This window comes from Phascolarctos cinereus, unplaced genomic scaffold, assembly GCF_003287225.1.
Source record: "Phascolarctos cinereus isolate Bilbo 61053 unplaced genomic scaffold, phaCin_HiC Scaffold_5;HRSCAF=322, whole genome shotgun sequence".
Lineage (NCBI taxonomy): Eukaryota > Metazoa > Chordata > Mammalia > Diprotodontia > Phascolarctidae > Phascolarctos > Phascolarctos cinereus.
Genome location: NW_027555958.1, coordinates 379,868,472 through 380,012,154, shown reverse-complemented (window position 1 = coordinate 380,012,154; position 143,683 = coordinate 379,868,472). Strand labels below are relative to the sequence as shown.

General features: G+C 44.5%; 3 protein-coding genes across 6 annotated transcripts; 1 reads left to right on the top strand and 2 right to left on the bottom strand.

Moving 5' to 3' along the window:
* Window positions 1–43,260: 43,260 nt before the first annotated feature.
* On the top strand, window positions 43,261–98,184 carry ADORA1 (adenosine A1 receptor). Of its 4 annotated transcripts, none has more exons than XM_021003203.2 (4): window positions 43,261–43,467; window positions 43,800–44,015; window positions 44,386–44,783; window positions 95,922–98,184. In XM_021003203.2, exons 3-4 carry the CDS (start codon window positions 44,443–44,445, stop codon window positions 96,556–96,558), a joined length of 978 nt encoding a protein of 325 aa, XP_020858862.1. In that variant the 5' UTR covers window positions 43,261–43,467; window positions 43,800–44,015; window positions 44,386–44,442; the 3' UTR covers window positions 96,559–98,184. The 4 variants fall into 4 exon arrangements, with proteins under 4 accessions (XP_020858862.1, XP_020858863.1, XP_020858864.1 ...); XM_021003204.2 differs by having other exon boundaries at window positions 44,354–44,783; XM_021003205.2 differs by lacking the exon at window positions 43,800–44,015.
* A 2,412-nt stretch (window positions 98,185–100,596) lies between these two features.
* Window positions 100,597–114,150, bottom strand: MYBPH (myosin binding protein H). Its single transcript, XM_021003169.2, has 9 exons — window positions 113,910–114,150; window positions 112,854–112,988; window positions 111,888–112,055; window positions 106,320–106,408; window positions 105,626–105,821; window positions 105,271–105,410; window positions 104,550–104,709; window positions 101,080–101,216; window positions 100,597–100,944 (listed from the first exon to the last, which is right to left on the bottom strand). Exons 1-9 carry the CDS (start codon window positions 114,091–114,093, stop codon window positions 100,597–100,599), a joined length of 1,557 nt encoding a protein of 518 aa, XP_020858828.2. The 5' UTR covers window positions 114,094–114,150.
* An 8,156-nt stretch (window positions 114,151–122,306) lies between these two features.
* CHI3L1 (chitinase 3 like 1) lies at window positions 122,307–139,817 on the bottom strand. The gene is given in 11 exon segments (XM_021003213.2): window positions 122,307–123,176; window positions 123,469–123,585; window positions 124,241–124,284; window positions 124,287–124,425; window positions 124,693–124,807; window positions 128,724–128,848; window positions 130,422–130,572; window positions 132,590–132,646; window positions 134,126–134,327; window positions 139,260–139,289; window positions 139,567–139,817. Coding segments are annotated over 11 exon segments (1,143 nt in total). The 5' UTR covers window positions 139,592–139,817; the 3' UTR covers window positions 122,307–123,038.
* Window positions 139,818–143,683: the final 3,866 nt, after the last annotated feature.

Genomic DNA, 143,683 nt, shown 5'->3' with positions numbered 1-143,683 from the left:
TGTGCCAGGCACTATGCTAAGCACTTTAAAACAGTAAAAGCATAAATAAAATTATGCATACATATATGTATTTATATGAAATGTATAACAAAAGAATAAAAACATTAGGGTATAGGCTTATTGTTGGTGTTGTCTTCACTTTATATCTATGGCATTCAGACGGAAATTGCCCTGGGACAGGTCACTATATTCTTGAATAAAATGATTATTGTTTGTAATTGAGTAAAAGCATTGGGATGGAAGCCTATGTTCTGTAAGTCCATCAACATCTTTGGTGCAAATTATTATTTATTATGATTTGTTGTTGTGCAGTCATATTCGACCCTTTGTGACCCCGTTTGGGGTTTTCTTGGCAAAGACACTGGAGTGATCTGCCGTTTTCTTCTCCAGTGTGTCCTCATTTTCTAGGTGAGGAACTGAGGAAAATAGAGGTTAAGTGACTCAGTCAGGGTCAAATGGCTAGTAAGTGTCTGAGGCCGTATTTGAACTCAGGTCTTCTTGACTCCAGACCCGGTGTTCTAGCAACTGCATCAAATGGCTGCCCATTTATTATGATTACTGTTGCTTTTCTTATTGGGAGCTCAGCAGGGTTGCAAATATGGCAGCTGCTGGTGGAACCCAACTAGTTAGTTTAGCACAGTTTAAACCAATAGTGATTTGGAGGGTTTGGGTGGGGGTTAAAGGTCAGGATGTGGATGCATGTGTTGGGGTGGCAGTTTCTGTGCATTTAAGTATAAGTAAAGGTATGAAAATGACACATCCAGCAGTCCTGATTATGGAAGCTTGGTGAACGCTAGGTGTTTAGAAGAATTTCTCTTTGGGCGCTGTCAGTCTGTCTTCAGGATTTTGACAAAGTACGAAAGCTAACACAGATGACCTCAGTGTGGATGAGGGAGAGAAACAGATGTTATTGTGTTCTGACTTCTCTCTCTGCTGGGAGAAGTGAGTAAGATGCAATGAGTGTATGTGTGGGTGGTGGGAAGGAGATAATCGGGATTGGCTTCGTGGAGGTGGCAGACAGGCAGGCAGGGAGTGAAGGAAAGTGCTTTGTGGATGTGGGAGACTGACAAGACTTACCTAGACCTAGGGGTTATTCCTATGGGGGAGGAGAGGGTCTGGAATAGCAGAGGAGAGAGGTGAGTGAGGGGAGAAGAGAAAATAAGAGAGAGAAAGAGAGGGGGGAAAGAGAGAGAGAGGAGAGAAAGTGAGAGGAGAGGGGAAAGAAAGAGGAGAGAGAGGGGAGAGAGGGAGAGAGAGAGAGAGAGAGAGAGAGAGAGAGAGAGAGAGAGAGAGACAGAGAGAGAGAGAGAGAGACAGAGAGAGAGAGAGAGAGAAAGAGAGAGACAGAGAGAGAGAGACAGAGACAGAGAGAGACAGAGACAGAGAGAGAGACAGAGAGAAAGAGACAGAGAGAGAGGGACAGAGAGAGAGAGAGAGAGAGAGAGACAGACAGAGAGAGAGAGAGAGAGAGAGAGAGAAGAGAGAGAGAGAAAGAGACAGAGCGAGAGAGCACATTGCTTGGGGAGGGGGGGTGGAGATGAGCTTCTATCCGCCCCTCCCCCCCTTCCCCCCAAAAGAGACCATCAGAGGAGGCCACACATTGTTTCCACTGAGGAGGAGGAATCAGATGACTGTTGGGAAATCCCGGCTGTGCCTGGAATCCTAAACCCAGAGCCAGGCTCATTCTCCAAGATTCTTTCACCTTCGGGGGAGTGGCAAGAGAAGGGTAGAGAACTGGGGGCTTGGAGGGTTTAGATAGTCTGGGAAGGGGAGCACGGGGGAGCAGCCAAGGCTTCTGTATGAGGTGGCTCACAACTGTAGGGACTGGGAGCTTGAAACTGAGTGAGTATGGAGAGCTGGAAAGGATCTCAGGGCTCATCCTTTCCAACTTCCATTTTTTTTAACAGATGGGGAAACTGAGCCACAAAGGGGCTGAGATATTTTCACCAAGGTCACACGGGGAGTGAGCAGCTGATGCGGATATTTGAACCTCTGATTCCACATATGGTACATTCTTTACCGTCCCCACTGAAAGCAGGACCTGCAGCTCACTCCGCAGAGCTAAGTTCCGTACCAACAGTGAGGTGAAGAGAGCTCAAGGAGGAGGCTGAAGGAGGCCTAGAGGAAGCCACCCTGCGTGGAAAGGCTCAGATGTAGGAGGAGCAGTGCGGTATAATGAGTAGGCCAGAAAAACCTGAGTTCAAATCCTTCCTCAGACAGTTACTGTCTGCATGATTGCACAAGTCACTTAATTTCTCTCAGTCTTAGTTTCCCCATCTATAAAATGAGGGGGTTAAAGTTGATGACCTCTGGGGTCTCTTCCAACTCTAAATCTGTAAGCTGTGATCATAGAGAAAAGCAAAATGAGATATTTGGTGTTCCCCACTGGCCTAGGTGTCACTGTCTCCTCCCTAAGCTAGAAGGAACCTTAGAGATCCCCTAATCTCGAGCACTCAGCTGTCCCTCCTCACCCCCACTTCCCAAACCTTTGTCCCCTTCATCTTAACAGTGCCAGGTTGTCACTTGCAGCGTTCCGAGCTGCTGTCTTCTCACCTAACACGCAGCCTCCCTCCACTTCAAGCTCTGACAAATCGAGAGGCAGTGTGGTGTCATGGAAAGAACACCTGATTAGGAGTTGACACCTGGTTTTGAATTTTGTCCCTGCTACTTCTTAGCTGTGTGACCTTAGACAAGTCACTTTTCCTTTCAGGGCCTCAGGATCATCACTGGTAAAATGAGAAATGGGAATAGACTGTCTCTTCCACTGCCACTTTCAAACCTATGAAATCTCCCTGCCCCCCATCCCCTCATCCCCCCTCCCCCAGTCCTTGCCTGTTTCTCTGCTGCTGTCCTCCTAGTCCCTTAGACGTCTCCTCCACCTCCCTCCCTTGGGGGGAAACCCCCTAGCCCATTTCCACCCACCCCTCCCTGGACTCAGCTACTATTTCTGCCCCTTTGACAAGTTGTAACATATTTAGGAGCAGCTGCTGCCTGGATGAAGATGCCTTCGCCTCCCTCCCCCCTCCTTACTCTCCACAAGCACCCCCCCTCCCTGGAATGTGCCCTGGGCCCCTCCCCAATCTTTCCTCACCCAAGGCTGAGACCATTTGTGTCTCCTGGTCACCATCGCACAGCTGGCAGCCTGGGCCTACAGAATAGCAGAGAGAGTACAGGAGACTTGCTTTCGAATCCTTTTGCCACGTTAGACAAGTCACTTAACAGCTCAGAGACTCAGTTTCCTTATGGTTGTATCTCCTCCACTTGCCTCATAGGGTAATTGTGAGCATACTGGGTAGGGAAGCGGCTTGTTTTGTGAACTATAACATATGAGGGACAGTTCATTATTCTTATGGAGGCGCCAAGGGCATCTGGGGTGTGGGGGCCCATGGAGTGGTGGTCAGGCCCCAAACCTGTACTCTCTGTGTGAGCCCCTTTTCTTAAGTACATAGGGAAGGATCACACTGTAGGGCCCTACATTGGCATAAACCAGACAGGGCTTCAATCAAGCTAAGTACCCCAGGGGAGCTGATTGGATCCTGCTCTCTGTAAGTTCTGCATCTCTTGGCCTGCCCTACAGGCTCTCCTCATCCCACCGGCTATCCCCAACCCCATCAGTCAGTTGCCAGGTGTCTCTGGTTATACCGCTTATTAGCTTTGTGACCTTGGACAGATCACTTCACTTCTGAGTCTCAGGATCTTCATTTATAAAATGAGTGCATTAGACTAGAGGATCGCTGTGGTTCTTTCTAACACTAACAGTCTACCAGCTATGGTCCCAGAGGTCCCTCCTCAAGCATATTTAGCTCTGTCCCCCTGGCCTCATTCCCTCCCACTCCACTGCCAGCTGTCTTCTTGTGACCCTCTATTGCCTTTCATATCCAATTTGATCCCCTAATCCAGGTCTTCAAAGTTCCTCTCCCCAACTGTCCCCTTCCCCAAACTGCCCTCATGTCCCATGACTTTCTGGCAAACTCACTACTGCGCCTGTCTTCTCTCCTTTCTGCCTCTGGGTCTCCCTGCCCTTTATATAACCCACCCCTTCTCTGCTAAGCCCTGTCCTTCTCATCCTTGAAAAGCCTGATAAACATCTCCTTCCCCTGGGAAGCTTTCTGAAATCTACCTGCTTCTATTCATTCCATTTCATCCAGGTTGGGTCTCCTTCGTCTTCCACCCTCCCTGCTGTCTTTAAGACCATAATTTAGTACGGTGGTTCCTGGTTTTTGTTACCGTGTGCCTGTATGTCCAGTGTCCTTCAGTGAGAAGCCTCTTCAGCAATTCTATCTCCTCCATCAATTCAATTCATTCCAATATGTGTTAATTGAGACCCTGTACTTGAAGTTGTGGGTAATATAAAGATGAATAAGTCATGTTCTTTGTCCTCAAGAAGCTTACACTCTTGAAGGGAGGTAAATTATACTTATTCACAAATAAGTATAATACAAGGCAGAGTGTGATGGGTTCCAAAAGAGAAATACCAAGAACACGCTATAGTATTAGTGCTTAAAAGAGAGAAATGGTTGGGGCATGGTGAGAATCAGAGGAGGTTTTACAGAGGAGTTGGCATTTGAGCTGGGCCTTAAAGGAGGGTAGAATTTCAACTGGAAGAGCTGGGGGGAGGAAGACATTCCCAGCAGAAGGAATGGAATGAACAAGTTGTGGAGGCAAGACAGCATGAGATGTGCTCAGAAAACAGTGATTGTTTGTCTGGGTGGTCTGGAACATAAGGTTAGGGAAGGGGGCAATGTGGAAAAAGGCTGGAGCTTAATGGTAAAAGGGTCTTGAATGTCAGGCTAAGGAGTTTGGACTCCATTCCATGAACAATGGAGTACTCTGAAAGGGCAGATGTGTCATCTGTCAGGCCCAGCCTAGCTCAGTGTCACAGAATCTAGTTGGAAGGGAGCTCTGGGGCCATCTAGCTCAACCCACATCTAAATGAGAATCTGCTCTAAAACTTATCCAGCTTTTCCTCTAGTAAGGGGGACCCCACCACCTCCTCCTGAGGTAGTTCATTCCTCTGTTGGATAGCTTTACTCTAGCGTAAATTTGTGTTTCTTTATACTGGCTGTCCGCCATCCTGAACATGGCCACCTGCTTGTATCACAAGCCCCTCAGTCTCAATATGAACTCTCCATCTTGGATTTTAAGATAGAGAAGAGTATAGTCAGAATGAGTCTAATCTTGTAGATTTTAGGAAAGCAGTTTTCAAAGCATTCTGTAAAGTATAGGTAGGATCCCATAGACTGAAGTTCTACAGAGGAAGTCAACCAAGGGAGGAATGAGAAGATTTCACCAATGAAATTCTAAAAAAACTCTTCTAATGAGGAAGAAAGGGGGAGTTGTCTAAAGAGACCAATGTGAATTTGCAAGGGATCATCAGTCAACTTGAATTTTTTAAAAGTCACATCCTCAATAGGGAAACAGTATCAGGTGACAGACCATGGTATGGTCCTGCGAGATACTGTTGGAAGTACAAATGATTAGAATGAGCTGAAGCTGGGGAAGTAAGCTGAGGACAGCAAAGAAAAACTATATGGGAAAAAGAGGAAGATCTAACAGTGGAGGACAATGGTGACGAAGACAGAAGAAAGGCAGAGCTGCTCAATCATTACTTCACTTCTGTTTTCTTTGACAAAGAGAACGGAAAGGACAGTACAAAAATGACCAATGGGAAACTGATGCCCCAAATAAATGAGAATATTGTAGGAGAACACCTAACCGCCCTTGATGAATTCAAATGACCAGACTGAGATGACCAGAAAGATCTAACAGAGGGGATGACTGAGTCTCTGTCAACCATCTTTGAAAGAGTGTAGAGAATGGGAGTGGGAACTCAGGACTGAAGAATGCAGGTGTTTTCCCAATTTAAGGAAGAGGAGAGAATAGAATTTGCAGACATGGTGAGTGAGTTTGACAATTCCCAGCAAAATGCCACCAAGTAAGTTGGTTAACACACATCTGAGAAGCAATGATATATAGTGGCTAGAGTGTTAGACCTGGCTTGGAATCCTCTTATCAACAGTAGCTGAGTGATCATGGGCCAAGTCACTTCACACCTCTAAGTCTCAGGTTTCTTATCTGCAAAATGGAGATAATGATACCTGCACGACCTACCTCACGAGGATGTAGCGAAGGTCAAATGAGATAATAGATGCGAAATGCTTTGCACACTGTAAGTGTGCAAACCATACAGAAATGCTGTACAAGTGTCAGCTGTTTTTATTATCTAAAAAAGGAAGTGGTGATCACATAGATCCGACATGTTTTTATGAAGAGTCAGTCATGTCAGACTGATCATGTTTTCTCTTCTAACAGGGTTATTACATGGTATATCGGGGAAATTCTATAGATTACTTTACCTGAGATTTTCGTTGTTGTAGTTTAGTCCTTTCAGTCCTGTTCAACTCTTCATGACCCCATTTGGGGTTTTTTCATCAAAGGTAGCACAATGATGTGCCATTTCTTTTTCCAGCTCACTTTACAGATGAGGAAACTGAGGCAAACAGGATTAAGTGACTTGCCCAGGGTCACCCAGGTAGTAAGTGTCTGAGGCCAGATTTAAACTTAGGAAAATGAGTCTTTCTGACTGCAGGCCTGGCTCTCTATCCATTGTGACACCTAGTTGCCCCAAACTAGATTTTACCAAAGCCTTATATATATAGTCTGTCGTGTAATTTTTCTTGCAAAAAGGGAGAGATGTGGGCTAGACAACAATACAGTTAGGTGAATTTGACAGTGAGTTAATGGACGGTTCATAGTTATTAATGATTTGATGCTGCATGCTGTTTAATAGCAAGCCCCAGGGATCTGTGCTTGATGTTAGCTACTAAACATCTTTATTAATGACCTGGATAAGGTCATAGTTGGCATGACGACCAAATTTGCAGAGACACCAAGTTGGGAGGGATTATAAACATGAAATAATAGAGTCCTTCAGCCCAGCAAGCTAATAGATGAATTACAGGGGGTTATAGTGTCCAGGACTATGGAGGTGTTTGTTTTGATGTGCTCTGTCTTAAGCAGATCACGTCCACTGTACCATCCTGACACTACATTTTAGGGAAAAACATTCACAATCTGGAGAGAACCTAGAAAGCAAATCAGGATGGTGGAGGCTGTCAATATGATGTCTAGTTCCTCTTTTTTTTTTCCTTTCCCAATATCTCTTTAAAAAATAATTAATTTATTTTTAGTTTTCAGCATTCAGTTCCATAAGATTTTGAGCTTTAAACTTTCTCCCCCTCCCTCTCCTCCCTCTACAAGATGGCATGCAATCTGGATATAGGCTCTACTTAGACATTCATATTAAGCATATTTTCCCATTAGTCATGATGTAAAGAACAATTAGAACTAATGGGAGGAACCATGAGAATGAAGCAATGAAACAAAACACAAAGGAAAAGGAGAGCAAATAGTGTGCTTCCATCTGCATTCAGACTCCACAGATCTTTCTCTGGATGTGGATAGCATTTTCCATTGTGAGCCTTTTGGAGTTGTCTTAGATCCTTGGGTTGTTGAGAAGAGCCAAGCCTATCGAAGTCAGTCATTGCACGGTGTGCGTGCCTAGGATACTTAGCTTGGAGAAGAGTAGACTCAGGGGGGAAGTCATACTGATCAAGTACAGGCAGTTCTTGCTTTGTGTAATTTTGCATTCCACAAATTTGACTTTACGTAAAGAATTCTGAAAGAGATTCACATTCTAAAAAAAACCCAACAACGATGTTAATTTTATTGTTCAGGACTGTGCTGTGCTTTCTCGGCTCCCACCCCTCAGCTCTCACTCCACGGCCTCCCATCCCCCTGCCAAAATAAAACCCAGCCTAAAAAACCCCTCTAAGTGAAAGCAGAAGAACAAGGGACAGAGAGATTGGCACTACCACAGCCAAATCGGGAGCTTGGCTTGAGGCCTCCAGTGCAGAAGATGAGGCCCTTTTCCTGGCTCTGCCCACACTGATGGGGTGTGGGCCCAAGCCGAGATCTTCGCCCCTTGCCCCAAAGGGAATCCCATTTGTCTACAGGCTCCAGCTCCTCATCTCTCTTTGAAAGCCTTAGCCCTACCTTTTGATCTTATTCAGATGCACCTTTGTCCCTTGCCCTAAAAAGAATCTGGCTCCCTTTTGTCTATGGGCCCCAGAAAGCCCTCACTCTGGTCTCAAATAGTTCCTTATGAACTCCCCTTATCTCCCTTTGAAAGCCCTAGCCCCCCTTTTGATCTTATGCAGATGCCTTTCAAACTTCTACCTTCCAGTTCCCTTCATTATCTATTCCCATTGTCTGTTCAATCTGTCAGACCTTCCAATCCAAATTCTTACCTAGACCCTTTTCCCAGCCCCCTCCTCTGGCCACCCAAAGTTACTTTAGTGTATATAAGACCCACCCTGGCCCCCATTCAAATGCTGAGACTCTTTTATGCCCAAAAGGCTGAGACTGTCTCATGTCCTTATGGGCATCACCTGGCTTATATGATTTGTCTCTAATAAACTTTTTCTCTGGCTGGAAGATCTGAGTTGAATTCATTCAGACAGGGCCCATGTCACAGTCTTGGGGTTCGAGCACCCCAAACCTCTAGATCTCTTCACACATGTCTACCTGACACGTCTGTCTTCCATTTCTCTGAGCTTGGACACTGTGTTTGTCCCTGCCACCCCCCTCCCCCAGCCATGTGTCCTTGAATAATGGGCATATTTACATTATGTAGAAATTGCTTTACATAGAAGTCTGTGGAACAGTCCACTTACATAAAGCAAGAACTGTCTGTATTTGAAGGCCTGTTGTGTAGAAGGATTACACTTGTTTTGCTTGGCTGCAAGGGTAGAACTAGACACAAAGGGTGGAAATTGTAAAGTGGAAGATCTAAGCTTGACATGAGTTTGATGCAGTTTAGTCAGGCACCCTGATCTCATGGTCTAGCCATACCATGTGATCTCACTCGGCACTATTTGAGCTTTGGGATAAGGTAGGCATTCTTTATTGAATGATAAACCTGGAGTCAAGAAAAGCTAAGTTCAAATCTGGGTTTAGATCTGTACTAATTTTATGACCCCAAGCAAGTCATTTAACTGCTTTCTGCTTCAGTTTCCTCATCTATAAAACAAGGATAACAATAGCTCTTACCTCCCAGGATTATGAATAGAAAATGAATTAATGTTTGTAAAACACTTTGCAAACCTTAAAGCATCATATAAATAATAGCTGCAATTATTATTATTATTCGCCATTGGACTTGACCTTTGGGATGATGAAGAAATCCTTGTTAAAGCATCAGTCCCTGGCACTATGGCTGGGGGGGCCTTTTGCATTATCTGAGTAACTCATTCAACAGAGAATGGATGACTACGTACTGGGTGTGTTGTAGAGAAGTACTGACTGGTTTAAATAACTGGTCTAAATCCTCTGAGGTCCCTTTCAACTCTGACTGTTCTGTGATTCTGTGAGATTACATTTCCATGTTGGCTCCCTGGTGTTCAAAACAGGCCTAATTATCTTATTCCATAAAGCTTCCCCTTCCTTTAACTTCTCTGTTTCTGTTGATGGCACTATCACTCTCCTGTCCACCCAAGCAAGAAAGCTGGGCATCATCTATAACTCTTCTCCATCTCTCATCTGCTATGTCCGATTGCAAAGTCCATTCCATTCTGTATCTGCAGAATTTCTCCATCTGTTCTCTCCTATTCATTCCCAATTCAACATTCCTAATTAAAAAACTCATTGCCTCTTCTCTGAACAATGGGAATAACCTGAAACTTGTCCTTCTGATGGGGTATGGGACCTGTTATCCCCAAAACACAACCTAGCTCCTGAACTTTCCCACACAACCCCACCTGGATACTCAATAATCCTTTCAGCTGTCTTTTCATTGTGGCCAACCCAGCCTAGCCCTTCATTGTCTGTTACCTCTGGACCACCCCAGGCTACTTCCCACCCCTTAATCTGTGGCTATTTGCCACAATCAATGTTGCAGTGTAGGGGTCTTAGGAACCCTGAAATGCAAAGGCATAGGGTTCCGGTCTTCCTCGAAAGAATTTGACCACTCAAGCCTCCTTTCAGTCCAAGTAGTTTATTAAAACACCAGTTGGGGTAGGTGACATTCCTAGTGAGTCTACACATTTGGTAGGGACGAGACTGACTTTTTTAATAGGGAAAAAGATTGTGGGAATATTTGGATGGGATCAAGGAGTGGCGAATAGCTTGGGGTGATCCAGAGGTAACAGAAAAGGGGTCTAGATGGGATTAAACTGGACCACTGACCATGTCCTATTCATATCCTGTTCTGTCCTAGTTCTATGCCTCTGTTCAGTGTTTCCCCCAATTCTGGAATGGACCCTCCCTTTTCTGGCTGTTAAAGTTTTTTACTCTATCAAGACCCAGCTCAAACACTACTTTCTTCACAAGCTTTTCCTACTTCACTCTGTCAAATTTGTCATAGCACTTTGTCTCATGGCTCTTTTGCACATATCACATTCTTTCTTGTAGTTCATGTAGTTCATGTCTCATTCACCCATCCCCTCCCTGCCACCTTCCCACCAGACTGTGAGCTCCTTGAGGGCAGGTATTCATTAACAAATGTTTGTTGAATTGAATTTAATGTCATTGTCCCATTCACTTCAAGCAGTGGCCCTGTCCCTGCCCCCATCTTAATACAAAATACAATACAATAGCTTTTTTAATATAAAAGAGTCCTTTGGGTTAACTTTGGTATTCATTGAAAGGTAGGCTCATTCTGGAGTTTAGCCTACCCTTCTTATAGAACCATCTCACTCTTTTGCATTTACTCGTTACTCATACTTGAGAGGCAGTGTGTTACATTGCAGCTAGAGCGCCTCAGAGGCAGGAGGACTTGTGTTCATCCCTTGCCCTTGATACAGGCTGGCTATGTGACCCCAGGCAAGTCACAACCTCTCAGTGCATTAGGCAACTCTACTACAAACCTCAGAGAAGGTGCTGACCTGAATTGGTAGAGGGTTTCCTTGCGAGAGAGTTTCTTCTGCTAATGAAATCATAGGTCTGGTTCCTATCCCTATCCCTTCTCTTTGTATGTCAAAATTTGAATTTGTGGAGGAGTACCTTATGCAGCCACATCCCTGTCTTTAGGCACCATTCACTTTTCTACTTTATGAGAATCATTAGTGTTTGACTCATTAGCCTTGAGGAAATTTCAGATTTCAGGCAATGGAATCCTATCCTATTCTTTGTATGAACTCTTTGATATTTGCTCTCCCAAACTCTAGGGTGCGCCTCAGAACATAGGAATGTTCTGTTTCTTCTCTGACAAATTCCTAAGATGGCTGTCATTTCCATTCTGAAACCAGTTCCTCTTTATGGGTCAGATTCGTTTCCAGGAAAGTGGTTGCCTTGCGTTTTCTTGCGTCTTCCCAAAGATGAAGCTTCTCAATGAGATGAGGCAGGGCAGGGCAGGGCGAGCTGTCACCAGCTGCCTTGCTTGTCGGCGTGGGAGCACCAGCAGGTGTGTGGCTAGCTGCAGGCCTTCATCACAGTTGTAGCTTGACTCGGTGCCAGTTCGGTCGGTGATCTGCTTCTAAAGCACCGTCTATTTCCCCTTTGGCCAGGCAGTCTGAAATATGTTCCTGCCACAATGCCTCTTCTGTGTTCTTTGTTTGGATCTTCACCCAAATGTTCTCCACTATGCCTGCTTCCCCTTGCCCTCTTCCCTTGACAAGTCAGTGAGCATTTATTGAGCACTTATTGTATGCCCACATTGTGATGAGCAGGGGACACAAGGCAAGGCAAAAGTTCATGCATTCGGGGCAGCTAGGTGGCAAAGTAGCTAGAGCTCCAGCCTTGGAGTCAGGAGGACCTGAGTTCAAATCTGGCCTCAGACACATGACCCTTACTAGCTGTGTGACCCTGGGCAAGTCACTTAACCCCACTTGCTTCACCAAAAAGCAAAAAAAAAAAAGTTCATGCATTCTCCATACAACAGACTATTTCCATTGCATACATTGCTCTTTTGATCTTCTCTCTTTCTTTCGAGAAGATTGTTAGGTTGTCCAGTGACACGATCCTCCCGCCGTGTTTCCTCCCTAGACAGTCACTCTGGGAATGGGAACCAGAGGCATAGCTGAGCTGCTCAGATGAGTCCTACCAGACACAAATTCATCTTTTAGCTCTCATTTTTACTTGATTTACACTCACTAGTGTACGTTGGGGATGGAGGTACTAACCAAACAATCAGTTGCTCAATTAACAAGTATTTTTTAAGTGCTTATGTGTCAGGCACAATCCTGGGTCTCTGGGGATACAAACATAAAACCATAATAGTCCCTGACCCCCCGAAGAGCTTCTATTCTCCCAGGGTACACAGCATGAGAAGCATTGTGGAACATTGGCGAGAGCACTGGGTGTAGGGTCAGAGGACTCCGGTTCAAATCTTTTCTCCATTACTTACAGCCTGTGTGACCTTTGGCAAGTGACAGAATCTCTCTGGGCTTTGGTGTTATGGATGATAATTCTAATTATTCTTTATTATTCAGATTATTGTTATTCATTTGTTATTATTTCTTTATTATTCAAAATTTGAACACAGGCCCTCTGAATCAAACTGTCTCTTACATTGCCTCCTTTGAAATACAGGGCACCTCTACTTCTTTTCTTCTTCCTATGTGATAAATTCCTACAGGCCACGAGGAATAGAATTTTCTGTCGTTACAAATACATCTATAAAAAGTCACATTAGAAAGTGTTAAGTGTGTCTCTAGGACACAGTGCTCCAGGTGGCTGTCTAGCTTGCTTTCCCCTAAGGCCAGCTTCTCCTGGGTTCTTGGCTGGAGAGGAGTTTAAGGGGACTCAGGCTCAGGGCAGGAGGGCAGAGCAGGATCTATGCAGGGAACATTCATTGGAAGGTAGAAAAGCAGACTCTCATTAAAGGTTTGGGGGGACCTTCGACTAGGGAGGGCCAGAGTCCCAGGACTTCTGCTGTGCTCCAAACATTCCTGAGATAATTAGGAAGGAGCCAGAAGGCATTGTCAAGGGCACAGCTGTCACTGACCTTGTGATGTAGATACGGTCTTTGCCTCCCTCCTTCTGAATACTTCTTGCCTCCCTTGGCATCTGTAACACTGCTCTCTCCTGGTTCTCCTGGACTGCTCCTTCTCAGTCTTTCTGGCTAGATCATCCTCTAATTCCTGCTCCCTAACCATGGGTCTTCTCTCCTCCCCTCCCTCCCTCCCCTCCCCTCCCCTCCCCTCCCCTCCCCTCCCCTCTCCTCCCCTCCCCTCTCCTCTCCTCCCTCTCCTCCCCTCTCCTCTCCTCTCCTCTCCTCTCCTCTCCTCTCCTCTCCTCTCCTCTCCTCTCCTCTCCTCTCCTCTCCTCTCCTCTCCTCTCCTCTCCTCTCCTCTCCTCTCCTCTTTCTTATCAGACCCCTTATTTTCATTTCTATGCAGGTTCTATGCAGGAATAAAGATTAAGTACCTACTATGTGCCAGGCACTATGCTAAGTGCTTTGCAAATATTTTGTCTGATCCTCACAGCAACCTGGGAGGTAGGTGCTATTATTATCCCCATTTTACAGTTGGGGAAACTGAGGCAAACAGAGGTTAAATGACTTGCCCAGAGATACAGAGCTAGTAGGTATCTGAAGTTAGATTTGAACTCAGGTCTTCTTGACTGTTGTCCCTGCTCTTAATGTACTAAGCCCTAATCTTTCTATTGAGATCCAGTCCTGTCAATAACTATCCCCCACCATAGGGACAAACACACATATACATACAGTGTAAGGGAAACCAGTGTGCAGGGGAAGCTCCCTGGGCAGCCAGACTCCTCAGAGCTGGGCTACTGTGGCAGAAGGCGGCTTCACCAGGCTCCTGTGCCTTCCCTCTTCCCAGACGCACAACTCAAACATCACAGGACCATGGGCCAGTCCAATGTTAACACAACAATTCAAGCCTCTCTACCTTTACCTACTTTTTATGGTCAAACTCAGCTAAAGTGAGATCAGTGCCTTTGTTATCCTTTATGAGCAAGACCTGATTCCCACCTGTATCGCTTTGTGGAGTTTATTTGTCTGTGGACATGTTGCATCTTCCACAAGCAGAATGTAACCTCCTTAAGAGCAGGGGCTATGTAACCTTGTTCTTGGACCCTCAGTACGTAGCTTACTGTCTTGTGCATTTGGTGCTTGATAAATATTTGATGAATTGAATTGGAGAATGCAGGGCAATTTCTTCCCAAGGGCTCAAGATTGGAAGGGGGGAGTCACCTTAAGAGAAGGGATGATGTAACCTTGTTCTTGTATCCCCAGTATCTAGCTAAGTGTCTTGTGAACTAGGCGCTTCATTAATATTTGTTGAATTGGAGAGTGCAGAGGAATTTCCTCTCAAGGGTTCAAGATGGTGGGGGGTGGGGAGTCTAATTTGGCTTATCTAATGTTAGTTGAATTTTGGGGTTCCTGGGCTTGACAGAATCTTGCAAGGTAAACTATTTCATCTACTTAACTCTAGGAAAACTAGCGCTGAATCCATTTCAGACAAATCTTCCAAAGAAGAATGCCTTATTTCCCAGACTAATGTTCTGTGCTTCTTTTGTTCTATGATTTCCCCCTGATGACAAAAGCCAAAGGGTTCATGGTTAAGGGGAAGGTTAAAGGTCATAAATTTGCTCCCAAACTCCAATTTCATAGTCCCAGGATCTAGTCAGGACAGCAGGCAAGAGCAGGGCACAGAGAGGAACCAATGGGATGCACCATCTGGTCCCCAGTCTGGGCTGGGGAACAGCCATGTGGCAAGGGAATGGGGAAGGCCAATCACGACTTTAAAAATACCATGTTGCCAGGGCTGTGGGCACTGGCACCAGGCTGGCCCTCACCAGCCAGCAGATTTAGATGCTGGAACATTCAGGAACTCAGAGTTCCTGGTGGGAGCTTACCCTGTACTCCTGGACTGCAGAGAAACAGAGCCCAATACACTTTGTTATTAACCACACCGTCCTCTTTATGGAAGAACTGTCCAAGGGTCCAGAGGGTGTAGCCCCCTGCCTCTATTATCCCAATTTCTTCAATATGATTCTTTTGGTTTTCCAAACAGGCTGATTTGTGGTTCAGAAATACAAAGGGATTCTCTGGGAGAGTTTGTAGTGGGGTCAGAAATTTGGCACATCTTATGGCAGTATCATACAGATCAGTTCTTTGGAAAGAGAACCCAATTTGGAGTCAGAGAACTACAAACTCTCAGTGTAGGCTGGGATTCCAGAGGCCATCTAGTCGCATCAGTAAAAGGAAGAATACAAACATATGTGGGTAATGATGACCCAGCTTCTGCTTGAAGGCTCTGAGTGAATGCACTCTATTCTACTTTTTTGTATCCGGTTGTTCATAAGTCTTCCTTGACTGTTAAAATTGCCTCTTTGCAACTCTTTCCTATGGCTCCTAGTACTGTTCTCTGCAGCCGGGCAAACAAGGATAATACCTCTTCTGCATTGCTATCCCTCTGAATCCTTGAAGATAGCTATCATGTACCTCCTAGGGCTTCTCTTCTCCAGATTAAACATTCCCAGTTCCTTTAGCTGTATGGGGTGCTAAGGGAGGACTAGAGCCTCTGATGTGAGAGCTTGCTAAGCCCTTTTCAGGACTGCCCATCCACCTTTGGTGTCCACCTGTCACTCAGCTCTCACCTGTGGCTCCAAGAAACTGTAGCATGCACATCAGGCCACACCCTGGTAGAAAACATCTCTGCAGATGGGCTAAATCATGATGATAGTCAACAGGCTTCAAACCCATTGGTGAGTTAGGGGGATGTCTACCCCAAACATGTGAAGATTTCCCTCAGCATAATGGGTGGATGAGAACAGTTTGTTTCAATGGCCATGGAGGCAGCTGAAGCAGGCACTATGGCAGGGTTAGAGCTTGGTCAGACCTTGGAGACGAAACAAAGACACAGCTAAACAACACTAAAAAAACCTATTTACATTTAAATGAATTCATTTCAGCATATAAAATATCAATACCTTTTAAAAATTGCTCCTTTAAAATGCTTGTCAGGATTCTTTGTCCCTCGATTCTTATTGATTCATCCTCTAATGTGATCATAATTTATTAGAATTCTATGCACTTGGGTTTTTTTTTTTGCTTTACATTATTTTATAAAGGTCTTTCCAGATTTCTTTGTATTTCTCATACCTGTAGGTCTTAATTGTATTATATTCTATTATATTAATACATCATAACTTACTTCACATAAAAATATTTTATTTATTTTCTTTTCATTAAAAAAAATCCCTTGTCACTTTTTTCTGACTTTCCGCTCCTGTGGAACCCACCCTTATAGCAAAGAAGTTGTTGTTTAGTCACGTCTGACTCTTCGTGACACCGTTTGGGATTTTCTTGGCAAAGATACTAGAGTAGTTTTCCGTTTTCTTCTCCAGCTCATTTTAGATGAAGAAACTGAGGCAAACAGGGTGAAGTGACTTACCCAAAGTCATACAGCTAATAAGTGTCTGAGATCCGAATTGAACTCAGGTCCTCCTAACTTTAAGACAGAGCTTTATCCACTGTACCATTTAGATGCCCCAGAAGCCAATTAAATGTACTATAATTGGGAAATATTTACAAAATAAACAAAAATACAATAGAATGCAGAGAATGTTCCTATGTGATCTTTTAAGGCAATATGCAGCTCATAGGGGTCCTTATGTACAACTTATTCTTGTTTGTTTATTCTTATTTCTACCTGAGTTTGACACCATGGATCTAGTGCAATGCCTTTCATTTTCCAGATAAGGCAAAGTGGATCAAGCACTGGACCTGGAGGCAGGAAGATCTAAGTTCAAATCCAACCTCAAACACTTACTGGCTTATGGGACCCTGGCCAAATCACTTCACCTCCTGCCTGCTAAAGTTTCCTAATCTGTAAAATAGAAGCAATAAAAGCACCTGCCTCCCAGGGTTGTTGAAAGGATAAAATGAGATAATATTTATAATATTTATAATATGATATAATATATAATTTATAATTTTATAATATAAATATAACATAATTTTATAATAATATCTTTGCAAATCTTAAAGTGCTGTGTAAATGTAAATGATAGCTTGAAGTCACTTGAAGTCACTTGCCCAAGGTCGAATAACCATAGATCCAGAAGCCATCTAGTTCCACCCTTTTGTTTTGCCAGTAAAGAAACTAGGACTCAGGGAGGTTGTTACTTGCCCAAGGTCACCTATGTGGTAAACATCAGACACAGGATTTGAACTCTGATTTCAGAGCCATTCACCACTTACCATTGGACTCCATCACCTGAATGTTAGGATATAGAAGTAGAAGAACCATTAGAACTCATGCAGTCTAACCTCCTTGTATTCTAGAAGAGGAAATGGGGCTGGAGAGGGGGTCCAGTGAAAGGTGATCGAATTAATAAGCAATGAAGTTGGGTGGAGGGCAAGGAATTCAAGTGGTCAGTGTAGGGCCAAAGCTGGAAAGACTTAGGGGAGGGATTGAGGGGATGTGACCTTCCTCTCCCAGGGCAGCTGAATAGGCCCAGGTAGGCCTGGCTGTTTGGGGAAGGACTCTGGAATAGCCAAGGCTTTAGAGAGGAGTCCTCTTCCCCTCACCCCTGCTTCCCTGTCCCCAAAGCTATCTGTTTTCAGAACAAGCCACAAGCTGCTGTGGAGCCCTGCACGTGTTAGGATCCAGCGTTCAAGGAGGGGAATTCAGGCTAGCAGAGATGGAAGAGAATTACAGGCAATAAGATCACGCTGTCCCCCCCAGCCTGCTCGCTATGCCAGGAACGCAGCAGATGCGCCTGCCTGGACCAGAATGAAACATTTGGTTTATCGACTCACACCAACTCACTGGAGAGGGACTCTCACCAGAAGCCCAGGCACTGGTAAACAAAAGGGAGGTGGGGGGAGGAGGAAGAAGCTGGGAATTAGGGAAGGGTCTGAGACTTTCTAAGAGCCTTCAGACAGGTGATGATAGAGTGAGAGGCTGTCAGGCCCGCCAGTGACCTTAAAGGTCATTGGGTCCATTGGCCAGATTGTACAGAAGAAGAAACTGAGGTCTGAGAGGGGAAGAGCTGGGATGGGGACTTGGGTCTCTTGACTCATTTAACCTTTGTTTGCCATAATCCGCTGGAAAACAAAATGTCAAACCACTCCAGTATCTTTGCTAAGAAAACCTCACAGACAGTATTGTGGTACTGTCGTCTATGGGGTCATGAAGAGTTGGACATGATTGAATAACAATTGACTTCAAAGGTATAGCAAGAACAAATATACAAGCATTTCCCCCAACATCTCTGGGTGATACTCTCCTTACACCACCTCAGTCTCTTGGGGAGTGGGTTAGAAACAGCTCAGTTCCTATATAGACAATAGTTCCCTCCATCAACTTCTTGTCCAGATGCAGCAGGACAACTGAATGAGCCTGTGTCTCTGCTACCTCTGGGATGGGGTCCTGAAGGTCACGCCTTGGGGCATTGCTGCTGGGATGGCTGTAAAACATGGACTCTGGAATTATGGGATACTGAGGAAGGGCATCAGTGCTGCACTGGATGCAGACCTCAATTCTGGAACAAGAGGATGCTAAGGAACCCTCTTTACCTTTCTAAATCACAAAGTTTTAGGTTTCGTCCCTTTAACTGGACAACAAGCTCCCCCAAGAGCATTGGAGTAAAGAGATGGGCATTTGTGAATGTCTCCACAATCACTATCTTTTTTTTTTTTGGCTAACAATTAATTAATTAATTTTAACATTAATTTTTAAAAAATTTTGAGTTCCAAATTCTCTTCCTCTTTAGCTCCTCCCCCACCCACTGAGAAGGCAAGCAATATGATCTCAATGATACACATGCAATCATGCAAAACATAGTTTCCATATTAGCTATGCTGCAAAAAAGTAAGAAAAATAAAGGAAGTGAAAAAATTATGTTTGAATCTGCATTCAGAGTTAGTCAATTCTCTCTCCGGAGATGGGTGACATTTTTCATCATGGGTGCTTTGGAATTGTCTTGGATCATTGTATTGATCAGAGTAGCTAAGTCTTTCACAATTAATTGTCGTTAAGATATTGCTGTTACTGCACACAGTGTTGGCCACAGTCACTATCAAAGTTCCTGGTAGTTAACATGTGCTTAGCCAAATGGAACCAGTTTGCAGAATGTCCATAAATGCTCCACTGGTCTCTCCAAGGCACTTCGATTACGTGTCCTGACAGTTTTCCTGGAAGTAGCTCCTTAGCATCCTCTGCATGGAAAGACACCATCTTCTTCCTGTCTTCCTCCATGGGGAGATGCCACGTGAGGCACTCTGGTCATGAACTAGACCCCATCACACTCTATGTATGTATGTGTACTATGTATGTATACAGAGAACACAAAGGTAAAATTAAAAACAGTCCCTGTTCTCAGAGGGCTTACATTTACTAGTGAGGAAATATTTATACACACTAGTAGAAATGACATAATTTAACAAGGAGAGAGTAAGTCCTAACAACTAGAGTTCAGAAAAAGCTTCTGATAAGAAGTGGTACCTGAAATGAGCTTTGAAGAAAGAACTTAAGGATTCTAATTGGTGGAAGTAAGGAGAGAATGTATTTCAGGCATGTCAGACAGCCTGTAAAGAGATTCTCGCATTCTAGGATTTTAGGGCAGCTAGGTGGCTCAGTAGATAAAGTGCCAGGCGTGAAGTCAAGAAGACTCATCTTCATGAGTTCAAATCCAGCCTTAGACCCTGGGCAAGTCACTTAACCCTATTGGCCTCAGCTTCCTCATCTGTAAAATGAGCTGGAGAAGGAAATGGCAAGCCACTTCAGTATCTTTGCCAAGAAAACTCCAAATGGGGTCAGGAAGAGTTAGACATGACTGTAAACAACTGAGTAACAACAACAAAAAGTATTTTAGGATTCTATGATTCAGACAAATATGTGAAAGGATAAAGAGATGGCTATACAACCATCCTTTCAGGAAAGTGATGAACTGTTCACTGATAGACTTGTAAGTCAAACTGGAAAGAAAGGCGAGTAAAGATGGCGAGAGGCCTGTAAGCTATGACAAGGAGGTGGGTTAACCTGGAGAAGGGGACACTAAGGCTATTTTCAGCTATTTGAAGAGCTGCCACATGAGGAAGAGACTAGTTTTCTTCTGATTAAACCCAGAGGGCAATAATAGGAGCAATGTTGGGAACTCCTCAAGGGCAGGGACTGTCTTTTGCTCTTTCTTCTTTGTTTCCTCAGTGCATAGCATAGTGCCTGGTACATAGTAGGGACTTAATAAGTGCTTACTGACTGACTGACAATGATTGATAGTTGCAGTTGCACACTTTGATTTCAATATAAGTGTAGGGGGAGTTACAAATTTGACTTCATTGCTGACAGAAAAGCTAAACAAGTTGTTAGCCTCACCCATTTACATTCATTCTTATTGAGTGAAACTCCTGGGGTGATTTTCATGGACCTGGGTCATGACAGGACCTGAAAGGCATTTTCTCATCTTAGCTCAAAGGATAGACTAAAATCAAAGAATGACAGCTTAGGCAAAAGAAAAGCAGTTTTGAAAAACCAGACTTAATACCCAAGGACCCCTCTGACTTTATGGATATGGGTCTGCATCACAAAAAGCAGAGATAGCACTTGGAGCTATGGGCAGAAAGGGCTGAAACACCCTCCTCTAGAGAAAACAGGCCACATAATAACTGCAGTTCAGTGGAGAACCAGCAGGTGGATGCAGTGGGGACCTAGTGGAAAATGACTCATCAGAGATACCAATATATGGCAGTACAGCAGTGACTAAGGATTAGAAGGGTTTGCAACAAATGACTAGCAGTCTGCAACAGTAACTAGGAGTCTTAGGGCATCATCAGACCAGTTGATGACATCAGTAGTTCTTCTGGGAGTAAGCAGTGAGCATCAGAACAAGAGAGAGGTTTCAGTAGGGATGCAGTCCTAGGAGAATAAATTATCCTATGTTCATTGGCCACAGGTTCTTCTACATGTATGCACACATATGCACACATTTATCCTTTCCCATGTATGTCATCTTGGCCATATATCTTACTCACATGTGTGTCCTTTCCATATGTCCTTACATATATTGCATGGCCATGAATGCTCTCTACTTGTGTTCCCTTTTCCACCAGATGTATGGAAATCTATGGGACAGCGTGCCTCTGTTCCAGGAAGTTTTTCTTGTTTAGTTGCTATACTACTCATTATATGACTTTTGCTTTCAACTTTTGCTTTCAATGTGTCCTGTGGTTGGTCTGGTAAAAAGAAACATCAGTAGGGGCTTGTGAGCTGTGGTTTGAGAGGATGATGACCCAAAGCATACCTTTAACCTGGAATAGTTGTCAGGGTGCCTGAGCTGTGTAAAGAAATATTTATTGAGTTGTCCAAATGTGGAATGGGCTTCCTCAGGAGGTAGAATTCTCTAACACTAGATGTTTCCAAGAGAAACATGGATGACCGCTTGTCAAGGATTTTATAGAGGGAAACTCTGCTCATGTATAAGATGGACTAGATAATCTTTAAGCTACCTTGTAATTCAGATTCTATAATTTGATGTTAAGGGGAACTCAGATTAATCAGTTGAGGAGAAGGCTAATCCAGGATGTATGATTAGAAAAGTATATTGTCTGGCTAAGGCATGGGACTTGATAACCTTTCAAGTCTTTCCCAGCCTGGACATTCTAGGAGTCCATGTTGCAGTTCTCTTCTCTACTCCAGCCCCAGCTATTGTCAGCTATCAGCATTGGGTTTCTTGTATTTCGTGAAATCTCATTTCTTTGCCTGTTGTGAGTTATAAATAATCCCTGGGCCATCTGCTCTGTGAAACCCCAGTAGCGAGACAATGAGTAGAATGTCCCTGAGTCCCAGCCTTACCTAGCTAGCAGGGAGAAGAGACTCATTCCTTCTCCAAACAGTCCTACCTGTCTCCTATAGGATTCTTATTTTCCCTTATTTTGGCTTTTACGCCATCTTCTTCCATCCCAACCCACCCACAGAACCCCCAAAGTGGCATCCCTGCAAATAACAAGAGCTATCAGTTTGAAGAAATTGTATAGAAACAATTTGTTCTCTCTGGCCATCCTGGGCAGACAAAGACCAGCCAGGGTCCGGCTGGGGACAGCCTGGAATATGGAGGGAAAACGAGTCAGGTGGAGGCAGAGTCAGAACACAAGATTCCTATACCCATCTCCTTTTCCCCAAGGTTGGGCAAGGGTGTGTCCTCTCCACCTATTTGTGGAAGCAGAGGGAATGACTCTTGTATCAGGATAGAATTAAGGTAGAGAGCAGGAGAAACCTCCAACCTCTGCTTAAAAAGAAAAGACTAATGGAGTCAGTGTACTAAAATAGGAACCTGAATGTGGAGTAAAAAAACTTGGATTAGCTTCCTTGGAGCCCCAGCTTTACAAGAATATTTGTTTAGGGGTAGTTGGGTGTCAAAGTAGTTAGAGCTCACAACCTGGAGTCAGGAATACCTGAATTAAAACCAGTTCTCAGACACTTACTAGCTGTGTGACCCTGGACAAGTCACTCTCAGATTCCTCATCTGTAAAATGTGAGTAATAATAATAATTATAATAATAGTACCTATCTCCCAGGGTTGCTGTGAATATCAAAGGAGAAAAATGTGTGTAAAGTGCTTTGTAAACCTTAAAGCACTACATAAATATTACCTGTTATTATCGCCTCTGCCCCCTCCCCCTGCTATAAATTCCCCCAGGGTAGAGCCTGCATCTTGTTTTATCTTTGTGCTTCCAGAACCTACCACAGGTGCCTTATAATACTGTAGTAGGAATTTAGTCAGTTCTTACCATGGTGCAATAAATTGACCTTGAGTAAGTTTTTTTCTCTTTTTTTTTTTCCTGGCTTCTCAGAGTGGGAGAGGGGGGGGTCTACTTGCTAGTTCCTAAAGAATTAATCATTTCATCTCCTTGACTCTGTGTCTTTGCCAAAGCTGTATTCCAGTTCTGAAATGTTCTTCCTTACCTCTGCCTTTCAAATCCCATAGCTTGCCTCAAGGCTCAGTTCAGGTGCCCTCTCCTACATGATCCCCCAAATTGCTTATTTTTATATACTTCACACTTAGTGCACGTGTTGTAGACTCCCAGTAGAAAGCAAGGTTCTACTCAAAGTTTTAAAAGCGAACGTTAAAAAATTGTTTTTACATGTAACTGGGGAAAAATGCTAAATAAAAATTTAAAAAAGAGTTATGTGAAAAAAAAACTGAAAGTAAGGTTCTAGAGGATAGGGATTGTTTCATTTTTGCCTTTGTATCCCCCAATCCTGGCATAGAGCCTTATATGTAGTAGGTATTGAATAAATTATTGTTGAATTAAGTACAATTCAATTGGGCTAGATCAGGGGTGGGGAACCTGCTGCCTCAAGGCCTGGATCATCTCTAGAATCCCTTTCAGCTCTAATTGAAGGTCCTTTCCAGTTATGGCCTAGACGGACACATACCATTTTATACTGTAGGTCCCAGGTTCAAATCCTGGCTTTGCCATTTACCATCTATGTGATTTGGGCAAGTCCTCTTAATTCAATGAACTTCAGTTTCTTCAGCTGTAAAAAGAGAGGGTTCAACAAGTTTTCTTCCAGCTCCAGATCTATGATCCATCTCTTTCCTGACCATCTCCCTTTTTTCTTTTCTTCCCTATTCTTCTCTTCTTCCACCATTTTTCTTTCCCTCTCCTGCATATTTTCTTTTCTTTAATATTCCTTATTTCTCTTACCTACCCTGTAGGGTAGCTGGTGTGAATGTCTATAAAGATGAGCCTTAGTTCTTGAGGTCCTCCCTAGATTAAACTCTAAATTCTCTGCAATGCCCTGAGGGCAGGTGAAGGTGGTGGTGATGGTGGTTATGGTGGTGGTGGTGATAGTAGTGGGGTGGTGGGGCCCAGGACAGTTTCCTCTCTTGCACCTGGCCCTAGATAAAGGAGAGCAGATGGATCAGGCCCAGCCCTGATGCCTGGAGAGAGAGCTCAGACTGAGGGGAACAGGTGGAGACTCGGGACTGGGGTGTGAATGTGTTCAATTCAGGAGCCTGTGGGCAGAGTGCCCAGCTTGGGGGGCAGCAACAGCTGGGTGGTATGGGGGGAGGGCACAGGAATGATGGGGAGTGGGCTAGCCATGAGGGAAGGAGAGCAGAAGACAGGGAGATAGGGAAGGGAAAGGATTTGGGCTATGGTTGCTTGGGGTTCTCAGCCCTCACTGTTTGCCATGGCAGGAACAACTCAAAAGGAATAGCTTGATCTCAATGGCCCAGGGTAGCAGCATGAATAAATTGGCACAGTAAGAGGGTGAGCCCAGGGTACCTCTTTTATGCCCCTTCTCTGCTTGATCCACCTGTCCTCTGCCTCTCCCTAAACCCAAGGTATTTGGGCCATCTTAACAGCTGTGCCAGTCCCTTGGCAGAGGTGGGGGCAGAGAGCAGCTGCCATTTCCCTCCCTAGCTCCCTCTGTGGTGGAGGGGCAGGGACACAGGCAGACAGAGGCCACAGGGAAGGCTGAAAACATATTAGTGGACTACCAGGAGCCTGGCTTATGTATTAAAACATTCTCTATGCAATGTAGTTGTGGTAGAAATAGTGAGGGGGGCTTTGAATAAGCAGTGTCCTTAAGGCAGAGAAGCCAATCTAAAAATAATCGTCATACACCCTTGCTGGGTTAAGTGGTCTCCTGGCCTAGAGGCAGATGAATGATTGAAATGCCCTCAGTAAGTCTGTGGACTATGAGAAGTATTTCATTGAAACTTCAAAGAAATAACTTGGGACAATTTTGGCCTTTAATCTTACTCTTCGTTCCATTCCTTTGCTGTGGGTAGGAATTTTTAGGGAGTTAGAGGTCTGGCCCCTTCTCTTCCCTTCCATACTCCCTCCCTCATTCCTAAGTATCCAGTTCAAGCCCCTCTTCCTCGCCCTCTAGAGAAAACCAGCCATTGGGTAACTGTGCATTAGAATGGATTCTTTTGTTCTCTTTCTCTCATCAAGCCACCAGGGGGACCCCAAACCCTAGGAACCCAGATCCTTGACCATGGCAGCCCACCGATGCTTAGGAAGTTCAATAGATGCTTTCCAAAACCCAGAGGGCACTCTCTTCTTAGATCTGGAGCAGACATGCTTACTGTTTGTAGCTTTTCAGGAACAAGGAGTTGGGGGATAGGGGGAAGGCCGGGATGGGGATGTTCTTTTGATCTCTGTGGTACATGCATCGTATGGTGGAGATGCTAGGGCTGGAGGGAGAAAATTGAGGAGCCAATTATCTGCATCCCTTCCCTTTCCTACCTGGATTTCAGGGAAAGGGAGACGCCTTCTGAATCACCATCCCTCCTCCACACTATGGTCTGGCAGACTACCTAGACAGAGGGAGGGAGTGATAGTCAGCCAGCCAATAAGCATTTATTAGACACCTGCTAGGTCCCAGGCACTATACTAAATTCTAGGGTTACAAAGAAAGGCAAAATCTAATGGGAGAGACAACATGTGAACAACTAAGGACAAACAATTGGACATTATTTGTAATACAGGATAATAGGATATTTTGGATAATAGGATAATATTGGAACAAATAACAGGATAAACTGGTAACAATCAACAAAAGGAAGGAACTAGAATTAGGGGTAATCAGGAAAGGTTTCCTGTAGAAGATGGGATCTTAGCTGGGATTTGAAGGAATCCAGGAGGCAGAGATGAGGAGGGAAGAATATTCTAGGCATGGAGGATAACCAATGAAAATGTCTGATGTTGGGAGATGTAATACCTTGTTCAAGGAACAGGAATGAAGCCGACATCACTAAATTGATGAGTGTGTGTGTGTGTGTGTGTATTAAGGTGTAAGAAGGATGGAGAGGTGCAGGACAGGGGGAGAAGTTATGAAGAGCTTTGAATACCAAACAGAGATTCTATTTTTGATCTGTGATAGGAAGCCACTGGAGTTTATTGAGTAGGGGAGGGATATGATTATTCCTGAGATTTAGGAAAATCATATGGACATCTGAATGGAGGATAGACTGGTGTGGGGAGAGACTTGAGGCAGGCAGATCCATCAACAGGCTGTTGAAATGGCCCAGGCATAAGGTGATAAGGGCGGGACCAGAGCGGTGGTAGTGTCAGAAAGGAGAAGGAAACATATTCGAGCAGTGCTATGAAGGTAAAATGAATAGCAAAGTACTCAATTGGCACTCTCCTCCAGTCTGAAGAGCTAGCTTAAGGAAAGGAGACCCTCCCAGAACAGGTGGTACCTGCTATAGCTGTAAGATGATCTGAGGTAATAGGGGGTGGGTATGCTGTGTGGGGCATTTTCCTCTGCTCAGCTACTGTGGATGCCTGGGTTGAGCAATCAGGTTGTAAGTAGGGGTGTGTTGGTGAATATTTGACAAGTGGCTGTCTGAAACAAAAAAGTATAATGTATAACCTATATCAAACTGCTTGCCTTCTTAATAAGGGGGAAGGGGAGGGAGGAAGAGAGAAAATTTGGAACTCGAAATTTTTAGGAGTGAATGTTAAAAAAGTTTTTGTATGTAATTGGAAAAAAAGAACATTTGAAATGAAAAATGTATTAAAAACACTTTAAAGTTTAATCTAGCGTTAACATTTTCTCTGTTGCTTTCTTAAGTCTAGATGGTCAAGGAAGGAAATAATAAATCAAGCCCTGATTTGCTGCTTTTTGAGGTATAAATACTCAAACTGAAGATTTAACAATCTCTCCCTAGGCTAGCTGGTTTGAGTTGGCTCCAGCATACCCCTGGTTGTAACTGCCTTGGGGGGCAAACTTCTGGTATAGAAAGGGAAGAAAATGGGAACTTGAATAGTGGAGGGAGGGAGCAGAATGGGACACTGTTGGGGGATTGGAGTAGGTGAGGTTGTGTTGGAGATAAACCCTAAGATTGGCCAGTCAAAAGGAGGCTGGGATGCGATCCATCTTCCCACCCTCTGATTGGTTGATGACATAGCCTCTTGAGGTCCCAGATTCAGTATGGGAGGGACTCCTGCTTGCCACTTTGTAAACTTCTGGGATAGACAATAGTTGTTTGTCTTTCATTGTCGAGGAGGACCAATGACATCATGATGCTGGGGTCAGGGTACAGTGTAGTCGACTGTGGCTGACCAGTCTAATACGAGTCTGGGAGACTCTACGGCAGGTTGGGCACAAGTAGTCTGTTAGAACATTTGGGATGCAGGTGTCATCAATTTCTGCAGCTCAAGTTTCCTTTCTGCTACTGTGATTCTGCTTTGCTCGTAGAGCACAGCACCATTTTTGACGCAAACACACAATGCTGGGAGGTCCAGTGCCTCCCATGTCTTACAGTCACTACCTTGAGAGTGTCCTTGTACCCCTTCTGATCACTGTGTGAGCTCTTGCCTTGTTTGAGTTCTCCATAAAATAGTCTTTTAGATTAGTGTGCATTTGACATTCGGGCTATGGAGCCAGCCCATCTGAAGTAGAGTTTGAATATTTGGCAGTTCAGTTTGAGAGACGACCTCGGTGTCTAGTACCTTATCTTACCAAGTAATCTTCAAAATTTTCCTAAGATAATTCAAATGGAAACATTCAGTTTCCTGGCATGTCATTGGTATATTGTCCAGGTTTCATAGGTATATAACAATGAGGTCAGCACAACTCTGTAGACCTTCAGTTTGGTAGACAGCCTTAATACCTCTTCTCTCTCATACTCTCTTTCAGAGCTTCCTAAATGTTGACCTAGCTCTGGCAATGAGCACGTGAACCTCATCATCTATGTGGATATTCTGGAAAGTATATGCCAAGGTAAGTGAACTTATCCACAGCATTCACAATTGATCCGTTTACTGTGACCAATAGTTACACTTAGGGATGGTGCAGTGTTAGCTGATGAAGGACCTCTGTTTTCTTGGTGTTGATTGTCAGGCCAAAATTAGCACAAGTGGCAGAGAATTGATTCACAGTCTGTTTACTCAGCCCCAGAGGCTGCATTGAGCACACAATTATCTGTGAACAAAAATTTGCATACCAACTCTCCCTCCCGCTTTGGTCTTGGCTTGTACCCTTTTTAAGTTAAATAGTTTACGGTCAGTGCAGTAGCTGATCTTATGCTGTTTTCATCCTTGTTGAAGGCATCTGGCAACATCTTGGAAGACGTCATCCTAAAAAGTATGGGAGCAAGCACACAGCACTGCTCCACTCCATCGGTGACTAGAAAAGCACGAGAGTATTGTCCTTCATCTAGAACCTGTGCAAGCTTGCCATCATGAAGCTGGGGTACAATACTGGTGAACTTCTGCAGGCAACTCTATTGCACCATGATCTTCCACAAGCCCTCACGACTAACAGTATTTTCTCGGAGATGATTCCACTCACCATTGGTACAAGGAATGTACACACACTCATGAGCAACACAAAGTCTAGTAGACTTGATGCATGAACAACTCGTGTTGCAAGACAGCTCAGCAGACACTGCATCCCAATAGCAGCCCTGAGTGAAATAAGGCTGGCAAATGAAGGTTGGCTTCCTGCAGTTGGAGCTGGATACAGATTTTTCTGGAGTGGTAAGGAGTGCTGTGAAGCTGACGTAGATGTTGCAATCAGATCTAATCTGGTCAGCAAGCTTGTATGCCTCCCAAAAGGAGTGAATGACAGGCTGCCACTTGCAGGAAAGTGCCATACTATCATCATCAATGCATATGTTCCCACCATGAGGAAGCCCGATGAAGTTAAATCAAAATTCTATGAAGAATCTTTTTATGAAAGTTTCTATAAAAAATTCTACGAAGGAAAAATTCTATGGGAGACCCGCATCATCAATATGCTGAAAGAAGACAAACTTGTAATTCTGGGTGACTCTAATGCCAGAGTGGGCCCCCACTATCAGACATAGAGGGAGTTCTTGGGAGGAATGGAGTCAGAAACAGCAATGGCAACGATCACTTACTACTGAAGACTTACGCGCCTCATGACCTTCTTATCACCAACACTGTCTTCCACTTACCTAAGTGCAACAAAACGTTGTGGATGCACCCTTGCCGCAAGCACTGGTATTTAATGGACTAGGTCACTGTAGGGAGAAGAGACAGGCAAGATGTGCGAGTGGTGAAGGCAGTGTGGGTGCAGAGTGCTGCGCTGATCACATACCCGTCCTCTCCAAGCTAAACGTTTGCATTCAGCAAAAGCGGCAGCCCTAAGGCAAGACAACAGATCAGGAGACTCAGGGTCAACAGAACAGAGCACTTCTGCTTGCACAAACAACTCATTGCTGACCTCAAGGGACTATAGTGTTCAGTTCTCAGCACTACAGTTTGTGATGGAATAAAAAGTGTACAGAGGAGAGTAACCAAAATGGTGAAGAAAAGACCTGGGGGGAGGAAGGAATGATGACTCTCTTTAAGTATTTGAAGGGCTGTCCAGTGGAAGAAGAATCAGGCTTGTCCTGTTTGGCCCCAGAGGGCAGAATTACAGTAGGGACAATAGGAAGAAGTTGTAAAGGAGTCAGGTTAGGCTTGATGTCAACAAAAACTTCTTAACAGCTTGTTGTTTAGTCCTTGGGGTTTTCTTGGCAGAGATACAGGAGTGGTTTGCCATCTCCTTCTCCAGCTCATTTTGTAGATGAGGAAACTGAGGCAAGCAGAAGGTTAAGTGACTTGGCCAGGGTCACACAGCTAGTAAATGTCTGAGGCCAGATTTGGACTCAGGTGTTCTTGACTCCAGGACTGGCCCTCTATCCACTGTGCCATCTAGCTGCCCAATCTTAACAAATAAAACTCTCCAAAAGTTGAATGGGCTGCCACCAGGAGTGGGCACTATTTGTAATAGTGGGGATTGTTTTTTAAAATATGAGTTACACTACATTGTCTCTGAGGTCCATCTAATGCAGAAATTCTGTGTTCTGTTTCTATACAACTTCGATTGTTAGGGAAGTTTTTTTTTTTTAAATCTCAATCCCCTAATTCCCTCTGCATAGTTCCGCCCAACAGTTCCTAATTCTATCCTTTGTTTTTTGTTATTGATATGGTCAGTTATGCTTATAGTTTTCCTAATATTGAACAAGCCTTACATTCTGGGTATAAATCCAGCTTGGTCATAACGTAAATTCTTACTTCTTAGACTAAGCAGAAAAAGTCTAATTTTCCTTATGACTGTATTTCAAATACTTGTAGATATCTCTTCTTAACTCTTGCCCAAGGTCACTCAAGTAGCAAGTGACCAAGCTGAGACTCAGACCAAGCCTTTTGACTCCAAGTCCTAGGTTCTTTCTACTATAATTTGATGCAAAATGGTAACTGAAGGAGATAAGAATGGAACAAGCCACATGGTATTTGGAGCTCATAACACAGTAGGCCCCACGGGGGCAAGGATCTTGTATTATCTAAGCTTTGCATCTACCTCAGCACCTAGTGTGGTACTCTCTGGACAAGGTAGGTACTTAATGACTATTTGTTGAATAAAATTGGAGCTGTAGTTGAGATTAGGGATGATTTTCTTTTGCTTTGTTTTCCATCTTGTTGCAAACTGAGCTTGAAGCCAGGATTTGGTGCTGGGGGATAGGGGCAGACTAGAGGTTGAGGCTGGGGTGAAGATTCTGTTTCTCAGGAATTGGAGCAGGGCAGGGCATGGTAAGTATTTCAGATTCTTCCACGGGGTGTAGTGAGGAGTAAATATTTCCAGTCTTATGTTCTGGGACCTAGAAGAGAGTGATTGGTGGTCAGAAGAATCACATGACTACAGTTGCATTCTTAGAAAGTTTGCTGTGGATTTCTCGGTATGAAGGGGAGGTGTGGGAATGTTCCTTAGGCAAGGAGGATTTGCCTGATCCCTTACAGCTACTTATATGTAACACCGCCCCCCCCCCCAAAAAAAAACAACTTCACGTTTCCAGAAAGTTTTCCCTACTTCTATCACTCTACTACTTGGTGTCTACAAAACTCCTAAATTTTCAGTGCTGTTTTTCACTTTGATGTTTTTTTTTTCTACAGTATTTTCAATTTGTCTCTGTTCTATCCCCCCACAGCACAAGGTTGCAACCCTCCTGATAAGCATAGGCTCCAAGTGTTATTTTTCTCTCATTGCCTCTCTGGAGCAGTCTCTAGGGTGGAGTAACTGGAGTTTTTCCCAAGGGTCCAAAAATTATTGTTTAGTCCTTACTAAGGAATCAGCATGCGTGTGCCCTATATCTCCACAGCCAACCTTCTGAGAATGGCGTTGTGTTCATATTCTCATGGTTGTTGATTGTTGTCCTTCATATTCAAAGAGGACCAAAGTGACATCATTATGTGGGGGTCAACGCACAGTGTGTCTGACTGTGGCTGATCAGACCAGTACAAGTTCGGGAAGGCCTTATCACGGGTTGGGCACAGATACTATGTAAGAACACATTCTCATACTGATTCTTTTGACCACTAGCTCCTCCCTTCTTTTTTTTAAAAAAGCTTAAGCTCTTTGGGCCTGTTTCTCTTTCTGTCCAATGAAGAAGATTCCCTCTGCATTCTAGAATTGCTTTGAGGTTATATGAGGCCTATTAAGAAACTTCTAAGAAAGGGCTGCTAGCCTGTCTGGGATCTGATCTTCATGAATAACCCAACAAAAGGAAGGAAAGGATTCCTAGCAGGCATGAGTTCCCTTTAGGCCTGGTCTAGCTTTTCTGTGGGGCTTTTGGTAAAGCTTTGAATCTGCCTTTCCTCACTGAGTCCTGTCTATTCTTGGCTCCCAATGCAGATTTGGCTGCTGTCCTGGGAACTGCTAGAAAACTCATGAAAAAGTCCAAATTGTCCAACCGTGGGGTGGAGATCGGGAAACCAAGCTTCGACCAAGGCTAAGCTGTTCTCACCCCTAAGTGATACTTTCTCAGCAGTTTGGTTGGAATGCTCTCCCCTGGCTCAACATTCCATCCAAATCTCCTGGGTTCTGAACTACCTCCTGGTTTTATACAAAGCTCTCCATGTCTCTGAATCAATTAGAACAGACTTCCTCTTAAATTTACTTCAGTCTTCCCAATGGCTTTCAAACACTTTGCACTTAGTCTAGAGTCTTTAATTGGTTGAGCCCTATTCTCACCTGGTAAAGGTATCAGGAACAAGCATCTTCTAACTTAATTTAATTGGGCTGGAATAATTAAGTGCTCAATCTGACTTAATGATCCCCACCCTTACACTTATCATCTAGCTTTATACTTAGTAAACACTTAATAGTTGTGGAATTGAATTGAATTCAAGAGACGAGGATAAGAGTAGAATAAATATTTTAAAATAACAGTTTTATTAAAAACAGTGTCAGAACCCTAAAGTTCAGAAAATAGCTGACAGGGAATGCTAAATTTACCTCAAAAGGACTCGTTTAAAAAAGCTGTGTTGGTATTAAGAGGAAGTTTAAAGAAGGAATCAAACCACTGTTCCAAATGGATGAGAGAATGATAATGAAATACTGAGAAGAAGCAAGACTTCTTAAATTTAAGACTAAATAAATTTAAGATTTAAATCTTATTTTGCTTTTGTTTTCTCTGCTAAGGAGAACGGTTTTCATATTGGGAAGGACAGAACAAAAATAGTTAACAAGGGCTTGAAACTCAAGTTAAATCAAGAAATGGTAAGACATGACCTCACCGTCCTCAATGAGTTCAAGTCATTGGGCATAAACTATATTCCAGGAAAGTGAAGTAACTATTAGAAGTAATTAATGAGTCACTGTCATTGACCTATGAAAAACTGTGAACAGCTAGAGATTGGCAAGTGTCCCAATTTTCAAAAGGGGAAAGTGGATAAATCCTTGTAACTAGAGCTAGTGAACTGGGCTTCAATTTCTGGCAAAATTCTTGAAATAATTATTTAAGATTGCTAAGAATCAACATGGTTTCCACAAAATCAGGTTATATGAGATGAAGAAATGCTGCTCTTTTCTAAGCTAAGAGGTTGGGGACTATAGGTATAGAATGTTTTTTAAAATTTTAAAATTTATTTTTAGTTTTCAACATGCACTTCTATAAAATTTTGAGTTCCAAATTTTCTCCTCCCCCTAACCCTCCCTCCCCAAGACGGCATGCAATCTGATATGGGTTATAAATGTACGATCATATTAAACACATCCACATTAGTCATGTTGTGAAAGAAGAATTAGAATAAAAGGAAAAAATCATGAGAAAGAAAAAAACAAAACAAAACAACAAAAAAGAGAAAATAGTATGCTTCAATCTGCATTCGGACTCCATAGTTCTTCCTCTGAATGTGGATAGCATTTTCCATCATGAGTGTTTTGGAATTGTCTTAGATCATTGTATTGCTGAGAAGAGCCAAGTCTATCAAAGTTGATCATCGCACAGTGTTACTGTTTATGTGTACGATGTTCTCCTGGTTCTGCTCACTTCACTTAGCATCAGTTCATGTAAGTTTTTTCCAGATTTTTCTGAAATTCATTTGCTCATCATTTCTTATAGCACAATAGTATTCTACTACATTCATATACCACAACTTGTTCAGCCATTCCCCAACTGATGGGCATCCCCTCTATTTCCAATTCTTTGCTGCCACAAAAAGAATTGCTATAAATATTTTTGTACATGTGGGTCCTTTTTCCTTTTTTGAGATCTCTTTATGATCTCTATACACTTAGTAGTGGTATTGCTGGATCAAAGGGTATGCACAGTTTTATAGCCCTTTGGGCATAGTTCCAAATTGCTTTCCAGAATGCTTGGATCAGTTCACAACTCCACCAACAATGCATTAGTGTTCCAATTTTCCCACATCTCCAACATCCATCATTTCCCTTTTTTTTTTATCATATTAGCCAATCAGATAGGTGTGAGGTTGTTTTAATTTGCATTTCTCTAATCAACAGTGAGTTAGAGCATTTTTTCATATGACTATGATAGCTTATGGGTATAGAATGTTATATACACTATAAGACATGATCACTGTGTTGGTTGGTTTTGCTTAACTATTTTCATTCATTACAAAGGAGAGTTCTAGACAGTGTATATTGGGAAATAATACTGGTATTAAAAAAATAAATAAAGCATTAAAGGAAAAAAATGTGTAGGTTATACCATAATAACCTCATTTCACTTTCAGATAGCTCAAAGGAATGCCATAGACATAGTACACCTAAATTCTAGTCAGTCATTTGATGGTCTCTGAAAACACTCTTATGAAAATATGGAGAACTATGGGCTGGATAAGAATAGGTAGATTCAGAATTGGCTGTATGATTGGTCCTAAGGAATGTTCCTTGGTGGATTAATATCAACCTAATGTGTAGCGGAATACCTCCATCCTTTGCCCTATGCTATTCAAAATTTGAATCAATGACTTGGATGAAGGCATAGGTGGGATGGTTATCAAATTGGTTGGATGCCATGAAACCTTAAGGAATAGCTAGATCAAAAGATATCAGCATGTTAAAAGGATGGGCCAAATACAATAGCATTTAACTGAATAGAAGTAAATTTAGGAACCTCTAGCTCTTCATTATCCATTCACTCCTCCATTCCTATCATCCTGGCTTCCATTCCTACTAGTGGTTTGGGACGGATGGGAAGGGAATGCTGCCATTCCCAAGCTTCCTGAGCTTACCTGCCTTGTGGTGGCAATTGGTCATCAGTTGGTGTTGGTGATGGTGAAGAAGGTGTTATCCCTGTTCACTGATGACTTTGGGGTCTGGGATGGAAGTAGGTCTGGTGGTCTAGAGGGTCACTGCTATTCCTAGGATTCTTGGGTTCAGAGTCCTGGCCTGTCTCCATATGGACCTTGCGGGGTGGTGGTGGTAGAGCTGGCAGTGATTTGTTTTGCCTGGCACAATCAGCCTCTAGTCTCAATGTGTCAGGTACTGTGCTATACATTGAAAGTGGGAGAAGGGAAGTGTTTGAAAGATGCTGGATTGGTAGGCTATTGCAATGGTAATGGTGAGAAGGGATGAGGGACTGAACTGTATGACTTTAAGAAGAGGCAGAGTGGTTACAGGAGAGAAGATGAAGAAGTAAGGGTGACTGAGATTTTGAACTTGGGTGAATGGAAAGATCATGGGGCCCTCAATAGAAAGAGGAAAGTCTGGAGGAGGCATAGATTTAGGAGGGAAGATAATGTACATGTACTTCAAAAATCTAAATTGATAAGTTCCTTGTGTTTCCACATCAGTCTTGTAAGACAAAGGGCTCTTAACCTGGGGTTCATGAACTTGTTTTAAGAAATATTTTGATAACTGCATTTCAGTTTAATTGGTTTCCATTGTAGTTTTATGTGTTTTATGCATTTAAAAACATTATTCTGAAGAGGTCCTTAGACCTCACCAGACTGTCCACAGGGTCCATGACAAAAAAAGGTAAGAACTCCTGCCTCCAACAATCTCTTTTCTTCTTCCTCACTGGATATTTTATTCTTTATGAGCATCTTATCTCCTTTGGACCTACTTCCCCTGAAGAACTTTAGGCCATGAAAGCTTATATATCCCTTTTCTCAACATTGCAATCCTTAAATCTTCAGTGGTACCCTCTCGAGCTACTGTGCTTTCCCTCTCCCTGTCCTCTCTGCCAGTCTTCTAGAAAGAATTGTTTATACTTGCTAGCTCTGTCTTTTCGCTCTCCACTCTCTCCTTCTTAGCTTCTTACAACCCAATTTCTATCCTTACAATTCTACTGAAACTACTCTTTCCAAGGTCACCAAGAACTCCTTAATTCCCAAGGTCAATGACACTTTTGTAGTTCTGAGTTCTGTCTTTGACCTCTCTGTGACAAAGGATTACACAAAGAGCAAATGCTCTTTTCCCTCTACTTCCTTCTGTTGACACTACATTATACTGGTTCAAGGATCTCCCACCTCTCTGGCAGCACCTTCTCTATCTCCTTTGATGGCTCTTATGCTTCTTTTTGCCTCTTAAATGTAGGCATTTCCCCAAAGAGTGCTGCTAAAGATTACCTTCTTCAGGGAGCCTTCCCAATTCTACCCCATGCTCCCACCCCACCCATCCCAAGATACTGCCCTTCCTCTTTCCCCTCCCACCTCTATCAGCTATAGGCTACTGGTGGTTGGCTTTTAGATCTGGCTCTGTTCTTATGAATGTCTCAGCCAGTCACGGGGCAAATTGTGTTTCTTACACCATTCATTTAAAGAATTGTCCCCACCCACATTTCTTCACACCTCCTATTCTTATTCCTCATAGTAATCCTTTCTACTCTTCTCTTTCCTTCCTTCTAGAATAGAAGTGCAGGCTAAAACATTCTGATCCAGAATACTGAGGACAATCAGACAAATGGGCACAGGAAGGACAGAGGCAGGAGATCTGGTCCTGGGCCGGTGGGCAGAGATCATGTGTTATTCATATGTGTTCATCTCCCTCCCCCAGTTCCTAGCATATCAGTGTTTGGCCAATCAATGTTTACTGAATGAGTGAATGGGTAAATGAAGTTTGCCCACGACTTGTTTCCTTCAGGAAGCTTTCTCAGACTAACCCAATTCAACCTTCTAATTATCCTCCAGCATTGATATACAGCAACAATTAGTAAGCTGAGAGGCAGTTTATCACAGTGCATAATGAGCTGGTCTAGCAGTCCAGATCTGAGTTCAAGTCCTGATATATACTGGCTAGGACAGTGATCCTGGACAAGTCGCTTAACTTTTAAGTGCTCCAGGCTATGCTTTAAGATTACTGAATAAGGTAGTGAAGGTTCTGGTCTGCATTAAAAGATGTTTCTTACTGAGAGCTTCCTATATACATGAAATCACAAGGGCAGTTTAAAAACACACATATGCAAAAGTGTACATAGAATCTCACGTAGAATGTCAGAGCTGGAAAGGAGAAGAGTGGATCCAGTCCCTTCAACTTACAGAAGAAGAAATGGAGAAAAATGAGATGGGCAATATACATGTGGGTTTGTCTTAGCTTTCCTTACTTCCTGAAGTGCCCAGGATACACAGTGGCCTGCTTGAGTGACTGAAGGGAAGAGGTCCAGGATGCCACCAGAGCTCAGCTCAGTCTCCATCCAGTGCCCCCATCCCAGGGTAGCAGGTACTATCAGAATCATAAGTAGCGTGTCCTCACCTCCTGCCTCCTCCCACCCCCCAACCAAATAGGAAACAAATCCATCAGGTAGTGACAATGGCCATGTCAAGGACTATGGTTAGCCACAAAGAAGAACTTCCTGGCCATCATGAGGGTGAGCACAATAGACTAAGGAGTAGAGAAGGCACAAGCTAGAGGACCTTGGTAAGCTTTAGTCCTTCCTAGAAGGGGAAAAGGCTAAATCCATTCTGATCTGCCTCTCATTATCCCATAATCCTCCTTTCTCTAGGGTCTCCCTGTTGGTCTTATTGCTGGGAAGATGGTGACAGAGTGGAAAGAACATGGGATATGGAGTAAATGGACCTGAACCGATTCCTGGTTCTGCTACTTAGTGCTTGCTTGATTTTTGGCAAATCACTTAACTCTTCTGGGCCTCTGACAGAAGATGAGGAAATTGGAATAGATAAGAAAGAACACTGACTGTAGTCAAAGGATCTGGGTTCAAATCTTACTTCTGATTTGTATTACATGTATGACTTTGGGCCAGTTATTCGATTTCCTTAGGTCTCTACTTCCCTCAGTTACATGAGATTAGACTAGATGGCTTCTCAGGTGCCTTTAGGTGGAGTTAGGTGGTAGTGCAGTGACACCTCTTCCTGAGTTCAAATCTGGCCTCAGACACTTACTAGCTGTGTGACCCTGGGCAAGTCATTGTTTGCCTCACTCTCTTCATCTGTAAAATGAGCTGGGGAAGGAAATGGTAAACCACTCCACTCTGCCAAGAAAACCCCAAATGGGGTCACAAGAAGTAGGATATACGTGAACAACAACAAGGAACTGTTTAACTCTAGATTTATAATCCCATTATCTAGTGATCTCCAAGGCTAACTCTTTTTATTCTATTTTTTAAAGTTTTATTGATGCCTTTATTTTTACATCATAGTCATTTCTGGAAATATCTCCCTTCCCCTTGAAACTGAACTCGTAGCAAAGAAAAACAGCTAAGCCAAAGCACAAGGTTAACTCTTTTCACTCTAAACCCTTTTCTATGGGAGGGAAAGGGAGTAATGGTGGGCTGACAGAAAGATCTAGTTTCCAAAGGTTTCATTAACCTGAGGGTCACAGGGAACATTTTGTAAGAGGCAAAGGAGAAACTGATGTAGCCAAAGGTACATGGGGGGTGACCAGGGTTGGGGGCTTCCTAGGCCACTTCACCTCATTGTCAAGAGTGTCCTCCAGATTTGTGAGTCCAGTTAGTTCCCTCACTCACATGCCTGCTCATTCATTTAAAAAAAATTATTAAGGTGGTTTTTTTTTTTACTCTACATGGAACATTGTACTGGATACCATGAGTGACACAAAATTTAGATAACGCATTGGTTAAACTCATGGAGCTTTTTCAGTATGGTAAGAGAAGACACAGATGCAGATAGAAGATTGTGCATCTATAGCGTGCTAAAAATGGTCCAAGGCCCCAAATAAGCCCCAGTCGTTCCAAGAGACGGATGAGAAACCTAAAAACCCTCATAGGTACTCTCTCTGCAGAGCTGCTGCTGGCTTCAAAGGACGTCAATAGCTTTGCTGTCTCCATCTGTCCTCCTTTCTCTGAATGGTGCTGGGATGCCTGAATAATCCTCAGACTGTCACCAGGCTGGAGTCGGGGGAGAAAAGTCATCTAAACCCCCTGCCCCTGTAACTGAGGAAGTTCAGTCCTATTCTGAGAACCCACTGGGGATGGAGAATCCAGAGGAGCCCTTTCCCAGTGCTCCTAGGTTTTAGATACACCAGACATTCTAAACAGGGCAGCTAAGTGGCACAGTGGATTGAGCACTGGGCATGGAGTCAGGAAGACTTATCTTCTTGAGTTCAAATCTACCCTCAGACACTTACTAGCTGTGTGACCCTGGGCAAGTCACTTAACCCTGTTTGCCCCAGTTTCCTCATCTGTAAAATGAGCTGGAGAAGAAAATGGCAAACCAGTCCAATATCTTTGCCAAGAAAACCCCAAATGGGGTCACAAAGAGTAGAACACGACTGAACAACAACAGTAGACATACTAAACATTCCCAGCAGAGTCCAGAAATTCTACTGAGTCCATAATAGTAAGTTAGTCAGCTACTAAATATTTATTAAGTACATACGATATGCTGAACTCTGAGGATACAAAAAGAAGCAAAAGACAGTACCTGTCTTCAAGGAGCTGGCAATCTGATGGAGGAGATAACAGATATGCTATATTCAGAATAAAAAAGAATTAATTAAGAAGGAAGGCATTGGAATAAAGAGAGATTGAGAAAGGCTTCCTGTAGAAGAAGGGATTTGAGTTATGACTTAAAAGGAAGCCAGGGAAAGCACTAGGCAGAGATGAAGAAAGAGAGTGTTCCAGGTATGGGGGACAGCCAGAGGAAATGCCCAGAGCATTTGTGCAGCAACAAGAAGGCCAGTATCACTGGATCAAAGAGGATGTGTTAGGGAGGAAAGTGTGACAAGACTGGAAAGGTAGGCGGGGACTAGGCTATGAAGGGCTTTGAATGCCAAGCAGAGTATTGTGCATTTTCTCCTGGTGGTGATAGGGAGTCACTGGAGTTTATCAAGTGTGTTTGTGTGTGGGTAACATGGTCAGACCTCTGCTTTAGTAAAATCACTTTAGTGACTGAATGGAGAATGGATTGGAATGAAGAGAGACACGAGGCAGGCAGACCCACTAGCGGCTCTTGCGATAATCTAGGTGTGATGTGATGAGAGCCTGTAAGGCTGGGGGCAGTGTTAGAGGAGAGAAGGCTTTGCAAAGGTGAATTCAACGGGCTTTGGTACCAGCTTGGCTCTGAAGGGGTGAGAGATGGTGAGAAGTCTAGGATGACTTCTTGGTTGCCAGGACTGGCAACCTCTATGGTAATAACGCAAAGAAGAGGAGGAGGAGGTTTAGGGGAAAAGATCATGAGCTTGGTTTCAGACATGTTGAGTTTAGGATGTCTGCTGCACTTGATGGAAGGCAGGAAAAAAAATAAAACTCAGAATGGGACCTTTGGGAGGGAATAAATAAAGGGGCAATAGGACCAAACACTGAAAGCATTTCTCTTCATTATGAAATTAAACAGGAGAGGGAGAGGGAGAGAAAAGGAGGGGGAAAAAAAGAATGAAGAAAGAAGGAGGTGAAGAAAATGAGGATAGAGGTGCATAGATAGTAAAGAGATGCTTAGCAGAGAGGGGGCCCCTGATGAGGATGAAAGACTCAGCCCTAGGAAGAGGGTGGGAAGGAAGTTGAGTTCAGATGGGACTGTCTCCTGGGGGCCTGGGAGAACTAAGAAGTTGTTACACCTGGGGCGAGTTCTTAGAACCCATTGCTTTGTATATACTTCGTGCATTCTTTGTATATACTGTGTATACACAGATGGCTTCTGAGTTCCCTTCCAGCTACATCCATGACTCTTGAAAACAGGGACTGGTTTTTTGTTTTGTTTTGTTTTGTTTTGTTTTGTTTTGTTTTGTTTTGTTTGTATCCCCAGTACCTTGGATAGTATCTGACACTTAGTAATTGCTTAATAAATATTTGCTGAATTGAATGAGTCCTTGACCAAGCCCCCTTCCAGAGCTCCTATTGACTCGCTATTGTGCTCTTCCCTTCCCCAGTTGAAACTCAGATCTTAGCGTGTCCTGTTGCCTAGGAAGTGTCTCAGTTTCAGAGGAGTTCAGAGAGACTCTTCACATGGACTCTTCACCAAATGGAATCTGTCCAATTTTCTTTCTCAGCAGGGCCCGCCCAGTCAGACATGGGGTGGCTGGTGATGGTGGTGACAGGGGACAGGCAGGAGTTTCAGTCTATTTTAATATGAAATGAACAACCTGAAAATCACTTGCATGTATCATGCAAATTGAAATGGGTGATTTTTTAGGCAGTAGGTTTGGATGGAGAGGAGAAAGGAAGCTGCATACCTGAAGTAACTACAGCTCATTGTTTCTGTGAAAGCTCTATCTGTTTGGGTGGGGTAGGGGAAATATAAGAGAGGAAAGAGTCAAGAATTTCTATCCAGATCCATGGTTTTGGGTCATCAAGGTCATTCGTCATTTTAGGGCCTCAGTGGGCCAGACTAGGGAAGGACGTTGCTAAGCCGTCCCTTCCTCCCAGTTTGGTCTGGACCTTTATTTTACTAAATTTTACTAAATTTTACCGCATTATTTTACTAAAAAAAAGAACAAAACATAAAAACACAGACTTGATGTTTTGGGGGGTACCTGGCAGGTAAAAGGAGGTTATGGGTTTGTACTATACATTTATATCTGGAAGGGACTTGAGTGATCTTCTAATCCAATTCCCTCATTTAACAGGCCCTGGAAAAGTTTCTTTAAGTTATTAAAAAGTCACAAGGGTAGCGTGTTGGCCAAGTTGGCATTTGAACCCAAGATTTCCAGTTCCAGCACTTCTCCCATTGCATCCAAGGGCTTAGAGTCTTAGGGAGATGGAGACTGTAGAGAAAGATGGAAAGAGTCCAAGGAGGGGCAAGCCTTTTTGGAGGTAGGAGGATAAACCAAATGAACTCTACATCTCTAGGTCACAATCCCCCACTCTTCCTTGTTTGAGTTGTTTAGGATTCTGTGATTCTCTTACCCCTGGTAATAGTGAGATCTCAAAATCTCAGAACTGCAGTGTTACAAGGGCCCTCAGAAATCATCTAGTCCAAGTTAGACCTGAACAGAATACCCCTCCACAAACATCCGTAACCAGTGGATATCCAACTTCTGTTTGAAGACATCAAGTAATGGGGAGTCTGCTATCTTGCAAAGCAGCCCATTACATTTGGGGATGGCTCTAATTCTTTGAATGTTTTGCCTTATTTCAAACCCCAAACTCCCTCTCTGTAACTTCCCCCAAATTTGTTCCTAATTCTGTCCTTTGGAGTCAGTAGAAAAAGTCTAATCTCTTTCCCCCCACGACAGATTAAAAAATACTTGGGGATGATGATCAAGTCTCCTAACTCTTGCCTGGGGTCACACAGCCATTAAGTGGACAAGCTAGCGTTTGAAACAACACATTTTGATTCTAGTAAATTCAGTGTTCTTTCCATTAGTACAATGATGCAGAAAGTTATTGGGCAGAAATCAGAATTGAAGAAGCCATATAGTGTTTGGAGCTTACTGTAAAAAGCTCCATGAGGACAAGAACCTTGTCTAATCTAAACTTTGTATCTACCTCAGTTACTAGCACAGTGTTTTGGATGTAGTAGGAACTGAATAAATACTTGTTGAATTAAATTGGATCTGTCATTCAGGATAGGGGATAAGGTTTTTTTTTTTTTCCTGGCAAGTGGGCTGCCTTTGAGCAAAGGTCTGGGATTGGGGGTAGGGGCTGAATGGGAAATGATCTTCAGAGTTGAGGGGGAAGAGGGAAGCCACAAACTTCTCTTCATTGATTACCCTTGAAAGTGCAAGATGTTCCCATCACCCTCTGATCATCTTCTGATCTTCCCCCTTCTTTCAGAGGAGGACCCCACACTGGTGGTGGGTCATGGCTGCAGAATATCTTGTGCTCAATCCTTGTGCCCTTTCTTGCATCCTCAGCTACTCTACCCTCAATTCCCAGAGCCGGGATTTCTGTGGTGGGTGGAGGTGAGGGTAGGGTTGGGGTCCCCTGCATCCTAGCATTTAGCCTGAGGTTTGCACTTGCACTGCTCCCTTTCTAAGCTTGGCTTCTGATGACCTGAATTGAAATCCCTTCAGGCAGCTGGTGGGGACAAACAGCCTAAAAGCTGAAGGGAGAGACTGGGTGCCTTTGTGCCTGGGAGTAGGAATAGTTCAGCAATGAAAAAGAAGTGTGTCCTGTGTGTTTCGGTGTGTCAAGAGAGAGCATTATACAGAGTACGTGGAGGATACTCCCGAAGTGCCAAAGTACCAGAGGAGACACTGGTATTTGAAAGGTATTAGTGTGGTGCCCCATGCCAGATGGCAGAGATGAGCATGGGATGGTTCCCTATAGGGTGGGTGGGATGCTGGAACCCTGCAAAGCGGGATGCTGAGATGGGGGAGGAGGATGAAGCAGGAACCCCGAACGTCTGGTCTGGGCTGATGGAATCTGTGCGGGGCGGGGTAGAGTGGGGACTGGGGAGGAGGAAAGGTGTTTCCCAAATTGAGGCTGGATACCTGGATCCAGATACCAGACCCTTCAAATAGTCCCCGTTTTTGTAGCTTTTCTCACCCATATTCATTTCCTTTGTTCCGAAAGCAGGAGGAAGTAGAGCGGGAAAGGAGAGGGGAGGTGGAAAAGACAGTGGGGGGGGAGGAAGAGGGAAGACAACCAGAGCCAGGAGGGAGGGGCTCACCAGTTTGCAGGTTGGAACCGTCACATTGTCCCCTCCTTCTGGGCGGGTTCCGAGGTGTGTCGGAGCTCTTCCAGAGACCCAAACCAGGGTACTCCCAGGGTACTCCCAGGGCACTAACAGGCTTGAACTGTGCCTTCTGGGGGTGCCACTGTCATGGGAGTTAGGGGGGACAGAGGATTCTGAGCTGGGTTATTGAGGCTGGGCAGCTCAGGTGTCTGGGTTCGTTGTCCAGCTGGTGCCTGCTTGGTTGACCTTGGGTAAGTCTGTGTCTTGGTTTTCGCTCGGGCTCATAAGCCCTTGTCTTGGACTTTGAATGTGGGAGTTAGAGACTAGCCCACTCTGGAAGAATAGGAACCTGTCCCCTTAGAATGGCGCAGGCAGTGGGCAAGGGGTCCTGACTGTCTGGAGGCTGGGGACTAGGGGGACTGCCTGAGACCCAAGCGCCAGAACCACTCAGACTGAGGGTGGATACTGTGTACATGATGGGGCAGGGGTAGCTCGGCTCCCGGTTCCTCTCTTGGCCATGGGGTCCTCACCCGTGACTCCCACCCCGTTCCAGGTGCAAAAACAGGGGCATATCTCTTTAAAGCTTCCAGGGCTGCTACCGCACCATGTGATTGCTTGAAAGGCTGAGCGCTGGCGCTGCAGCAGAGGAGTTCGGAGGAGGATGAGCTGCGGCTCGCAGCCGCCCGGTGCCCGCAGCCCAGCCCAGCTTCGGGCTACCCCTGAGCCCTGGCCGGGACCTGTGGTCCAGGCCTCCCGGGGACCCACCTCTGGGACCACCTGCTGGCCAGCTGGCAGGATGGTGAGCCCCTCGCCTGCTGGGCATCGGGGGGCAGTGGCTGTGGGTGTTGGGTGGGATCCCTGGGGTGTGTTGCGGAGGGGGCCTGGGTGGGTCACACCTGATAAAGGGAGTGGAAGGGTGAAAGGGGAGTGAACAGAGCTATTTTTAAGTTGCTGAATGGAGTCTGTGGGAATGATAAGGGACAGGGGCAGAGATTTGTCAAGGAGAGGGCTGGGGCTACCCTTCCCCCTTTGGCTAAGGGTGTGGGGCATATAGTGTGCCAAGGGGCTCCAAGTAGGGCATGCCTCCAGGGCGTGCCAGGACAGCTTCCTTGCCCAGGCTCTGTTTTTCCCTCGCAGGAGGCTCACCCCCTTGGCTCCCATGCCTGCAGGTGCCTGCTGTGTGCCCACCAGTACCTGCTGGCTGATGTTCCTGCCCCGTGCCCACCATGCCACACTCCATATCGGCCTTCCAGGCCGCTTACATTGGCATCGAGGTGCTCATCGCCCTGGTGTCAGTGCCTGGGAACGTGCTGGTGATCTGGGCAGTGAAGGTGAACCAGGCTCTTCGTGATGCCACCTTCTGCTTCATTGTGTCGCTGGCTGTGGCCGACGTGGCCGTGGGTGCCCTGGTCATCCCTCTCGCCATCCTTATCAACATTGGTCCTCAGACCCATTTCTACACCTGCCTCATGGTGGCCTGTCCTGTCCTCATCCTCACCCAGAGCTCCATCCTGGCCTTGCTTGCTATAGCCGTAGATCGCTACCTCCGTGTCAAGATTCCGCTCAGGTCAGTAGGTGATGCCTGAAGGTAACCAGCCCTCCCTTCTCCACTCCCATGTCTGGGTAGCCCTGGATGACATCAGTCGCCACTGGCAGTGTGGGATGTGCCCCCACCTTTCCTTCCCAACACATCTGAAGAAACAGAGAAACAAGTGGGATCTTACCCTCAAAAACGGAGATGTCTCCAGGCGTATTTTGGCTGGGCATCATGCCTTCTGTCCTTCTGCTCCTCAGTGTATTCTTGGGTTGGTGGGTAGAAATTGGATAGGCAAGAAGGCAAGGCTCAGACTCAGCCACGTGCTGCTAGACAGGGAAATTGGTGGGCATATGAGCATAGTCCCATCAGCTGGGTATGCCAGAGAGGAGATCTCTGCCTGTTATCCCAACATGGTCCAAGAGGCCCAAGGCTAAGTTCCATTTCTGTTCTGGATGCTGGGCTGGGGACTAGGGATATGTGATGGGGAAATGTCAGCTAATGCTTGAGCCCAGAGGCATGGGGACTGTAGAGTTGAAATGAGGCAGGGACAAGAAAGAGGCTAGGGCTGTAGAGTCTTGGGGATTGATACACCTTTTTCTCCAAGCCCCTAGGGAGCCGGAGGAAGATGGAGAGGTGAGGGCAGGATTGCTGGCCCAGGGAAATGGATTTGCCTTTGGGGGTGTGTTGTGGTACCTAAGGGACCTGGTTCCCTCTGTCCACCATCCATTCACACGCTATTTGTTGTGGGCGTTAGGGAGGGAACTGTTTATGTTCTGTCTTAATATTCCTTGTTCTGTTGAAAAAACATTCTGAGTCTTCGTCCATGGAATGGGGTAAGAAGCAGGATTCCCCGTCGGTGCCTGGGTAGTGCTATTGCCCAGGCAGTGTTGGTCCTCATTGCTGGTGCCCAAGTTCACGTCAGAGCTCAGTGCCCAGGGATGCCAGGACATGATATTGTTCCCCGGCAATGCCTGTGCCACCTCGTGCCAGGGAGCAACCTGGACAAGTGCCAGGTAGTGGCCGTGCCAGGATACCCACAAAGCGTGTTGGTCTCTTCTCTGAATGTGACAAGCTTCCTTTTCTCTCTGGAGCCTTGGCCATCTCTGGTACCTGCTGGCTACCAGATAGGCAGGAGGACTGCTGTTTGGCAGTCTGCAGGTGGAGCCTGCCCTAGCAATTCAGTGTCCTCTCCTTTCTGTGCAGGAGAAGAAGGTAGTGGAGAAGAGTTTGTTTCTCTTTTGCATTTGAACAGCTCTTTTAATTTCAGTCATGCAACCAATATTTATTAAGTGCCTCCAGGTGCAAGATACTGGACTGGATTCAGAGATAACTAGGAGGTGAGTCCTATCCTCAAGGCACTTCCCATGGCCTGGCTCGACCAAATGCTTTCATGTATGTTATCTCATTCTGTCTTCACACTAACCCAGTGAGGTCTGTGTCATAGAAGAGAAAATCTAGACTCGGAGGGGATGAAGTGACTTAGCCACAACCACACAGCCAGTTAGTGGCAGAGCTGGGAGCAGAAGCCAGGGTGACTCCTCATCCCCTGATACCTGATGTCTTCCTTGGAAGTCGTCTGGTACCTCAATGCCAGACAACTTCCTGCTCTTTCCTCTGATGAGTTCCCTGTCGCCAAAGGCTGTACCCTTCGCTCCAAAAAGGCAAGGCTTTGAATCCCTTGTAAGATCAGCCCTAGTGGGAACTTAAGGCACATAAGTGGTGGCTCTGTGATTAGCAATGACTAGTAGCAGATCTTTGTATTGTTCAGATGATTCTGATCTTAGCACATTACACACACGCGATGGGCCCCATGGGCCCAGGACTTGATTATAGGGAAAACATCCTCCATTGTAGCAACCCTTCCTTTCCAGAAATCCTGACTTTTGAGTGCATGCCAACTGGAAGCACGCGACAGCCTTGTTGTTGATATTACTAATATCATTAACAATTAGAACATACTGTTGTCTCCCCAAGGACGGGAGGGAAGGTCTGGTCTCATAGCGAGAGAAGCTCACACCCACTCTTCTAGCTCCTCAGCACTCAGCCTCCCTCCCCCACACAAGGATCTTCCTTCAAGGTGCAGCTGTGGCTTTAATGGGGAGAGTGCTGGATCAGAAGTCGAAGGTTTGGGGTTTGAGTCTCGGCTCAGCTACTTACTGTGTGGCCTTGGACAAGCTGAGGTTTCCTCCTCTGTAAAATGAGAGTGTTGCATAAGAAGGCTGAGTCCTCTCTCATTCCCCTCTCGGATCTGATCCTACTCTCTCCTGCAGGCGTTTCTTTTTCTCACCTACTGGCCAGCAGCCAGCCAGATGTGATCTCCCCTAGCTCAAATTTTCCGAGAACACTTTGGATCTTTCCTTTTCCTTTATTGTCATTCATCATTAGTAGTCTATATGTATATCTCCCTTCTCTCTCCTTTCCTTCCTCCCCACCCCCTACATTCTCCCACCTCCACCCCTGAACTTTATAAGCGACTGTTCCTTTTTCCCTCTTTGTGTATGTGCCCCTCAGGGGACCATCTCCAGTGTTCCAGATCTATATCTCACCACTGGACCCAGATGGCTCCAGAGGATAAAGTGAGGCTGGTGACCTTGCTTGGTGACCCTCTCTTAAATCCAATTCACTTGCAAGTCATGGTATCACCCTCCTGAGGTCATGGTCCTCTTCAAGAACGAAGAACAAACCACAGCAATGTGCCCAGCACCTGCTCTCAGTAGATGTTTATAAATGTTTGCTTGAATAGAGTTTGAATCTAGTCTATTGTCTTGGCAGGACTTTCCTCAATCTTTTTCCACTTTCCTTCCTTCTTTCCTTCCTTCCTCCTTCCCTCCCATTCTTCTTCCCTCCTTTCTTCCCTCTTCTTTCTTTTATTCTTTCTTCCTTTTTCCATCCCTCCTTTCCTTCCATCCCTCCTTTCCTTCCTTCCTTCCTTCCTTCCTTCCTTCCTTCCTTCCTTCCTTCCTTCCTTCCTTCCTTCCTTCCTTCCTTCCCTCCTTCCTTCCCTCCTTCCCTCTCTCTCTGTCTCTCCCTGTCTCTCTGTGTCTCATCTCTCTCTCTATTTCCGAAGACAGGAGAGAGAAAGATGAAATGATCTCCTTTGGATAGGCATGTCCCTTGTGCTGGGCTTGTCCTTGACAACTTTCTCGATGTCCATTGTCTACTCTCCTTGTTGCCACAGTCTTTCTTCTCATTCTTCTCTTTGTTCTGCCCTCAGTGACTGAAGAGGTCATCTGCTCCATCTCAGTTCAAACACCAACCTTTTAAGAACCTGAGGGTGATGAGAGAATCCCAGATTAACACACTCAGGATAAGAGCAAGGCTCTTCCCAAGTAAGATGCTTATTCTGCAAGTTTTGCTTGGGACCCAATTCATGAGGATAAGCAAAAGAGGGCAAGGAGAGGTCCTTTCTAGGAAGAGAACAAGGAACAGAAATTTGGCTTCCCAGAAGGTTCTGTTCATCTCCCAGGGCTTCCTTAAAGACACAGTATGGCACAGTGGGAAGAACATGGAATCTGGAGTCTGAGGACTGGTCCTGTGTGACCTTCATCATATCTTGGGGTTGTGCCCTCTGCTGTAAAATGAGAGACTTCTTGTTAGGTCTCTTCTAGCCCCATATCCACAATCCTTGACCATCTCAGGGCTCCCCTGCTTGGCTCTGACCTCTTAAGACAGAGATAAGGGGTGGGAGTGCTGCTGTGATATTTCTTAATCTAGGTCCATCCGCATCACTCTCGTAGGCAATGATAAGCAAGGAATGAAATCTGTTCTACTATCAAATGATTGGGATGGTGGTCTCTGAGAACATGGTTAGGCAGCTGATGGAGATTTTTACATCTCTAGCCAGAAGCATCGGGAGCATTTGGTTCCTACCCCAGATAGCCAACCAAAAGCAGCTCTAACCTCTGTCACCACCACTGGGGATTAAATTAGTATTGACTAAGTTCTGGGGTACCCCCTGTGTCCCCTGTGTGACCTGGAGAAAGAAGGGAGACCTTGGTGGACTGAACTGTTGCTTAAGGCATGTTTTAGGGAAAAGGGAGTAGTGTGTTGGTCATTCAGCTGTAAATGGCAGAAAGGATGGTGTGAAGGAAGGCTTAGGCTTCCAGGATTGGGATCCAGTTACCACAAAATAATAAAGCCATTGATTTGACACTAATAACTTGTTTGTATGTTGATTTGCATACACCTGCATACATCTGCATACATTGTCAGGGTGGTTAGCATTCCCTTCTCCTTCCTTTACTCCTCCTTTCAGGAGACCTCCAACATCTGTTCTTCTGCTTCACCTGTCTTAGAGATCACTTTTGAATTGGTCCCATGACATCCATCATGGTTCTCAAAGGGAGTGCCCATGTCGTATTAACAGGCCATGAGCTTTGTGCCACAAAATCTCCAGCTTCTACCCCCAGTTGCAGTTTGCTGCCTGTTCTTCCCAGATTTCTTGGGAAGGGTCACAATAGTAAATCTATCCGTGGAGGTGGAAAGCTATTTCCTCCTCTTTGAGTCCCCAGGAAGTAAAGAAACAAAGGAAGGGAAGGAGAAGTAGAGGAATCCCAAGACTCAGGTATGGGTCTGCAAGCTCAGTTATCAGGGAACTTTTCTTTTTTGCCAACCTAGATGTTCAGTGTGCTGTGATTCATTATGGCCAAGAGTACTGTCAACCCCAAAACAACCCAAAAAACTGAGAACTACTGATTAAGATTATTTTGTAGGATATACACTTGGTGCATACCTTAAAGGATACCTAGTACAACTTCATTTTATAGGGGAGAAAATTGAATCCTATAGATAAGTGACTTACCAAAGGTCACATAAGCAGTACTAGAGCTGAGATTGGAACCCTGGTTTTCTGGCACCAAATTCAGTTCTCTTTCTTCCATCTCACACTTTTACTCATGCAGGGAATTGGACTGTGGTGGGTTCTACAGGGACTCAGTTACAGACAGGTGGCCTAAGGGATTCTCAGTCTGTCTAGCTGGGAAGGAGACTGGATTGATAGTCAAGAAACCGTCAGACTTACTGTAGGACCTTGAACAAATCACTGTCTTCATTCCCTAGCCCTCGGTGTCCTCATCTGTTAAAATAGGAGTTTAGACAAGATGGAGTCTGGAGGCCATTCTGGCAGTGAAATTTTGTGATTCATTCCTTTCACAGCTAGCTATGCTTCAGGCCTAACTGAGTCTGTGTGTTGTTTGGGGTGACCAGACATTGATGTTGGTAAGGACTCAAAGGGATAGTGTTTGGATCTTTGCCAGATGGTGCAATTTGCCACCCAGCCTCCCATCTGCCCCTTCTTCCCTTTCCTCCAATCCAGGGGCACCTCTACCCCAGTGGGCAGCGGGGTCCATGCCAGTCCTGAGTCTGTTCATTTCTGGAAGCTTGCCTCACCCAAGATGTGAAAGAGAAGCTGTGTGGGGGAGGGGTGAAAGTCTGCCTGGATTAGGCCCTGACACAGAAAAATGTTAAAAATTGAATTATGGGTAGATTAGGGATTACTTAGCTTTTTCACCACCTGCTGCCCTGGATTGGCCTTGGCTTCATTTGATCAGTAAAGGGGGTGAGAACAGTTATCTGATCCATTTGCCCATACATCAGTGGGGTTGAACAGGAGAGGTTTTGTGGCTTTCTGTAGCCTGGAAATATTTGCCATCTAAATCTAGAAATTTGTGAAAGAGGAGAAAGTGAATAGTTTCTGAATCTTCTCTATAAAGGCAGATGGCTTGGACAGGGATAACTAGTGTAGTCACTTAGAATAAAAGCCTTTTCTGAAGCATGAGACAACCTTCAGGTTATTTTTTTCCTATTGCCCATATCTTGGCTAGGTCCTCATTGCTTCTTTCTTGGTCTCTTGCAATAGACTCCTGACTGGCTTTTCCTATTTCTAGTTTCTACTTCCTGTAATCCATTAATCTTCCTATGATTGCTTAGAGAAAGCTAGGTGGTGCAATGAATAGAGTACTGGGCCAGGAGGCTGGAAGACCTGAGTTCAAATCCAGCCTCAGATACTTACTGTCTGTGTTACCCTGAGCATGTCACTTAACCTCTGTTTGCCTCAGTTTCTCCAGTTTTAAAAGGAGAATAGTAACCATGCTTACCTCCCAGGCTTGTGAAGATCAAAGATGATATTTGTAAAGCACTTAGCCCGGTACCTGGAACTTAACAAATGTTTGCTTCCTTCCTTCCTCTGACACTACTCTTTTCTGGTTGTATTCCTGGTCAAAAATCTTCAATGATTCCTCACTGTCTATTTTAAAAAGCCCAAACTCCTTAGTTTGTCATTTAAAGTGCTCTGGGATCTGGTCTCAACCTACCTGGCTAAATTTATCTCCCATTTCTTCCCCACATAAATTCTACACTGCCATCAGAGTGGACGACTTGCCAGTCTCTGGATGAGGCTTTTCCACTTAGGCATCTCTGCTTCTGATATTTCTACTGCCTGCAAGATCCATTAGTCCCATCTCTCCTTGCTAAAATCCTGCTTGCTTTTAAGGATTATAGGACATGGATATTGAGCTGGAAGAGACTTTAGAATCCATCCACCACAATTCCCCCTCCCTCCATTTGACAGATGAGGGAACTGTGGACCAGGAAGGGGAAGTGACTTGCCCACAGAAATACAGGGAGGTAGGAAAGGTCAAGGGAGGGATTTGAACCTATGTCGTCTGACTGCAGAGTCACTGCTCTTTCTTTTGCACTATGCTCCCTGCCAGGGGCAGGTAGGCAGTGCAGTGGATAGAGTGCTGGGCTGGGAATCAGGAACACTCATCTTTGTGAGTTCAAAACTGGCTTCAGACACTTACTAGCTGTGTACTTCACCCTGTTTGCCTCAGTTTCCTCATCTGTAAAGTGAGCTGGAGAAGGAAATGGCAAACCTCTCCAGTATCTTTAAGAAAACCCCCAATGGGGCTCACAAAGAGTCAGATATGACTGAAATGACTGAACAACAAAATGTTCCCTCATCTCCAAAGCCACTTACTTAAAAAGCCGCCTCTGTCCTTCATATGTATGTGATTTCTTTCTCTTATCAAATCCCACAGGACTTTGTATCTTTCATATGGTATTTTCCATATGCTGTCTTGTGTGATTGCTGTTTGTGAATGTGCCTTGTCTCTCCTACTACAGTAGATTTCAAGCCCTTGAAGGCAGGCATCATATGTTATCCTTCTTTGTATCTCTCCCCCTCAGCACCTAGCATAGTGCCTTGCATACTGTATGTGCTTAATACATGTTTGGGTGATAGTGAGGGCAGAATTGAAAGATAGCACTTTCAGCAAGAGAGATCTAAGTTAGACATGAAGATGAACCCTTCCCAACAGCCATGCCCTCTGGAGCACTGCAAGGAAGATGTGAAGATCTTTAATGTCTTGAGTAAGGCACAGTCCTTCTTTGGTGGCAGGGGGTGGGTGAGTAGTCAACGACTCCTGGAGGGTTTTCTCAACCTCGTAAAGGAAGGAACTTGGAGATCATCTGATAATCCAAGTCTTTTATTCGGTAGATGGGGAAACTGAGACCCAGAGAGTTTATATGACCATGAAACGTTAGAAAGGGGAGCCAGGATTGGAACCTAACCCAGTGGTCCTTTTACTGTATCATGTTGCTTCCTATTTATGACACTTCTTGTGTCAGGCTAAAAAGAAGGGCCTGCCCTGTCTGCATACCCCTTATCACAGAAACTAAATTGTGTACCTGGTATCTTCCAGCCTATCTGCCCAGGCTGGGAGGAAGAAGGAGGAGAACATGGGTCTATTCTTTGTCTTATGGGGTTTGGATACTGTCCTCATTTGTTTTCCTATGGTCCTTCAATAAAAAGAGAGATTCCTCTTATCCAATGCTGGAGGGCAAGGATCACAGGGTGTGCCCCTTTGGGGGAAGAGATGAAGTAGGGTAAGTAGCAGACATGAATAATGAAAGGGATGATTGAGAAATAAACAGCTGTCTTGTGGCTCATCTTTACCTCCTGGTCACAGCCTCGTTCAGACAAATGAGGTGCAGGCAGCTGCTGCCAGGGAGCGAAAAACAAGGTAGTAGTAGTGGTGGTGGTGAGATAGCTTCCTCTGCTAGAGTGCCAGGCAGGGAGACTAGACAAGCAGAAACTGAACCTGGGCACAAACCAGCATTCCATTGCATTGAAAGGGTAGTTAGCCATTGGGAGAAACTTGCAGATGAACCTCTAACACTAGCTGCTGTCCTCAATGCATAGGGCAGGGGCTTGGGCTAGATGGGAAGCAGCTGGTAAGGGGACTCTGGCATGAGGGAAGAGGAGTTTGGGGGCTTCTTGCTCTGAACATCCCAAGCCTCTTTTGGACTAAGACGAGGTCTGCAGTATAATGGAGTCGAGCAGTTGACTGAAGGAAGACCTAAGATATACAAAACACATTTTTCCTACCCAACATCTGCTCCTCTGTCCACATATTGAACCCTTTCCCTGACTATCCTCCCACATCTGTCCAAGCAGTATAAAACTGGGCTAGGCATTCTGGGAAAATGGCAGGATGGACTCCACCCTAACCATGCTATACCTTGTTCAAAATTTCTCCTTGGACTCGCCCTGCCCTGCTGTGGAAGCCCTTAGGCTGAGGATGGTGTCCCCTCTATCCTTAGCTGTACAGGGACAAAGGGACGGAGCAGAGGACATCTGGTCTGGTGTGCGTAGGAGGCCCCTCTCTGCCTCCTCACTGTTGGAGGTGGCTGTTGAGGAGAGCTCAGCAGTACCCTGGGCCCCTTTCCCAGTCCTCTATTTTCTTTCCTTGTGGGTACCACTGGCATAGCCACAAACGTGGGATGAATAATTCACATGCCAAGCCCTGGCTGGGAGCTCTGGGTGAGGCTGGGAATCCAGAGCAATAGGAATGCTATAGTGAATTTCTAGAGACAGAGGATGTGGCAAATAGACTACCTAGATCCATAAAGTAGCACTCAGGGATTAGGACAGCTGCTTCCCTACTCTCATTGGCTCAGAGCAGTGAGCTCTCCTCAGGGATGCACTTCTTGCTTTCCAGCATCCAAATAGCGAGAAGAGAATTGGTCACCCTAAAATTTTGGGGCATGGCACTTCCCCTCTTGATTCATGCAACTCTAACATTGGAGGGACCAGAATTTAAGAATATTCCAAGGGACCAAGCTGTGTCAATTGGCACGGTGAATTTTTTTTTAATACACAAGACAAAGAAAATAGAGATAATAGGATGGAAATGTTTATTGCAAAGTAAAATTATAATATTTTGCAACATTTGACAGTCCTGATCCTTCTGGTATTAAAATCCCGGGGCTCATAGGCTGTAGGATCCATTGTCTTGCCTCGACGCAGCCTAGGCAGATTGGAGCCCTTCCTGCCTCAGTCGAGGCCATCTAGCCAACCCCAGCATTCCGAGGCTCTCCAGCTCCAGCTGTTCCTTGCGTTTTTTTTCTTCGTTTTGGTTCTCACCTTCCTTTCAGGAGACTATTCTCTCCATTTAAATCTCTAGTTGCAGTGACCCTGGGGATCTGTGATTTCCTAAGCCATTGCTTCCCTTTCTCTTCTGCCCTAAACATCTAGACCCGTGTGCTAGAAAGAGATTACTCCTTTCTGGATTTGAACTCAATATCTCTACCCTTCCAGCTCTGAGGTTTCATGAGCCAAGAGGTACTAACCGTGTTGTTGTGATCCAGAGGGGATTCAGGCGAGTGGAATGTGAGATGGCATCAAAATTTTTTCAATAGGAAAAAAAGACAGCAGTTCAGCTGCTGAGGTCCCCTATCCTTACCTGGGAGTGACATTGTGGAAGATGTACCCAATCTCTGTACCCATAGGGTGTCCCCCATTCCTTCTGGGTAGAGGATGCTTGTCTTGCCAGGTAGAGGGGTTTTTTTTTCTCCCATCCTCTCAAGGCCACCTCAAAGCATCAATAAGGAATGGTGTCCAGGATGGGTCTAGACCAGAAAGGTTGCTGAGCTGCCCATCACATTGAAGATGGAGGCTTCTCACCTAATGCAGCAGAAACCGTAAGCCACCAACACGTGCTTGTGGAGGGCCTACAATACGTCTTCTGTTGCTGGGCAAGATGGGCAGGTCAGGAGAGCTGAGGGGATGGTACAAGTGTGTGTCATGAAAGGCTAATTTGGAAATGGTGCCAATGACCCTTGACACAGAATCAGCCTTCCTTGGCTAGACTCCTCTGTGTTGGTCACTCCCTTGTAGAAGGTTCATGGGGTCATAGGATTATAGACTTACAGCCCTAAGGCAACTTACAGACTGTCCAACCTCCTTGTTTTATAGATGAAGAAAAGGAAGTCCAGGGTGTTAAGTGAGTTATCCAAGGCCACACAGGGAGTAAAAAAGGCAGGATTTGAACTCAGCACTTTTGATTTCAAAGCTAATGCTTTTTCCACTGTAGCCCCTATACCTTCTGCCTTGATTTAATGAGGAGAGTCTGGAAATCTGAATTCTAATCTTGGCTCTACTGAAAATAGGCTATATGGTTATAGTTGCCACGTGCCTGGTTCTTACGCTTTTATCTGCAAAACAAAGATGAGGGAAGAGAATGGAGTAGAAAACTTGTGTGGTCCCTCAAAGTCTGTGATTGAGCTGAGCCTTGAAGGAAATTAGAAATTCTAAGAGGTGGAGATGAGGAGGGAGAACGCTTTAAGTAGAGGGGACAAAGTTGCTGTCCTACTCAAACTCCAGTGGCTCCCTATTGCCTCTAGGACAAAATGAAGTTGCTTTGGCATTTACAGCCCTTTACAACCTGTCTCTAACCTAATCTGTCTCTAGCCTAACCTTCACAACCCGTCTCTAACCTAATCTGTCTCTAGCCTAACCTTCACAACCTGTCTCTAACCTAATCTGTCTCTAGCCTAACCTTCCCAACCCGTCTCTAACCTAATCTGTCTCTAGCCTAACCTTCACAACCTGTCTCTAACCTAATCTGTCTCTAGCCTAACCTTCCCAACCCGTCTCTAACTTTCCAGCCTCATTATGCATGTCAGTGGTCTAACAAAACCTGCCCTTTTGTTGCTCAAAGAACAGCTCTTCAGAACAAAGGCACGGAGGGAGGGGAGATGGGAGATGGAGTGCTGTGTGTGAGGAGCAGATCTGGAATTTGGATCAGGAGACTCTAGACTGAAATCTCAGTGCTGCCACTTGTTAGCTGTGTGACCTTGAGCTAGTTCCTTAATTTTTCTGAGCCTCAGTTTCCTCTTTTGTAAAATGAGGGAGGTGCTGGTGAGCTGGATGATATCTAAGGATTTTTATAGCTCTGAATCCTATGACGTCCCTTCCCGCAGTGATGGCGTCGGAAAGGAGAAAGTTACATGTAACAGGTGGAGAATGTTTGAGGTGGTTGGGAGAAAATATATTCCAGACTTGTTGCTTATAACCCACAGAGTGGAGGAGCCTCTGGAGGATAATTGAGAATTATTTTATTCCTAAATTAAGGTGAGGTGAAATATACTGCCATCCGTGCCTTACAGAGGAGGAAACAGGTTCAGCCCAAGGTGGCTTATCTGGACAGTGCCAGAGAAAGGACTTAGACGGGTCCTGAGTTGCGGTGGGAAATGCTTCATAAACGCTTGTTGATTGGCCGATTGATTGATGGGATGCGTGACATTTAGGAGAAGGAAAGTAATGGGTCCTGGCCAAGGGTCCAGCTTGCTTTCCCCAGAGCATTGATCACCCCTCCCCCTCATCCTGAGGAAGCTAAAGCTAATCACTCCCCCAGGAGGCTTACTGTTGTGCCTCAGCTAAAAGTCACCTCTCCAGGGAGAAAGGCCTTTCCAGTATTTTAGGAGTGTGTTTATCTGGGCCCACCTGTGGTGCCCAGTTATGGCATAACATAAATATAACAATATTACCCCTGTGCGGAAAGGATCATATTATGGGCTCCCAGGGGCTGTTCTTGAGAGCATGATTAGAAGCAGCAGATTACAAGGACCTGAGGGAAATGCAGACAAACACACAGATGGTTTTGTGAAGTCCCAGGGGGCCAATAAGGAGGGAGACTGGGGATGGGGTGGGGTTTGGACAAAGGCTGGAAGGATGGAAATAATATTCCTCAGTCATAGATTTAGAACTGCAACAGACCTTAGGGTGTTCAGCTTTCCTCATTTTACAGAGAAGGAAACCGAGATCTAAAGTGTTAAAGTGGCTAGATAAAACCCCCAAAGTCCTATCTGGTAGAGCCATGATCCAAACGTCTGGTCCTGACCCCAAGTCCAGGATGAGTCACCGAACTCCTCAAGTCAGAAATTCACAGTGATTAAGGAATAAGGGTTTAGTGGAAAGATTAATGCACTGGTGATTTAGATTAAGAAGAATCACATTCAAATCATCCTTCTTAATTGAGTGACCTTGGGCAATCTCATTTATAAATGAGAAGGCTTGGATTTGTTGATCTCCTCGTATTTCTCCCTACCCCTTTCTTTACTACCTCAGCTCTACCTAGACCTCTGTCTCCTAGACTTATAGTCCTTTAAAGCCAGACGAGACCTCAGATGTCCTCAGCTGGTCTGACTTTCTCAATTTACAAATGAGGAAACTGAGGTCCAGAGCAGGAATTTTACAGCTAGTAAGTGGGGAGAGTCAGGAACTGAACTCTGAATCTTCTGAGGACCCGGATTCAAAGCTTACCTCTGATGCCTACTGTCATTCATCTCCCTGAGCCTCAGTTTCCTCATTTGTAAAATGGGGGAGCAATACTAAATGGTCTCTGAGGTCCCTTTTAGAGCTAGATCTGGGATCCTGTGACCCTCACATCCAATGTCCTTTCCACTCACTGAGCTGCCTCAAACAGATCAAATTTGGAGTTTCTCGCTCATTCCTGTCTGGTGCAGGAAGAAGGTCCTCTCCCAACCTGGAGTAACCTCCCCCCTTTTCTTCATCATATGTCTTTTTAGCTCTTTGTCCAAAATCACCTCCTTAGAAGTAGGTGCTAAGTGCTGTGCAGAGAACCGTGTCCTGCCTGGTAGAGATTTTTGTTGTTTAGCTGTTTGTCGTCTCTGACTCTCCATGACCCCATCTGGGGTTTTCTTGGCAAAGATGCTGGAGTGATTTTGCTATTTTCTTCTCCAGCTCATTTTATAGATGAGGAAATTGAGGCAAAGAGGTTGAAGTGACTTGCCCAGGGTCACACAGCTAGTAATTATCTGCAGCCAGATTTGAATTCAGGAAGATGACTGACACTCCCTGTCTGATCCTTCTCCTAGACCTTTTCTTTCATAGAACCAATGTCCATATTGTGTAATACTCTTCCCCCTTGCTTGAGCTCCTCTTTGTGTGCTTTCCCGGTTTTTGTCAGTCTATGTTCTGCCCCCTCCACAAGGCTGTGAGCTCGTGGCTAGAACGCCTTCTTTGAAAGCTCCCTGTCAGGACAAGGGTACAGATTTGCATGAGATCAGCCAAGGGAGCTCATTGACTGACTGTCAGTGAATGAGAGGTAAGGGAAGAAGCTGCTGGGAAATGAGGAGGAGCAGGAAGGGAGAGGGTGATAAAGAGGCTAAGTTTGTATCTGGAGCTTTAAAAAAAAGATTATTATTGATATCTTGGGTTTTTATGTCACTTTCATCTCTCAATATATCCCTCTCTCCCAGTAAAGCCATCTCTTACAAAAATAAATAGGAAATAAAAAGGAAAAAAAAACAGTTTAATAAAACCAACCAAATCTGACATTTTATGCAATGTTCCATACCCAGTCTCTGACTGATGCAAAGAAGGGGGGAAGGCACATGTTCATAGCTCTGTTTAGGGGCCATGCTTGGTCACTATAATTTCCCACTATTTAGTTTCTGTTTTACTCTTCCTCTTTCCATTTACGTTGTTGCAGTCATCTTGTTCTGGCAGCTGTGTGGTGAAGTGGATAGAATGCCAAGTTTAGAGTCAGAAAGACTCATCTTCCTGGGTTCAAATCCAGCCGGGTGACCCTGGCCAAGTCACTCCACCCTGTTTGCCTCAGTTTCCTCATCTGTAAAATGAACTGGAGAAGGAAATGGCAAACCACTTCAGTATGTTTGCCAAGAAAACCCTAAATAGGATTGTGAGGATTCAGATATGACTGAAAAAATGACTGAATAACAGCAAACAACAGTCTTCCCATGGGTTGTTTTTGCTGGTTCTGCTTACTTCACTTTATCTCAGTGTGTGTAAGCCTTCTGAGCCTTCTTTTTATTCTTTATCTTCATCATTTCTTTTGGTGCAGGTATGTTCTATTACAGCCGCACACAACAATTTGTTTAGCCATTTTCCAATTTGGGGGAATCTACTAGGTTTCTAGTTCTTTGCTGCTATAAAAAATAATGCTAATTTTTTTTGGTGTATTCATAGGACCTTTCTTTTTAATTCTTGAACTCCCCGCGGGGTATATTCCTAGAAGCGGGATCTCCGGATCAAAGTATATGGACATTTTAGTCACTTAGCATAATTCCAAAATTCTTTCCAGAATGATTGGACCAACTTACAGTTTCACTAGCAATAGTTTAGTGTTACTGCCTTCTGAAGTTTTTTTTAAGAATTAATATGAACTTGACAAGTATTAACACACTTGAACATTTCAGTGTACAGAGAACAGAAAAAGAGGATTGTGAATGAAACCAAGAATCTATATTAAAGGTTTTTAAAAGCACATATAAAATTTAACATAATATGACCAACATTGCCTTCCATCCCCTTATGAACTTTTATCTTTTTTCTGTATATTTTAAAATCTTTCACTGATACTCTTTGGGTTAGAGCATTACTTTTGTTCTATTCTGTAACCAAAATTTTACTTCCCAAAACATAAAAGCCTTGCCTTGTTATTAAAAAATAAGTATAGTCAAGACATGAACAATGGAGTGTTTTTTTTAAAAGAGAGAACTCTTCATCCTCAAATAGTAAAAAGAGCTAGTGTGCATAGCACTTTATGATTATAAAAATGCATGTAAAATGCATTCCCTCATATAATCCTTGCTTTGACCCTTTGAAGTCTGAAGAAGAAGGATAAAATTATCTTGGTTTTACAGAAAACTTAAGCTCTGAGTGAGGACATGATTTGCCCCAGATCACATAGCTATTAAGTAATAGAGTAGCAACTGAGGCAAATCTGAGATAGGGATCTGCTCACTGGACCACATTCAGTAGAATGGGGAGAGCTCTGGTTTTAATCTGAGAGTTTAATTTCAAATTCCGACAGTGGTACTTATTGGTGATATGACCCTGGGGCAAGTAAGTTATAGAATCAGAAGATCTCAGATGTTGAAGGGGCCTCAGGGACTCATAGATTTACCCTTTAGTCCAACCCATATAGGAACAGCCAATCTCAGCCCCTCCTCTTACAAATGAGGAAACTGGCAAAACCCCAAGATCTTTTTTTTTAGATTCTTTCCATCCATGCTTCCCCCATATCGTACTTCAGAAGTTAATTTTTAAGCCCATATGGAAGACTTAATAAGTATTAAAGTTCATGTTATTAGTTCTTAACTTAACCTATTGACATTCTAACCTGCTGAGATGTTTTCAGAGATTCTGACTGTCAGCCAATCTGGTGGCTGTCCCTGCCAGCTTTGTGTGATCTGCAATGAGATGAGTGTGATGTCTATACCTTTGCCCAAGTTACTAAGAAAAATGGTAGGCAGCGCAGGACCAAGGACAGATCCCTGGGGAGCTCAATTAGAGGCCTCCTGACAAGTTCAATTCAACCGATGTTTGTAAAGCACCTGCTAGATATATGGCTTTGTACTAGGCATAAAGAAAAAGAGAAACAGCTCCTACTTTGAAGGAACTTACATTCTGCTGATGGCCCAGTAGAATGTGTATAGATATATACAATATAAAATATTTGAGGTGAGAGACATGATCAACACCTTGGGGTAAGCAGGGAAAGCTTAACATGAAGTGGTACTGGATCTGATTGGGGAAGGGGTATAGGGAGTCTCAGAGGTAGAAATAAGAAGGGAGGGCATTCCAGACATGGGGAAATCATCTGTTTCAATGCACAGAAATAAGAGATAGAGAGCCAAGCTTGGGGAATAGACCAGCCTGGGACCTCAAAACTCATCTACATTGTCTCCTATTACTTCCTTCTAGTCAAAGCATCCCCTCTTACCCTTGATATCATCCTCTCCATGAGCTTGTCCCTTTGATCCTTCTCTCTCTCCTTCCTCTCTCTCTCTCTCTCTCTCTTCTCTCTCTCTCTCTCTCTCTCTCTCTCTCTCTCTCTCTCATTTGACTATTTATTTGTTCCTTCTGTCACAACAATGCTCAGGTCTTGCCCATGCTTAAAATAACACTTTCTTAAAACCCTTTTATCTCCTCAAGCCATTATACTGTATCATCATATGTCTCTCCCACAACCAAACATTAATCATTTAATCAATTAATACATATTTATTTAATGCCTACTATGTGTCAGACACTGGGCATACAAAGACATATGAAACAGTCCTTGCCTTCAACGAACTTATATTGAATGGTGGGAGACATGTACATATGATACATAAAACATGCACAAGATAAATACAAGGAAACATTTAAGGAGTGGGGGAGATACTAGCCACTGGGATGATCTGCAAAGGCCTCAAATAAGAGATGGCATTTGAGCTAAGCTTTGAAGGAAGGTAATGATTCTATGAAGTAGAGATGAGGAAGGAATGAATTCCAGGCATGGAGGCCTGTGCAAAAGTACAGACTAGATGGAATGTTATGAAGAGGACCAGTGAAAATCCCATTTGGTTGGACTGCATATAGGGTGCAGTGAAGGAGTGCAATGTATACTAATCCTGGAAAGGTAAGTTGAATTTAGGTTGTGAAAGGAATCAATCCCCCATCACACTAGCCTTTTTCTATGGAAATATTTTCTACCATCCTTCTCTTCCCACCCCCATACCATATGTAGCAGCTTTAATTAAGAAATGTGCAAATTGGAAAAGGTTGGGGGGGGGTGTTGGTATGTTGTGTGTGAAGAACAGCAAAAAATCAGCTTGGCTGAATAGTAAAGAGGAATAATATATAATAAGTCTAGAAATATAGGTTACAGTCAGATTGTAAAGGTCTCAAAATGCCAAATAAAGAGATTGTGTTTTATCCTATAGGTAATAGAGAGCTACTGGAGCGTATTGAGTAGATGAATGTCATGGTTGGGCCAAATGTCACTTTGGCAGCTCTATGGAAGATGAATTGGAGAGAGACTTGAGGCAGAAGAGTAATTGGAAGGCTATGGCAATAGCCTAGAGGCAAAGGTAAAGTAGAATAGTAAGAACAGAGATAGGAATGGATGGCAAGAGACGGTAGGGAAGAAGAACTGATCAGATTTGGCAACTGACTGGTTACATAAGGAGTAAAGGATGATTCCGAGGTTGTGAACCTTTGGGACTGGAAGGATTGTGGAGCCCTCGACACAAGTTTGGAAGAGTGGATTTTTGAGGGAAAGATACTGAATCCTATTTTATACATGTTGCATTTGAGAAGCCTCCAGAATATCCAGATGGAAATGTCCAATATGTAGGTGGTGATTTAGGACCAGAGCTCAGGGGAGAGACTATACAAAATCATCTCCCACTGCCTCCATTTTCTCACCTCCCAGTCACTTCTTAAACCTTTGCAGTCTAGCTTCAGACTTTACTGTTCAACTGAAACTACTGTTTCCAGTGTTGGCAATGATCTCTTAATTGTGCACCGTGTTGGTCTTTTTCTAGGTTTTCATTCTGCTTGGTGTTCCTTCAGCTTTTCACAGTGTCAAACAACCCTTCTTCCTGCATTTTCTCTCCCCCTTGGCTTTAGTCATACTGATCTCTCCTAGTTCTTCTGCATAGCTAACTGCTCCTTCCAAGAGGATGTGTACAATGTCTTCTCCAGTATCATCGTACCAGGTGTGAGTATCCTGGCTCTGGCTCTGCCCTTTTCTCTTCTCTGTACTCCCTCTATCCACAACCTCTTTATTGATGTATGCAAACAACTCATAAACATATATATTTTATACCTTAATCTTTCTTCTGCTTTTTTAGTCCATTATCACCAGCTATCTGCTGGACAACTCCATTAATGCCCCATTGATATCTCAAACTCCACATGTCCAAAAGGGAATTAACTCATCACCTTCCCTACTAAAGGCAACAGGCATTCTCCTTTCAAATCTCTTTGCATATGCTAAGATCTCCACCATCCTTCTCCATCATCTCCACCATCCACCATGCTCACAACCCTGTAAATTCCTCAAGAGCAACGATTATTTTGTTTCTGTCTTTGTATCCTCAACACTTAGCACAGTGCTGGCACATGGAAGATATTTGACAATGTTTGTTGATCAATTGCCTCTTCCCTCTTCTAAACTATCCATATCTAATCAGTTGCCAAGTTTTATGAATTCTTTCACATCAACTTTTTCATTCATCCTCTTCTCTTTGGTCATAAGACTACTACTGAAATTTAAGCTTTCATCACCTCTCACATGGACTCTTGCAGTATTCTCCTAATTTTTTCTCATTTCTAGACTTCAATCCGTCACAGCTTCCAAATTAATATTGCCATGATATAGGCCTGACCTCATTCTCCTGCTTAAAAATATTCAGTGGCTCCCTGCTGCCTTTAGAATAAAATGCAAACACCTTAGCCTGCCATTCCAAGCCTTCGACACTCTGACTTCAGTCTACCTTTCCAGACTTAATTCATATTATTACTCTTCTTGTATTCTACATTCAAAGGTGTTACGGAACCATCAACAATATCCTTTGGGTGCTGCTGCCATTAAACCATTTTCAAAGCCAGCTAATTGTACTAGCCCTGACTTTAGAGATTCTCCCAATTCCTCATTTTATAGATGTGGAAACTGATGCCCAGTGAGGCAAACTTCTCTCCACTTCTGTTTCTTCATAATTTTAGAACAATGATACTTATAAATAATAGCTCCAAGGTTTACCAAGCACTTTATATACATCATATCTATTTTGATACGGGTACTACCTAACTTGATGAACTGATGTGAAGAAAGTGCTTTATTACCCTCAAGCTGCTGAAGATATGTGAGTTGTTGTTCTTAAACATCTGGGACACAGTGACGAGCATGTGGTTGGGAGTCAAAGGCTTGGATAGCATCTTTGGTAACATTTCCATTTATGATTGAAAAGAGCAATTCTGGCTTTAAGAAGAGGAGAGGACATGAGGTCTAGAATTCAAGAAGAATAGAGTTAAGATGCAAGCAAGAAAAAAAAATTCAACTTCTGGTGGTGAGGAATATGTTGCTTGCAGGAAAGGGAGTCTATATCTGACAGATAGCTCTCTGATGACTCCCAGGACCATGGGACATATACAAAAGTTGATAGTATCATAGGATTTCAAATTGGAAGGGACCTCAGAGAATCATGTTGCCAGTTTTATGGATTAGGAAACCCAAGGTGAAAAAAAGAGAGATCACTAACTCACGGTTACACAGGTATTAATGATAACTCATAGTTCTGAGTCATTTTAAAGTCTGCAAAGCCATTTTCTTCACAATAATTCTGTAAGGTGTTAGTTTAAATAGTATTGCCCCCAATTTAAAGATGAGGAAACTGAGGCTCTGAGAGGTTGTGACTTACCCATGGTCATATAAGTAATAAGTAGCACAATCAAAATTTGAACACAACTCCTACGACTCTAAATTGAGTTCTTTTCAGGAAAGCAGGGGCTGAGGGATCAGACAATGCCCTACTCTACCTTCCTCTCATTCTCTCACAGACTCCCAATATAGGCTCAGCCCCTTTTCTGGCTCCCACCAGTAAAGGACGTGGCTTATGTTTGAACTCAATTCTCTAGCAAGATTCAAAGTAAAAATGTGCAACAGAAAAATCTATCCTGACAAGTAGAATAGAGGAGAGTGGAGCGTATACCCACCAAGGCTGCCACAGAGGGGTTTGGAGGCATGGGGTGGGGAGCAAACCAAGGCTAGTTGCCACAATGGAAGCACATTAGGTTGGGAGTCAGAAAAACTGGCACCTTATCCTACACCTGCCACCTATTAGCTATGTGACATGGGCAAATCGCTTAACTTCTTTGGACTTTGGCTCCTCAATTGTCAGAGTGGATAGTATTACTTTCCCTGTCTTCCTGAAAGGTCTGGTGTGAGAACTGGATGAGGTAATGTATTCAAAAGCACTTTGTAAGGCACTGCAAGCTGTCAGTGGTTATTAGCATCATTATTAAAACCCAGCTGGACCATCACATCACTTGGGCTTCCCACAGAGCTTGGGGCTCCAGAGTGGGGACAGGATGTGTGTGTGTGTGTGTGTGTGTGTGTGTGTGTGTGTGTGTGTGTGTGTCTTGAGAGTTTGGACAGACAGATGGTATGCTTGCCCCAGTGGGTCCTTGGGAAAGTCACAAATGTGTTACTGGTATTTAAAAAAAGGTTAAGGAACACTTCCCTAAAGGTAGTCAAGGTGAAAGTTTTTGAAGAATATGAAGTACTATACAATTATAAGTGGTGTATCATCATCATCAACATCACATCATCGTCATCATCACAACCACCATCATTAGCAGTGATAGTGGCAGTGGTAGTAGTATTCTGTGGTCTTGTTGTTCAGTAGTTTTCAGTTGTGTCTAACTCTCTTTAACCCCATTTGGGGTTTTCTTGGCAGAGATACTGGAGTGGTTTGCCATTTCCTTCTCTAGCTCATTTTCCAGATGAGGAAACTGAGGCAAACAGGGTTAAGTGACTTGGCCAGGGTCACATAACTAGTAAGTGTCTGAGGCCAGATTTGACCCCAGGTCTTCCTGACTTCAGGCCTGGCACTGTATCCATCTACCTCTAAAATGTCAATTCCCTCCTTGTTCAGCATCCCTTCTTTGAGAGACGCTGTCCTAGGAGAAGGGGTGGGTGGGTAAAATTCACAAGAAGTCAAGAAATGATTTCTAACCTTAGTAAGCTCATAATCTGATGGGAGAGAGATGGATGCTATGCTTGGGGAGCTCTGAATCTAATTCTATAAAAAGGTATATTTTGAATACTAAGTCATCCTCCTCCAATCAAAAATGGAATGGAGTATTAAAGAGATAATTTGTAGGCACTTATAATAAGAGTAACCACCAGGGACCACTATGATTGGTCTAATGCCAAGACAAAGCCATGTTGGATTAATAACCTGATTCAGTTCTTTGGCATGGTTGTTTACCAGACTGACAAATCAGGGAGATGATGGGCAGATAGCCCTTCTGGATTCAAGGGAGGCATTTGATGTCTCCTAATGATGTCTTTGTGGTCAAGATGCAGTGATATTTAGAACTGGAATTAGGGGCAGCTAAGTGGCATAGTGGATAGAATGTCTGGCCTAGAGTCAGGAAGACGTGAATAAAAATCCCGCTTCAGACACTTGGTGGCTGTGTGACCCTGGGCAAGTCACTTCATCCTCTTTGTCTCAGTTTCTTCATCTGTAAAATGAGCTGGAGAAGAAAATGGCAAACCATGCCAATACCTTTGCCAAGAAAACCCTTAATGGGGTCATAAAGAGTTGGAAGTGACTGAAAAGTGATTAAACAACACTTAGCTGTGTGACCCTGGGCAAGTCACTTCACCCTGTTTGCCTCAGTTTCCTCATCTGTAAAATGAGCTGGAGAAGGAAATGATAAGCCATGCCAGTACCTTTGCCAAGAAAACACCAGAGGGTTGTGAAGAATCAGACACGACTAAAATGTCTGAACAATAACTGGAATTAGCATGGTGACTGAGATCAGCCTAGAGAATTTCTAGAAAGCCTCAGAATTAGGAGAGACCTCAGAGGCCATCTCATCTAACCTGTACTTGAGTAGAAATTCCCTCTGTAATATCTCTGACCTCCTGAGGAAACTCATTCTGCCTTTGGACATGCCTATTGAGTTTAAATCCCAGCCCTGCTGCTTACTCCCGACGTGATTCTGGGCACATCACTTAACCTCTCTCCATCTCAGTTTCTTCATCTGCAAAATGTATGGACTGGATGACCTCTGGGGCCCACTTAGCTTTCAGCCTTTAAACTCTGAACCCAGACTGCTAGGAAGCCTTTCCCAATATTGAGCTCAAATGAGCCTCTGTGCAGTATTTACCTCATTTCCCATTCTGTCCTCTAGGGTCAAGAAAGAAAAATTTATTTCCAAAGGGATGGCCTTTCAGACAATTTAAGTTGTCTGTCATGTGGCCATAAACATTCTCTTCTCTAAGGGAAACGTCCTTAGTTTCTTTAATCCATCTTCATATGGCACGAATCCCATTATCTTCCTGGTCACCCTTCTCTGAATGTGATCTAGTATGTCAGTGTGCCTTCTGAAATGTGGTTCCTAAAAATAAACTATACACACATAGAGAGACATACATAGATGTGTATGCATGTATATGTGTGTGTGTATGTCTGTGGGTATAGATAGATAGATAGATATAGATGGGGGGTAGCTAGGCAGCAGAGTGGGTGGTGAGCCAGCCTTGGAGTCAGAAGGACCTTAGTTTGAATTTGACCTTAGACACTAACTAGCTGTGTGACTCTGGGCAAGTCACTTAACCTGTTTGCATTGGTTTTCTCATCTGTAAAATGAACTGGAGAAAGAAATGGAAACTACTCCAGTATCTTTGCCAAGAAAACCCCAAATGGGATCATGAAGAATTGGACATGGCTGAAACAACTGAAAAACAAATAAACATATATATGTATATGTATATACATACCTATACACACACATACACATATATGTGTGTGTTGTTTGTGTATGCATACATATGTACATATATTATATATGTATATACACACATATATGTGTGTTTTGACATATATATGCAATGCAGCCATCGACTTCCTTGTTGCAAACACTATACTTCTCATTGCAGCCTATAAGTGACTAAGTTTTTTCTTTTTTTTTTTTTTGGCTCCCATTTCACATTATTGAACTTGCAATGCACTAAGACCTCCAGATCTTTTTCATATGGATTGCTCTGTAGCCATGTTTCCCCTATCTTGTACTTGTGTAAAGCTAATTTTCTGAATGCAAGTGTAAGACTTTATATTTATGCCCATTAAATTTCATCTTATTACATTTGACACAATATTCTATCCTGTCAGGACATACTGCTCAGGGTGGATGAGGTGATACCTGGTGACAGAGAGGAGGCCACATAACTCAACTCTTATTTTCCTTTTGTTTCCTTTGCCATGGAGGATGATCTTTGGAATGGAAAAGAGGTAACAACTATGGGCTGGATCATTGATTTAAAGAACTTTAGAAGAAACCTTGAGGGCCATCTAGCCCAACTGCGTCATTTTATAAATAAGGAAACTGAGGCCAAGAGAGATTAAGTGATTTGCCCAAGGTGATCCAGGTAGTGATAAAGCTAGGAGTTGAACCTGGGCCTCTGTGCCCAAACCCAATGCCCTTCCCACTGTGCCATTCTTATAGGTTAATAATGGGAACTTGGTACCCAAGACGCAAAGAGAGATAGTTACAAGAACATGTTACTATCCCTGATGAGTCCAAGTCACCAGAAATGAATTACATTCCAGAGTAGTGAAGGAAATGGAAGATATTGCTGAACCAACATCAGTGATTTTTGAAAAATCATAAGAATGGAAGGCGTGATGTAGGATGGAAGAAGGTCAAATATCCTGATTTAAAAAAAAAAAAAGAAATGTAAGAGAATGAGGTCTGCAAGACTGGGATAAAGATGTAAGACATATGCTCATCAAATTTATAGCTGATGAACAGCCAGGAGAAATAGCTAACACATTAGATAACAAAGCCAAGATTTAAAAATGTCTGGACAGGCCAGAACCAATGTTCTGAATTGAATAAGAGGAGACAAGATGTTTCTTGAATTGAAATTTAATAGAGATAAATGTAAACTTTTACACTTAGGTTCAAAAAAGCCAGCTTAATAAGTACACAATGGGGAGGTTAAATAGCTATTTCCATTAAAGAGATATTGAAGTTTTATTGACCTATAAATGCAAGTATGTCAACAGCATGATATGGCAATGAAAACTAATGCAGAGCGTTTTTTTTTTGTGGCATGGGGGAAGGGAAGGCAGATCTTTGACAGTGAAGTGATATCGTGGAGTACAAACTTCCTCTACCAATACAGGTCAGCAATTCTTCTCTATCTGTAGTCTTAGAAAGAAGGGAGGGAAAGGAAGGGGATGAACATCTATGTAGAATCTACTGGCACTTTGCTAAGTACTTAACAAAAATTATCCCATTTGATCCTCACAATCCTGGGAGGTAGGTGCAGTTATTTTTCCCATCTTACAGTTGAGGAAAATGAAGCAAATAGAAGTGGGGGGAGGGTCACACAGCTAGTAAATGTCTGAGGCCAGATTTAGAGAGCTGCTGGGGGGTGGGGGAGGATGGGATGGGCAGCTAGGTGGCCCAGTGGATAGAGTTCAGGGCCTGGAGTCAGGAACTTACCTTCCTGAGTTCAAATCGAGCCTCAGACTCTTACTAGTTACGTGACTCTAGGCAAGTCACTTAACCCTGTTTGCCTCAGTTTCCTCATCTGTACAATAAGCTGGAGAAGGAAATGGCAAACCACTCCAGTATCCTTGTCAAGAAAAGCTGAAATGGGGTCATGAAGAGTTGGACAGGACTGAAACAACTTAACAACCACAGTCTCACAGCTAGTTTGCTTCAGAGATAGAACTTCAATCTAGGTTTTCCTGGCTCCCAGGCCAACCTTCTGTCCATTACACAGTGCTGCTTCTCAGTGTCTAATAGAGGAATCGTGTCTGGAACAAAGAAAGTGATGTGTTCATTGTTGGATGACATCTGGTGATTCTGGGACTTTGTTGGAGGCTGGCATCAACCTTTAATCACTGCTCTGAGTCCTGACATTGCTTTTTAGGAAGGATATTAACAACCTGGAGTGTGTCTAGAGGAGAGTTAGCAGGATGCTGAGGGGACCACAGACTGGGCTACATGGGGACCAGCTGAATCAGCCTCTGGCTAGTGCAGTGGAGAAAGGCCTGTAGAACATGGGGTCAGGGAGACCAGAGTTCAAATCCTGCCTCAAGTCCTCCTTAGTTGTGGACTTGGGCGAGTCCCTTTGCCTCTCTGGGCCTCAGTTTCCTCATCTCTGAAATGGGGATAATAATAGCACTTCACAGAGTTATTGTGAGGATCAAATGAGTTAACACATATAAAGTGCTTTGTAAACTCTAAGGTACTATATAAATGCTAGTTATTCTTGTTGCTGTTATCATTATCATTATTATTGAAGGGATGACAGATGCTCATCCTAGAGAAGACTCTGGGGACCTGATAGATGTCTTTAAGTATTTAAAGGACTATTATGTGGAGGAGAGATTAGACTTGTTCTGCGGGACCCTAAAGGGCAGAACTAGCAGTAGTGAGTAGAAGTTATTGGAATGTAGATTTAGGCGAAGAAAAAAAACTTTCTGGCACTTAGGGCTGCTAAAAAATGGAGGTTGTGAATACCCTGTTGTTGTTCAGCCATTTTTTTCAGTTGTGTCTGACTCTCTGTGACCCCATTTGGGGTTTTCTTGGCAACGGTACTGGTGTGGTTTGCCATTCCCTTCCCCAGCTCATTTTACAGATAAGAAAATTGAGGCAAACAGGGTGAAGTGACTTGCCCAAGATCACACAGCTAGTATATGTCTGTGACTGGATTTGAACTCAGGTCTTCCTGCCTCTAAGCCTGGCGTGCTATCCCTTGATTACCATATTACTAGACATTTTTAAGCCTTGGAAAGACCACTTCTTGGGGGAGTTTCCTGGAATAGTTAATTTGAACTAGATGACTCCCAAGGACCCACTTCCCAGCTTTAGGTTTCTTTCATTCTATGATGTGTAGGAAAGAGTCCCTGCTTTGGGGAGATTTCTCTTCTAAAGATTAAGGTCGAGCAGGGCTTGTCTATTGTCATCCAGACCTTCCCTCCCATTTCCTTCAGGCCTCACCTGCTTTCCTGTAGGCATCAGAGCCCACGGCTCAGACTCATCAGCATGACTGCCTCAATCACATGTACCAAGGAAGCTAAATTGGGAGGTGTTGCCAACACCATGACAACAGAAATAATACTAGTCAGGCCCATGAGGGTGAGAACAGGGAGCAGAGGAGTTGAGGAGAAAGAGCTTAACAAGGGCTGAGGAAGCCATCTATGAGGATGAAGGTGGAGTGGAACTGGAGCTGGCTTCTGGGCCAGGAGACCAAGGGCACGGGGAGGGGTTGAGGCAGAGAGGGGCCCAGAGGGAAAGGATCCTGAGAAAGTGATGTTATTGCAGAGACTCTGGGCATTTCACTTTAATTCCTTCCCATTCAGAAATGCCTCTGCATGAGGCCTGATTCCGAGCGTCAGGACTCTAAGGTTCAGTTGGCAACGATCTTTGAAATTGCTGTGTGTCCTCAGACACTACTGTTTCCTTCTCTGAACTTTAGTTTCCTTCCTTTACCAACAGGCTAGAAGATATATTTAATTTTGATTTCCTTTATGTACACTGGGTACCAAGCATTGTTCTGGGTACAGCAAAGCCTTAGAGAGAAGGAGATATTGTCACTGCATCTAGGGTAGATAGAATGATGGGCATGGACTCAGGAAGACCAGAGTTCAAATTCCACCTCAGATACTTACTGGGTGTGATCCTGAGCAAGTCATTTAACCTTGGTTTGCCTGTTTCCTCACCTATAAAACAAGGATAATAATAGTACCTACATCCTAGAATTGTTGTGAGGATAAAATGGATAATATTTGTAAAAGCCCATATAGCACAGTGCCTGGCATAATATATACATATACACATATGCATACATATAGTATATGCTATGTAAAGGTTAGCTATTGTTGTTATTGTTATTATTATTATATTGCTCTATGGAAACATTTTATCAGCCATATTAACTCCAGTACCATGAACCCAGGTCAACTTGGAGTCAAAGGACCAAGATTAGAATTTTAGCTCTGCCATTGCCTAGCTATGTGACCTTGAGCAAAATGTGACCTTCCCTGGACCTCAAATTCCTCACTGGTAAAACTAAGGGTTTTGTCTGGATAATCTCTTATGCCCCTCTTAGCTTTCAATCCTGTGATCCTATGAATTAGGGACTAAGATGACAGAGTGTGCAATCAAGCGTGAAACAAGCTAGGAATGCTGTAGAAAGTCAGAGGAGGGGAGGCTATTGAGGGCTGCAGTAGTCAGGAAAGGATTTATAGAAATGAAAAAAGATGGGACTTGAGTTGGGAGGGTTGAAGCTGGCCCCTTGTTTACTTCTCTAGGACCTGGGGAAGGGGTGAGGAGGTGGGAATGGATTCAATTGAATTAAATAGAAACACAGATTCTCTAAAACAGTATTGATGTCCTGGGACCCTGTCCCTCTGGGTCTCTTTTGGTCTTCTTTCTTTTCTGTGTCTTGTGCTCCATGGCCTGGGGCAGAGGGAAGTTTAGAGCCCTCACTAACTGGGGGGATGCAGTCCAAGATCTCTGTCTGATTGGGGATTGCAGTCCCAGATCTCTGTCTGATTGGGGATTGTAGTCCCAGATCTCTGATTGGGGATTGCAGTCCCAGATCTCTGTCTGATTGGGGATTGCAGTCCCAGATCTCTGTCTGATTGGGGATTGCAGTCCCAGATCTCTGTCTGATTGGGGATTGCAGTCCCAGATCTCTGTCTGATTGGGGATTGCAGTCCCAGATCTCTGTCTGATTGGGAATTACAGTCCCAGATCCTGACTGACTATGGATTGCAGTCCCACATCTCTGTCTGATTGGGGATTGCAGTCCCAGATCTCTGTCTGATTGGGGATTACAGACTCAGGTTCCTTATTGATTGGGAGGGCAGTTGGGAGCCTTGTCCGTTGGGGAGGGACTGGGAATCATAAGTTTTAGAACAGTAAGTGTTCTTAAAAGCCACCTAATACCAACCCTCATTTTCTAGATGAGGAAAATGGTATCCATGGAGGCTAAGTGACTTGTCTTAAGTTTACACAGCTAGTAAATGTCAAAGGGGGGGATTCAAACCAAGGTCTTATCAACTCTAAGTCCAGCACTCTATCCACATTGAACTCCTGTTCAGAGCCGCTGGGCCCCCCCCCCCCCATAGAGTGGCAGTTGAGAGCTCCCACTGATAATTAAGCTGGCCTCTCCATCATCAGCACTGCCACCATCCCAAAGTCCCCTCTGGTCCCCAGGCATTAGTGCAACTCATTGCTTGTTCTCATGCAAGGTGGCTGAGATGCATGCTTAGCTGATTTCTCAGCTGGCTCGATCCCTGTCCAGAGCCCTTAATGTCGACTGGCTTCATTTCTTTTTTCCAGATCAGGGCTCTGCCCTTTGAAGTTTTCGTGAATGTCGGATGGAAAAAGAGTTTTGATTAAATAAGCTCTTCTCCCCATTCCCTCCTCCCTCCTCATGATCCCTCCCCAGAGTCAGGCCAGATGCTAGGGATTTAGACAGGCTGTGCCCAAGTAGGAGAAAGCAGTTGGAACTGAGTTTATTGATCATCTCTCAGAGAAAATGCCTTCCCCAGCCCTGGCACAGAGACCCTACCAGCTGCCACAAGCTGTTTTGTTTTGTGCAGTCCCGAAGAGAAGGGCCAGGGCCAGCTTCCTACAACAGGGGATGGGGACCAGCTGTTCACCATCTCTACTGAGCTCCAGGCATGAGGAAATGGGTTGGCCTCACAGCAAGAGAAATTAAGGTTAGACTTCTGGAATAACACACCCTGCTTATGGGACATTGGGGCTGGCTGATCTAAGTGCAGCTGTGGAGTCCATACCTGAAGGAGTCTGTGACAGAATCTTGAAGGAAAAGATCTAGACAGGGAAAGGGTCTGGTCTTGAAACCCTTGAATCCAGCCTCACCCTTCCTGGGGGTGTTGTAATGGAAAGAGCGTTGGTATTAGACCCGAGTTCCAGTCCTGGCTCTGACCCATAATCAATGTGTCACCTTGTGCAAGTTAATTGAGCCCCCTAAACTCTGGCAGTTTGACCTGTAAAAGGGAGAGAATATTTTCTCTGAAACAGTTGTGCTGGAAATGCTTGAAGTCTGATGTGCTGTCTAAATGTGAGCTAGAATTGTTGTACTCCATGTGTATGACTGGGGCTGGCTTCACTTAGCTGCTCTGCTGGCTGCTCCTCTCTCACTTGACCTCAGGCTTCAGTCTGTACCTGGATGCCCCCTTTCTTCTCCTTAGTATACCCAGAGCACCAGGGCAGAGGCTGGATTTTCCAGAAAGGACTTTTCTTTTCCTCCTAGCACCAAAGGGAAAGACAGTAAGATAAATCAGACTGACAGAGCCCAGAGTTGTTGGGTTAGTGTGCAGGAATCTTATTCTGAGATGCTACTGTTACTGTTATCACCACCATCACCCCTACTCCCACCCCCAACCATACCCTCCCCTACTGCACACAACCACTCACAATCATACCCTTCACATCCCCGGCTCATCTCCTCACATATCTACTCCCTCCCTCTCTCTATCCTCCCTCCTCACCCATCACTACCACCACCATTACTAACTATTTTTTTTTTTACTAACTACTATTTCTATAGCACCTTAAAGCTTGCAGAGCTCTTTCCAACCACAGAGAGAAGCATAGCTTCTGTGATTGCCTAATCCCATTCCCATATCAGGGCCTGGACTTATCACAGAATGACATGGTATAGTGGAAAGAATGTTCATCTGGAGTCAAAAGACTTGGATTCAAATCCTGATTGCTACTTTTTTTTACTCGTGTGACTTGTGTGCCTAACCTCTCTGGGCCTCGCTTCCTTCATCTGTAAAGGGATGGAATTGCACTGGATGGTTTCTGAGGTCCCTTCAGTTCTGATAGAGCTCTGATCCCGTGACTGGGCTACTACTGGAGAAACCCCTATACATGGGTCTCGGCAGCCGTGTCCAAATCAGAGTTTCTTTCTATTTTTCATCCGGTGCTTCCTAAGAACTTCTGGGTTCAGGGCTTAAAGGCACCATGAATTCTACAAATTGGTTCTATCCACCGGCAGTCAGGAAAGGATTGGTGGACTGCTGGGCAGTACTGCAGCTGTTGGCTGAGAGAAATTTTGCTGGAAAGCAGGAGATGGACGAGATCATCTGAGTTTTTGTAGGTTGCCTATTTGTTTTCCCTTTTAAGTGACAGTCAAGAAAACAGAAGGCATGCCAGGTAAAGTGTTGCGTTGAAAGTTCCATGAAGTCACTCTGCGTGTGTGTGTGTGTGTGTGTGTGTGTGTATGTGTGTGTGGTTGCCCATTGTGGACACAGGTGCCCAGACTCCTGATCAACCCATGGGTAGGAGGACTAGCTACCCCCAAGGGTAAGTCCTGCCTTACCCTTACTTCCGACAAAGAACTTTTAGAGTTAGGCAACCTGGGTTTCACACCAAGCTCTTTGACTTTGGGTAAGTCGCTGAGCCTCAGTTTCCTTATTTGTAAGATGAGAGGACTAGACTATCCCCAGGTGAAGAGGTGAGGGATCTTTAAGATCCCTTCCAGCTTTAAAATGTCTGATCCTACATCCCAACTCCTCTCCAGAGCAGAGGATCATGGGGGTTCACAGATTCCTCCTAGGGCTGGCATGCCATCTGGGGACTTCATACTGGGGCTGGCATGCTGAAGGAAACTGGCACCTGGATAGGGCTTGGCAGCTGCCTTGTTCTAAATGCTGCATCTCAGTGTGGGGCCGTGAGGAAATCGAGTGAGTAATGACTGAGGCACAGAATTGAAAAACAAGATCAATGTGGGACTGTGAGGAAGGGCTGAGAAACTGCAGGTGCTGCAATGGGGATGGTATAATTGTTATTGATGACAGGAGGGATATCCCATGTGCAAGGGGGGAGCCTCTGGAGGAGGCAGGGATAGGAATTAATTTTAAGGGGAGGGGAAGAAGGAAGGAAACTGACCTTGACTCCTTGTCTACTGCTCTTGTTTTGACCCTTTCACCCTCAGCTTCATCTTCATATCCTCAGTTCTGGCCTCATTATTCATTCAACAAGTCTTTATTGAACATCACCAAAGGCTTACATTTATATCGAGTGCTCAGGTTTACGAAATTCCTTACTCCTTTCAGCCCTCTGAATTAATTAGTATATGTGTGTGTGTGTGTGTACACACGTATACATATGTGTACACACACATTATACACACACATATATGTATATACATACACAATACACATATATGTATATATACATACACTATATATACACAATACACATGCTATATGTATATACACATTCATATATGTATATACATGCTATATATGTGTGTATATATATATGTATATATATATATATACACACACGCACACACACACACACATACTTTTTGAATTGATATTTTGCACATGAGGGAACTGAGGCATAAAAAGGTGACTTGCCCAAGATGATAGGGCTAGGATTTGAATCCAAGTCTTCTAAACCTAAGTCCAATGTTTTTTCTTCTGTTGTTGTTGTCGAGTTGCTTCAGTTGTGTCCAACTCTTCATGACCCTATTTTGGGGTTTTCTTGGCAGAGATACTGAAGTGATTTACCATTTCCTTCTCCAGCTCATTTTATAGGTGAGGAAACTGAAGCAAATAGGATTAAGTGACTTGCCCAGGGTCACACAGCTAGTAAATGTCTGAGGCTGGATTTGAACTCAGGTTGTCCAGACTCCAGGCCTGGCACTCTATCCACTGCCATACCTAGCTTCCCCAGCTGTTTTTTCTACCATGCCATAACACTTTCATGTATATATAATAAGACAGAATCACAGAACCTCAGAATTGTAAGGTCCTCCGTGGAATCCTCTCAATATATATGCCCTTTTCTGAAAATCTGCAGTGGTTTCTTTCTTTTTTTTTTAAAGTTTCAATCAAAATTAAAAAATTTAAATTAAAAAAATAAAGTTTCAATCTGCCTTCATGGGATCATAGGATTTAGAATTGAAAAGGACCTGAGAAATCAGCTAGAATGAGCCAGTCATATCATTAAAACGAGTGAAAAAAGGAGATGAGGTTAGGCTAGCCTGACCTGACCTGTGCTCAGAGTAGAGGCAGATAAAAGCAGCATCAAATACAGTATAAGTATGAAGCTTATATGGTCATGAATCATAGACTCCAAGACTACTGGATATATGAGATATATTGTACATATGTTGGATATAAGGAGCCTTTAAGGAGTCATATTAGAAGACCTAACCCCCTCATTTTATATACATATACTAATATGTGTATATGTATATATAATATGTATATTGGAGGAAATTGAGAAAAGTAACTTGTCTAAGGTCACAAAGCTAGTAAATAAGGCCTGGGGCTAAAATCCTGGTCTATTGACCTAAGTTCAGTACTCTTTATCATTAGCCCATCTGCCTTTCCAGTAAGTAGAGTCCTCTGCCTCTCTAGCAGGGTTCATTGGCTTCTCCCACTCTCTGTATTCCTTCCCTGTTAAAGACAAGTGAAAGGATGCTGGTAGGCTTAGCCTAATTTGTCTTTTTCATGGTTAGTATTTACTATTCGTATCAGAAACAGTTAGGTGACACAGTGGTTAAAGTGCTGGGCCTGATGTCAGAAAGATCTGAGTTCAAATTCTGCCTTAGATACTTACTAGCTATATGACCATGGCAAGTCCCTTAATTGCTATCTGACTCAGTTTCTTCATCTGTAAAATGAGGATTATAATAGCTCCTTTCTCTAGGTGTTCTTGTAAGTATAAAATGAAATATTTATAAAGTGCTTTGCAAATCTACCAATATTGGTAGCAGTCATAATAATCATAGTAGTTCATATTTATTTAACACTTTATAGGTACAGTTTATATACATTATCTCATAGCAATTCTGTGAGTTTTGTCGAGCCAAGCATTATCCTAACTTTATGGATAAGAAAATTGGGACCCAAAGAATTTGTATGACTGACCTAGAATAACAGATAGTAAATTGTGTTAGGACTTAATCTCAGGTCTTCTCAATCTGAATCCAGTGATCTTTTAAAATCCAGATTGGTTCTCTTTATCCACAGTGTATTCCTGGTTCCCTTATGTCTACTGTGATACTGAATTCAGGGAATGAAGATTTATTTATATGTGAGGTGTTTACTACCCACATACAATATGTATGTATATGTGGGTTATCTATATTTGGTTCACAGGAGGCATTAAGAGATGTGATCTGAGGTCTAGACTTACTGTTTTCCAAGGAAGACTTTAATTGTGCCGTAAGGGGAGCAGGAGAAGGACTTTTCTGTTCTCTAGTCCCTGAGAGAGGAGTACTGGACTAGAATTTTATTTACCTGGCCCCCTAAATCTTGCTGGCCTTGGGACTTGTTTAGAACAAAAAGCTGGTAGCTTCCCTGGTCTCTGTCTCTTAAAATGGGGGTAGTAAATCATGTTAGGATTTGATCTCACATCTTTTCAATCTGAATCCAGTGATCTTTTCAGATCCAGACTGGCTCTCTCTATCCATGATGTATTCCCAGTCCCCTTCTATCTACCATGATATTGAACCCTTAGCTTGTCAGTTTGACTCCTTCTTAATAAATACTAGTTACACAAAAGCCCTGGAGTTGATCCTGGATAGAATCTGGAATCACGTATATTTCTCTCAAAGAAGAAATGAAGAAAGTCTTTCTTTTCTCAAAGCTCTCGCACCAACTCTACCCCTCACATAGCCAAGAACAGGATCATGTCAGTATTCTCTCTCCTACTTTTGTTAGTTTCATGCAAAATGACCCAAGCTTGACTAAAAACCTGGGTTATCTATAGAATTAGAACTGGAAGGGACCACAAAGGTCATCTACTCCAACTCCTAATTTTATAGATGAGGATCTGAGCTCCAGAGAAGTTGATTTGTCCAAGGTGACAAAAGTTGTAAGCAACAGAGCTGTGATTCAAATTCAGATCCTGGGGCTTCAAATGCTGTTGACTTCACTATGCTATCTCCTTTTAGAATTGGCCTAAATGGAGGGATATACCTGCTGAAAAAAATAAACTCAAATCTTAGAATCCATTTCAAAACCAAATAGAAATAACTGTCAATTGATTCATTGCTTGGGCTTCTCTGTCTCCTCTGTCAATATGTATGTCCTAATTGGAAACCTGCATTTTTGTTCCTAAAGGCAATTATGTGGTGCAGTGGATAGAATGCTGGACTTGGAGTCAGGAAAACCTGAATTCCAGTCCTGCCTCATATACTTACTAGCTGTGTGACCTTGGGCAAGTCACTTAACCCCTGTTTGTCTTGGTTTTCTCATCTGTAAAATAGGGATGATAATAGCACCCATCTCCCAGGGTTGTTGTGAGGATGATGTAATATTTCTGATAGCATAGTACCTGGCATGTTCTAAGCACTGTATAAATAGTAGATATCATCATCATCATCATCATCATCATCATCATCATCATTATCATTACTGAACTGTACCTAGTGGAAAATAATGGAAATGGGAAGGTCCCTGCCCTTGGTAGATATCGCCAACAAGGTCTAATTGGAAGAGCACTGGATTTGTAATAATACATCATGATTATAGAACTGAAAGGTTCCTTAAAGGCTATCTAATTCAACTCTCTCATTTTATGGAGACAAATCACTTAACCTTTTGGGGCCTCAATTTCCTACTCTGTAAAATGAGGGGTTTGGACTAGGTGCCCTCTAGGGTCCATGGTAGCTGTATGTCCTATGATATATCAATAGATCAAGTCATAGGGTATGCAACTGTATCCTCAAGCCAAAGAGAAAGGAGTTTCGGATTATCTCCTTTTTCCTGTTTATTAATTCCCTACTGTTTTTTCCTATTTAAAATATTTTTTATTGTTATCTTTTATTTATACATAGTAAAAAATTTATTTCAGTATTCCTTCTTTTTTCCCTCCCAGACAGCCATCCCATATAATAAAGATTTTGTTTTTAAGAAAAAGAGGAAGAAAAGGGAAAAAAATCAGCAAAACTGATCAATGCATCAACAAAGTATTAGGCCTCTCTGAAACTTTCACTGTTGCTCTTGGTTTTCTGGTCCTCGGTTCCTAATCTATAAATTGAAGGGATTGTTCCTGTGGCCCAGTGGAAAGATCACCAGTGGAAAGGGGTGCTAGATTTTGTCAGAGGACTTGGAGGTTCAAAGTCCATCTCTGGCATGTGCCACCTGTGTGTCTTGGAGTAAATTATCCTCTCTGCATCTCAGTTTTCTCATGTAAAAAGAGAAGGCAGGACTGGACTATATGGCTTCTGTGGTTTCCTCTAGCTCCAGCTCAATGACTATGATGAGATAATACCACAGTTCTAAATTCTATGATCCTAGAAATAAACTCCCACCCCTTCATTTTACCAAAGAGGAAACTGAGGCAGAAAGAAGTAGCGACTGGCTCAAGATCATACATCTCATTAGCGGTGGAGCCAGGATTTGAACTCAGCTATCTTAACCAACACTGGCTCTTTTTCCATTGTTCCAAGTGCTACTGAATTATTTTAAACAATAGCTTCCCTCTCGTTTCTAGACCCCTCTGTTTATGCTCAATGCACCGACAACTCCCTCCCTCAATCCCCACAATGAACAACATTAAAGGACTCTCTTTAAGGTCCTGGGTGACAAGACAAGGGACTTCTACAGACTTTGTCGCTCTGTGCATGTGGAGGCAGCCTGGACTCCCCATTGCTTTGGCTTTCTCATAAACGTGGCTTGTGAGAATACCCAATAAATTCCACAGAGGCCCATGGAGAACTAAGCAGTTTAAATAACTGTCCCTTTCTTCAGGCCCTCAGGACTTTCCGTAGAGGGATTATTTTGTTGCACTGGTAAAAGGAATCTTCTTGCCTCTTTTCACTTATGTCCTAGTTGACACATTGGAGTTGTGGGGCTAGCCACAGGTCATCAAATCCCCTGGCCAGACAGGCTGGGTTTTTTCCATCTAGCCCAGCTGAATCAGAAATAGCTACCCAATGCAGGTGGGGCCAACACTCCTGATTCAATTCCCCCCTCAACGTAAGAGAAAATCTAATCCTCACAGTCTGCAAGGGTGAGGCTGGGCTGTGGCCTGGGTCCCACAGATTCCTTTAGCCCCATTTCTGAACATTCCTTATGACTTGGGTCCCCAGTTTGATTCATTGATTAGGGAGCTCTTGGAGGGCATGGACAGTGCGTCTAGAGTCAATACTGGGAGCTCCCCATGAGCAGTCACTCATGGTGGATCCCTTATGAAACTGGAACTTTTGGTCACTGATGGCAGGGAATATATCACTCCTCTCAGTCAATCATCAAGCATTTATTAAGTGCCTACTGTGTGTACTGTGGGAATACAGAGGTTAGAGTGGGGAATTTCTTGTTTTTCTGAATCAACAAATATTTAAAATGTATCCTTTATTTTCTTGGTCCCTTATCTCACATTTCCACTGGGAGTTGTTCTTGCTGCATTCAAGTTCATTCTCTCCTGTGGTGGGGATGGGGGAGGGGGTGGTAGACAAAGTGTTCACAGATAAATAATACAGGAGGTATTAAAAATAAATACAAAGTTGTAGGGGAGGGGAGGTGCCCCTCAAGCAGGTCACAAGATAGCTAAGGGTCCAGTCCCTCAAATATTTAACTGGACTGTGAGCTCCATGGTGGAAGAGGCTGTGCCCTTCAAAAATGTGGGCGATTAGAACTGGGCTTCTTTCTTATCTCCTCTCAGGGCTGCAGACAAGGCTGCAAAGCTAGGATATAAGCTCAGGACTAGCTCTGACTAAAACACCCCGAAAGTCAGAAATTTTAACTATTACCACTGACCCTCAGCAAGTGGCCGCTAACCCCTTGCAAAGCCAGATGAGCACAATCATTGCCTTTAGTTGATACAACGCTTTTCCTCCAAAGGACACAAAGTATCAGCTCTCCTTCCTTCCTACATTTTTCTAGCTCAGCCTAGTGAACGGGGAAAGGGAGGGAAGAGGGTACACCAGGATGACACCCTGATCTTCAAGTTGGTGGAGACTGAGGCACAGGGTGGCTGCACGACCCCTAAATAAAGCTCACACAGCAAGAGAGCAGGGGAAGCTGAATCCCTACTTTGCACCCAGCTCTCTAAGCCAGTGTTCCGATTAGAGCCTCATATGTACCCTGGAGCATTCAGTCTTGTTAAATTGTATCTGATTTCCTGTTCCCCCTAGGCCCACAGGAAGGAAGAGTTTCTATGTAATAAGTGGCTTAATAATCTTATAATGATGTAAGCCTCACTTCCCTTGGTGGCAGATGGGATCATGTGGTCACTAAAGCAAGACTGGAGAGTTTGGAGTTTACAGTTAAAAAAAAAGGCCCAGAAAGTGTTACTGCAGGTTTTCTGTAAGTAGATAAAGGATGATCTTTTTTCCCTCCTAAAGCATTGAGAAGTGTCTTTTTTTCCTCTAAAGGACACATGTGTATGTTAGGCTTAGCTGAATCCCTGTTAAATCCCCCTTCTCTTTCAGAGAAGACTTAGATGAATACTACTAAAAGATTAGTCATCTGCAAGTGGCACTTCATGAGCTTCACTTCTTCCCTGGTGTCTTTTCATCACAGCCATCGCCTGCATGGGTGGTGATCAATCTTTGCTAACTACCCTCCCTTGCTAGCTGGGGGCTAGGTAGCCCGGTTAAGAGCAGGAGGCTCTAGAGGCCAGGCGCAGAAAGCTCACCATGTGTGCAGCTCATGGTAGCAGGCAGGATGGGGCATAGATAGGCAAGAACAGCTCCCTGTGGAAGTGTAAGATAAGGGACCAAGAGAATGAAGGAGACATTTGGAATATTTGTCGATTCAGAGAAAGATGAAACCCCCCACTCTAACCTTTGTGTCCTTGATAGTTTGAGTTTAGGTTAGAGTTCTTATTTGTTCTAAGGAGTGTGTTTTCCAGTGCCACGGGATGAGGCAAAGATGTGTGCTGCTGAATGATGCCATGTAAACCTTCCATACTTGTGTACAAATCAATTAATACTTATCAGCCTCGGTTTCCTCATCTGTAAAATGAAGAGGTTGGACTCAGGACCTTTCTAGTGCTTACAAACAAGTCTCCACGAATTGAGAAGTATCACACATTTATAGAAAGTGCACTAAAAGCCCTGGTTTTGAATCCCAGCTTTGATACTCATGACTTGAGTATGGCCTTGGATAAGTAACTTCTTTCTGTGCCTCAGTTTCCTCCTCTATCAAAAGAAGGGGTTGGATTAGGTCATTTTGAAAGTCTCAGGTCTAAATCTATGATCACATAAATCCATGACAGTTATGAGTGACTGAGGACCTGGGTTATAGAGTAACCCTTCTGAAACTAGAGGGGAAAGGGTAGGTATTTAGCAGATTTCTTACCCTGGAGTCCCTGAACTTTGTTTTTAATGTTTTGATAACTATATTTTAATATAATTTTATAATCATGTGTGTTTCATTTTGTGCATTAAAATATTATTCTAAAAAGGATTCACAATACTGCCCAAGGGATTGGTCCATGACACGAAAGAAACTTAGAGGCATTGGATGGTAAGGTGGAAAGGACTTTAGATTTTGGGAGTCTAACCCCCTCCTTTTTTGGCAGATGAGGAAACTGAGGTAGAAAGATGGAGTGATTTGCTCAAGGTCATATAGCAAGTAAATGGCAGAGCCAGGGAAAGAAATGGGGGTCCCAGTGCTCTATCTATTGCCCTGTGTTTCCTTCAAGATAACCCAAGCACCAAAACTATGAGAAAGAATGAACTTCCATCCCTTCATCCTAGCAAAGCAGAGTGTCAGGAGGGTGAGAAGGGGATGTAGTCGGAAAAGGCCTGGACCACAGTTTCAAACAATCCTGTCTTAGCCTCTGCAGAGTTGGGTCATTTTGTTTATCGCCATGCCTCTAAGTGGGACCAGGTTCTTAAATGAACCTAGACTTCTGAGAGTGAGAGGCTCTTCTTTTCTAAGTTAAAAAAAAATCTCCTTTATCTTCTTGGTCATCTGTCTTGTATCTCCTGTAGGGAGTCCTTCCTGATGCCTACACCCTATCCTTCATGCTTCAATTGAACTCTTGTCTCTCGTGCTTCCTATGATATTGCTCAGTGGAGAACAGCTGGGCTCCCTCATCTCGCTGCAATCTAGCTCGTTACCAGGCTGGAAATAATCTAATTGTTCTTCAGTTCAGATCTCTCCATCAGCCCTCAACAGTCTCTTTTCCCAACTGAGGAGCCCGAATTCTTCAGCCTCTTACCTTGCTGCTGTTGTTTTCAGTGCTTAATGGCAGTATCTCATAGAATTACTGAATTTTAGAGCTGGGAATAACCTCAATGGCCATTGAGTCCAATGCATATCCAAAGAGGTATTCCAGCTGTAACACACCAGACAGACAAGCGGCCATCCACCCAGTCCACTTTGCATTAGCTATGATTTCTGGGAATTTTCCCCCTCATCTAAGGCTTAAATTCAGAAACTTCTACCCATTGGTCTTAGTCCTACCCTCTGGGGCCCAACGGATTGTCTCATCCTTGTTCCACATGATTTCAGGCCTTTCAAGACAAACACCAGGTCAGGAAGTACTACCCTCTGGCTTAGAGCCAGCAGCTACCCACACGGTAAGAGAGGATTAGCTGTCTCTAGAGAGCAGCAGCCACACCATCTTATGATGTGATTGGAAGGCTAAAGGCGCCTCTCTCTACCCCCAGAAAACAGCCAACCTACAATGCAACCGATGAAAAATGAACTTGTTAACATTTGAGGAAGACCTGTTTATTGAAGTGAAAGAATCCATGGGGCGTAGAGAAAAGGCCAATCAGCCAGGAGCCAGGGCTGGGTAATGGTCCTCAAGCCTGCCACCGACAAGTGAGTTACATGATTTTGGCCTAGTTATTTCTCATTTTTCGGTCTATGTTCTCTCCTCCCCCCTTTAAAAGGATGGGTCTTTTTTTGGGGTCCTCTCTAGCTCTGATACTGCCTGCATCAAAGGATCATAGATTTTAGAGCTGGAAGGAACCACAGAGGTCATCTACCCCCCTCCCCCTGCCACCATTTTACAAATCAGACTGTGAACTCCTTGAGATCAGGGACTGTCTTTTGCCTTATTCCCAGTGCTTCACATAGTGCTTGCTGTATATAGTAGGTGCTTAATAAATTCTTGTTGATTTGTTAACTACAAATGAAGAAAGTGAGGCCAAGAGGGGTAAATTATTGGAGTAGAGTCAGTATTCGAACTCAGGTCTTTTAGACTCTTAAGTCCAGCACTCTTTCCACTGGGCCACACTGTCTCTAGGTTATTTTGAGATGGCCAAACAGAAGGTTGATTATTCTTATGGAACCCAGAGAAAAGGAGGATTGGTGTGCCTAAATCTGTTGATGTGCCTTCAGCACTGCCCACTAGAGGCTCCCGCTCCCCTCCAGGATGACATATAAAATCCTTTTTTTTGGCTTGTCCAGTCTTACCCTGAACTCCTGTCCATTCACGCTATGATCCAGCAATACTGGTCTTCCTGCTGTTCCTTGAATATGATGCTTGACCTCTTTCACTTCATACCTTTTCACTGGCTGTGTCCCATGTCTGAAATGCTTTCCTTCCTCACCTCTGCCTCCTGCTTGTCTTGGACTCAGCTCAAATCTCATTTTCTCAAGAGGCCTTTCCTGGTCTCTCCTCCCACTACCCATCACCCCCTGACTACTAGTGTCTTTGCTCTGAGATTACCTCCTATTTATGATTTCATATCTATCTATCTATCTATCTATCTATCTATCTATCTATCTATCTGTCTGTATGTATGTATATATATAACTATATCATACATTATAATACATAATATGTATATATGCATGTGTTTATATTTTACTCTTATTTCTATTCCCAATGCTTAGCATAGTACCCGGCATAGGAGGTACTTAATAAATGCTTGTGTGTACATATACATATATGTGTATTATATATATACACACACATATATGTATGCCCATATGTATGTACATATATATGCACATGTGTGTATCTATCTATCTATCTACACAAATATATGCATATGTGTATAAAGAAATATGTGTGTGTCTATTTATCTTGTATATACGTGGTTGTTGGCATGTTGTTTCCCCCATCAGAATGGGAGTTCATTTAGGGCAGGGACCTTATTTTACTTTTCTTCTGCATCCCCAAAACTTAGCACAGTGCCTGGCACATAATAAGCACTTATACGCTCCTTGATTCATTTTTCTATTGCTTCTGTGTTCTATCCAGCTTAAAGAGTGTCCCAAAAGTCTTAGTGCAGTATTAATCCCTCAAAGCTTAAAACTGCGCTAAGACTTTTGGGACTTCCTGTATAATCACTGATATTGCTATCATAGATCGATAGAAACACACTTTAAGAGAATCTAACTCTCGTTACTCTAATTTTATGCTCACCCAACCACTTTGTGCCATATCTAGTGCTTTGGAGGAGCCCTGCCCATGAGAATAGAGTGCCAAGTATTGACTACTGGTGTATGTTACAGACCCACAGGTTGTCAGAGCTGGAAGGAAACTTAGAGATTACTGAGACCAACTAGGTTATTTTACAGATGAAGAAACTGAATTTCATAGAAGGGATGGGACTTGCTTAAGCCAACAAATGGTGGAGCAGAGATTCCAGCCCAGTTCTCCTGGCTAAAGTCCCATACTCTTTCCCCTCCACCACACTGCATCTCCTTGACCATGAGTGCATTGGCATCTGTTATCTTAGTCTCTCGTAAGCTTGGCTAGTGTGATTCCTCCCCTGCCTCAACCCACACCCCACCCCGAGCCTGATTGCTGCTGAAATCAAGTTTCTGAAGCTCAGCCTAGAGCTTAGGAGTCTCTGTAGCCCCACCAAGATACAGCCAGCCCCAGGAGGCCCAGCCAGAAATAGCTGACTGGTCTTTTTCCACACTCAGCCTGGCTGGCTCTTTTGTTTAAGCCTCGGTTCGGTTTGGTGCCTAACTCCAAAAAAAGCCCAAAGGATTGGCAAAGTCCCAGAGATAAGAGCTCTGAATGATTAGTGGTCTTTGACAGAGGCTCAAGGAATGAAGAATGGTAAATGGAGGGGGGAAGGGAGGAGGGACCCAACATCAGCCTTCCAATCTCTAAAGGGCTGGCATGGTAAGCAGCTGTTCTCTTGGACTCAGATGGTGGGCAAGGCAAGGGATAAGGGGATAATCTTCAATTGAAACAGGAAGGATTCAGTTATGACAGCAAGAACAGCTTCCTGTGGTGAGATACTTACTTGAACCTGACCTGTGATTTTACTGGGATATGGAACTCCCTCCGTCATGCAGATTGGCACCTGCTTTGAAATTGATCGTCTCTCAGAAAATGGAGCATGGGGAGATTGACTTATCCAGGGTTATACAGCTAGTACTTGCCAGAGTCTGGACTTGAATTCAGATCTTTCTGCCTCTGAGGCCTGCTCTGTATTCATCATATAACACTGCCCCTTGTGAGACACATTACAGTGATTCTAATTGTAATCTCATAATCAATTGAGCCCAGTGTAGTGGAGAGAACTTAATTCATGCCTATTGACATCCTTCTTCTCCTTCAAGACGCAGCTCCCATGCTGTCTTCTCTGTGAAGACTTTCTTGGCCTCAGCTATAAGGGCTCTCTCCTTCCTTAGCTCTCAGAGGGCAAGGTTACATGACAAGCGTGGATGCTTGCGAATTGATTCAGTGGTGGGCCTGCAGAGAAAGCTCTGAGCTGGGAGTCTGGAGACCTGAATTCTCTAGTCCAAGCTCTGGCACTGACTTCCTGCTTGGCCTTGGAGGAATTGCTGACTTCAGCAACTCAGTGCTTAGCTCTGTAATCCTATGCCAATTCCTGTGGGTGGTAAAAATCAATCAGGCTGCAGATAAGCATTTATTAATCACCTACTATGTTCCAGGCCCTGTGCTAGGGATATACAGACAAAAATGAGAAAGGTCTATCGAGTTGCTTACATTCTGTTGAGGAACAGAGGACTGGATCTCTGCCCTGAGGAACTGCCAGCATGTTCCTTACTGGGGAAGGATGAGGAGGCACTATTGAGAAACAGGTGACATACAGTGTGGATACCCTGGCTCCACCATGTCCTGGGTGTGTGGCCGAGAGCAAATCAGTTCTTAGAACAACAGTATCCTCACCTGTGAAATGGCGATGACAAAAGTTTTATTCTTTCCCACCTCCCCTCCAGGTTCTTGGCCCTCTTGTAGACTGTGACGTGATACTGAATTTTGTAACCTATCATTAACATACGTGAGGTGAGTCAGGAAAGACTTCCCAATGGAGATGAGTTATTCTTAGTTTTATTTCAGAACCAGTTTATTCTTGGTCTCGCGCTGGCTACTGTATAGAGCTGGAAAAGACTTCTGAGATCAAATCCAGGTCTATTTGTTTTTTCGGGTAAGGAAACTGAAGCCCAGAGAGAGGAAGAGACTTGCCCAAGGTCATATCCGTGGCAGAACCAGACATGGTTCTCTTTATGATTGTGGCTCTGCTTTCTGAGATCATAGACAGCAATGTCAGAGTTGCAGTGGACCTTGCAGTGGACTGTGCTATGTGTTTTACAAATATCTCATTTGATCCTCACAAACAACCTTTTGAGGTAGCCACTGTTATTATCCCCATTTTACAGTTGAGGAAACTGAGGCAAACAGAGGTTAAGTGACTTACCCAGGGTCACACAGCAAGCAACTCTCTGAGATTATATTTGAACTCAGATACTCCTGGACCCAGGCCCAGAGCTCTACCCACTTCATCACCAAGCTGCTTATGAACCCTAGTACACATTACTAGTGAATGACAGAGTTAGGATTTAAGCTCTGGTCTTCTGACTTTTTTTTTTTTTTAGGCAATTGGGGTTAAGTAACTTGCCCAGGGTCACACAGCTAGTAAGTGTGGAGTGTTGGATCTGAGGTCGCATTTGAACTCATGTCCTCCTGACTTCAGGGCTGGTGCTCTATCCACTGCACCACCTAGCTGCCCTAGGAAAATGGCTTCTTGCAGAAGGCAGAACTTTGGTGAAGACTTGAAGGATTCCAGGGAAGCTAGGAGGTAGAGATGAGGAGGGAGATTCTTAGGGGACAGTCAGTGAAAATGCCAAAGGGAGTCAGGTTATGGAGTGTCCTTCAAAAAGAGCAGCCAGAAGGACAGTGCTCTATCCAGTGAGCCACTTAGCTGTCCCGGTCTTCTGATTAAGTCTGCTATATCATATTGCTAGCAAGACAGGTTTGAGCACACAGACAAGCAAATGCTCAGGGGACAGATTAACATTAGCATTGTGTACAAGCCCAGGTGGGGTCCTGCTTTGAGTGAGAAGGGAGAGCCACAGAGAGTCACAGGCTCAGATTGAATAGGAGTTGGATTCCAGGAAGACTTCCTGGAAGAGGTGGGATTTTAGCAGCCTCTCTACTCAACACTCCTCCCCTGCTTTATTTTTCTCCATCCTCTCTGTCTCTGAGCCTTCTATATGTTATATTGTATGTCTGGAATGCCTCATCTATCCAGCTTAATAGGCTTCCTCTCTTTTCATTCATACAGCTCAGCAGAGTCTACCTCTGCTGGAAGCCTTCCTAGATTGACTAGAGAGAACACCAAGTATTTTTCTTGCCATTCCCTGTTTTGATAAAGACTCCTCCCCTAGCAGTCACTCCTGTGTTTTATTAGGAAGTAAATGTCTTCTTGCACATGTGTGTCCCTCCCTAGGCCAAATTAGGAAGTAGGTAAAGTTTGTCTTTGGTGCCCCCCCATTCCCCCCCCTCCATTCAGATACTTCCCAATCATCCTTCAGACACCCAGGACTCCAAATAAAGCATCCGATAAATTCATTCACTCTACTTTGTCACTTTAGTGACTTTGTTAATGGTAATGAACCCACCTTAGTTCAAAGGACTGACTGCCTAGTGGTGACATAACAAACATCAGTTGGGGAGTTCCTGTTGTGCTTTTCTCCTTGTGTTCATGGGGATATGGCCTCATGGTCAAGACTCAGAGGAGGAGGAGGAGGGGCTGTTGGGGTGTGGAAAGAAGAGGCATTTGTGGGGCTCTGTGTCCAGAATGACCTCCCTTCCCTGTTCAGAATGACTTCCAGGCCTGCTCCGTTTCCCACGAGTAGAGAGAGGTGTGTCCTCACCTCCTTCCCACTGAGGGCTGTCCTTCCCATGAGAACCTGTCCCACCCCAGCCAGGGGTCCTGTGTCCTTTGGGCCTTTTCCCACACAGGGAAAAAAATAGCAAGAAAAACAGATCGGAGACGATATTCTAATCACCTGGGTCAGCTTACCCTTGCTTCAGGAGTAGTCCCTGGGGAGAGAGAGCCTTCCCCTAACAGGCCCCAGGCAGAAGAACTGGGTAGGAGGAAGGTGAATAGAGGGAGGGTAGCGTTCACATGCCCCAGAGATTGCTCCTCTGCCCTCAGCTGCCCTGGAGCTGGCCAAGGGGTGACTTCTAGACACTCTCCTTTGAGAGTATGCCAACAGTTCTCAGGTCTGGGGTTCTAGAAACCCCAGAATCTCCAGCTCTGCAGAGGTCTGGTTTTTCCACTCCTTTCACCCACTTACAGGAGAGAATGTTTGGAAGGGGCTTTGAGATGCTCAGAAAAAAGTACTAAGACAAGTTTTTCAGCCTCGGTTTCATCATTTACTTACATCTGATGAGTGGTTTTAAAGTGTTTGGCAGTCATTGGGAACCACAGGCAGAAGAGGTCTAGGTTGGGGCTTGTAGGTGCTAAAACAAAGACTGCATCACTAATGCCCTGTGTGACTTAATTTCTTTTGCTACGTATACTTACGTGGAAGTAAGAAACAGCAAGGTATAGTTCTACCTGAAAGAAGGAGGATGGTGTGCGTGATCTTAAGAAGGTTTTTTCCTATCCTGGGTTGACAAAGAGTCTATTATAACAAAAAAAAGCTATGGGGAATTTATAGATTATTCCTCGGTTTCCCCCATCCGTAAAATGGGAGAGTTGGATGAAATGATTTCTTAAGTTTCCTTCTGTCTTCAACATTCTGTGTTCTGTGATTATATAAATGAAGCCACCTGGTGCTTCTCCTATTCCTGCCCTGACAAGAAACGAAGACTTCAAAGAGGAGAAATCTTTTGCTGGAGGGAAAGGATGGAGTTTGAGAGAGACAGAAGCTTGTAGGATCATAGGATTCAGTGCTGGAAAGAACCATAGGGATCATCTTGCTCAGCTCTCTCCTTTTGTTGTTATTTAGTCATTTTTCAGTTATTTCTGACTCCTCTTCCGTGACCCCATTTGGAGTTTTCTTGTCAGAGATATTGGAGTGGTTTGCCATTTCCTTCTCCATCTCATTTTAAAGATGAAAAAACTGAGGCAAACAGGGTGAAGTGATTTGCCCAGGATCACACAGCTAGTAAATGTCTAGGGCTGGATTTGAACTCAGGAAGATGAGTCATCCTGACTCCAGGCCCATCACTCCATCTACTGCACCACCTAGAAATAAGACTCAGAGAGGTCAGGTGACTTATTCAAAGCTGGTAGCAGAGCAGGAATTCAAACCTAGGTCTTCTAACACCCAATCCACATCTCTTCCCACTATACCACACTGCCTCTCTTTGGGCGTGGGAACAACTTAGTCTTGCTTATAATTCTTAAAGCAAGAAAGAAGCCCGCAGGTCCCTGTGCAGAGAGGGCAGAAAGAAATGAGCTTGCTCGGTTGGACTCCCCATTTCCCCCACCCCCAGGACTCCGTGGCTCTAGTCCAGGGAGATCTCACCATCCATCTCTGGTGCTGCATTGGAAAAATACAATCAGGCAGAGTGCAAAGACAGCCTGCCTCAGCAGTCTCTCCGGAAGAGGAAGGGAGTGGGGGGGAGGAATGCCCTGGCATTTGGCACTGACCCCTGCCCTATAGGTGGAGGAGGGGCTGGTGCCCAAGGTGAAAGGAGGCTGTCTCTGCATAAAGCACCTCCCCCACCAAGGTGTGTGCCTTGGGACCTGAAATTTCATTATTAGCAATTCATTTTTTCAGTAGGTTCATCTGCTCCCACCCCTTGTTTTATAGAGGAGAAAACAAGAGGCCTTCAGAGGAACTGTGCCTTGCCAGAGGCCACTTCTTTGATATTTCAACAAATTGATGATGTCTAATAAATTAACAGATGGGTGCTCCCTTCAGTGTCTTAGGTCACAACCCATCCGTGCCTCTGGGATTCTTGTCTATTTTCTCCTGCAATCTGCCAAAGGTTTTCTTTCCATCTTTTTTCCCCAGTCATAACATCTCTTTCATTGTTGACATCCTTTATGCTCCTTTTCCATCATGATTCCACCTTTGTAACATGTTGTATATAGTGTGTTTATGACCACCACATGCCTATTCATTTGCCATTTAGAAGATCCTCAACTCCAATTGCCTTTTTTCTTAATTAAAAAACATTTAAGACTGGGTTTCCAGGCTAGCCCAGGCTAAAAGTACAGGTGCTACTCATGGTCCAATTTCAGTATTTATAGGAGCTTTGACCTGCTCCATTTCCAATCTCCTTAGGTAATCTGCTGGTTCCATCCTCTGCCACTCCTTTCTGTCTCCCAGGGAAGCACCATATTGATGCTAAACTTAATATGGACACCTGACCTACATAGCCCTCTGCAACTCGGAACTCCTGAGCTCAAGAGATACACCCACCTCAGTCTCCCTTGTCTTTGGAATTAAAAGCATACGCTACCATGCCCAACCTCTTTGGACTAGCGCTATGAGTTGTCCATCCAGCTGCATATCACAGTCATTCTTGATCCAGTTGGTTTTTTCTGTGTGGATGATTGAACTGAACTCTTATATAATTATGGATCCCATTTAGGAGATTTTACAATATTTGGGGGCTTGATGCAATTTGCACAATTACATCAGCAAACAGGAGCATTTGGAGTTCTTCACCATCTATAGGGAATCCACCTTCCATATGAACTCAATGGACATCCTCCATGATGATGGAAAAATATCTTTGGTGAGCATGGGTCTTGCTGTTTCATGCCTTGCTTGGTAGTAATCAGAGGGATGTCAATGCTATCTCTGTTGTTACATCTTTTAGAGAATCTTGTGAGATGCTGACATATACATAGGAAATAGCTTTGGAGGAGGAAAGCCTTTAATGAAGCATTTTAATCTACATAATTAATGCTTTTTTATAATCAACCAAGAGTGAGCACAATGGGATTTTGTGTTGCTATAGTTTTCAGTCAATTGTATGTCGGTAAAGATGTGGTCTTTGTTAATGAAGGCCTGTTCTCTTCTGATTCCATCATTTTTTTTGGTTTGTTTTTGTTTTTTAGGCAATTGGGGTTAAGTGACTTGCCTAGGGTCACACAGCTAGTAAGTGTCAAGTGTTTTGTCTGAGGCCGGATTTGAACTCAGGTACTCCTGACTTCAGGGCCGGTGCTCTATCCACTGTACCACCTAGCTGCCCCCTGATTCCATCATTAAGGATGCTGTCAGTCTACACGTAGACTGTGCTCATAACAATTTTGTAGAGATAGACATGTCAGTTGGTTGACATTCTGTCCGTTGCCTTCTTTTGATAACAAAATCTGAGACTTTTTTCTATACCTTTGGCATCCTCTTCCCTTGTAGTTGCCTTGAGAATTAAATCCTTGCCCCCCCAAAAAAAAGACTGCATTACCTACAGCATAGACCTCTTCTAGGTTTTATTGTTGTTCAGTCATTTCATTATGTCTGACTCTCTGTGACCCCATTTGGGGTTTTCTTGGCAAAAATATTGGAGTGGTTTGCCATTTCCTTCTCTATCTCATTTTACAGATGAGGAAATTGAGGCAAATAGAGCTAAGTGACTTGCCCAGAGTTACACAGCTAATAAGTGTTTGAGGCCAGATTTGAACTCATGAAGATGATTCTTCTTGACTCTAGGCCCAGTGCTGTATCCACTGTGCCACCTAATTGCCCTTTCTGTCATAAGGAGATTATGTCTAATGTAGCTACTCTTCATATTTTTGTTTTTGTAAGTACCTTTGTACTTTCTCATATAGCACATCTGGGCCTGGGATGTTAAGAATCCAAATATGGTAGTTTCACCATCCCTGTTGGTGAAAAGAGTTGTTTATAAAAATCTGTCCAGGTTTTTTCATTTTTCATCTATTGTCCCCTTTTTAGTTTCATTTTTAAACACCCTTGAGACTTTGCCTAGTTGTGTCTCTCAGCAAGCTTTTTAGTAAACTTGTTTCCCCCTCCACTGCCTTCTCACCATTCTTTTCTAAGGCTCTTGGAAAATACTTATATTCGAAACCACTTTCCCTGGCTGCTGTATCTCTGTGCTTGGCCCAGCAATCTCAAGTGTTTGCTAGCTTGTTTAGTCCCTTAGTTATGGCAATTGATTTACCGTGGTTAAACTTTGTTAGGAAATGGTTATAATCTGTATTGATGACAATCCCTCCGCCAATCATTTTTTTTTGTCATTCAGAGCTCATTTAAATTGGTTACATTGGAGTTGTTTTAATTGTCTGCCATATATTTTTTCTAATTTTTATCCTTTTAGAGTTATTTTGATCTTTGCTCAGTCTGTATTCTGACTGTACATAGTTAGCTGATTGAGGAATGATTCCCACACCAGTAATAAATCAGGTAAAACATAATCAGTTTATTGTTTTGTGATTTTGTTTGGTGTTTGCCCCATCCAACAAATTGGGAATCTTTTCTTCAAGAATGTATTCATGATAAGTAAGTATGAAGCGTCTGTGTAGTCTACAAGCCACCAGCCTCTCTTGTTTCTTATTCCTGAGCCACATTTTTTTGGTGGTCTTTGCCTTTGGCCCCCTTTGCACTGATGTCACTGAGTAGCAAAATGTATATTGATTTAATTTAGAGCATTTTCTCCAGGTCTTACCTTTTTTCTGCCTCCTTTCTACAACAGATGCTGGTCTTCATAGTGCTATTTTTGCAAATATTTGTTATAGATGCTGCAAGAAGAGATGACCAAAGTGCTGAGAAATGATTCTCCTTATTGCCTCTAAGTGTATGATAGAAATCAGTTCTGCCAACTCTTGTATTTGCCACTCCAAGGCGAGCCTACGAGCCATCTTCCTATCTAGTAGCAACTTCCTTTTGTCTTCTGATTTCATTTATATTAAGAATATGAGGACTATTACCATTCAGTTCCTTTAGTTGTATGACCATCATCACCAGTCAAGGTTCTCATGTTTAGGGTACCAGTGGTTAAGTTCATGTTTAGAGATGGTCTAAAAACTGTGCTCCCTTTGGCCTCCTTTTGGCTCCTGCATAAGCAGAAGAGGCCTGACCAGGACTGAGAACCATCTTAAATTTTTCTTTGTTTCATGAGTTTCTAGGCCCAAAGGATTCATCACCAAGTAGAAAGCCTATTGGTGGTGAGCCCCAACTTGCTTGGCTAGGCTGGTCCCCAGAAAGCACACAGAGTCTTTTTCAAAGCCTTTCCAGTAGAGTAGGAACTTTCAAAGTGTATGACCCACTGGCATGGCCTTTGAAAATCCAGGGTCACCTCTATGCCATAATGAGGTATTAGAGTAGGTCTTTGTAGAATCCCAAAGTCACACATTATAAATGGCAGTCTGAATTCAAACCTAGGTCTTCTAAGAGGAAGGTCTACATGAGGAAAGTCAGGGAACATTGAAGTTAAATGTCACCAGTAGCATCGTTTTGAGGAAGGTTTACTTTCTTTGGTGGGGAGGGTCTCCTGAGGGCACCAAGGCTAGTGTGGGGGCCACCCAGGGAAGAGCTTTGGATTTGGGTTAGCTACTCAAGCTGAGGCTGGGTTAACTGCCTTTCTATCTACTGACAATTTGCCAGGGGTGGGAGGAATGGGTGAAAGCACAATGTTTAACAGCTCCTTGTTAACCTAGAGGAGTGCTGGACTGGTCCTTAAGGGCTTTGAGATCCTTCCTGGAGAGGGATGCTCCGTAATTTGTTCTCCAGAGCTACAGTCCTTGCATGGAGAAAGGAACACCTAGGAGGAATGGGGCATGAGCAGGGAGTTTCTCTGGCCATTTTCTGATAAAATCTGTCCATACCATCAAAGAGATTTTTAAAAATTGTATGTTAATCATCTGGCTGGTTCAGTCAGTACGGACATGGATCATTCAAACCCTAGCTTTTTGTTTTTTTTAAATCTCAACCCAGTTTCTCAGTTTCTTATCAACTCTAGATACACAAAGGAGCCGGGCTATTTGGGGGTTCAAGGGTAGACTAGATAACTTCTAAGATCCATCCCAACTAGAAGATTAGAAATTCTTTCTTCCCCTTGGTGTGGACAGGCTGAGGTCTACTGAGAAGGTGCACATCAGTACACTTCAGGGTGGGGGGTGGGAATGGGAGGGAGGAGGAACTCCTGGGTGGGGGTGGGGCCTGGGCTTTGCCCCAGAGAAGGGACCTTCACAATTCTGTCTTCCTCGCCCTCAGGTACAAGATGGTGGTGACGCCAAGGAGGGCATCAGTGGCCATTGCAGGCTGCTGGCTGCTCTCCTTCCTCGTAGGCCTGACGCCCATGTTTGGCTGGAATAACCTGGACAAACTGAAACAGGAGGCCAATGGAAGCCTGGGTGATTTGGTGATTAAGTGTGAATTTGAGAAGGTCATCAGCATGGAATACATGGTCTACTTCAACTTCTTTGTATGGGTTCTCCCTTCGCTGCTTCTCATGGTCCTCATCTACCTGGAAGTCTTCTATTTGATCCGTAAGCAGCTGAACAAGAAGGTGTCGGGCTCTTCAGGGGACCCTCAGAAGTACTATGGGAAGGAGCTGAAGATTGCCAAGTCCCTGGCCCTCATCCTCTTCCTCTTTGCCCTCAGCTGGCTGCCCCTACACATACTTAACTGCATCACTCTCTTCTGCCCAGACTGCCAAAAACCCAGCATCCTCACCTACGTCGCCATCTTCCTCACTCATGGTAACTCGGCCATGAACCCCATTGTCTATGCCTTCCGTATTCAGAAATTTCGGACCACCTTCCTGCAGATCTGGAACCAGCATTTCCGATGCCGGGCAATGCCCCCATCTGATGATGAAGATCCCCCCGAGGAGAAGCTGGATAACTAGATCCTGAGCCTTCCTGTACCCAACTTTCCTATCCCCGTCCACACCCCTCTCCACTGGGGTACCATAATGTCTTTCTCCTCCACTCCCCTCTGCAGATTCCAATCCTTGTCTGCCTATAATTACCTTGGCAGTGCCATGGGGCATGAGCATAGGGGGGGCCCTGAAGTGAAATCCAGAGGTTTAGACCATCTTCCTGCCACCCCCATATGCCAACCCCAAGGTTGGCCATATGATCTGGGTGGCTGCGGAGGTTAATGTCCTTCCTTTTACATGTTCCTAGGGAGGAAGAGAGGGGGCTGCCTGTGGAAATGAATGGGATTGGGCTTATTATGGAGAAGGAAGGAGGCAGGATGGGACTCATTCTTCCAGTCAGTATCAGTTCCCCAATGTTTAATGCTCTGAGGCAAATGTGGGAGCCTGGAGGGGTGAAACACAGGAAGATCTGGGCTGGGGAGATAGTTCCTAGAGCCCCTCAGACTCTCATGGTGTGGCTTGGAGGGGGAGGGGACAGAAGCTGATTCAGAAGCCAGCTTCTGAGGGGGTGGGGTACTTGACAAGGAGGGAGACCTCCCCTTCCTGTTTTCCTGGCCCTGGAAGAAAAAGGTAGTTAGGGAGAGGCAACTGAGACCCAATACCCCAGCATCCTAGTCTGAGGATATTGTTCCCAGGACAGTGCCAGGTACCTGTACTAATGGCCCCAGCAGGTATAATCCTACAGCTGGGGATGATGTAGGAACTGGGACCTAAAACTGTGGGGACAGTTCCCCCCATCCTATTCCTTGCTAACTCCCAGGATACTGCCAAGAGCTAGGACTCTGGTGGCTTCCAGGAGAAGCAGTGTCTTGTGGACCATGGGGCACAGGGCAGAGATGATGCCCTGGGTACAGTGCCGGAACACTCCACCAGGAGGTAGCATTGGTTCCCCAATCTAGCCCCAAGCATCTCTAAGAGACCAGAGACCCTAGAGAAGAGCTAGGACACACAGACACATTGGGGATGAGAGAGACCTCTCCTGCTCCTGAGCTCTTATGTTTATCTGGGGAGACCAGCTGGGACTCTGTCATCCCAACCTAGGGAAGAAATCGTTTCTTTCAGAAGGACTGGAAATCTGAAGCCTGTAGGAGGGGCGAGCAGGGCACAGGTGCCAGGGCTTCACTTGTATCATCATCTTGGGAGTTAGAGGAGGGAGGAAGAGTCATATCAATAAGTGGAGCCTGTCTGCCAGCGCGAGGTGGAGGGGGATGTAGGAAACACAGCACCTGCTGCAGATGTGCCCAGTGCTGACCCACTTGGGCAGCTGCCCTGAGCACTGTCAAAAGCAGGGTGAGAAGTGTTTAGCACCATTTAAGTGGGGGAAAAAGGCCTTCCAAAAAAGAGGGGAATAGGGAGCTTATTGGTGAGCCTAATTGATCTACCTTGGTTTTGTTCTAGGCCCCCAAAGGCATCCTGGGATGAGATAGTGCCAGGGTGGGGCTCTATAGTGATAGAGGGGACGTCAGGCTCTAGAGCAGATCCCCATCAATCTGCCTCAGCCTTCCTCAGTGTGGAACGGGGGTAATGAAGAATGTCACCCCACTGGAGCAGAGTAGGGAAAGACTGACCAATAAAGGACTATGAAACCAACAAGATACAATAATAATTGACCTGTGGTGGTGGGAACAAGGAAACACAGATTGAGAGAAGTTGGTGCAACCCATCGGATGGTGGTGGTGGTGGGTGCTTTGGGGGGTATGAGGGTAGGAGTGGGTGCCTCCTTGTGAATTTGGAGCTAATAGGAGGTGTCCACTAAATGGGACTGCCAAACTTATAGTGACATACTCAAGAGAACTCTCTTCCCAGTGACATACTCAGAATCACTTCTTCCCCCCACCCCAACCATGGTGTGATACACCTGGAGCATTCTCCAAGGCACACATTTATAGTGACACACCTTGAAACTCCACAGTAACCAATCTACAAATCGAGAGAGAGAGAGAGAGAGAGAGAGAGAGAGAGAGAGAGAGAGAGAGAGAGAGAGAGAGAGAGAGAGAGAGAGAGAGAGAGAGAGAGATTGAGAGTGAGTGAGTGAGTGAGAGTGTGTGTGTGTGGTGCTAAGGTCTTCTGGTGATACATCTAAACAGACCCCTCAGAACCACAGCCTAGAGTAGATCAACCCTTTTCACTGACACTGACACCCTTTCAAAATAATCCCTCTTAAGTGATATCATAACAGTTCTTTATTCAAGGACCCTCTCTTTGGAGTCCCTGGAAGCTGGTCTTTGAAGCTGCGGAGAGCCAGCTCACTCTCCCTGGTGGTCCACCGAGACCAGCTCATATGGCTCCAGTTTTTAGAGGAGAAAGGAGTTGAGCTACCAGCCAGTGTGTACACAGAGAAGGGTCTTCTGGCCTGAAGATCCTGACTTGCTCTGGTGCAAGCTCCAGCAGCATCTAGGAGAGATAAGGCCTCCTCAGCCCACGAGATGCAGAGCTTCCCCTCCAAAGGAAGGGGAAGAAACCAATGGTATCTCCACTCCCTTCTCAACTCAGGTTTTCCTCTCCCAAACTCCTGCTCCCAACCCCAAACTCTTTACCACCTCTGCCTCCCATCCCTCAGGCCTCTGAGTAATTCCTCAAACCTAGGCAACATCACTTTCTCAATTGAATCCCACACAGGACAAGGCAGGACAAGGATGACCGCTCCCATTTTAAAGAGCATGAAACAGAGCTCCAGAAAAATTGATGACTTGTCAAATGTGAGTTAAGAGGTAGGTTATCAGAGTGGCAAAGAACAATTGAGTGAGGACCTAGATTCAAATCTTGACTCTATGACTTTTTTCTACATGGCCTTGGGCAAGTTTTTGTGAATCTAAGTCTAGCTCACAAAAGTCTAGTTAGGTACAGTTCATAAGACTCACCTTCATGAGTTCAAATCCGGCCTCAAACATGTACTAGCTGTGTGACCCTGGGCAAGTCACTTAACCCTGTTTGCCTCATCAACTATACAATGAGCTAGAGAAGGAAATGGCAAACCACTCCAGCATCTTTGCCAAGAAAACTCCAAATGGGGTCAAGAAGAGTAGGATACAACTAGAAAACAACTCAACAAGAAAAAGTCCTCTCCACTAAAAATTGGGAGGAGGGAGGGGAATGGATTAGAATGTTCCCTAAGGTCCCCCCTTCCAGTGCAAAATAACATTAAAAATTAGTGGTAGAGTTGAGACTGGAGCTCAGATTCTTTCCAGCATCATATTCTTTCCATTTTACTATACTATCTCTGAAGTACTAGAAACCATCCCCCCACCCTCAAAATCATATTAGATAGCATTTATATAGATTTTTAAGGTTTACAATGCATTTCATCAATATTATTCTCATTTGACCCTCCCAATAACCTTGAGAGGTAGGTGCTATTATTATCCCCATTTTACAGATGAGAAGACTGAAGCAAACAGAGGTAAAATGACTTGCCCAAGGCCACACAGCTAAGTAAGTGTCCGAGGCTGGATTTGAACTCAGTTTTCCTGAATCCAAGTCCAACACTCTACCCACTGTGCCTACATCTCTTTCTGGAGCAACCTCAGCCAGTCCTCCTCCCAACCTCAGCCTGGGCTTTACCCATGACTTTCTTAGTGATAAGCCCTCCTCATCCTCACTTTCCCCCCGAACCTCAATCCTGCTGATCTCAGAGTTTCTCTGCCCCTGAGCACTCCCCAGCCTTACCAAACCTTACCAAACGCCCCTCAACTTTAACTTACCCTTGCAGTCTGAAGCTGCTGGTATTCCTTAGTGTGTGGCAGAAGCTGTAAGAGATTCCCCCCATCAGAGGTCTGCAGGCTATGGGGCTAGGGGGAGGAGGAGAAGCCTGGGGGAGATGTGTCAGCATCCCTGAGCTTGTGGATGCCCGAAAGAGGCCATCTCCCTCCTCCCTCTGGGCTTGTCCAGCATCTCCGGGGTAGGGAGGGCCCACAACCTCAAGCTGACACCTCACCCTCACATGTTATCTCCTCCCCATGTTTCAAGGTCTGACCTTGGTTTCTCCCACTGCCATCCCTTCTTGTCTTAGTTTTCTCCAGGGTTGTTCTTAGAGTTTACCCAGCTTGATTCAGCTCCAAGGTGATGGAGTAGGACCAAAAAAAAAAAAAGACCTGCACCAGCTTTAACATCTGCAATGGGGGTCTGCTCCCACCCCCTCCACCATCTTTCATCACGGAATCCTTCACCTTTCACATCCAGCTGACAGTCCACAGACGCCTCGCCCAGGGCATTGATGGCCTTGCAGGTGTAAACACCTGCATCAAAGGGGCTGGGCTTCCGGATCTCCAGGGAGCACACGCCTTGCTCACTGAGGGCCCGGTATTTGGGGTTACCCTGTATGTCCATCTTGTTTTTCATCCAGATGATCTTGGGCTGGAAAAGTAGGAGTGTAAGAGATACGGGGTTGAGGGTGGGAGCTGGAGAGCTCCCTGCTGGTAAGTCCCGCTAGCACTCCTGTGTGTCTCCCCCTCCTCACTGCACTATTCCCTTCCCATCTGAGCGCCTCACCTTGGGGGTTGCTCGAACAGAGCAGAACAGCTGGGTGCTGTAACCAGGGGTGGTCTTATGGTCTGCCAGGGGATGGGTAAACTTGGGGGCTTCTGAGAAGTCTCTCTCTGGGATGCCTTCTCTCTTGCTAACAGTATCTGATGAAGGGGGATGGGAGAGGAATGAAACAAGGGTTCAAAACCCCAGGAAGCTGGACTCATTGGGAAAGAGGCTTGGTTCCCTCCACCCCCGTGGAATAACGGCATTCCCAACACATACATAATGTTGAAGATGCCTTCACGTGAATGATCTCACTGTAGCCTTACAGTGATAAAGTAAGGATTATTATATCCCTATACTGCAGATGGGGAAGTTGAGGCCTAGAGAATTCAAGTAAGTGACTTGTGAGTTTTGACTTTAGGGGTGAAGCAGGTTTCCAGGTTGGAATTCTGCTGGAATTTGGGGAGAGGGGGAGGAGGGGCAAAGGAAGGGAAGGGGAAGAGAGGGAGAAGTTTGTGGAGTCAGAGAGTTAGAGGCAATACATCCACCCACCCCCTTTATTCTGTTTCCGTAGAACCCTGAGACAGGGCCCCCAGCTCCTGGGGCTGTTGGCAGGCAGGGTGTGAGCAATTTACAGGAACCTAGAGATAGGGAGACAGGCAGAGGAAATCAGAGACTTAAGATAAGAGAGAAATAAAGTCGGATAGCAATCTATTGTACATACATAAGCTACTGTCACTCTGAGCGATCTGAGAGAGCATTGATTTTTCTTTTGGCAAAGATATTCACTTTACTTATTCTGTTCTACTCAAGCTGATGTCCCAGCAAGTCTGCCCTTCCTTGAGCTTCCCCCTTCTGAGGGCCAGAGCAGCATGCAGGGCAGGGGACAGCCATTCTGGGGTCAGGCAGGTATGTAACCAGATGATTACGCCACGGAGTTTTAACAAAAAACAGAGCTAAGTGAATGCAGTGTGCTGTTATGGGTCAGGAGACCAGAGTTAAGTCTTGGCTCTGCTGTGTGGTCTTGGGCAGGTCACTATCACTCCTAACCCTCCATGTCCTCCTCTGTAAAATGAGGGCTTTGCAGCAGATGTTTTCTGAGATCCCTTTCAGCTCTAACGTTCTATCATTCTAAACAGTTCCCTCTATGATTTACTGTGGGAACTTAGGCGGTTCACTTTGTTTCTCCTGAGCCTCAGAGTTTCCTCATCTGTAAAACAGGGACTTTGCATTATATGATTCCTAAGGTTGCCTTTAGCTCTGACATTCTATCATCCTAAGCAGTCCCCTCTCTACTACTTAGTTATGTGACCTTGGGCCAGTTAATTACCTTCCTCCAGCCTCATTGATCTGCAGAATTAGGGGTGTGGATAACATGATCCCTGAGATCCCCTCCAACTGTAAATCTTAAAATCCTCTGAAGGTGACACACTCCAATCATGGAAACGTCTCCCTCACTAGAAACTGCTTTCAGAACCCATTGACAGGCCTCAACGCACTTTGGACCCCAAGCCAACTGGACTCTGAATGTTGTTTAACTGTCTTCAAAAATCTGCCCTTAGTGTTCAATGACCTGCCACCACTGAGGTTATTTTAAAAAAATGTTGCCCCAGCCACTGAGGGTCAGTGAGAAGACCCCAAAATGCTTGGAGCTGTATGTCTCGGAATAAGCACACAGCTTCCCAGGGGGACAGTACTCATTTGGACATATAATTAAATTCAACAAACTTTTGCTAAGCACCCACAGTGTGCAAATGCTGTACCATAAATGAGAGATGCAAAGATATGTCTTAGGCCTGACTCTCAAGAACATAAAATCCAATGGATGGAAAAACCAGTACACAAATAGCTATGAGAAGATAGATTTCATGAGATAAGTGCAAAGGAGAGAGGCCCAGGCAAAACATTGTTATAATCCTGAGTAGAGCCAGCTCGCTTTCAGTGGGGGGTAGGAATTGACAGGGAGGGCTTCACCCAGGAGGTGGCACCTGCATTTGACCTTGAAGCGTGAGAAGAACATCAGCTGATGGAGATGTGGGTAGGGGCAACGAGTGGGTGAGAGGGTAATTCATTCCAGACTTGGAGAGTGGTTTTAAGCAAAGCCATGAAGAGGAGAGAGGGCAAAATGAGACCACTAAATGAGAGCTAGGAACAGACATGGAACATAATAGTACTGTAAACATGAAGGGGGAAGGCCGGGTGGTGCAGCAGATAGAGTACTGAACTCGAATCAGTAAGACCCATGTCCAAATTCTGCCTCAGACACTAACTGGTTGTGTGACCCTAGACAAGTCATTTGACCTTGGTTCGCCTCAGATCTTCATCTATAAAATGAGGATGATAATGATATTACCTACCTCACAGGATTGTCATAGGAATCAAATGAGATGAGATAGAAAGTGCTTTGTAAACCTCGAATTCTAATGTAAATTCTAGCTATTATTAGGGGTAGTAATAGTATGAAATGAGGTTGGGCAGGTGGGTTGAGATCAGATTGTGGAGAGCCCGTCAGGAATTTATCCTTTATTTATAGGCAGTGGGAAGTGCTTAAATGTTACCACGGAGAACTGGCCTCAGTATTTTAAGTCAAAAGTGTGTGTGTTTGTGTGTGTGTGTGTGTGTGTGTGTGTGTGTGTGGGGTGTGTGTGGTGTGTGTGGTGTGTGTCTGTGTGAAGTAGGAAAGGGGAGAGGAGAGAGAGGGAGAGGGGGAGGGAGGGAGAGGGGAGGGAGGGAGAAAGAGAGAGAAAGAGAGAGAGAGAGAGAGAGAGAGAGAGAGAGAGAGAGAGAGAGAGAGAGAGAGAGAGAGAGGGAAGGAAGGAAGGAAGGAAGGAAGGAAGGAAGGAAGGAAGGAAGGAAGAAGGAAGGAAGGAAGAAGGAAGGAAGGAAGAAGGAAGGAAGGAAGGAAGGAAGGAAGGAAGGAAGGAAGGAAAGGAAGAAGGAAGGAAGGAAGGAAGGAAGGAAAGGAAGGAAGGAAGAAAGAAAGAAACAGAGAGAGACAAACACAGGGGGGAGAGAGAGAGAGAGAGAGAAAGAAACAGAGAGAGACACTACACACTGGGAGAGACAGAGACAGAAAGATAAGAGAGAAAGAAAGAAAGAAAGAGAAAGAAAGAAAGAAAGAAAGAAAGAAAGAAAGAAAGAAAGAAAGAAAGAAAGAAAGAAGAAAGAAAGAAAGAGAAACAGAGAGACATGGGGGGAGAAAGGGGGGGAAGAGAGAGACAGAGAGACAAAGACAGAGAGAGAGAGAGAGACAGAGAAGAGAGGAGAGAGAGTAAGAGAAAGAAACAGAGAGACACACATACAGAGAGAGAGAGAGAGAGAGAGAGAGAGAGAGAGAGAGAGAGAGAGAGAGAGAGAGAGAGAGAGAGAAGAAGCACAGAGGAGGTGTGACTTTGAGAGGCTCTTGCAAGACACCCACAAAGAGGAACAGAAAGCTCGATCGGGGCCATAACAAGCATTCTCCCCCTGGGTCCCTGGGAACAGAGACTCACCTGCCTTCTGGATGTGGGCGAGCTCAGTGGTGACAGGGGCAGTGGCACTCAGGCCACACTGGTTTTCTGAGAAGACCCGGAAGGAGTAGGAATTGCCAATGATGAGGTCAGACACCGTACAGCTTGTCCGGTGGCAGCGCTCGAACACTGTGAACCATTGCTGCAGGGACCCCAGCACCCAGTCACCCAGATACACTGCCTTCCTCTTCTCTGCTCACCAAATCCAACCCATCCATGGATATCTGGACCATTTATCCCAGGAATGGTCCTACTGAGTTGGGAGGTCCCAGAGGGTGGAAGGAAGATGGGGATTGGTGACAAAAGTACCAGGTTTTTCCTTCCCATGCTAGACCTCCATATTTGACCAGGATTCCCCAAATCAGTCCCTCCTCCTCACACTTCAGACACTAGTCTAAGAGAATAACAATTTGCATTTACATAGTGCCTTAAGGTTTACAACCAGCTTTCCTCATGATACCTCTAGAAACTTGGGAATGAAAGCAACAGTATTCCCATTTTATAGACAAGGGAACTGAAACAGCTGTGACTTGCCTTGCCCATGATCATACAGCTAGTAAATAAAGGTCTTCCCTGGGATTCATTCCCAAGTCTCTCCTAATTTATGCCTTCTTGCCACTATGCCATGCTCTCATCCTCCCCACTCTGGTCCTCTGAAGGGAGCTCCCAAGACCCCTCCAGCCCTGCCGTCAACCTTACTCACCCCTGTCTTCCGATCTGCCTTTTGTACCGTGTAGCCCAGTAACTCTGTGTTGCCAGTATCCCCCGGAGGTGTCCACTCCAGAGCAGCATTGAAGCCCCACACATCCAACAACTTGATGCTTTTGGGGGGCCCAGGTCTCTCTGAAAGGCCAGGTGGCATTTGGGACTACAATCCTCTCCATGGTTGCACATCCCTACCATGGTACCCATTTCCCTTGGCTCACAAACCCAGAATGGCAAAGATCACATCTTCCTGGTTGCTGCTCCCCCATGACCCGACTGAGCCCTCCCTGGACTGGGGATGTGATGGTTCCCAAATATCAGCTTTGATTCTCTCCTTTCTCCCTCAGACATACCGATCACCAAGATGTCAATCGCAGCTTTGGCCTCTAGGCCTTCTAGTTGAATGCTGAGCTCATAGTGGCCTGAATCAGTCCTCTGGGCTGAGCGGATAAAGAGGATAGAATCTTGTTCCCCATTGCGCACATTCACACGTTGGGTGTCCAAGGCATGGCCATTATGGGTCCAGGTGATCTGAGGCGTGGGCTTACCCTGGTGGGGTAGAGAAAAGGGAAGAAAAGCAGAAGATGATGACAATAATAAGAATTCATATTTCTGTTATTTAAGGTTTATGAAATACCTTTTTCCTAGCAATCCCATGAAATAAGTAAACTTTTCTGCTCCTCATTTTCCTGGTGGGGAAACTTTCAGTGGTCATACAGTTAACAAGACCTGGAGGCACCCTCCCATGCTTTCAGCAATCCTGATGAGAGATAGCTGTCACACTGCTCAGAGGACAATGGGTTTGAATAGTGGGTCTTCCTGGCCAGCAAATGAGCAGAGTGATAGGGCTAGAAAGAAGATTGTGGTCCAGAGCCTGGCTTTAGGAGGAGCTACTAGGCCCACTGAGTGAAAGGACAGTGAGCTGGATTGTAGGATCATGGATCCAGAGCTGACGGGAACTCAGAGACCATTTCACAGATGAGGAAACTGAGGCTTAGGGTATAAAGGGACAGGATCTCAACTCCCCAGGGGAAAAAACATACTCACTTGGAAAGGGATCTGGAGGTTGATGACTTCTCCAACCTTACGAATGTAGGTCTGGCGCAGGTAGCGGGGGACTCGGATCTTGGGGGCCTCTGAGTCAGAAAAAGAACAATTGGCCCAGCCACCAGTCCCTTTAAGCATGAAGGTGGGGTCTTAGGATGGTTAAGGGGGAAACATCTAGGGCATAGAATATGATGTGTCTCTCTCTCTGTTTCTCTGTTTCTGTCTCTATCTGCCCATCTATCTTTCTCTGTCTACCTGCCTGTCTCTCTCTCTCTCTCTCTCTCTCTCTCTTCTCTCTCTCTCTCTCTCTCTCTCAAGTTCTGCCTACCTTCTTGGGATCCAAGGATGGCCCTTCCTTGGGTGGGGAGGGCAATGTCCCATATCCCAGTATGTGCTTGGAGATCCCAATGGAGAGCACAGCCAGGGGAGGCAGAGTGAGTGACATGACTTCAGGCTCTCCCAGGGAAGCCCTGCACATGCTTCCTGCGAGTGTGAAGTGTTAAACATTCATGGCACTCTCTTGGCAATTCCAACCATGTGAGGCTGGGATTTGCCTGGGGCTCCAATTCCTCCCCTGGCCTCACCCTAGTAAAAAACAGGCACTGCACCTGTTCACCTGATGGTCCCAGATTTTTTGAGGAACGGAGGAAATAAATCTTCCTGCCTCCTCAATCTAGACCCCCATCTTTCCCTTCTGGGAGGGTCATATGCACCAGTCAGAAATCATTTTACTCTAGGCTACACTGTCCCTAATGTAATTGATACTGATTGGGAGTGTGGCCCATCCCCTCTCTGTCACCATATCTATGTCTGTTAGACTCATAATCAGGAAGTCATTCCTAACATCTCACTTTGATCCCTCCAGATGAAGTCAGAAGCCTTTTGGTTCTCTTGTGGATTCCTTGGGAGATGGGAGTCAATCTTGATGGAGAGGGCACACACGCTTTCAGGCATATACATGGAAAGAAGGAACATGTAGCTGGGAACCTCATGGCAGGCATGAAACCAGCTTCCCCAGCTAGCATAGGAGACAAAACATGAGGAAGAACTTTCTGATTCCCCAGGATAGATCCCTTAAGATGTAAAGGTCCTATGAGAAGGCATCTAGGACATCTATATAGCTGCGATCAGAACAGCGCCTGACTCATCCCCAAAAGAAGAGCTGATTCCTCCAGTGATGGACATTCCCATGCTCCTCAGATCACTTTTCTGGGATTCTCTTAGAGCAGCCTGTATCTCTGTGGTGGCAAACTTTGAGGAGATGGGAATGGCATCAATAAGAGGTCATCTCTGGAAGAGTCCTTAGAGATCAACAAACAACAGAATCTACAGGGGCAGCTAGGTGGTGCAGTGGATAGAGCACTGGCCCTAGAGTCAGGAGGACCTGAGTTCAAATCCAATCTCAGACCAGACACTTGATACTTACTAGCTGTGTGACCCTGAGCAAGTCACTTAACCCCAATTGCCTCGCAAAACAAACAAACACACAAACAAAAAACCCTACAACAGCCAATTTCAAGCTGGAGGAGAACTTAGAAGTCATTTAGTCCAATCCTCTCATTATACAGATGAGGAAACAGAGGTCCAGAGAAAGTAAGTGAGTTTCCTAAGATCCTACTGTGGAAGAACTGGGATTTGAACTCATTTCTTCGAACTCCTAAATCTAGCACTCTTTCTCCTATACCAAACTTCTTCCAACCTCATCATTCTGTAGATGAGAAAATGAGATGTAGAGAGGTGAAATGACTTATTCATGGTCACTCAGGTAGTAATAATAGTCAATTAGGTGGTTCATAGAGTCAGTGCATAGAGTTCTGGGCTTGGCTTCAGGGAGACCTTTGTTTGAATCCTGCATTAAATACTTACTGTGTGACCTTGAACAAATAATTTAACCTCTCTCAGCCTTGGTTTCCTCATCTGTAAAATGGAGAGAATAATAATAACAATTATATACCAAGTTGTTGTATATATATGTGTGTGTGTGTGTGTGTGTGTGTATATATATATATATATGTATATGGAGGGGGAGAGAGGGGGAGGGGGAGAGAGAGAGAGAGAGAGAGAGAGAGAGAGAGAGAGAGAGAGAGAGAGAGAGAGAGAGAGAGAGAGAAGAAAGATGGGGGGGTTGGGGAGCTCTGCAAACTTTAAAGCACTAGTAGTAATAGTAGTAGTAGTAGTAGTAGTAGATAGGTATGTGGTCAAACCAGTACTTGAATCCAGGCCCTCTGACTAACCCCAGCGATCTTTCCGTGGAAGAGATCTTTGAGACCATCTAATCAGAGGGTCATTGGGTGATAGATTGATATATTCCATGCCATAAGAGATAGTGCTGAGAGGAAGGGCCTGATGGAAAGTGTCTGGGGACAGGAAGGAGGGGTAGGAACACTCTGTCTCTCCTGGGATTAGACAGCAGGCATCTGTCTGTCCAGGATGCCATTCCTTTTTGGAACAGAGGAATGATGTTGGAGCAGCTGAAGCGGGGAGAGGTATGCTTGGCAGGTCCAGGTGGCAGTAGGGGAGGACAGCTGAGCAGTTGAGGTCCTTGGATGACAGGGCCCCTCCCTTCTGCTCTTTTAGGAGGGACTTGGTTATTCATATTTTCTCCCTGCCCCCATCCTTCCCATTTTCTCTCCAGGAAATTCCTTCCTCCTTTTGCCCCAGAGGAATTTTAATGAAGTGAAGTGCAAGCAATGTCTGGCTTGTTTGCTGGTGTTATCCATCTTCTTCCACAAAGGGCCTGGGCTCCTACTAGGGTCTGCCTCATCTTAGGACCTTTGCCAGGGAATAGGGATTCCTGTCCTTTCTTGTCAGGTGCATCATCACAGCCCTCTCTGGGGAGATAGCTCCACTTTAGAAATGTGGGCTAAAGAATGACACTCTTGGGATCCTAGGCTGACTATTAGGAACCTTGATGTTTTCTCATTTTCTGAAACCCAATTACAGTGTGCCCATGAAGTCGTGTTCCCTCACAAACTAACAACTCTCCCTGTCTCACTTTGTGGTGGGAGTACAGAGAATTAGCCTCTCCAGGCTTGGAAGGACCTGTGGAGGTCATTTCTCCCCATACTTTGCCTCTGGGAAGGGTCAAATCTTCCCAGGCCTAAATGATGGAAATCTTTTGGGGTTTCAGAAAACACAAGGGAGGACAACTTAGAAGGGAGGCGTAGTGAGAGGAATACTAGACTGAACCAGAATTAAGAGACCTGGATTTGAGTATTGCCTGTGTGACAGGGGGAAAAAATCACTTTATTTTTCTGGTTGGGCTTCAATGTCCTTACCTGTCAATGATAGGGTAGAAGCAAAAGATCTCTGAGGCCCTTTATCAGGATAAGATTCTATTATCCTAAGCAATTTAAACCACTTTTTCTGGAGTCTCTGAAAGCTAGTCCAGCCTATCCCTAATGATTCCAGTTTGAATCCCAGCTCTAGATCCCATTTCTTTGTAAATGGACCACATCACTTCACCAGGCAAGATATCATGGTGGACCTTTGGATCCAGGAAGAACAGAGTTCAAATTTGGCTTTAACTGTGTGTCCCTGAGCAAATCACTTTATTTCTCTGTGCCTCAATTTCCTTCTCGGTAAAATGAAGGTATTGAACATGATGGTCTCCATTTCTAAATCTATAATCTTAAACCTCAATTTCTTGATTTATAAAATGAGGAGGTTTGGCTAAATGGTCTTCCAGCTTTAAATTCTATGAGACCAGGCCCTTCTTTCTGCAGGAAAGGCCCAGTCTTTTCTTCTTACCTCTGTGGCTTTGCCCTGGATTGTCTCAAAGAGCTGAGGGGACCTGAACCCTCCTGCTCATCGTTGTGGGTGAGGAGAGAAATAACGAGAGTGGCAAAGGAAAGAAGGAAGGAGAAGGCACAGACCCCAAGACACCTGCTTCTTCGTGTCTTTCTCCACCCTGGGGCCACAAATGATCCCTAGGGAGCTCATATCAGACAAAATGACTCATTGCCATTAAGATACTGAAACCTGATCGGCCCTTCCAAGGCAGTAACTAATAGGAATGAGGCTAATGCACCCTGCAAATAGAAATATTAGTAACAGAGACAGGGCGGTTGAGTTCCAGGGTCCTCAGCCTGCCTTCCTCTTTCTCATCTTTCTTTTCCAAATCTGTTCTCCTTCCTAGAATCCTAGGATTTAAAAACTAGAGGCACCCAGAAAAGTCAGTTCAGCACTCTCATTTACAGATGAGGAAACTGAGGCCCAACAAACTGGACTGATTTGGCCAAGCTCACACAAGTAATAATGAGCATACCTTGGATGTAAAGCCCATCTGATTCTGAATCCAATGCTCTTTCCTATACTTCCTGACCCTTTCTTCCCCTCTCCCTAATTCTGCTTCCCCATCACAGGTCACATGGCCAAGCTATGGCTTGACTCAGAGACCCTCTTAGCTCCCTCTCCAATTAGCTCTCCCCGCTCCAGTCCATCCTCCACTTAGCCACTAATGAGATTTTCCTAAAGCACAGATTTGACATGTCACCCCACCTCCTCAGTGAATTCCAGTGGCTCCCTATTGTCCCCAGGATCAAATACAAAATGCTCCATTTGGCATTCAAAGCCCTTCATAACCTAACCACCCCTACCTTTCCATCTCCTTACACTTTCTCCCTGATGGTCTTCCATCCAGTAACACTGGCCTCCAGGCTCTTCCACAAACCAGCTCCTCCATCTCTCCACTCTAGGCATTTTCTCTGGCTATTCCCCAAATCTATGGTATTCTCTCTTCTCATCTCCACCTTCAGGCTTCCTTTAGGTCCCAGGTAAAGCCCCATCTTCTGCAGGAAGTCTTCCTCAAACTCACTAATTCTGGCACCTTTCCTCTGTTAATGTTTCCCTTTTTATATTGTCTATGGCTTATTTGTACATATTTGCTTGCTTATTGTCTCTTTTTGTATCCCAGCAGAGTGCCTGACACGTAGTTGGTGCTTCATAAATGCTTATTGACCAATCGGCTGACTGAATCCCAGGCCTTTAGAAGAATATGGGATGGAGCAATGAGTCTTTGGAGGGCAAGAAGCCTATAAAGGCAGTAGGAGACATTGAAATTAGACGTGCCACGGGCCTTGATTCTGAGGGATGAGAGATCCTGAGACATACACCTAGGAAAGCAGCATGGTGTCCTAGGAAGGATCGTGAATCTGCAATCAGAGGCATAGGTTCAAACCTCAGTTTGGCTGCTTACTCCCCATATGACCTTGGGGAAATCATTTAATATCTTTGGCTCCAAATTTCCTCCTTTGTTTTTAAGTAAGGGGGTGGGAAAAATGACCTGTAAGGTTCTTTCTGGTTCTAATTCTAATGATCTCTATTATTCTTCCCCGAAGGACACTCCCTTTTTGGCATCCTTTGCCCCTTGACCAGACAATGGTCCAGATTCAGAGGTGCCTTGCTGGAGACGCGGTTGGCCAGGCCTTCAGTTTAAAGAGACTGATTCCTTCCAAGTCTCTCTTCCCTTCTTGAGGTCTTGTGGTCCCTCTGCCTCACTTATAGCTCTGGGAGGAATGGAGATGAGGAGGTGGCTGGGAGATGAAGGTAATGGGGGTGGCACTTTACCAATGAACTCCTTGATATGTACAGGCTGGTCCAAGACAGCAGCAGGGCCAGCACCCTCGGAGCTCACGGCGGATACTCGAAAAAAGAGCTTGTTTCCTATAGCCAGGTTTCGCAGGGTATGCTGGGTGACCATCATGGGCTGTGCATTCACAGGTACCCACTCTGAGGCTGGGGAACAATGGGAGATGTCAAGTGAGAGCCTTGAGTCAAGGCAGTTGATCACTCGCTGTGTGTCTTGGGGAAGCTACCCTTCCTCTCTGGACCTTGCTTACTCCCTTTCCCCCTTCCCATTGTCCAAGGCACCCTGTATTTCAAGTCCCTTCTAGCTGCCTGCTTCTTCCTGGGATCTGAAGTAGAGACAGGGCTGCTAGGAACCGGACAGGGCATGTAATCTGTACAAAGTTACCCAGTAAAGTAGAGGCAGAGAGGAGAACAGAACCTCATTAATTCTCTGGGGAAGAAGGGACAGAGGTCAAAAAGCACAGCTAGAACCCTAGAACCTTTTATCCTAGAACCTTTTATTTTTCATTTTAGATTCTCTTGGAGGGATGGGGGAGATGAGAAACCTTTCTGTAGTCACCTCATCAATTTCTCTGCTTTTAATCCAATTCACCAGACTTGTATTAAGGTTTTAATATATGCCGGGCTCTATGGTAGGGACTAAAAATTACAAGATGACACATAGCCTAGGCCCCGAGTTCAAGGAGATTATATATCTATTCTGGGGAGTGAGCACTACCTTCTCCCAAAAAATTATGTGGAACAGGGGGGTGTCTGGGGAAGGCTCTCTCCCATTCTGGAAGTCCCACAGAAATGGCGATCTCCTTGATTTCCCTTGGCTGCCCCTGCTGGAACTAACCCAGATATAACGTGAAATCCCTGGCTAACCATAGGGTTTTGATGACCTCTTTTCTCACCCAGCCACCTCTGTCCCATGGTTCTTCTGCCCATGTCTGGGCTACTCACCTCCTTCCAGGCAATATTCCAGCGTGTAACCCTTTATCCCCCACCGTCCTAGGCTTTCTGGGGGTTCCCAGCTCACAGTCACTGAGCTGTCAGTCACATCCTCCACGCTCAGCAGCAATGGGCAACTGGGGAGATCTGTAGGGAGAAGGCCTGGGTTCAGCGGGGTCAGTGCCCAACCACCCCTCCTTTCCCTCACCATAATGATGACGATGATGATGATAATGATTTTGGTTTTTGGACCAGACTTGTGATTTTAATTGGCATGGAGGAGAACCTTTCTCTGTCTTTGCAGATGAACACTAGCTCTGCAACTTAGAGACTTTAAAATGATCATAATGATAACAATAATATCATTTATGTGGTGCTTTAAGGTTTGCAAAGCACTTTACAGATACTTCATTTGATCCTCCCAACAGCCTTGAGAGGCAGGTCCTATTATGATTCCCATTTTACAGATGAGAAAACTGAGGCAGACTACCATTAAGTGACTTGCCCAGGATCATATAGCAGTATTTAAACTCAGGTCTTACTGTTTTCAAGTCCAGCACTCCATCTGCTGTGCACCTAACTGCCTAGGGAGTTGTTTGGGGTCACTTAGATGTTACATGACTTGCCCAGGGTCACAAAGCCAGTATTTGTTAGTGGCAGAATTTGAACCCAACTCTTCAGACACAGATGACCAACTCCCCAACCACTGTCTCACGCTGATGACAGTGAACATTTACCTAGCCTTTTAAGGTTTGCAGAGTACTTTACATACACTACCCCACAACAAACACAGCAAACTTGGAGGCAGATAGAGAAATGATCACATCCAACTTACAGGTGAGAAAATTAAAGCTTAGAGTAATTAAGGGCTGGCCTGTGATCACACAGCTAGAAAGCATTGAAGATGGCATTCAAACCCAGGTGTTCTGAGTCCAAATCCGGTGTTTTTTCTATTCCATCTCAATGTCCATAATAACTCACAGTTGCATGATATTTAACAAAGCATTTTCCTTCTTATGTCTGCCTCCCACCTCCACCAGTCACTGTCCTCACCCCTTCTCACTTCACCTTCACTTGCAGGTGGGGGCTTAGAGACTGCAGGGGGTCCTGGGCTAGGCTCCTCTGAGGCTGGTTCTCTGGGTTCTGTCACTGTCTCTTCCCCCACAGCTTCTGGGGTGGGCTCCTTGGCAGGCTCTGAAGCCTTTTCCTCTGGCTTGCAGGCTGGGGTCTCAACCTCTGCTTCTCCAGGCATCCTTGGGTTGGTTGTGGGTTCTGAGCTCAGGGTGATCTATGCAGGTAGGTGGGGGTGGAGGTCTCTAGGGCTCCTGGGTGACACGATGCCGAACTCTGGGCTTATATAGTCAGTAGCCACCCCGCCTCCCAACCAAACTATTCCCAGCTGTGGGGTCAGGTCAAGCTGGGGGAATGAAGAGGGGGGAGAGAGTAAGGAAAAGGCCAAGGCAGTTGTAGCCAGGAATAGCTCCTGGGGGAGGGGCCTCCATAGCCCCCTGAGGAATCAGCTCCTCTGTCACCCCTGGGAAGTACTGAAGATCCTTCAGCCCCCTGGTGCTCCAGCTCGGAGGGTACCCAAGAGGTAAGGAGGACACCTGTTGAGGGGGGAGGGGTCAAGGGGCAGGAAGGGAGGGGGAACCTTTCACTTGGAAAATGGCTCGAGATCAGATTTCATTAGGTCAGTTTCCATATGCTCCCCAGGGACTTCTCTAACTGAGAGGCCAGGTGCCCAAATGTTCTGATTAAGTAAGCCAAACTTCTCCCCTGTGGAGTATTTCCCTTCAGCATCCCACCCAAAGGTCTCACTTCCTGGCTACCATCTCCCTGGCCTTGTCATTTTTCATTTAAGATCCCTGATTTCATAGGGTTCTCATTTTCCTTCTCCCTCACTCCCTGAGAATACTTTTGTTAGTTTTGGGCCAAGTGAAGCTAGAGCCTAAAGGGTTTTGGGGAGAGCTCAAGCAAGTCAATGCTTATGGAGAGGGAGGGTGGGCCCTGTGGATACCTAAGGTGGGAGAGAGATCATCTGACAGAAAGCCTTTAATCAATCAGGCCATAACCTATTGGTCCTTAAAGGATCTAGGACTCCATGTGTTTTATTGAGTTGAAGTGGCAAGATTTTTGGTTCCTCCAGATCCATTCTCTGTGCCTCAGTTTCCCCATGTTCAGTAGAAGGATTTCATCATGAAGTCATCAACAACAGCTAGTGCTGTGGGACAGGGAGTGAGCTAAGGATGAGAGGTGAAACCTAGATACACTCTGGCTGAGGATTACCACCTCTAGAATCTGTAAATCACCTTGGGTTTAAGTGTCAGGGGTGGAGTGGGGGCTTATTGGGGCAGGAGATGTAGCCAAATTCCCTTTCTATCCTATGCCTCTCTCCTTTTCCAAAGGGTGAGCTTTGGAGGACATTTGGTTCTGGGAGAAGGCATCATGCCCCAGGAGAATGGTCTCTTATATGTCCACCCAAGAACCTTGCAATATGTGTGTGCGTGTGTGTATGTGTGTGTGTGTGTGTGTGTGTGTGTGTGTGTGTGTGTGTGTGTGTGTGTGTGTAAGAGTAGGGGAGACAGTGGAAAAAGAGAGAAAATCGTGACAGAGACTGACATAACATTTTGGACAGTGGTAGTGAATGTTTGGTAGTGGTAGGGTCCCTGGGACACCCCCCCCCTTCCCAAGCAATGCTTACATTCTCTGCCAGGTGACTCACTGTCCTGCCGGACAGGGGGCGGACCCTGGAGACCCAATCTTTGACCCTGGATTCTGACTCTGTGGCTATAAGTGACTGTGAGTAAGCTCACAGCACCCTGAGTCAGCCCCTGAAGAGGCATAGTACCAGGGTAGGGGGTAGGGAAGGAGGAGAAAGCAATTTATGATTCCTGGGGCATCAGTAACCCTAGGGATAAGGGGTAAAATCTCAAATGTCCTCCTACTGCTGATTGAAAAATCACAGCTTTTTTCTAGTTACCCAGGCAGATTCACAGCCAAGTTTTTATAGGCTTTGCCCTTAGGCAAGAATCCTGCCCTTGAGATCAGATATTCCAACTGGCTTCAGATTTCTAAACAGTTAATAGGTATCTCCTGTCCTGCACCTGGAGCTAGCTTTGCAAATAATTAAGTTAACTACATTATTTGTCCCCATAGAGAGAAAAGGTATCCTAAAACAGCAGATGATCCCAAAATCATTTCCCTTTGGTTTTAGGTACTATTTGCACTTATATTTGAAGATAATTGTGTGAGAGAGATCCCTTGTATCAGGAGAAATGGGTCAGCCTCCTCATCCTATATCCTGGGACTACATTCACTAATGCTGGGAATGGAAACATCACTTCTTAGACTAGCCTGAGCAGGTTCAGATCAGAGCTGTCTTCAAATATATAAAAGACTACCACGTGAAAGAAGAATTAGATACTGAGTATTATACATATACGACATACAAAAATAATAATAGCTAACACTTATATAGTGTTTACCACATGCCAGGCACTGTGCTAAGTGCTTTTCAATTATTATCTTATTTAATCCTCACAAAAACCCTGGGAGGTGGGGGCTATTATTATCATCTCTCTTCTACAGATGAAGAAATTGAGGCAAACAGGGATAAGTGACTTACCCAGGGTCACACAGTTAGTCTGAGGCTAGATCTGAATTCAGTTCTTCCTGGTTCTAGGCACAGCCCTCTATCTACTGTGCTCCCTAGCTATAACTAACAATTGAGGGGGGTCAGGAAAGGCTACTTCTGGGAGATGGTGCTTGAATTTCTGAGCCTGAAAGAAACGGGATTCTAAGAGGTGGAGATGAGTAGAGGAAGCCCTCCAGGTTGGGGAAACAGTTTGTGCAAAAGCTCAGAGGGGGTAGATAGGATGTCCTATGGAGGAACAGCTAGGAAACCAGTTTGTCTAGAACAGTGTTGGTGAAGAGGAGAAATGTGAAGTACATCTGGAAAGAGTTTGGAGTCCAATTGTGGAGAATTCAAAACGCCAAAGGAGTTTCTATTTCATTCTGAAGCACGAAGGTGACCTGCTTAGACCCTAGCTTGAGGAATGTCAATTTGTCCATGGTCAGGAGGATGCACTGAAGAGGAGGCAGGCACACCAATGGACAGATGACCCTCTAGATGAGAGGCAATGAGATCGAGACTTTGCCACGTGGTACTGAAGTGAGAGAAGCCATGGGACGGACAAGACTTCAAAGACTGGATATGAGATTGAGAGAGAGTAAAAGTCAAGGACAGCTCTGAGGTTATGACTGGAAGGATGATGACACCTTCAATAGAATCAGGGAAGTCTGGAGCGGAAGACTGAGAATGGAGGTCCATGAACTTGGAGAGAGAAAAATTGCATCTTATTTATCACCAACTTCTACATGAAATTTAGCATTTCCTTTCATTGTGAATTTAAAAAAAACTATTCTGGACTTCATCAGACTTCCAAAGATGTCCATGACACGCAAAAAGTTTAAGAACCTGTGGTTTTTGGGGAAAGATGATAAGTTCTGTTTCAGCCATGTTTGCTTTGAGATGCCTTATGGCCATCAATCTATCAATCAATCAATAAACATTTACTACTACTAATAATTACCATTTATATAGCAGAAATAGTATCTCATTTGATCTTCACAACAACCCTGAGAGGTAGATACTATTACTATAACCATTTTACAGATGAGAAAACTGAGATAGACAAAAGTTAAGTTATTTGCTTGTGGTCATATACCTAGTAAGTGTCTGAGGCTAGATTTGAGCTTCTGGACTCTAAGTCCACTGCTCTATCCATTTGGACACTACCTTGTACTTAAGTGTCTGAAAGTATGTGAGGTGCCAGGTGATACAAAGATAAAGTATTTAGTGTCCTCAAAAAGCTCACATTTTCTTGGGGGAAACATAACTACATCCAAAATTCATACATGCAAAGTAAATACAAGGTAATAGAGGAAGAGGCCCTAGCAGCTGGCAGGGTTGCTGTTGACCTTGACTTTTTTTCCCCACTGTTTAAGGAATTTTTATTAAAGCAAGAATTTTTTAATCCAAATTACGTTTCTTTGCTCAGCTATCAATTCTGTTATCTAAAACAGTGGTGATATTCTGAGCTTTTCCACAGTACAGAACTACAAAATTAAGGAAAAAAATGCTTTAAGTTTTTGTACTGTGCAGAAAATTCTTTTCCCCTTAGATCCATAAAACATTAATTTGTTTTTATATATTTTACTATTTTGGGGTTTTTTTGTTTTTTGCTTTTAAATTAATAAGCAATCTAGGACTAAGCATTAAGTTTGCTAGACCTGGAATTTGCTTGGTACATCAGGTTCAAAGTTTCCTTTCCCTTTTAAATTTATTTTATATTTTGCAATGTTTTTTCCACAATATTTAAGTTTTTTGATGTTGAGATACAGATGATTAGACTCCAGGGCATGAATTCTGTCACTGATAAGAGAAGGAACCATGGGCTTTGAGACAGCTGTGAGGTTTTGGTATAGTGGAGAGAGAATAGGGCCTGGAATTCTAAATTCAAACTTGGCCCTGGACACTTAAGAGCTATGTGAATCTGGCCAAGTCACTCAGTCTTTGTTATTAACAATAACAGATCATTGAGATAATATTTGTAATGTGTCATTGAGATAATCAATGATAATATATCAAAATGAGATATTTGTTTTTGTTTTTTAAAAGTGCTGGGTGGTACCTGGTATATAATAGGTACCATATAAATGCTTATTCTTTCCTCTTCCCTTTGCCTGCCTCAGTTTCCTCAACTTTAAAATGAGGATAATGATAGCACCTACTTTCCCAGGGCTGTGGAGAGGCTCAAATGAGATAATACTTGTAAAGCGTTAAACACAATGCCCAGCACAGTAGTCATTCAGTTAATGTTTGTTTCCTTCCTTCTTTTTATCTAGTCCAACTTCATTACTTTAGAGGTGAGGAAACTGACGTGTAGAGAGTAACATGGCCAAGGTCATTTGAGTAGATGGTGACAAAAGCAAGAGTAGGGAAGCAGCTAGGTGGCGCAGTGGATAGAGCACTGGCCCTGGAGTCAGGAGGACCTGAGTTCAAATCTGACATCAGATACTTGACACTTAATAGCTGTGTGACCCTGGGCAAGTCATTTAACCCCAATTACCTAGCCAAAAAAAAAAAAAGAAAGCAAGGATTGAACTCAGGCTCACTGACTTCAACATCTAGGTCCTATTACAACTCAGATAAGGAAAGATATTAGGAAGAAAGCAGTACTTGAACCAAGGTTTGAAGGAATTTAGGGATTCTAAGAGATAGAGGTAAGGAGAGAATGTATTCCAGGCATAGGGACCAGCCTGGGCAAAGGCATGAAGGTGGGAAATGAGATGGTTCCATCCAGAAAACAGAAAGCCAGCTGGGTTGGTTAGAATGTAAACTGTGTGAGGGGGAATAATGTTTAATAAATCTGGGATAGTAAGTTGGAGCCAGACTTTGAAGGGGTTTAGATGCCAAATAAAAGAGTATGTGTTTTATCCCAGTGGCAACAGGGAACCACCGAAGCTTCTTGCTTCATTCTTTGACATTTTATCTCCAGTGCCCAGCACAGTGCCTGGCACATAGGAGGTACTTAAAATACTTTTGATTGATTGATTGAGCAAGGAAGCAACAAAGTTAGCCTGGTGTTTCTGTAATATCACACCAGCAGCAATGTGGAATATAGGGAGGGGACAAACTAAAGGTTTTTGTCCAGTCATTCTTCAGTCTTGTCTGACACTTTGTGACCCTATTTGGGGTTTTCTCCACAGAGATATTGAAGTGGTTTACCATTTTCTTCTCCATATCATTTGACAAATGAGGAAACTAAGGCAAACAGGGTGAAGTGACTTGCCCAGGGTCACACAACTAGTAAGTGTCTGAAGCCAGATTTTAACTCAGGGAAAATGAGTCTTCCTGACTCCAAGCCTGGTGTTCTATCCACTATACCACTAGTTGCCCATAAACTGAAGGTAACGGAGTTCAATTAGGAGGCTTCTGCAATATTCCAGGTAAAAGATGATGAAGATGGCAGCCTTGTAAGTAGAGAGAAGGGGGTGGATATGGGAGAATGATAAGCCTTAGTGTGGGTGTGGGAGTGGGAAGAGGCAGTGACGACTGAGATTGTGAATTCGTGTGCCTGGAAGGTGGTGGTACCCTCAGAATCAGAAAGTTGGGAAGAGACAAGAGTTTGGAGGGAAAGACAAGGAGTTTTCTTTGACAACATTGAGTTTGAGATACCTATTAGGTATCCAAGAGAACACGTCCAGCAGGCAATTGGTTATGTAGGACTGATGCTCAAGAGCGCAGAGATCTGGATAGATAGATTTGGGAATTTGTGATAATTGTAGATTAACTCATGAGAACTGCTAAGATGTGTGTATGTGTGTGTGTGTGTGTGTGTGTGTGTGTGTGTGAGAGAGAGAGAGAGAGAGAGAGAGAGAGAGAGAGGAGAAGGGAGGAGGGAGAGGGAGAGGAGAGAAGAGAGAGAGAGAGGAGAGAGAGAGAGAGAGAAGAGAGAGAAGAGAGAGAGACAAGAGAGACAGAGAGAGAAGGAGGAAGAAGAAGAAGAAGAGAGAGAAGCAGATGAGGAGGATGAGGAGGAGGAGAAAGGTGAAGGAAAGGGGGAGAGGGAAAAGAGAGGGAAAGAAGGAAGAGGGAGAGGAAAGAAGGAAGAGGAGGGAAGGAGAGTGAGAGAGGGGCAGAGAAAGGGAGTGCACATAGCATAGGGTGGGGGTTCGGATTAATTTACTAGACTCCTAGGTATGAATTCTGTTACTGAGAGTAGATGTATGACCATGGGATTTGCCCCTCTGAACCTCAGTTTCCTTGCCTGTAAAATGGTGACAGCTAACCCATAGAGGAGTCAGGGGGCTCAGTGGGATAATGTATGCCAACCTTAAAGCCTATGTAAATATTTGCAATTATCATGGCCTCTAAGATGCCTTCCAATTCTGAGATTCTAAGATTCAAGCTGTTCTCTCTTAGCCGACTAGGTCATACCAACTACCCCTGGAGACTGGTCAGGCAATTGTTTGAATTTAAGAGGATTACAACAAAAAAAGCCTTTTCTTGAGGATGGACAATTAAACACGTTAGATCATCAAATCATTCAATGTTAGGAACTTGGAAGTAAAGACGCTCTAAAAACCCAAGGCAGGTGATCAATCTGCATATAATGGAGAATCGGGTTCACATACCAAGCGAGACTAAACTCCATCCTCCCATGACCCTACCCCCTCAATCTACCACACAGATTGGACCAGAACTCTCTCAGCCTCCTGAATTAATTGGTGAATTCATGGGGGATATTCGAGGCGAGGGCTGGTCTGATCCCCGTTAGGCTAGAAAACCACCTATAAAAGATCCAGAAGGAGCTATGTTCCTCACAATACTCCCTTAGCTGCTAGTTTCAAATCCCGGTTGTCATGGACTGTGGCTGGTGGTTTGATTTCTTTAGTTTAAGGCTTTAACCACTTTCCAATACTTAAACAACAGAGTGGCAAACATTTTGAAGCTATTATTCATTTAGAGCCTAGGTGAGGGTGAGGGAGATTTTGAGGGCATTGGCTGTGTGGGGGCAGGAGAGGAGGAAGAGGCCAGGAGGGACTTCACAGAGAGAAGACAAAGGTACAGAGTAGGTAAATTGTGTGTGGGAGGAGAAGGTATAGAATATAAACTTTGTCCCTTCACAATTTTGCCCCAGAGGGGCTCCAAGAAGTCTTTAGAGACCCTAGGGCACTTCAGGGAGAGCAGGAGGATGAATATGAATACTTTATAAGTTGGAGCAATCCTTACAACCAAAGAAGGTCTGGGATCAAGTCTGGGCATCAGGGAAGTGGGGCCCTGGAGAGTTGACTAAAAGGACAGGAAGTAGAAAGGAATATGAGACTGGAACCTAGGAGAGGCAGGGAGATGTGGTGATTTCTCCTGTTCTCCATGATGCAGCCCTGGAGTTGGAATCACAGGGCCTGGGTTCAAATCTAAACTTCTATGAGTTGTGTCAGCTGGGGAAAGTCACTGAAGTGCTGAAACTTGGATTCCTCATGTAAAATGAGGTACTTGGTTTAGACAGAGGATATCTAAGGGCCTAGAATCACAGAATCAGGACTGAGAGTTGGAAGGGATCTCTTTCCTTACTGGCTATCTATTAGAACCTTACCTGAAAGGACTAACATAGTCACCTAGTACTTTATCTAACCCCTGCTGAAGGACATCCAAGAAGGAGAAACCTACTCATCACCCCTCAGGGTAGCCCATTCCAATTCAAGATAGCTTTTAGCTCCAGCTTTAACATTCTACGATCCTATGAACTTCGGTACCCAGGTTCTATGGTTGGTATTATTTCTCTTTGGACCAAAGACTGAAATGTGAGTGGAAGGAGAGAAGTAGGGAAGAGTGCTCTGGGAGAGGACCAACGAAGTGGCAGGTATGGCCAGGGACCCAGAGACAAAATGAGGCTCAAACAGATTTTTGGACTGTTCCCTTTATTGTTCAAATAAACAGTGGGATTAAGAAGTAGAAAGGAAGGTGCTCGGGGTTGCCAAATCTCTTTCTAAGGAGAACAAACAAGCCTGACCATGCAGAGGCCTGTATGGTTGTGGCCCTAGGATAGAGGCCTGGACTGAGTGAAGGCCGCCACTCTAGGCAGTAGCAGTATTCAGAATGAGTATCCCTCAATGGACCAGGGGGCTTAGCAATCAGCCCATGGACAGCTCCAAGACACCGAAGCACAGGCAACCCATCATCACGTTTTCATGGAGGGTCAACTGTATGGCCAGACTTGATCCTGGTCTTCAGCCCTCACTGCCTGTCCCTCCCCTGCTCTCCCAATCTCCAAAGTGACCCCTGAGGCAGAGAACAGAAGAGAAGTGAGGAGTACATTTGACTTTTAGCAGACGTTCTTATGACCAAAGGCATTTTCTCGGTGTGCAACATATTCTCCAAACCCAGCTCTTACTCCCAGCTGGGTTAAAGTGATGATGATGATGGTGGTATGTATGTGTGTGAGAGTACATGTATGTATGTATGTATGTATGTGTGTGAGAGTACACGGATGTGTGTGTGTGTGTGTGTGTGTGTGTGTGTTTAAGAGGGAGAGAGAGAGAGAGAAAGAAAGGGAGAGGATTACACTCGAACTCTGGCCCCAGGGCAGAGGCAGAAAGGATGGGAAGCAGAGAGGGATGGCATGCCAGGGTCTAAGTAGAGAAGAGAGCATCCTTGATGGCCACTGTCAGGGGGTAGGGATTCTGATTGCAGAAGGTGCCCCGGAAGTCATCCAAGTCAAGAGCCCACACCATGGCTCCTGCCAGTTTCATGGTCTTCAAGAACTGTACCTAGCAGAGTAGATGAAACAAAGGACAGGGTTAGATTTTCTGGAGGACATTAGGGCATATATGTATGTATGTGTGTATATATACATACACACACACATATATAAATGTACACGGTATACTATATATATGGCATACTATACTATATACCATGTTAGAAGAGAAGGATGGGTTGAGGAGGCAGCAGTACCTTGAGTCCTTAGAGACAGCCCCATGATCTCCTGCCCTGGAAACAAGGGTATTGTCTCTCCTCTCCCCTCCCTCCATCCTGGGCCCACCAAAGGAGCCCCCCTACCTTGGTTTTGACACTTTCCTGATCCTCATACCCCACCCATTGGTTGCCTTTTGTGGCATAGGGGACCTTTTGTTCCAAAATCCTTTTAACAGTGGCCCCAGGGAGGAATTCACAGACCTAAAAGGGGAGAAAAAAAGAAAAGAGGAGACACTAGTTAAGAATTTCCCCAACTGAATAGACCCTAGGACTGTCTGTACCCCATTCTCAATCCCTTACTTTTTTGATTCCCACTTCTGCATGTAGCAGAAACACCCAGACCTGGTTGACACTCAGAGATCCAGACTGACTTCCATGCAAAATGAAACACAAAGTGCCTAGAGGGGAGAATTCTGAGCTGCAACGGGCTGTGGGCTCTTCTCTTGTTGAGAGGCAGGGAGGGAGCGAACAGGTGATACTTGTTGCTCAATCAGCAGGTGTGTATTAAGCAAGCACCGTGTGCCCGGAACTGTGTGAAGTGAGGGAGATATAAAGACAAAAATAAAGCATCTCTGCCTTCTATGTAAGGGGTTTGTATGGAGGAGACCACATGTACACAGAACTAGACGGTTAAGTATAATAAGGCTGGAAAGGTAGATTAGGGCCGTGTGAGAAAGGGCATTAGCGCCTCACCATCACCAACTCTCACCTCTGAGAAGGTTTTCTACCTTTATTGCCACCTCCTATCAGATGTACCAGCTCTAGTGAAGAAGATGAGCATTGGAAAAGGACAGCAGGGAGTGGCAGGGAAGGAGCCTTCTTCCTTCTGACACCACTGCCCTTTCCTTTTGCTCACCTCATAATAGGCCAGAATCCCTGGCTCTTTAGTGTAGAGTCCTGCAGTCCCATTCCCAGGATTGGTGCTCCAACTTCAGAGTCCTGGGTGAAGGCCAGGGTGAAACTATTCCCAAAGGTTGGGATACCCATGATCAGTTTGCTAGCTGGGGCCTTCTTGGACAGCATATAGTTCACAGCATATCTCTGGGGAGGAAAGGAGTGAATATCATTAGCATTTGCTTGGCTAGGAGGAAAATGAAGCCCAGTGGTTTATGCAAAATCATACTCTGGAGCTTCCACTCAGGGCATCTGATTCCAAGTGCATTGCTTTCTTTACTATAGAATGTTGCCCCTTCTGTGGACTAGCCTATTGACCACTGGGGGGATTCTCCAGTGCCTTATACTGTCCTACCAACCTACTTTCATGTTTTCAATGATCCTCTTTTTTCCTCAACCTTAAATGGTACTCACAACATTGCTGTAACTGTCATCCTTTTTCCCCTTGAACAGGCGGCTGTGGTGACCTGTGGTCCTTTTCCAGGCTCCATGGAAGTTATAAGTCATGAGATTGATAAAATCCAAGTACCTGTAGCAAAGATGGTATAGATTGGATTGGGTTGGAGGGGAGGGAGTCAAAAGTAACCATCATTTTCAGGCCATCATCATCATCATCGCCTTAACAAAACTCAAGCTCTACTGTGTGAGATAAGACGGGACAAATATGTTATCCAGACAAGTCCCTGACCACTGGAGCTCATGGTGGATGGCCATATCACCATATATTCAGATAGGAATAATCCTTCATTCTCTCCAGGATCTCAGATTTAGTCCTTATGGACACTCCTTCTACAGGTACAGGCCAACATCCTCCTATAACCTGGCAGACAGTTTTTGCTAATCCCTATGGCCAACAAACTCACCATCCTTTAGTCAACCTCAGTGATGAGCTTCTCTGATTTTGATTCAATTTAACAAACATAAGTATCTACTATATTCTAGGTGCTGAAGATCAATCCAGATCAAACAAGATTTATTAAGTGTTAACCATATACTAAGTGCTTGGAATTTAAAGAAAAGGCAATAAAATCATCTCTGCCCTCAAGTGGCTCCTGTTTTATTGGGGTGAAACTGTACACACTCAGGTATGCACATATAAAATACAGAGCTTCCAGTTCTAGCTAGTATTTCTATAGTGCTCTGAATTTGTAAAGCCCTAGACATAGGTTACATCATTATGGAGAGGCCAGCATTAGCACCTAGGGGAAGCAGGAAAGGCCTCATATACCAGGTAACCTGAGTTGAGCCTGGTTAGTTTTCTGGCCACAAATATGTAACTGTTTTCCATGCCCATATTCTTGAAGCTTTTCAAGGATGGTAGAATCTGCCAGAGCTTCAATTCCACTGGTATAGACTTTGGGAAACTAGGGTCACCTCTAACTCAAGATCAGGTATTGGAGGATGCTATTAGTGGAGCTTCAGAGAGCAGAAGAAAACCCCGACTTCACCAATGCAACTTATTTCCAGTTACCTGTCTGTGGGATTTCTGGGCCACTTCTCCAACCCTGTGATAAGGGGAGGCTTAGGGAATGGCAAATTCATTTTATTTGATGAGCCTGGGAGCTGCAGGGCTCAGGGCTCTTCTGCAAGGAGAGGGGTGCCAGGATTGTAACTCTAGGGCTGTATTCTCCTCCAGAAGTATAGATAAAGAAGAGTTAACTTACAAGGTGGCAGGGCAAAGAGTTAAAAAGAAGTGATGAAATTTTCATATGTATCATAATTGACACTCAGTTGACACTTAAGGTTCTCAAAGCACTTTACATAAATTACCTAAATTGATTTGCTATGATAAGTGATCATATTCGCCATGATAAGTTTTTTACTCCACCTGGGGTAAGAAACAAAATCAATTGACTCCAACAGACGTTTAAATGCCCATGAAGTCTATCCATCCCTTTGATTCAGCCTGCGGTTCAAAGCCCTTCATAACCTAACTCCTCACCTTTCCAGTCTTCTTGCATTTGACTTCCCTCCTCCATACTCCAGTCCAGTAACACTGGTCTCCTGGTGGTTCCTTGTACAAGAAACTCCCTCTCCTGACTAGGAATTTTCTTGGGATATTCCTCCATGCCTTGAATTCTCCCCATCCTTATCTCAGCCTCCTGGCTTTCCTGGCTTCAAGTCCCAGCTAGAATCTCATGTTGCAAGAAGCCTTTCCCAATCCTCAATGCTTGTGCCTTCCCTCTACAATTATGTCCAATTTAGCCTGTATAAATCTTATTTGTACATAGTTGTTTGCGTGATGTTTCCTGCATTAGGCTGTGAGGTCCCCCAAAGCAGGGATTGTCTCCTGCCTTTCTTTGTCTCTCCAGCTATTACAGCACAGTGCATGGCACATAGCAGGTGCTTAATAAATATCTATTTATTATGACTGACTTACCAACATTTGCAAGAGGGGATGAGTCGGTAGATTGAACATTGAATGCTCGAATGTGTAATGCTGAAGTAGTGCTGAGGTCCACTCACCTGATCATTACTTGGCACTTCAATCCCTGAATTAGTGTATGTACTATATCATCTATATGATTATAGATCTTTAAAAAGATTTTAATTGCTATTTCAGCTTCCTGTCTCTCCTGTCTCCTGTCTAATCTCCATGCAGCTGTCAAAATAATCTTCCTAAGAAAACTTCTGGCCATGTCACTCCCTTGCTCAAAAGCCTCAGATAGCTCCCAATTGCCTATAGGATAAAATACAAACTTCTCAGCTTGCCATTTAAGACGCTACACAGTCTGACCCCAACTTTTCTTTACAACCTTATCTCAAATGACCTCTCTTCATGTACTCGGTATGATAGTCAAACTGGACTGAGAGCTTGTACCCGAACTCAACCTTGCTCCTTCTACTTCCCACTGCTGGGTAGCCACACAAGTCTTCTTCCATGATTGGAAATCTCCCTCCTCAACTCTATCACCCAGTGTAAAGGCAGCCCCTGTGGGAATGATGAAGAACAGCAGAGAGGAGATGGCTTCAAGGAACAGGAGATGCACATTCTGGGGCGTGGCCAATACAGAGAATTTTTTTTTTGCTTTTGCTTCACATTGCGTATTTATCACAAAGGTCTTTATTTATTTATTTATTTTTCAGTGGGACAGAGGAGATGGGAGGGAAAAAATTAATACTCAATAATTGAAAAAAGTAAAATTTAATCGAAAAAAATCCCAATTACAACTCACCTAAAAAAAAATAAAGAATGTAAGCTCTTCAATGACTACATCAATATAAGCAGAAATTAAAAAAGCCCCACCATAAAACAACTGAAGATGGTTGTTGGGAGATTATGAAGAACAAAGCAGAGATAGGAGAAAACCTGTCCCTGCCCAACCTTCTTTGCAGATGTATGGAGGTGGGGAAGGGGAATGGGTAGGAAACATATATAATGTCGGATTTTTTTTCTATATATTTATTGGCTTGGCTGGTTTTTCCCCCTTTCTCTTTGTCTTTCTTTTAAAAAAAATTCTTTATTATGTGGGATGGCTCTCCGGAGGGGAGAGAGTTAGGGATCCAGGGGGAAATCTGAGTCATATAAAAATAAAAGATATCAATAAAATCTATTTTTAAGGGAATGTCTTGAGGACAGGGAACATATCTTTGCCTTTCTATGTATTCTCAGTGCTCAGCACTGTGCTTGGCACATAGTAAGCATTTAATAAAATCTTGTTAATTGGCTGACTAATCCCTCCAGCAATTAATGTTCTCATTCTCTCTCCTCAAATTACTTGTTTTATTTTTCTGTGTTCACGTTGTACCTATCCACTCAGAAGAACTGAGTCTCTTTAAGAAGAGGGTTTTTCATCTTTGTATGCCCAATACCTAGTGTGTGCAGTGCCTTGCACGTAGTAGGCACTTCATAGTTGTCTGCTGAACTGGATTGAGAAGACTGAGGGCAAAAAATTCCTGTCCTTGAAGACTGGGTTTCTTTTTCTTGCCTCAACCTCTCCAGATAGGAAAGAATATACCAAAGGGCTCAGTAAACTGCGAGGCTGACGCAAAGGTAAGGTGCTGGCATCATTCTCCCCATGGCAGCCACACCATCGTGCCACTCCCATCGTTGTTGTGAAGGTCATCATCTTACATAGAATTTAATTCTTTTACTCATCTGATTCTCGCGATACTCCTATGAGTAATTCCCTAATGCTTCATCTTCTTCCTCCCAGCATTTGCACAAGCTATTCCCTATGGCTGGAATCCGACCTGTTAGCAAGGGAAGGCAGCAGCCTTCTTGTGACAGGTGGTGTTACAAAGAAGAGATTCAGTGACCTTCCCAAGGTCATGTGAAATTAGTAGCGGAGCTGAGATTAAAACCCGGATCTCCTGCTTGCTAGTTCATTGCCCTGTCTAGTCAATAGCCAGATTGGGCAGGGTCAGATAGGGAAACCAAGGGAGCAGAAATTTGGGAGGAGGCTGGGGAAATTGAAATGAGAGACCAAAGAGGGAAGACTCACTTAGAGATCCTGTGGATGTCATAGCCTGCATCAAGTGCGAACCTCCCGGCAGGCAGTGCCGCACTGAGCAGAAGTCTCTCCTTTCCAGTCCTCTGAGCTTCTTTGGAGAATTCATCCGCCATTTCCTAAAAGAGATATTCTCTTTTCGGTACTGTCCTGTGAGCCTTTGATCCAGTCTGCCTTCTTCGCTCTCCCATGACCCTGCCCCCTCCCTCCATGCTGGTCAGCCCTATAGAGGCTCAAGGAAAAAGAGCTCTCCATCCTTTCACCCCAGCCACTCTTTTTACTTAAGAGGCTATTTACAACTGTCCATGAATGCCAGCTCTGAATTTTCTACTCAGCTAGAATTAGACAGTGGCATGGAAAAACCCAAACCCAGGCGAATAGTCGTCCTATGTAAGGATCATAGATCTAGAACTCAAGGGGACCTCAGAGGCTTTCTAGTCCAAACTCTCATTTTACACAAAGAAATTGAGGCCCAAGGAGAGTAGGTGATTTGTCCAAGGTCACACAGTATCAGGGGCAGGATTTGAACCCAGGCTCTCTGACTCCAAGGCTAGGGCTCTTCGCAATATACCACTCTAATATTCGTGATTTCTTAGGGGAAGCAGGTTTTTCTGCCTAATTTTGCTTTGCTCAAAACTAATAAAATGAGGCTTTGCTTTCCTAGCACACATATAACATGAAATGAAGGGAAATTATAATGAATTTTGGGTTGAGGTCTTTTTTCTTAAAGGGATTTCCTCATAGGGGCCTAGATGTAGGAGACATTTAGGTTGTCCCCAAACCTGAGCTGGACCTCACTAACTTAGATGTATGCAAAGTGATAGGCAGCCTGGGATTAAACATTGCCGTGGAAGGAAGAAAGGAAGGTAGGAAAGAAGGAAGGAAGGAAAGGAGGGAGGGAGGAAGAAAGGAAGGAAGGAAAGCATTTATTAAGCACCAGCTATGTGCCAGGCCCTATGCTAAGCACTTTAAAAATGTTATCTCATTTGATCCTCACAACGGCTCTAGAAGTTAGGTGCTTGGGACGTAGGGCTGCTTAAGTCAATAACTTAGAGGTGGCAGTGTCTCCAACCAGCTTCTGCCACCTCAGAGCAAAGGGAGAAAGAGCATCATGCAATGCCTTCTCTTCTCATGAGATCTCTAAACCTGAAACAGATATTCCCCAGCCTTCAGTGCACCAAGGCCAACAGACAGAGCTGTTCTGTAATATCTATAGAACAAGAATTCCTACTTGTGCCTTCCCTCTATTAATGAATCCCTGTCCTCTGTTAATGATTTCCTATATATCCTCTATTTAGCTTGTTTGTAAATACTTGTTTCTTTGTTGTCTCTTCCATTAGACTTGCATTAGTCCTTGCTCCTTGAGGGCAAGGACAGTGTTTTTGCCTTTCTTTATGTTTCCAGAGCTTCCTACAGTGCCTGGAACATAGTAGGTGCTTAATAAGTGCTTATTAATTGGCTGTCAGCCTCTCATTCCTATTCTAGAGTCACTCAACCTGTGAAGTCAGAAAGATATTCCCAATGTCTGACCTAAACACCATCTACTACAGTTTAAGCTTGCTTCCTTTTTTCTGTCCTCAGCAGAAATAGAAAATAGCTCCAGCAGTAGCTAATATCCACATCCTGACCTCCATCCAGCTCCTCCTGACCTTCTCCTTCATCCCTCCCTCCAACCCCATTAGGTTTCCATACCTGAAGCAGTGAAGTGTAATCTTCTTTATCTCTCCGTCCTGGGTAGAGCCAGGCTAGGTCCAGGCCGTCAAAGTTGTGTGTCCTCAGGAACGTTGTGACTGAGTTGATGAAGGTTCTTCTGCTCTCAGTTTGGGATGCCATGTCAGAGAACCTAGAACCCACCCCCCCAAATTGTAAGTTCAGTACAGAAGGGCTTGGGAATTCCAGCATGGTAAATGAAAAAAAAAAAGTTCTGAACCGGGATTTAAGACACTTAGTTCTAATCCTGGCTCATTATATGACTCACTCATTATTTAACTGTCCTCACTCATTATATGACTGTTGACAAGTCACTTGCCTCTATGGACCTCAGTTTCCTGTTCTGTAAAATGAAGGGTTGATCTCTAAGGTTTCTTCTGACTCTAGGTTCATAAATTTAGGGCTGAAATTGACCTTGGAGTATGCCTAGTTCAACCCCCTCATTTACTGAGGCCTGGAGAGCTTAAACAATATGTCTAAGTCCATGCAGGTAGTAAAGAGCAAAGGCAGGATTTGAACCCAAGTCCTCTGGCTCCAATCTCAGCACACTTTCCACCGCACCATACTGCCTTCTCTAATGTTCTACCAGTCAAAGGCCTGTTCTAGTCTAAGTCAGGTTTTTGAGGGACTTGAGGAGGCTGGAACTGAAGAGTACTGAATATCTGATGAGAGGCAGCAGGAGAGGCGATGTACTTAGCAATGAAACGTTTTCCCAACCCTTGATTTAAGGTTCTTCCACCAAAAGCCACTTTAGTTATTCATTGCTTATATCTAGTTTCTCCCTTCATGGTCTGAGAACATTTCTTGCCATCACCTATTCATATCTTTGAGTGTTCCTATAGGCTATACCCACTGCCAGTGATGTCATCAAACCTTTCCTTCTCCAAATCCTGTCCTTCTGCTTCTTCCAAACTCGGCTCCAACTTCACCTCCTCCAGGAAGCCTTCCCTGACTAGCTGTAGCTGGCTTAGTTCACCTTTGTTGTGCCCCACAGAGCTGGTGACAGTGGTTGTCTAACTTTGGGGTTCATACCCACTTCCTTGCCCTATATTCTAGGTCTGTGTTCCCCACACGTAACACTCCATCTCCCAACTCAAGCATTTTCTCTGGCGGTCCCCCATTCCTCACCCTGGTCTCCTGACTCACCTTGGTTTCCTTCAATTCTCAGCTAATATCACTGAGTTTCTGGGACAAAATAAAACACCACCTTTCCTGTCCTCCTTAATCTTTCTTTGTGCCTTTCTTCTGTTGATTATCTTAAATTTATGCTGCAAATAGTTTGCTTATGCAAAGTTATTTGCCATTGTCTCCTCCATTAAACTATGAGCTCTTTGAGAGCATGGACCATATTTTTGCCTTTCTTTGCATCCCCAGCTCTTAGCATAGTGCCTGGAACACAGTAGGTACTTAATAAATGCTTGCTGGCTGACTGAATATCCATTCTGTGCCACCTAGAGAGAGTGGTAGTGAACTCCCTGTGACTGGGAAGTCTTCATGCAGAGGCTGTTTGACCAATTGTCTTAGTTTGCATACAAGATATTCTTTCTGAGGTACTAAATCAGACCAGATCACCGTTGCACACCCTTCCAATTCTAACACATTGTGATTCCAAGTTCCATAAGAACCTCTTCTACTACCACCCTGCTAAGTGTTCAGTCATCAAGCCCCTACTTGAAGACTTCCAGTGATGGGGGACTAACCACTTCTTGAAGCAACCCATTGCCTTTTGGACAGTGCCATTTATTAAGAATTTTTCCTTCCATAGTCTAAATCTCTCAATTCTGTCCAATAGATCCTAGCAGAACAGCTCCAATCCTTGTTCTACAAGGCAGGCATTCAGATATCTGAAGACAGCTATCACCCACCCTACATCTTTTCTTCCCTAGGCAAAACATTCCCAATTCCTTCAGTCAATCTTTGGATGGCATGGTTTCCAGTGCCTTCCTCATCTAGACCACCCTCCTCCAGTTAGTCAATGTCCCTTTTAAAAGGGAGTACCTGGAACTGAACAGATGTAGTCTTTCCAGGGTGGTCTAGAGCAGACTATCTGAAAGCTTACCTCCCTACCTTCTTTTCTGTTTTACCTCATGTGCAAAAGGGATGGGAGGTTAGTGGGCAGATGAGACTGTCCAGTGAAGATGAAATCTTACCTCTTGGTTCCCAGTCTCCATCCACCCACCGACAAGAGTGTCTTCAGTTTGATGTTCCTGTGGGCAAGGGAGAAGAAGAGGACAGGGTTGGGCAAAAGCTTTCAGGTAGATCCTGGTTAGCCATCTCTCTAGGATGCTCTAGAAGGAATTCTTGGTCTTTAGGAGGTTAGACCAGAAGGCACCTAAATTCTTTCTAACTTTCCTATTCTTCTAGGAGGTCCTTATATCCCTTCCCATTGTTAACAGGTTCATCAAGAATTATTAGCATATTTGATTTAATACTAGAAGGTGCATTAGAAAGTATCTAGTCTACATCTTTCATTTTACAGATGAGAAGACTGAGTCCTTAGAGAGGCACAAGTAGTATGAAGGCTCATAGAATCATAGATCTAGAGTTGGAAGGACCTCAGGGGCCATCTAATCTGACCCTGTCATTTTACAGATGAAGAAACTGAGGACGATGGAGAATAAGTGACTTGGCCAAAGTCATGCAGGTTGGCAAGATTTGAATCCAGGGCCTCTGGCTGCAGAGCTCTTACTATTTCTTAAAATGTCTAATTTTAGACTTGTCAATACATGCCAGGAGCAAGGGGCAACTGAAGGCCACTGGGGTTTATAGGATTTAGACCTGACAGGACCTTGGAGGTCATTTGGGCCAACCCCTTCATTTGACAGAGAAAAATCTCTTAAAATGACTTATTTTACATATACCTGGTAAGTGGCAGAGCCCGGATTTAACCCTACGTATTCTGACTCCTTTAGAAGGAAGCTGCCCCTGTCTCCAGGAGCTCTTCTGTTGCGTCCTATGAGGAAGCTTTAAGATAACTGCAGTGGAATCACGGCACCCTGGAACCATAGACTGTCTGATCGATTCTCTGCCTTCATGAACACCTACTATTGGCTGATGGCTGAGGACCTTACAGAACTGGTAGTGTGCCCACTCCCTGAGGAGGAATCATCCATACAGTCAAGAGGGAATGCTCCCAAGGAGGTGTTTAGGGCTTGGCTTCCACAGAAGCAGCCAGTCTTCTTGGGGTCCACTGAGTAGCAGAAACTCCACCACCTCCACTCCACTTTGACCTTGAATGGGATATGGCAGGAAGTGCATTGGATTTCCAGTCATAAGACCTTGGCTCGGATCCTAGCTCTGCTATTTACTACATATGAGATCTTGGCCAAGTTATCTGTCTTTAGGCCTTAGTTCGCTTAATTGTACAATGAGGAGTCTAGAAAGTTGGTTGTTCTAAATCCTGTACTCTTATGGCTCCCACGACAATATGACAAGCTTCACAAGCTCTGTGCCAGGTGCCTCTTCTTGATCTTCTCCCTGCCCCACAGTACTCTTCAAGCCAAACTTAGAGCCCTAGAAGTATCAGGCATGAGAATCTACTTCAGGGGTCCAGCATTATGTACATTTGTTTGGCCAATTGGTAAAAAAAAAAAGTTGTTTCACTGTGGTTACCATCATCTCTTGTCCCTGTCCTTTGTCTAGTCCCAGCCAGGAAGAAGAAAGGGAGAGGGGCCTGGGTGGCTTACCTTTGTTTGAGCCCATTCAGAGTTTCATAGAGTGTTACATCATTCCATTCCCAGGTATCAATCTGATTATTGCTTATGTTGGCAAAGCTGTAGATGATGTGAGTACACAGGTTGGCATCAATGTCATCTGGAAGGCATGAGGCATCTCCATCCCGGTACTGGGACCAGCTGGTATAGTAGCAGACCAGCTTGTAAGCATAGCCTAAGAAAAGAGGGGAAGAAAATAGGTGCGTGGGCCAGGGCCAATGAGTCACTATTCTTAATACTCTTGTGAGAAGAACATTGACAGGACCTTTGGGTGTGGATGGGAGCATATCTAGAGGGAGGAAGGGATGTAGTCCCTAATCTTGGGAAGCTGGTAGGGAAGTTATAACTCCCATCCTCAGGGAGATGCCAACCTAATAGGGAGGTGTGTAATCCTTGAATTCTTGCTGTCAAGAACTGCAATGACATTAGCTATCTAAATTAAAGTGACTATTAATGATGTTGCTGTGCAGTCATTCAGTCACGTCCAACTCTGTGTGACCTCATGGACTTGATCATGGGGTTTTCTTGGCAAAGATACTAGAGTGGTTTTGCCATTTCCTTTTCCAGCATATCCCCCATTTTACAGGTGTGGAACTGAAGTAAATAGGGGTTAAGTGACTTGCTCAGGGTCACACAGCTAACAAGTGTCTGAGGCTGGATTTGAACTCAGGTCTTCCTGGTGCTCTATTCACTATACCACCTAGCTGCCACTGTTAATGATATTATCACCCAAAAAAAGGCTATGAAGAAGGCAACTGATTATTGATGAACACTACATTTCCACAATCACATACCTGAGGAGTAGCACAAAGAATACAGTATACCACCATATCTGTTTGTGGCTTAGCATAAGGCATTTGACACAGCAAAACAAAACTCAGCATAAAATCCTTCCCCCAGTAAAGTATCTCCAAAAGCATGCAAAATTTTTTTGTAGAGTATCTCATATGCCAAAAACATACAAATTTGTTTTTGTAGATGCAACAGTGATGACTTCAGTCATGTCTGATTGTGAGGAGTTAAATAGGGAGAAAATCACATCAATATAAGTGCAGAGTACCAAGGAAATATGGACCAAAGGAAATAAAGACCAAATATGGAACAAAGAGGGTTTGGGCAGCAGAGGAGTTCACTTAAGGAAGGTGCCTAGGAGGCAGTGAGTTTTGAACTGAGTTTTGAAAGGGAGGACACACATTAATGGATTGAGAAAGGGATGCCGGAAGACAGATGCATTCATTTATTCAGCAAGCATTTATTAAATACTTGCTTCACACCGGGAGCTATGCTGAATGCTAGGGCTGCAAAGCCAAAAGAAAATCAATCCCTGCTCCCAAGAAATATTTAACTGGTCAGAAACAACCTGTTCCACAGATTAGGAACTACAAAATATTGGAACAGGGGGAAGCTTTAGCACCTGGAAGGATTAAGAAAGGCCTTGTTTCATTCCTGCATGGAAAGATGATATTTATAACTCATGAGACATTTGTCAGTATTAGGTAGTTGGAGGGGAAAAATTATATGTATGTATACATATAGATATAGATAGATAGATAGACAGATGGATAGAGGGCACAGGGTGAGTTGAGGATGAAGGAGTCATATCTGGAGAATAAAATTAAGGGGTGAGAGAGGATTATACTGGGAGAAGGAGAAAAGGAGAGGTAGAACGGGTAAATTATCTCACAAAAAAAAATAAAAGAAAAGCCTCTTACAGTGGAAGGGAAACAGGGGAAGGTGAGAGGGAATAAGTGAATCTTATTCTCACAGGATTTGGCTTAAGGAGGGAATAACATACACACTCAATTGGGTATGGAAATCTGTCTTACCCTACAGGAAAATAGGGGGAGAAGGGGACAAGAGAGCAGGGGAATGATAGAGAGGAAGGCAGATTGGGAAAGGGGGTAATCAGAAGCAAACACTTCTGAGGACAGACAGGGTCAAAAGAAAGAATACAATAAATTGGAGGGGGGGGCTGGGGCTCGGGATAGGATTAAGGGAAATAGAGTTAGTTTTTCACAACATGGCTACTATGGAAGTGTTTTGCATACCTGCACGTGTATAACCTATATTGAGTTGCTTGCCTTTTCAATGAGGGTGAGTGGGGAGGGAGGAAGGGAGAAAATTTGGAACCCAAAGTTTTAAAAACACATGTTTAAAAAAAAACGTGTTTTCACATGCAACTGGGAAATAAGAAACACAGGAAATGGGGTACAGAAATCTAGCCTGCCCTACAGGAAAGTAGAAGGGGAAGGGGATAAGAGAAGGGGGGGAGAGAGAGAAGGGAGGGCAGACTAGGGGAAGGGGTATTCAGAATGCATGCTATCTTGGGGTGGGGGGAGGGGCAAGAGGGGATGAAAATGTGCAACTCAAAATCTTGTGGAAGTAAATGTAGAAAACTAAAATAATTTTTTTAAAAAAAATTTAAAAATATCCTCACAATTGTTAAAAAAGAAAGAAAGAAAGAAAGAAAGAAAGAAAGAGAGAAAGAAAGAAAGAAAGAAAGAGAGAAAGAAAGAAAGAAAGAAAGAAAGAAAGAAAGAAAGAAAGAAAGAAAGAAAGAAAGAAAGAAAGAAAGAAGAAAGAAGAAAGAAAGAAAGAAAGAAAGAAAGAAAGAAAGGAAGGAAGGAAGAAAGAAAGGAAGAAAGAAAGAAAGGCCCTGTTTGGTTCAGGGCATGTGAGCTGAGCCGTGAAGGAAGCTAGGGAGGCAAAGACGTGGCAGTGAGGAGGGAGGCATCCCAGCCATGGTGGGTCCTGTATGTGTGGAGGCATGGAGATCACGTATGACACAGTGTCAGGGCTCACTATGCAGGTCAGTTTGACTGGAATGGAGCATGCATGAAAGAGAGTGATGTTCAATAAGTCTGGAAAGAGATGAATTGAGAAAAGCTTTAAAAGCCAAAGGGAGCAGTTAGACTTTCAATCAATTGATCAATACTTATGAAGCACCTACTATGTGCCAGGTACCATGCTCAGACGATGGGAAGCTGCTGGCATTTCTTGAATGGGGATGATAGGATTGGAGCTACGCTTTAGGAATGAAATGTCAATTTAACAGTTGGCTAGAAGATGAATTGGAGAAGCAAAAGACTTGAGGCAGGTCAGGAGGCTATTGCAATAGTTCCAAGGAGAGGCCCCAAGGCCCAGAACTAGGGGGATGGCCACGTGAATAGAACTAAGGAGCGGGTAATTGAGTCATCATGAAGGTAGAATTAACCAGGCTTGGCAACCGATTAGGTAGAAAGGGTAAAAGAATGCAGAAAAAATGAGGATGACTCTGAACTTGGCAACCTCAGTGACTGGAAGGATGGAGGTGTCCTCAACAAAAATAATCAGGAAGAGGGGAGGAGTTGAGAGAAAAAATAATTAGTCCTGTTTAAGCATGTTGATTTTGAGGTAGTTAGGTGGCTCAGTGGGTAAGGGTGCTGGCCTTGGAATCAGGAATCCTGCCTTAGACACTTACTGGGCAAGTTACTAACCTTTTCTCAGTCTCAGTTTCCTCATCTGTAAAAACAAGGAAAGAACCCCCCCAAGGTTGTCATGAGGACAAAGTGAGATGATATCTGTAAAGCAATTAGTAAACCTCAAGGTGCAAGCAATTATCATTATTATTTGAGAAGACTAGAAGACGTCCAGTTGGAAATGTCCAAAAAGCAGTTGGTGATATGGGCAATCGTTCAAGAGAAAGACTAGATCTGCCTTTATAGCACTTGGAGTCATCTGCAAGGAGGTGATAACTGAATCCATGGGAGATCTTGAAAAGAAAGCATAAAGAAAGATGTGGAAAGGGTATAGGATAGAGCCATGGGTACAGCCACACATTGGGGATGGGACAAAGATGGCGATTGTGCAAAGGAGGAGTGTCCAGACAAGAAGGAGCAACCAAGGGAACCAGGGTCATGAAAACCCAGGGAAGAGAGGGTGTCTTGGAGGAGGGTTTGGTCAACTGTCAAATGCTGCAGAGGGCCACGTTTGGTGGCCTTCACCTGGAACTCCTACCACTTGGAAAGCGGAGGCTGGTGGATTACTTGAGTTTGGGCAGATTACTTTTGAGTATCTGCAGGTGAGCCAATCAGATGTCTGAACTAACTCTGGCACCAATATGGTGAACGTCTGGGAGCAAGAGGCTGAACCTGTGTACGTGAAAAGCAGGAGCTGGTCAAGCTCCCAGGCGAATCAGTGTTGTTACTGGTGGGACTGGGCCACGTGTGGCTGCTGCCCCTTCAGCTTCGGAGAGACAGGGAGGCCCAGTTTTAAAAACAAGACAAAGTAGCTGCTGCAGAGAGGTCAAGAAGGGTAAAGAATAAGAAAAGTCCATTGGGTTTGGTAGTTAAGAGATCATTGTTAACCTTAGAGGTAATTGTTTAAATTGAATGATGAAAGCCAGATTGCAAGTGATTTGGAAATGTAAAACAAGGGACAAGAGGTAACTCCTGGCAAATGAGCTCTATTTTCTCAGTAAAGTATGAGGCAAAGTTCTCTGTTGAAAAGGAGGAAGATGGGGGTGGTATATGAAGGGAGAGGAGAAGAAAGGAAAGGGGAGGGGAGGGGAGAGGAGGAGGGGAGAAGAGAGGAAAGAACAGGAGAAAAGGAAGGAGAGACTAGAGGGGGGAGAGGAAAGGAGAGGAAAGATGGGGAGGAGAGAGGAGAGAGAGAAGGGAAGAGGAAGAGAGGAGAGGAGATTTGTTATAGTGCGAGCTTGTTTGATCAGCATTCTTGAAGCCAGAGTAAGGCTCTCTTCCAGACTATCTGCCATATTATCTTCTGTGAGCTCCTCTTTGCTCTACATAAATTAGAAGGCCACTCTTTCCAGCCCTCTGTCTCTATGTAAGATTGGATCCCAGAGAATGTAAGCTCTTTAAGTGCGGGGAATGTTTTCTTTGTATCTATTTCCCCAGTGCTGAGCATAGTGCCTCTCACTTAGTAGGCCCTTTATAAACATGCAGAATTGAATTGAATAGAAAGTCCTTCCTTGGGCCTGAGCTGCTGCCCTGAAGCAGAAGAAGGAAAAGGTTCCCCAAGACTGAACCCCACTCCCCCCTACATACATTTTCACTTTTTCTCCCTTCCCCCCAAACTCTTCTCCCAGGGCATCCCATGCAGTACTTACTGTATTGGAACAGCACCAAGAGGCTGAAACCTAGAAGGAAATAAATCTACTGTCAGAAAAGGAGCTATTCTTCCCAGCTTCCACCAGGATATTTGCCTAGCCCTCTCCTTACCAGCCAAGTTGTATGTAGCCATTGCCCCTGGGGCATCTCTGGAGCCCAGCCCTGACTCCGGTCATGGCTATCCTTGGACAAGTAGGTGGGAGGCTGGGTTCCAGAGATGGCCTCAAGGCAGTAGGAGCCACACACGGCAACTTTACCCCTGAAAATCCAGGTTTCCAAACTCCTCTTGCCTGACTCCTTACTGACCTATCTCAGCTGCTTTCAGACCCATCTTGGCTGGAATGCAGGACGCAAGAAAGCTGTGGCTGCTGTGTGTGTCGGCTGTCTGCTGCCTCTGGGTCTGCTGTCAGTACTTGGGTCTGCTTCCCTGTTGCCTGTATGGGCTCCCCCAGCTCCTGGCTTCCCTTTTATCTATCTCCTCTCAACTCCTGTCCACCTCAAGCCCATCCTAGTTTACAGGAATCAAGCAGTTCACAAATAAAGGAACTAAAGACTTAGTGGTGGTGGTGGAATGCTTTGGGCAAAGAAAGAATGAATTGTGAAATGCTGGAGAATTTCATAATGCCCCAGATTGGGGCTGTTTTTTAAGAGCCCTACCAAGGGTAGAATCCAAGCTAATGCCCTTGCCTCTGGTCATGGTCATCACCTCCCTTCCCAAATCCCACACCTCATCCCTCTGCCTCCCCAGAGAACAAACCTCAAGGCTCCCCTGCCAGAGTTAGCCTCATTTCCTGAGACTCCCCCTGGTTTTCCCACTCTTATCCCTCTCCTTGTCCCAGCCTGGGACAACTCTCTCCCAGACTGCTTCCTGGATTAAATCGCTGGAATCCTTCATCTAGGCAAACATCTCTCAACTCCCTTAGCCACTTGGTCTTTGGCATGAGTGTGAACAAGCCCAGTGAGATTATGTAACGAGTAGGTTCCCTGAACAAGGCCCCCATTTTCTCCCTGCTGAGCAGAGGCTCAGTGCCCTGACCCATTGTACAAAGCTGTTGACACAGGTTATTGGAAAAGAAACTGTCTTGGGATTATAAGAGATGGGAAACCACCGTCGGGGAGCCCTGGAAATTACATCGGAGTCTTACTGCTTCCTTGGTTGGGCAGGTTTTGCCAAAGAAAATGGATATTTCAAAATAGTACAGGACTCATCTCTATTCAGCTTGGCAGTCTGCATGGCATGCATTGTAGGACAGACCCCAAAGGCTTCCACCTGATTCTGAGATGCCTTGCTCTTCCCTGGGTTTGGGATGCTATCTTGTGCCAGCAGGTTTTCAACCTCTTGTTTGAGCCCCTGTCCAGGGGGGTAGACCAAACCAATCTGACGTGTGAAATCATTAGTAAAAGGCCTTTAATGAAAATAGGAGAGTGAGGTAAATCGAAGGTATTGAATTAAATGGGCCTATCTTCTCTGCCATGGGTGTCTGGGGGAGTGCTACACTCAGCTTCCTGTTGACCGCTCTATTTCTACAACACAGCAGGAGAAGCAAACCTCAAGGCACACACAGCAGGGGGTCAGCAGCAGAGCTAAACATTGTTAGTTTCTCACTATGGGACTATTGCAGAGAGTGCTGTTGTTTCTCCAGGGCATGAGAATCAGATGATCCTTGAAGATCAGGACAGAGCTCCCATTTTCTTCTCTTCTCTACCCAGTGAATCCCCTACCTTCTCCAACTCTGTCATCTGACAGATTTTTCTTCAATACCTTTGAAAACTCTGTTGGGGGGTGTGGTTCCCAGAGCAAGCATAGGCTCTGTGTCTATGGATATACCCCTGTCCATCTTGTTTTTCTAATATCCTTGTAATCTGACACATTTCAAACCGAAGTCCTTGACATCCTGTGAAGGTCTGATCCAGGAGGAGTTACAAAGCTGAGCCCAATCTGTTGTCCCCTGCCCAAATAGTTCCTAGTTCTCATTGCACACTGGAGACAGTAGCTCTGCTATCCATGAAAAAGTATGCAAAACACCTAAGCCAAGTGGCCACTGTTAAGTATTTACATATTCCTTCCTAGGTCTTGAAGGACCAAGGGACTGCACTAGGGAGTTAGTCTAAGCAGTGGAATGAAGGAATAAAAGATGGACAGAAGGGAGGAAGGAAAGAAGGGAGGGAGAGAGGAAGGAAAGAAGGAAGGAAGAAAGGAAGGAAGGAAGGAAGGAAGGAAGGAAGGAAGGAAGGAAGGAAGGAAGGAAGGAAGGAAGGAAGGAAGGAAGGAAGGAAGGAAAGAAGGGAGGAAGGAAGGGAGGGAGGGAGGAAAGAAGGAAGGAAGAAAGGAAAGAAGGAAGGGAGGGAGAAAGGAAGGAAGGAAAGAAGGAAAGAAGGGAAGGAGAGAGGAAGGAAACAAGCAATTTATTAAGTACCTGCTCTGTGCCAGGCGCTGTGCCAAATACTTAACAAATATAATCTAATTTGATCCTCACAACAACCCTGAGAGTTAGGTGCTGTTATTCTCCCCATTTTATAGTTAAGGAAACTGAAGCAAACAGAAATTAAATTACCCAGGATCAGCAGGCTGGATTTGAATTCAAATCTTCCTGACTCTAGGCCTAGAGGCACCATGGAGAAGTGAATAAAGAGCCTACCCTAGATTCAGAAAGAGCTTGATTTAAGTCCCACCTCGGACACATATTGGTTATGTGACCTTATGGGCAATCCCCTAACTTCTCTGTGTTTCAGGTAACTCTGGATGACTATAAGTTACAGAGTGGTTGTTGACCTGCACTAGGAGATACAATTTCCTTATACCAGTGAAATCCTGTCTAGCTAACTAAACAAACAAACAAACTGAAGGAACAAACAAATAACTAGCTAAACAGCTAGAAAGAAAGAAAGATTAGATAGATGGATGGATAGATGGATAGACAGATGGGTAGATAGATGGATGGATGAATAGACAGATGGACAGATGGACGGATAGATGGATAGATAGATGAGTAGATAGATGGATAGATGAATAGACAGATGGATAGATGGATGGATAGATGGATAAATAGATGGATAAATGGGTAGATAAATGGATAGATGAATAGACAGATGGATAGATGGATGGATAGATGGATAGATGGATAGATAGATGGATAGATATGTGGAAAGATGGATAGATGGATAGATAGATGGATAGATAGATGAGTAGATGGATGGATAGATGGATAGATGGATAGATAGATAGATGGGTAGATAGATGGATAGATGGATGGATAGATGGATAGATGGATGGATAGGTGGATAGACAGGTGGAAAGATGGATAGATGGAGAGATGGATAGATAGATGGAAATATGGATAGATAGATGGATCTCCCTTAGATGACTGAGCACTGATCGTCTAACTTCTAGCTTGTTGTCTCCCCCTTAGTTGACCCCTCCCCCCCATTCCCTCCTCCCCCTAGCACATAGAACTCATACCATGGCAAACATATACAGGTAATGGTGGGTTGGAAGTGATGTCTTTGGTGCTAACTCTCATTGCCACACCAGCAGGTGAGAAGGCTGCCTGTAGACTATAGTCCTATAGACTATGACAAGAGAGGTGGCTATGGTGAGTCTAGCCTCTCTGCAGGGTGGCAGATGGATTTAAGGGAGAAATAAAGATAGAAAAGCCAAGAAATACCAGTGACTAAATCTCTCTTGGGCTGCCAAGATCAGCTCTCGGACAATTTCCCTACCTGACATCTGGCCTGTTTCAACTTGTTAAATCAATGGGGGCAGTTCTGCTAATTCCCTGCAAAGGCTTCCTGTCCTAGCTAAACTGATCTGTTCCCCTTTCCCTGAACTCTCAGCTTATTTGTTCCCGTTTTCACCTGAAAACATCCTCTCTACCCCTCCTAACTGAATTCTGCTTCTCCTTTTCCAAACCCAGCTCAGATTTCGCCTTCTCTAGGAAGCTTCCTCTGATTAACCCCACTTAAGGCTGAGTGCTACTTACTCCTTGTCTGCAGGCCTGCTCTCTCAGGGTATTTATATCTTGGTGTTCACCAGCTTTTTCACTATTCCTCTGTGTGTGTCTGTGTTGTATGTGTGTATATTTGTGTGTGGGGGAGAGAGAGACAGACAGACAAGTAGAGCAGAGACAGACACAGTGAGAGAGCCAGAGATAAAGATGGGTGATGGCTTCCCATCTTTCCCAGAGCCCCTGGTAGCTGAGACCCTGTCTCCCTGATCAGCCTGGGAGCTCTCTGAGTACAGGAAAGAAGGAAAGATTCTTCCATGTAACACTGTAAGCTGGGGTGGGGATAAAAGCAGCAGATCCTAGAACAAGTGAAGTCAGACCCCTGGGAAAAGGAGGGCAATGGACAATGTGCTGTTCTGGGAACTTGCAATCCCACAGCAAAAAGGGCTGGGCTAGTTGGTTTTAGGAGTTTGTGGAGA

Bases quoted from the DNA above. Each gene is read 5' to 3' on its own strand.
- MYBPH (XM_021003169.2), bottom strand. From the start codon at position 114,093: ATGCCTGGAGAAGCAGAGGTTGAGACCCCAGCCTGCAAGCCAGAGGAA. The intron at 112,056-112,853 runs GTGAGTAGCCCA...ATTGTTCCCCAG, and splicing joins GGAATATTGCCTGGAAGGAG to CCTCAGAGTGGGTACCTGTG. The intron at 100,945-101,079 runs GTGAGGCGCTCA...CTACTTTTCCAG, and splicing joins CTGTTCGAGCAACCCCCAAG to CCCAAGATCATCTGGATGAA.
- ADORA1 (XM_021003205.2), top strand. From the start codon at position 44,443: ATGCCACACTCCATATCGGCCTTCCAGGCCGCTTACATTGGCATCGAG. The intron at 44,784-95,921 runs GTCAGTAGGTGA...CCTCGCCCTCAG, and splicing joins CGTGTCAAGATTCCGCTCAG to GTACAAGATGGTGGTGACGC.